This window comes from Danio rerio, chromosome 20 (assembly GCF_049306965.1).
Source record: "Danio rerio strain Tuebingen ecotype United States chromosome 20, GRCz12tu, whole genome shotgun sequence".
In the NCBI taxonomy this organism is placed as follows: domain Eukaryota; kingdom Metazoa; phylum Chordata; class Actinopteri; order Cypriniformes; family Danionidae; genus Danio; species Danio rerio.
This window is the reverse complement of record NC_133195.1, coordinates 23,920,081-24,064,259: the sequence shown is the minus strand read 5'-3', so window position 1 is coordinate 24,064,259 and position 144,179 is coordinate 23,920,081. Positions and strand designations below refer to the sequence as shown.

Below are 144,179 nucleotides of genomic sequence, written 5' to 3'. Positions count from 1 at the left end.
CACTTTTAGTATATAATGTCGCTGTGTTGAACATACAGTAACAAATATCTGCAACTCTACAAAGCACAAATTCCATTCCAAAGAGTTATTTCTTTATTAAAACGTTCCAAACGCCCCCAAACACATTGATTTTAGCCCAAGGTTTCTTCCAGGAATGTACACTCTGTTTATATTTAATATTTAAATTATTCTCACTCAAGGCATAGCTGAGTTGCTATAAGTAGCATAATTGAAATGTAATATGCAAAACGGCAATGCAATATGTTAAATGGAAATGTGTTTCTGTATTTTAATTAGCATTTTCCAAGACATATGCGCAATGTTTGGTGCAGAATGAAAATTAAAAATTAAATTACATTGTTTACAAATGTAACACACAAAATGATAATGCAATATCGTCATCTATATTGGTGGTCACCTATATTGTCAGATAAGGTTCTATCTGACATTTTTGTCAAAATTTAGTTACTGACATATTCCTATCAAATGACAACTTATTTACATTATGGGATGCTTTTAAATAGTTGTTTACATTTTAAGACTTTTTATTAAAAAAAAAAAAAAAAAACTTTTTTTTACAAAGTTGAACTCTAGCTTGGCTCCATAAGATTCTTTCTGTGAGCCAATCAGCATTTTTATTGCACGCACAAGGACCAATCAGGATCAGCTTTCTTTGTCATTTCACCAGACTGCTCAATTGACAGCGGGAAACACCAGAAAGACAAAATCACAGAAAATGAGAGTCGGCTAAATAATGAGATGTGTGTAAATGTGATGATTTAGAAGCACTTCCTTTACATAGAGATTCATTCATTCATTAATTTTCTTTTCAGTTTAGTCTCTTTATTAATCTGGGGTCGCCACAGCAGAATGAACCACCAACCTATCCAGCATATGTTTTAAGCAGCGGATGCTCTTCCAGCTGCAACCCATCACTGGAAAAAACCCATACACACTTAATCACACACATAGACTATGGTCAATTTTAGCTTACCCAATTCACCTGTACTGCATGTCTTTGGACTTGTGCAAAAACTTTGAAGCTCAATATCTCTAAATCATTCAGAACGCAGATAAAACCTTATAATTCTAAGGTGAAGATTTGTTAAATGGCAGTGTATTTCCGTATTTCAGTTAGCATTTTCCAAGACATATGTGCAATGTTTGCTGTAAAATGAAAAAAAAAAACGTAATCCATTTTCATTTAATACATTGCGACGAATGAAAGCCGATGTGAAATTGAAAATGCATGGCATGGCCACGCTCATATACAGCCACCGTTGCTGATGCACGTCATTTCTTCTCCAACTATTCACAGACATAACCAATGTTTTGTATGCTTTTGTGTGTTTGACATATTTGAGCACACCAACTGACAAGGTTACAAACCAACTGGCAAGCTTGCAAGTTTTAAACTAAGAAGATATAATATTATGAATACAGATGTTTTGGTTGTTGCTAGAAGAAAGCACAAGCTGTAACTGTGAATTATGATAACTCGTTAGCTCAACTTGGACAGGGGGCCAGGGATCACCTCCCCCTGCTGTCCAGCACTGGACACTCACACAGCCACATTGTCCTGCATTGTCTTTAGGTGACATCACCGACTGATTTATAACATTGGCTCAGAAAGGCATTCTTTGTGTCCACACAATACAGCTCTAAATGTATGAGATCCCATTAATTGGCCTGCTAAATAGATGCTTGGGGTAATGATTAAACTACTCGTGCACAACTGGTTGAGTAACAGTGGCGTTTACGCGCATCAGCTTCGTCCGTGTCATCGGCTGGCTGAAATACTGCCTGTGCATGAATATGCTTTCACGATGGGCAACTTGACAGGTATTTCTGAGTAACGTTGATTGCCAGCCTCAAGCTATGCATGTCCAAGCATTATTTGATGAAACTTTCTTCTACATGCAGGCTTTTTTTGAGTACTTTCTCGATGTCTCACACATTATTCCATGACCGCATACCGTCTAAGTGTTCCTCAACACTAGTTGTTGCTTTGAGATTCCCTTTAGCTGGGGAATTAAACAAATAGGATGCTTTTCTGAATATACAACACTGGCCAGCAGGAGGCAGTGTGGATTTGATACGATTCAACCAGCAACATGCAATTGACACTCATGAAATCCAATACCACAGTGCGCACTTTCAAACATACGACGCACAAACTGAAATGTCTGGCTCTGTTCCACACTCAAACTTGGTTTCACATAATGATGCAGCTTCAGGGCAGTAAAACCTTCTGCTTCATCCACATCTACACCCTCATCAGGGTTTCTTGCTGGTGTTGCCTGGACTGGCACGGCTATAACAATTAGAGACAGTCTGTCTTCTGGTTCTTTGAAAGCCGTCCAGCATGGCTATGAAGCATAAAAAAAATCTGCAGTAAATGCAGCTTTCTTAATGTTCTATCAAGGTTGGAAATTACCTAGGTTTGAGGGAACCATATTTTACAAGGAGATTAAAATGTAGCACACCTTATAATAGTCTGTTGGGCTTCTGTTGCCGTTTGTAATAGTAAGCTGACTAGTCTCAAGCAGGTGTTGTTAAATGTGAATCTCTAAAAATACTTAAAAAACAAGGTTTTAACAGTTAACTGAAACTGAAGTCATAAAAATGTTATTTTTTATATAGTTTCACCACAAAAACAACGTCAAGGTTTCAATACTGGGTTTAAGGAGTTCTCTTTACACTTTTAGTCTGTAATGATGCTGTGTTGAACATAACAAATGTGTGCAAATTTAGAAAGCACAAACTCCACTCCACGGGGTTATTACTCAATTAGTTTCTGAACTCCCTCGAACACGTTGATTTTAATCCAGAGGATTCTTACACTAATGTACAACTATTCTCACCTAAGACATAGCTGAGTTGCATTAGTATTGTGTTGAATACAGTATGAAGCATCAAAAAATCTGCAGTAAATGCAGCTTTCTTAATGTTCTACCAAGGTTGGAAATTACCTGGGTTTGAGGGAACAATATTTCACATGGAGATTAAAATGTAGCACACTTTATAATAGTCTGTTGGGCTTATGTTGCCGTTTACAATAGTAAGCTGTCTAGTCTCAAGCAGGTGCTGTTAAATGTGAATCCCTAAAAACACAGAACAAAAAAACAATGTTGTTACAGTAAACAGAAACTGAAACTAAAGCCATAAAAAAATATTTTTTAACTTGTAATACTAAAATGACAAAAAAGTAATAATAATAAAAACTTATATAGAGGCATAAATAGGGGCATTTTCAAAAACAAGATTTCATATGTGAAGATTAAATTGTAAGGCATTTTATAATATTCTGTTGGGATTCTGTTGCAGTTTACAGTAGTAAGCTGAAGTCTAAAGCTAGTGTTGTTTAATGTGAATCTTTAAAAGCACAAGCAAAACAAACAACAACCCCAAGTTATTACAGTTAACAGAAACTGAATCTAAAGGCATATAACTATTTTTTTTTTTTTACTTGTTATAGTAAAAGGACAAAGAAAAAAGTATAAATAAATAAAAAATACCTGTAGGCAAACTGTAAAACCCATTAAGTTATGGTAAATCAAACCATTTGAGGAAAACGATTGCAACAAACCCTTTAAGTTAAAGAACTAATCCTAATGAGTACTGTGAACTTAATCCATTTGAGTAAAAGAAACAATTTGTGCACAGGAAAAAGTATAAATAAAAAAATAAAAAATAACTTGTATAGAGGCACACTGTAAAACCCAATAAGTTAAGGAAACTCAAAATGTTTGAGGAAACCGATTGCTGCAAACCATTTGAGTAAAAAAAAACTAATCAATATGAGTACTGTGAACTTACTCTATTTAAGTTGAATTAATGATGTATTTAATGAACTCATTACAGTCAACAATGAGTTCAAAACTCTTAAATAGAATTAACTTTCAGTTTTAGAGGCATATTCAAAATGTGCAAAATGAGAAATACAAAATTGCTTACAAAAAACTATGTACATACAGTATAATGAAAATGAATAACATCTTAAAATGTAAACTAATTTAACCTTTAGGCTACAATTTTTTCTCTATAATAGTAAATCGGACAGCAGCGTCATATTTAAACATTTCTAATTAACTGTAAATTCTTACAAATAAGCAGAATGTATATTGTCTGTTTAATGTGTGAATTACTCACTAACTTCTTTCTTTTGGCGTAGTAAGCTAACCTTTTATTAAGAGTTTATTTTTTGCAGTCATTATTGTTTAGATTACTTTTTGTTCAATTTCAAAAAATTTGAAGGGTTTATTTACTTACATTTATTTACTTTATTATTTACAACATTTTTAGAATTAAAGGTGCTGTATAAATGTGCTGTTTTTTTGACCCTTCTAAAGCATAACAATATCATATGTTTGCAGATATTTAAGAAACATGTCAAATGAACATTCTTGCTTATCTGAAAAACAATGCTGAAGTCAGATATTCTACTTTGAAAATGTGTGTTATGTGCCGGAACGCCTGTCTTTGTTTTGGTCATTTTAACCTGCCCAATGCCAGTTTAACCAACTACTTCAGCACCCTGGGTTGCCTTGGTGAAAACTGCGTATTTCGTTCATCATTCAAAAAGGCTCTAAAAGCATGCGCCCATAACCAAAATGCGACCTCCGGTGGACAGGAGCAGACTCCGAAATGAGATGCAGATTCAGAGTTCCACATGAAATTATTAATTAGCAAATAACATAAATATTACTAGCGTAAACATTAGGTGAGCAGCTTGCATTGTAATTCCAACCCAGGCTCATTCTGAAAACGTAGTCCAGTGGACGTTTCTGGAGACCGCGAAATACGTCCCGGGAGGTACGCATTTGTGCAGTTATTGTTTTCGCAAATCCGCGAGAGGTCGCTGTGTGCGCTGTTTCGTATCTCGAACGTCTCTCACGAGTGCCATTCGCGCCCGCGCTGTTCTTGCGTCAACCCACCAGAGACCGCTGTCTGACTGACCGAATGATTGACTGCGCGACCGGCCAATCGGCTGACCCACCCTCCTCCTTCCCTGAACCGCCCGCCCGCTCACTTCCCTAAACCAGAGCAACAATTTAAAAAAGCCGCCTAGAAAAAGAAAAACCTTCGTGTTTTTTTTAATTTATTTTTTTAACCACGTTTTCGGATTTCACCACGTTCTCACTCTGTTATGAATTCGTTCGCTTTATTTTTTGGATTCTGTTTTTGTCTTACCTGGTTTCTGGAACCGCTCTTCCCCGGACTCGAACCCGGACGCCTTTGTCAACTCCTCCTCTCTGCATCTGAAGTTCCCCGACGCACACGATGAGCTGACCGGACAAACTGATTGCAGAGGTAAGCGGTCAGCCGGCAAGTGCGAAAGGGAACGGCGTCACACCGCCCCGTAGCGTTCCCTTAAAAAAATGAAATGCAGCCATACGTACCTCCCGGAACGTATCTCGCGGTCTCCAGAAACGTCCACGGGACTACATTTTCAGAATGAGCTTGGGTTGTGTAATTCAGTGTACTAACAACACGCTACGAGATTTGCAGTGATAAGCAATTTGGCTGTTTGCACCAGATGAAACATGACAAAAAATTTAAATGCAGCCATAAAGAAGCTCAGAATATGCACTCACTCACAAAATAGTAATGTTTGTACTCTATTTAATACATATTTTCCCTCTTTACCATTATTAAATGTACATGCTGAATCCCTGATATGTGTTTAGTTCTTAAGTCCAATTGTAAATGGTTTCTTTTTTTTTAAGATCTGTGGTGAACTATCTGCTGCTGCTTTCAGTAGTTTGGCAATAAATGTCCTGTAAAATGGCATTCAAACTCACATTGTTAGCATTTGACACTGAATAAAGCACATGAGGTACACCTGAGGTGATCATTGTCAGTTTTCTGTTGTTTACCTGTGAGAAATAGAAGCTATTTCTAATATATCAATTCGAGGTGTTGATTAGGACAAAAACTCCTTTTAATATGAAAAATATTCCTTCTATTGAGTGCTTTTGCTTTATTTAGAACACGGTTTAAATCATTTGCTCCTGTCATCAATCTGGCAACCTGCACTTGCATGTGGTTTGATTACAGGTATGCAATACCTAGTTCAAGCTATGGGTGTCAAACTTACATACTGCACTTTTAATTTTATCTTACAAAATTTGCAGGAGTTATTATTTTTCAGATAGATTTCCTAAATTAAAATTACATTTAAGCATTTGTTGTTGGCATAAATGTGTTCCATTTTCAAGAGTGTTCAAACGCTATTTACTAAAAATAAAAAAACTCAATGTTTTCCCTTTAGCAGACCCAACTGCAACCTCCATTGTTGGCATATTGTCCTCTGTTTGGCTGCTGCTATAAAAGAGGTCTGCATTCTATTCTCGTCTTGCTCAGAAATCTAGTCACCCCTCAGCCTAGTCACTAGTGTTGGAGAAGCCTTCCCAATGACTGTTCAGCATTACATCCCACCCACTCTTATCTTCCAGGCAATCCTGCCGCTGTCATGCCAAATCCCAGCCAGGGACCACAAAAGTTTTCCCACCTTTTATGGGATTAACTCCTTATTTACCCAGTTATTTATTTAGGGATGTTTCCGAGCTCCGTCTTGGCTGCATCACCTTATTACTTCTTCTGGGCAACTAAAGCGGGTACATGATATCCCCTTTCTTCAGTGGTGCTAGATCCCTGCCAGATCACACTAACGGTGCCCTGATGCCAAACATTTAAGCCTATGTTGTGGCGCTGCCTGTAGAAAGATGCAGTTGACACTTCTCAAAACTGATGCAAATGTACTGTAGAAAGAATGATGTGCATATATTGTGTGTTAGTTTGTTTACTTCTTGAACGTCACTTGTAAAAACTAAACTAAAAAATTGTTTCAGCTAAATTTTTATTTGTTTACTTGATCAGCCGGAATCTGCAGTGATTTCAAATTAGACTATATAAATCCATTTGTGGTTAAATTCCAACTGTCTCCATTACTAGGTTTCTAATAAAAGGTTTGATATCAGCCACAGCCATATCCCCCTGTAGCCCAAGACCGGTTACTCACTGAAGCTAAGCTGGGCTGAGCCTGGCCAGTACCTGGATGGGAAACCACATAGAAAAACTAGGTTGCTGTTGGTAGTGGTGTTAGTAAGGCCTGCAAGGGGTGCTAAACCTGTTGTTAGTGTGGGTCCTAATGCCCCAGTAAAGTGAAGGGGACACTATACTGTCAGTGATCAACGTCTTTCGGATGAGAAGTTAAACTGAGGTCCTGACTCTCTGTGATTAAAAATCCCATGGCAATTCTTGTAAAAAGTAGGGGTGTAAGCTCGGTGTCCTGGACAAATTTCCTTCATTGGCCTTTGCCCATCTTGGCCTCCCAATCATCCCCATCCACCGAATTGGTTCTATTACTGTCTCTCCACTTCACCTATAGCTGGTGTGTGGTAAGCGCACTGGCACCGTTTTCCTGTGGCTGCCGTCATATCATACAAGTGGATGCTGCACACTGGTGGTGGTGTAAAGAGACCGCCCTTAAGATTGTGAAGCGCTTTGGGTGTTTTGCCATACATGATAAATGCGCTAAATAAATACACATTACATTACATAATACTAGTCAGCTGCCTTAACAACTTGATGGAAACTTAATTTACATTTGGAATTTTTTCTCTATTTGCTAAATTGTAAAGTATTTAATTCATGTGAAATAGGCGACCTATAGCGTGATGATGTATGTATAACTAATCTTTAAGCATTGCTCTAAAGGCAATGTATGTTCAGATTTAAATGGTTACATCACATGTTTATAACAAGGAGGATGTTGTAAGATCAAATGTGTCAGATCTGATGAATAAACAGTTGACAAGCCACAATTATGGCATTAGATGCATTTAAATCACTTTAGTTGGAACAAGATGATGATCATTTGTCTATGTTTTTATGACAATATCATATTTGGTAACACTATATTTTGATAGTCCATTTGAGTATTAGTAGACTGTCTTCTTAATATCAGTTGACACTGCTCTTTATCAGACATTTAACTGACCATTAGAAACTTTGCAAGTACATATAAACTGACACTAACCCTAACCCCAACCTAACAGTCTATTTATAATCTAATGGGAATTAGTTGACATGTAGATGCAATGGGATTTAAATTCAACAAACGGACCATCAAAATAAAGTGTGACCTCATATTTTGTAGCTGCCACTTGCAAATGGAAATAAACATGCAATGGCTAATCAGGGTATATGCAGAAATCCTAAAGGTAATTTCTATACCATTTTAAGACTTTATAAAGATCTTCTCAGAATATATTAAGACCTGATCGCCACTTCAAGGTCTAATCAGTATCAAACATTTGACTTAATAAACAGTTGTAGTTAAATAAATCAATGGAACACCCCCATGCAACAGAACTCAGATAAGCTTGGGAAAAACAAAGCTTGAAAGAATAAATTACCCGGCTGTTTCCAGCGGCAAGCTTTAGCCACTGTTTAAACTAGTCTTTTTTTAACCAGGAGTACGCAAACTTGCATTTTTCCAATTTTGCTGTCTGTTTCGCTCTATGTTTCGCTACATGTGGAGAGCGTCACATCACCTTCCCGCGTTTGTCGCAAATTATGTGACAGCATCTGGACGGACGCGCCTCGCCCTGAGCCAATTGCGTGGATTGAGCATGCTGTTGTTGTTAATATTAGGTGCAAATCGAATACATTTATGCTTTTTTGGAGTCAAAAACTTTAGACAACGCTCAAACAAAATTTAAGACCTCGTAAAAACGCAATTAAGACTTTTTAAGGTCCTTAATTTGCTCATAATTAATTTATCAACCTTTAATTCTTTTTAAGACCCCGCGGACACCCAATGGCTTATGGCTAATGGCTTGGATTTTGCCATTTTATTCAAGAAAAACTGCTTTCAAATATTATAAATTAATAAACAGTAATTAAGAAATTGTGACATACATAGGCATTTAACCTCTCAAAGTAACACTACTACTACTAACAAACATATTTACTTACTCCCAGGGCCGTTTATATTAAAGCTGATATCTAGTGCTACTCACTGCACCACATGCCACACAATAAACATATTCACCAAACCTTTAATGCAACAATCAAAAAATCTTCTAGTAATGGAAGAAAATGTCATACAATGTTAAAAAAAATCACATTAAGCAGTAAAACTGTAAATGTAATTATAAAATAATTATAAAATAAATAATTTCAACCCAATTTAACAAGCTTTTTTTTAAGTCCAAAAATTCAAATTTTAAAATGTGAGATATCCAGAAAAATGAAAACAGAATTTATGTGTACAGCACATTAATCTTCAGCTTTCCAGAAACAGCAAACACTGAAAAATGTGCGTTAAGTGCACGGACCGAATGGCTGTGCATCTTGACTACTAAGCATATCTTTTATTTATAGGCAACATTTTACTGTCAAAATAAGGCTTGGAACAGGTTCATTAGCTCCGACAGCCAGCATCTGGTGGTGTTGAAATCTCCCCCAAGCTGACACTCGGGTCCTTCAGCATACAGATGCCGCTGCGACCACATCCCTGACAACCTCCGCACACCCCTTTATCAAGTGTGAGCTGAGAAGCTGCCAACTGACACAAAAGAGGACAGTCATTCATTCTTTCCACAGGGGCAGTGATAGGTGTCTCAGTGCCACACATGCACATCACCTTCCCTGATTCCTCTCTCATATTCCCCTCTTTTAGACTGGCTGTTACCGGCTGAGACGAGACTGTGGTAGTGAAGGAACAGCTGCAGTCACATGACAGACAGAGGCTGGTGGACGCTGGTTTACCCTCACCACAACCAGACACCACTAACAGTGATGCCAGAAAAGACAACTGGCACCACTGTATTATCTACAAATGCCAGTCAGTTATCCAGTGCAGTGGGAGCAGAAGTCTATACATGTTGGGGATTTTCATAATCTCCTGGCATAATGTTGTAAATATTGAACCCAAGTAATCCTGAGGCAAATATTACTCAAGCTAACTTCAGTTTTATTGATGCTGTAAAAATAAATGTCCCTTTTTTCCAATTTTTATGGTAAATTACCGTATTTCATTAATTTATACTGCTATACATCAATGTCATACATAACTTGCATCTCGTTATACACTTGTCATTACAGACAAAAAAACACAACTTAACTACTTAATCAACAAATGTCATGTTATAGTTAAACACTGTTAAGTGATTCACAGAGAAATTTTGCGCTTGCTACCTGTAACGTTAACTTACATTATGCTCACTATCCCAGGCCTGTTCTTAATGATTGATTCTGTAAATTGTCCAAAACACAGCAAAAATGGACCTCATTAAGCCTTCACCTTTATTACAGCTCATGACAGACATTTCTCAAAGAGGGAATAACAAAAATCTTGTGTGGGATCACCGTTGTGATCGATGGCTCCCGCTTGTTTATTAATGCCTGTGACATCGGTGATGTAATTTTGACGGTGGAGTGTCACTTTTTGATTTGTACTCGTAATCAGGTTGTCGTGTCCGTGGTGAAATTGTATTTCGTGTTTGTAAAGTACACCCATCATAAATTTATTCATCATATACAAACAGACAAAGAAAATGTCGTATCTGTGTCTGTTCTAATCGCAGATTTTGGGATTGTACACTCGTAAAATTACGAGTATGTTTCGTTTTCCATTACGATTTTATAATTACGGATGCGTGAATTTTATTTACGCATAAAATGTTTTTGACAGTGATTTTATTCCATACAAAAGCAGGTGGTGATGAGAAAATCAAATGATAAAGCAATGTTCTTCACAAGCACCTTTTACACAAGCAGAGAAACACTAGTATTGGCTCTCAGTGTCTTTCACACAACTACTAAACACCATCATGGTAATGAATAAAATTCAAGTAACAAATTAATAATTATTTATCAAAATTAGATGTAGGCATACATAAAACATCAACAAACAAAAAGAAATAAAGTGTCATGCAGTGAGTTTTGGGAAAAGTCAATTTACGGTTGTTCACCTTATATTAACAGTTATTCAACATGCATGCATTAATACAAAACAAAAATATAAACAACTACATAACCAGAATGAGTTCAGTCGTACAAAAATGTAAAATTTTAAAAGGAGGTGTGGCACCCAACCCAACCCCTAAACCCGACCGTTGGGGATAAGCAAATCGTTCTCAATTGTATAAATGAGATTATAAAAATTCATACGAATTAGCCACTAAATCGTGAGATAGCGTTGAGATTACACTAGTTGAAAAGTAACATTCAAAGGAATAAATACTTTGTTCTTTTAATATTATATCAAAAAACACACCACAGTTAAAAAAGTATTTTACATAGTCATAACATAGTCAAAACATAATAATAAATGTATTCTTTATAGCATGTCAAAATGTTATAAAAACAATTTTTTAAGGGACAATTAAGTAATTATTTAGGGACAAATTTTAGTTTGACATTTTTAAAATGTAACAAATATCTGCAAGTACACAACATCAAAAACATATTCTTTAGCTCAGCTGTAAGTTGAATGAAATGAGTGATGTCTGATTCCTAAATGAATCACTGATCTGCAAGTATCTTTTCAATGAATCAGTTGACACTGAGAAACTAGCCTGAGCGATGTGTTCACAAAACTGACTAATCCAGTTCTTAATTCCAAATCATTGACTGTCTTTTGTGCAGGTTTTTTTTTTTGCAATTCATGATAGAAATATTTTCATGCATTTTGGCTGTTCATTGACACAACAATCGTGTTTTGGGCGCCTGAAAAGTTAAACTTTTGCTTTGTTTCCCAATTTCACTTTATGGACAAATTTTTAATACATTGTTGTAGTACAAATGTATTGGTAAACAGCTCACTGGTGAGATTTTTTTTAATTCTGTTCTTAACACAAAGATATACAGATGTATATATTATGTTATAGAAGTTATCCTGTCATATAAAGTATACATATCTTAAACCTTATCTATCTTAAAGGAAGATATATCAATACAATCTCACAGCAATTCATGACTTTTTGATTCAGTGGCTAATTCCTTTGAATATGAACCATGTAATTCGTACAATTTAGTACGATTTGCTCATCCCTCAATGACGGTTGGGTTTAGGGGCGGGGTTGGGTTGGGTGCCACGCCTCCTGTTTAAATTTGTACATTTTTGTATGATTGAACTTGAAAGTAAATTTGCCACTGAACTGACAAAACGTAACATAGTTTTTTTCTCGTGGAACAGACAACTAAGGTTTTTTTTTTTTTTTTACATTTTTTAAAAAAAGTTTGTTAGTTTTAGACTCATATTCATATAAATTCTACATAGTTTACATGAGACAAGGCTGGATAAACATTTCCATCCAGCTATTTTTATGCGCATTTTGGATACAAGCATAAAAAATAGATTGAAGGAAATGCCAAGATGCGTATAACTGAGTAGGTTAAACTTTTTATCCAATAAGAAAAAATGGAAACACTTTTACCGAACGAACCCCAGTATGCTCATTAAAAAGATCATGTGAAAGAGACCATGTGATGATAAAAATGTGTGTGAATGGACAAACAGCAGGCTGACCACATTGTAAAACATCTGAAATGTTGTTTTGGTCATTCTAAAAACCCATAATTAATTATTAACATATTATTAATGACCTCCAAAACTGTCTAGAGTTTGTGCTACGCGTCTCACACCTTTAAACGCCACCACATGTTCTTTATGTGTCGGCATCGTCTTCTGAGCAGCAAATCATTTATTAAATAAGGAAAAGATTCTTCTCCTACCGCAACAATTTTCTTTTTTACTTTTGATATTTGGCACCAGTTAATCAGGAAGTGCCGATTTTGTTTTCGTTGATGGGAATGCTTTATTCGCACGTCTTTTATGCAATATAGTTAATTTACATTTTTGGATGGAAACATAGCTATTGACATAATATTCATCTGAACTATTCTATTAAAATATATCAGTCTTGACCATTGCAGGTTTCCTCACCTGACTGAAGCTCACTTGCATTTACAGCAATGCCATGGTATTTTGTGCATGACCTTTAATGCTCTAATATACTCTAATTCATCTTAGCCACAGAGGGAGTCCATGCACCGACTAATCCCACAATGCCTTTCATGTCTGAAACACCAATTACAGGGGGCTGATTTGAAGCCACACACACATTTACAGCGTCCCGACTTGCAGTACTGGTGATCATGGCTGGGACAAGCGTGGGAAAGACAACATGAAAGAAAGTCTAGGGGTTGGTCATGATTACGGACTTAGATGCAAAGTGAATCAGGGGTAAAGTGGCTTGTTCGCTGGATATCAGACGCGTTGTCTCATGCACAGAATTACTAAACATCACTGGCAATTAGCCACTGATATCCAGCCAGGAAGAAGATCAGACTGTGAGCCAGACAGGCAGGAACGCAGTGTGGAGGTGGGGGAGCTGAGGTCTATTGTCAATGGATCTCTCTTACAACTGAGCTGAGCTGGACGCTGAGCAGTGAGTACTGCTATCAAAGGCTTCAGCAAACAGGATTGTTTCTGATGACCAAACTGACACACAGGAGTCCGTCTGGTGATTTATGACATTAAAACAGATTTCTGGATCACAATACAGAAGTACTGTGTTTATATGTGTATAGTAAATCAGAATAATGCTGTAAAACTCTTTCAGCATGAAAAGTGCCCATATAATGGGTTTGTGAAAATTATCATTCATTCAGTGTGTAACATAGCTTTAAGTGAATGAAAAAAATCTTATTTTAATCTGAAAGTGTAAAAAGTGAGTCAATAAGAATCGATAATATGAGTTGTCCTCTATCTTTAGACTTTTTGTAATGACACCTCCGTGAAATATCCACATTTTGTTTGTGCAAACCTGGCAAAATCTCTTTTTTTGTACTGCCTAAAGACAATGCTATGAGGAATCAGGGATTCAAATTTATTTTCACAACAAAACCACAGTATAGCCCCAACCTTGTGCTATGTTCCTGACATTTTACCGATGATTGCCGATCCCACTACAACGTGGGATTTGCCAGCCTTTTGTTATTAAAGTATGGATCGATGCCAAAGACTATAGATGTGCATGGGACTTTGTCAGACTCTGTCAGTACCCAGGTAATTTAGTTCAGCTTCTTCTTCCTTTGAATCACAACCTGTACATGTGATTACAGTGGTTGCCTCTTTAGTCTCTGTAACATGCAAAATATGTATTTAGTTGTGTTGTGTTCTCTCTGCACAGCTTGTAGACTTTCACACTGGATGCGGAATGTGCTGCACTGCGCTATGAAATCTATTCATAACAATGGCTTGAACTATGTCAGCCACAGTGCACACACAGCAGAATACCTGGAAACAAGTTTACGCACACAGCATGGTCAAAGTTTTAAAAAGTTCAACTTTTGTCATTGTGACGATTAACACTGATTAGATTCATTTTTATTACTCTAGTCTACAAACCACAGCTAATCTGTTACTGCATTGTGCTCACACATATACTGTACCATTGCTGCTGCAACACTCGATGAGCTGTGTTGAGCATTCTGCTTCAAACATGAGCTATACACAATTGACCAATCACCGCAGATTAATATAAAAAAACAGAGAGGTTTGGAAAAATTAATCGCTAAACAAACATATAGGAGACATAAATGGTTAGAATGTATTTCAGCCTGTAGATGGCAACTTGCAAATTAAAATATAAACCTTTTAGAATCCATCGGGGCATTTTAAATGACAAGAAACAATCAAGTCACTACTAACTTGCTTTAAATAAAACTACTGACTTTTATTATTTAAATTTTACTCCAATAAGCAGATTTAAAAAGATATATTATAAGTAAGGATGTAAAAACCTGAAAAGGCTAATCATTATATATTGGCAATTATTGGTGCTGCCACCAAAGCAACTGCGATAGTTCACCCAACAATGAAAATGTACTCACCATTTACTCACCTTCAAATGGTATCAAACCTTTAGAAGTTTATTCTGTTGAACACTAAAGAAGCTAAAAACCTGTATGCATTGACTTCCCAAGTAAGAAAAAGAAATACTAAGATTAGAGGTTTCCAGCTTTCTTCAACATCTTTTCTGTTAAAAAGAAGAAAGTCAAACAGGTTTTAAACAAGTAAAGGGTGAATAAACGGAATTTGGTACTGACAAGAACTGGATGACCTTAAAGGTCACATAGTATGAGAGAAGATCAAATAAGTAAGACTGTGCCAAACATGCCATAGATTTAAACAGCCCTAAACTGAATTTTAAACTCAATAGGAAGCCAATGCAAACTAATCAAATCTGGAGTAATACTTCCTCTTTTCGGTCCCTGTTAAAAGTCTGGCTGAAGCATTTTGGACCACCTGGAAACAAGTTAACAATACTGAGTAATTCCTAAAAATAAAGTAACAGTAATATGATCTTTTTGAGATAAATGCATTTATGAGAGTTTACAGACCCCCCAAAAAAATAAATAAAAAAAATTTATTCTAGCAATTTAAAAAAATGCAGATTTCACACCAGAATGTATCTGTTTATCAAATTGAATTACCGAATCAAAAATGAACTCTTAAATTCTGAGCACAAGTTCCTACAGCTTAAGTTGTAGGATGCAATATTTTAGAAATTTAGCAGCACAGAACATCCAACACTTTTGCCATATACAGTATATGCACATATATTATATATTATACATACACACTTATATACAGCAGTCAACATTTGAAGTAGATCACAAAAGATTTTAAAAATTGTCCCAAGACAAGAATGTGTGTTGTTCAATAGTTTCAGACAATTGTTATTTATTTTTTGATCTCCTTCAAATGTTGACTACTGTATATAGTCATAGGCCCTAAAATGGAACACTGTGGTGCCCCACATGGGCATGGTGCACTGAAAGAGGTCAATTTCTTCTCAGATACAGAAAGATCCTTATAGGAAAGAATGCAAACCATCATATATTCCAATTCCAAATTACTTCTCCAACAGATTGACTGACAATGTCAAAAGCCGAGCTGAGACCCAGAAGGGCCAATATCCCATGTCTCGCAAAATTCACCGCTAATAACAAATTGTTTAACACTATACAGTACTATACTAAGCTCTGTACCCACACTGAAACTTGTCCAATATGTGGCTTTTTTAAGAAATGGAAAAGTCGATAAAAAACAACTTCTCAAACACTTTTGAAATAATTCATTCATTCATTCATTCATTTTCTTTTCGGCTTAGTCCCTTTATTAATCTGGGATCACCATGGGGGAATCAACAGCCAACTGCAACCCATCACTGGAAAACCTTCATACACACTCATTCACACATGTACACTTCGGCCATTTACAGTAGCCTACCCAATTCACCTGTACCTCATCCTTCGAAAAGAAAGGAAGTGTAAATATAGGCTGGCAATTTGCTAAAACGTGAATATGTTTTGGTATGTTTTGGTATGTACTGGACGGAAAATAACCTTTTTAGTATTTATAATAAATTGAATGTATGAACCACTAAAAAAAACACTTCTGCGTGTGTAAAATATTTGAAATATATCTCCCCTAAGCCTACTAGTAATAAATTACAAAAATCTATTATGAATAATTAAAGAAATAAACTATAAGAAATTCCTCAAGTTTTGAATCAGGGCTGCCAAGTCATTCAGGTTCAAAATATTTACAGTGTGGTCAAAGTTATTTCAGTTCTCAAAACTGGCCTCAAGATGTTATAAATGGAATCTAATCAAATACATTGCAGATGATCTGAATCATGGGAGGCTCATAAGAAGGATATTAAAAAAAGAAGTGTAATTGAATATCTGGCAGTAATTCCTATAAAGAAAGATGAAAAAACAGGAGGGGTCAGGTATGTAGAGGCAAACAGAAGAATGATGAAAACGAGGAGAGTCAGTATTCTACAGACTCTAGCATATAAGCACAGACATAAGATTGGGTGATTATGAATACACATGAGGACAAGTTTAAACCAAACAAATGACATCAACTAAATAGCTTGAGCACGACTAACACATCCAGAGGGAATACGTTATGACTTAGTAGAATTTTTCCATATTTTATTGTCTAAAGCTTTGTGGTTTTCAGTGCAATGTTATATCAAATGACTCAACCCAAATGAGAAATTACACACACATCTTCTTAAAGACAACAACACAACAATTAGTAATACCTAACAAATCACAGGTTGGGTTCGGGTATAATGTACAAATAGACACTGTTGGGTTTGTCTACAGTTTAGATCAATTACAGTTAAAATAGATCAGAAATCATATACTATTTTATCAGAAATCTTCATACAGAAAACAAAAAAAAAAATAAATAAATAACAAATTTTAATACGAATCTTACTTTTTATGAGCAGGTCAATCAATCAATCAACTGACCAATCCCATTTTAGCTCAGGAATTTTTTACTTTTTGGCTAGAGATCTACATAAGAAAACAAACAAACAAACAAACAAACAAACAAACAAACAAACAAACAAACAAACAAACAAACATAATGTTGAGAAAGGCCAAACCTTTTTGATTAATATGTTTGCAATCATCTGCTTATTGATCAGAGATCTGCAAACAACAAACAAACAAACACAAATGCACACAAATACACATAAATAAATAAATATCCTCCTGAGAACCCGCCCACTGACTTGTGTCCTATGTAGTGAACATTGTGTTTACATGAATTTTCTTTGAGTTTTTTGAGATACTCTGTCCAGTCTTGTTGTACTGTTCAGAGGACATCCTGGGCTTTCTAGTGTTATGTCATTTAATTGGCTGGCATGTTAGGAACCACTTCTTACACTGCATCAAAAATGGCCTACATACAAAAAAGCACGTTTTATGGGAAGGAGAGAGGCATGTAAAATTTAGCTCTTAAAATGTTTTTTTTACTATTATTAATACATATTTATATTTGTTTATTAAAGTGTCAGGAACAATAAATTTAGCTTTCAAAGCTGTTAACTTGTTTGTGTTTCATAATATCATCCTTTGTTAAATATCCAGTATAATGGACACCAGGACCGACAATCAGACAATTAGAGAATGACAATCACTTTTATGTTAAATTTGTTTTGGATAAACATCACTTCTTTTTTTTTTTCGACAGTTCGGCTCTCTTTCACTAGACTAAACTGTTTTAGGAATTTGAATACAAAAGGAAAAAATGGCTTTAGTTTACTTTTTGTTACATTAATATTGGATTAATATCCCTTTGCAGCCATATCCTGTACAGTTTTGTTGTCTGAGTGGCAGTCGTTTCAAACTAAAATGGTCCTTTGGTCCACTACAGAGGACATGCTGTAAAATTAAAGATAAAAACAAAATGTAAAAAAATCTAAATTGTAGAATTTTTTTAACACAAAGGATGTAGGAAATCACATTTGGGTCTCAGGTGGATATTGTGACAGAAGTAATCTTCTTTCATAAATCCATCAATGAGTTATTTATTATTACAGCAGTATTTTTAACTAGTGCTTCTTATGTTTGTTTCAGTCATCATCACAATAAGCAGCAGGTATGATTGCGCCACAGCTCTGACCATGTGATAGCTGAAATCAAGACTAAGCACGCATCAAAATGAAAGAGAAAGCTCCACCTGTGCTCCTGGGGCCTCATCCTGCCTTGGGTGTCCATTAACTCAATAGAGCATCCGATTAAAATATCAGACTGCAACGGCAGCGAGTCTTCAGTCAGTCAGCTGCCAAAGCCAGAAACCTGAGGCATCCACATCAGCCCATCAGTCACTGATAGATGCTGCTGTCATGAGTACCTTACACACATATTCAATGCTTCATACTATAGAAGATCTTGGCTGGCAGGACTAATCATGCTTCAATGCTGAGACACTTGCCTCACAGCAAAAAGGTTGCTGGTTAGAGCCCCGGCCGGGTCATTTCTGTGTGGAGTTTTCTCCCCGTGTTCATGTGGGTTTCATCTGGGTGCTCCAGTTTCCCCCACAAGTCCAAAGACATGGTGAATTGGGTAGGCTAAATTGTTTGTAGTGTATGTTTGTAAATGAGAGTGTATGGGTGTTTTCCAGTGACGGGTTGCAGCTGGAAGGGCATTCACTACATAAAACATATGATGGATAAGTTGGCGGTTCATTCCACTGTAGTGACCCTAGATTAATAAAGGGACAAAACCGAAGAATGAATGAATAGTTTAAAAGGGCATGCCTTGTGTCCTCATAATACTTGATTTTCATACCTAATGAGGTCTTTTGACACATTATTTTAAGTTAGGTGTAGGCTAAGGCATTATATTTGTATGTGAACATTATCATTAGCAATAGTCAAATCGTGAGTTTTCGCAATGTTGAGTCTGGATTATAAATTTAGAATTTTGCAAGTGTTCGGTGACTGCGTGAGGATTTTAAAAGCATTCAGGCATAAGAAATTGTACCGTTTGTAAATATGACAAATGAATAATGATTAATTTTATTGAATTGTTTATAAAACAAAGACTGCAGAATTATTATTTTTTTATTTGGTTATTCAACTACTGTATACCTAAATACAGTTCGACTTCCCTGAAAACAATAAAACAGTAAAATTTCTTTTTTACTGTTTACGTTTCATTTGTATCTTTTTGTTTATTGAATTTATTGCAGATCTTTTTTTTTATATTTTATGCATATGCATTCCCTTACAGAATCATCCCAATCAACCTAAAATTAAAAATTCTTTCCAAATAGTTATTCAACTCATCTAGTGGAAATGTATTCCTATCTCAATATATATCGCAGAATGAAACCCTTTTCCAGATCTTTTTTAAATGAAATGCCTACTTTATAACATCCAATCAGCTCGCAGCAGAAAAAACAAGCCACACCCACTGTTTTCTTATTTAACATTCTGTTTCTCTTATAACTCCAGCACAATACAAAAAATAAAATAAAACAAATGGTCGCAGCTTTCGGTTCATGCAGACTTTAATATTTCATTATCAATGTTTCTTTTTTTTTCTTTTTTTAGGAGACATTTCGAGATTTCAATCAGTTTTATAAAACTGATAAACTCATAAAGGCCAGATAGAATCGGAAGCATTTTTTGCTAATTTTGCGCAGAATTTTGTGAAATGGAATGATGAAACTCTGCGGATTTATGCGAAAGGATTTTGGGAGTATTATAAATAAATAATGTATGTATGAAATAAAAATAAAAACCTTTTTAACTTTTATTTAATGTTTACAACGCAAATCCAATTAGATCCACTTTATTTGGTAAAAAAGCAAGTCTCTCATATAATAAATGAATTAAAAGACAGAAAATATTACTTTACAAAGCATATTATAAATAAATCATACTGTATGAAATTTTCATTGTAGTCGATAATATTACTGAAATTAATTTAAAAACTGAATAAATATAAATTTTCACACATTTACACAAGTTAAAAAACAGAATCAATTGTGGGCTCAAAATCTGCGTAATTCTGGGCGTGCAGATTCCGTGTGGGCCTACTCATAAACAATGCAAATGATAACAGGAGTAGAGTTCACACATATACAGTATCACATATTGAAACCTGACTACCTAGGATTAATGACTTACTCAGAGACAAATATGAACAGTATGAAACAAGGTAACCTAAGATTACATTTACCCAGGTTAAATGGTTTCGGGTAAACAATTTTAAGCCCAACAGGGAGCAAATAAGCTCTCCATATATCCCATATAATCTTGCAGAAGTTTTCTCTGAAGTCACAAGTGCGCTTTCCTATCCTATGCTCGATTAGAGCTTCTGTTGTTCTGAAACTTAAAACCAGTGCAGTGAGTACACAAACTGTCAGCTCTGAAATGAGTTGCTCTCCTTTTGGGCAACTCAGCTGGACAGGACTCTAGCAGAACCCTATATTCTTCAGGACCCCGTCTCATGGGTTATTTGATCAAGTGATGAGGGGGTGCTGTGAGTGACCAGACTTCTATTTTTAGAGTGTCAACATGAAGTACTGTAGATTCTAGAACAAGCTCCTCGGAGAACACTTTCATGATGTCCTTCACTTTCCTAAAGACCATAAAGCTACGGTCACAATGTGGATACAATGCAAAGACTTAAGAAAACCAAATTCAAATAAGCCCCCCAAATTTTTCAGCACCTGACCTATTATGGTGCAGTTATAGGTACAGCACAAAGAGAAGCAAGCAGCGTAATCCATTTCTTTCAGTGCCGCCTCTTTAGCAAACAGGAGGGAACAGGGTAACCAGGGTGTTTCTCTGTGGTGCCAGTCAGTAAATAACCTGCATTAAGTTCAAAGAGCTGCTGGTAAGCTACTAACCTCTTCCCGTCTTCAGTCGCACAAGACAGCTGTTGTTGGCCCAAGCATATGACTGAAGTGACATATCAAACCGAGATTGTGTTTCACTACGCCTTGTGGTTTATGTTTTAAATACTATCTGGAGTAAAGAGGCAGAACCAAAGGTCACAAATAAATAGATCCGCACAGGCTAAATTTAATTCATTTAGACTGCAAATTGCATCTGCAAGGTGCTTCTAGGAAACTATTAGTTTTTATTTACCATAGACATCCCCTCTCATCTTTCAATCTCTTCTTCAAATAATATATGAACTTATTCAACAGGGCTGGGCAACTTTCTTCCAGAGTTTATCCCCAGCTCCCCACATTGTAAATGTTTAGTATATGACCTTGATTAGCTTATTCAAATTGTGCATTAATAGGGTTAGATATACACTCTGCAGATCTTTGCAGAATGTAGATCTTCAGTATCAGAGTTGCCCAGTCTCATTATGCAATCAAGTAATTAAACATGACCAGCGAAATAATATGCTATTGGTCCTCCATGTGCCAACAAAAACTGTGGCCCACTGGGACTCTTGAAGGTGTCTTGAGGTACTTAACAACAGGAATAGATCCTTCAAGTCTTTGTAAGCTAGAGCCATAATGAATGGGTTGATCTTGTTGGTCTAGCACATCCCCTGAAGCTCATTTGGACCAAGATCTGGAGATTTTGGAGGTCAGTGCATCATCTTGAACTCTTTCGGTTCTTTAAGAGGCTGCTTCTCCAGAGAACTCCACTGTTATGAAGGGGTGCGGACTGTAACAATATTTACAGTATGTAGAGAATAATCATGGCCTGAATAAAAGTTCCCAGCATAACACAGCCCAGAGCATCCCTACAACAGGGTTGTCATCCCATGATGCATCCTGATGCCATGACATAGAAAGGTCAACAGCATACTCATACAGTCACCCACATGCTACAGTATAAAAGACAATGGGACTTGCTGGACCAGGTGCTTCGCATGCCCATTGTAAGACATCTAAACAGTGTGCAGGGGTAATCAAATGCACTCTGATGGGTCTGCAGATACTCCACCCCACACTCAGCATATTGAACTGTGACACACTGTTCCCATGACCATCATTATTATGTTGTCTGTCTTGTGTGACAGTAGACCTTCTGTTAGCTTGGCCACACAGTATAGTCTTCATTCCCTTGTCACTCTGTCTTTGGTTTGTGGTTTGTCTTTGTTGGCCACTGTTGGTAAATTCTCACCACTGATGACTGGGAACAGCCCGCAAGCTTTGGTGTTACTTAGATAGTAAGCCTGGTTAGCTTACCTTAACAATGTGGCCCTTGTAAAAAGATGCTCAAATATATATTCCTGCCTATTTCTCTGACATCTAACATGTTGACTAATGGCCCGTTTCCACTGAGTGGTATGCTACGGTACGGTTCAGTATGCTTTTTATGGCTGTTTCCAATGTCAAAAGTACCAAAAAGTGAACCTTACCACTTTTGGAATACCCTTTCTAAAGAGTACCTAGTACACCAAATGGTACCAAAAGGCGGAGCAAGACACGCACCTGAACCCTGTTGGTTTACAAAGAAATGCCACTAAGCGTGTGCACAAGCCAGTGTAATGAAAACATACAGTATAATGTATACATATAATAACAAGCCATGGTCAGCCTTGTCGTATTCTTAATGAACACACACAAAGCCAAGAAGAAGAGCTGAATCCACCATCTCCTGTAGTTTACGAGGCAGACTAAAAGCATGAGTGGGCTATATGTTGCGTGTAGTTTTTGAAGCCAAATATGGACTAAATCTATGCTATTTCTGTAACATATCGGTGACTGTTAAGGGGCTGTATGTGTTCGTATATGTTGCATGTATTTATTTATTTTATAACTGTAGATGTTGCAGATCGGTGTTCTGCAGTTCTAATCAACTCATGTTTATAGAAAGGTTAGTAATGAACATTTATACACAAGTACATACATAGTTTTTTGAGAAGTGCTTCTCATGTGATATGTGAACAACCTGTAAAGCTTTACTTTGACATTTTCTTGAGCGAGAATGACGTCAACTAAAACTTTTTATCATACACCCGCCCATTGGTATCCTTTTGGCAGTTGAAATGCAAGCCCGATAAAGGTGACCCGACCTGCACCGTACTGTACTATACCACTCAGTGGAAACAGGCTATAAGACAGTAGCCTGACAGTAGGCTTCTGACCAATCTACCCAGACCTTAATATGTCAGCTTGTTACTGTAGATGTATTTACAATGATACAAGTATAGCCAACATACATAGCTTCGATCTATACTACACATTTCTTTGCTTTCACAAAGGCTCAGTAGGGCAACCAGTTTAAATTCAGGGATCAAATGTGCTGCTTCAACTGTGCAATAAATTCATAAAGGGCAAACCAAATTTCTGGCATGTCAGAAACCCAACCAATTTCATGCTGATCGCCTTACATTATCTTCATTCAACATATAGCACATATACGCAGATATTGGAACACAAATAAAAAAAAAATTAATGATGTCAAATACAGGAATCAAACAAAACAAAATCAAAAGCCAAACTAGACTACGCTATTTATTTTGTTCCCACTTTGTTTTTCAATTAACAATGAAAAACATAAGGATAAAATTCACCCATTAAGTTTTCTTTCTATTCATTTTCCAAATTAGCCTCTGTTGATCTTTCAGTAATACATATTAATGGACTGCATTCATAAAACTCCACCATAGGTTAGAGTGGACCAGAGTTCACAGTATGGAAAACTTTAGAGAACAACATTATTCAAGCTCCCCAAACAAATGTGTCTATGAAACATTCAATTGAGTTAGAAATAAATGTGTGGGATTGAATTCTTTGTGAAGTTCTTGCAAAACATTGTTTATTGGAAGGAATTTTCTGGCCTTTGATGCTAAACCACGCATCGCTATTTTTACACCAACACTTGTTCTCCTTGAGCAATCAGATATTGTTTTCACCCGGTGCATAAACACACATAAACACTAGTTGGCTTGGAACAGCGGGCTGCTTATCAACAGGAACTTACAGTTCCTACTATGGAATTGTCATTGTTTGACTCCTACAATACACGTTAAGGGGCTTTCTGTAATCAGCTCTGGGGACTGAGGGCCTGGGAGCCGTTTCTGCGCTCAAACACTGAAGTAGTGAGTGTTCAAACCAAAGAAAGATTCTCGAACAATGGATTTGACAGGATATAACTTATAGCAGGAAGCTCTGAATGGTTACCCCTTCTAATGTAATCCTCAATCCATCACACTGACCAGTTATATTGTACCACCAAACAGACCATTTAACAGCCTTTTATGTAATTAATAACAGTCTTAAGTTCAATACTGCACGTCGACCCTATTTATGTTCGGCGAGACAAAAGAAGCCAAAGTTGAGCCTGTATTTGAGGCTGAGATGCAAAATACAAACGCCCTTAGTGACAGCACACAGCGTCTTCTTTCCTTTAATCATTAGCCTCATGGCGACAATCAGACAGCCTCGTCAGAACATTAATCTGGTTACTGAGGCCTTTTTGTGACAGCTTAAGCTCTGCTAAGTCTCATAACCCATGTATCACATTTCTCTATCAGGAGCGATGGTACGTCAACTGTGTAATTACTTCCACTCGCATGCGAACACAGAACTTCTCATTCCTCCCCTCAAGTATTTCTCCATGTATTTCCTTTGCCAGTCTTAGTGTAATTAGGTGAGTCAGAACAAGACGTCGATTTCACAGGCAAGGTGGGCTTGTCAGAATACAGGGGGGTTTTGACAGCGTTGTTTTATCACAGGACAGGATTATACACATACACAGTTGATATTGCTTGTTAAAAATATATACTATAATAAGAAATTAATATGTTGGACAAAAACCTTTATTCATCACACAACTTATCCCATTCTTTATCAAACTTATAAAAAATGTGATTTTATATGCACAGAAAGCATATTAAAATCTTAGTGTCTACTTAAATGTCTTAAATAAACATAACATTATGAAAATATAGGATTTTCGGCAGGCTTTATCAAGTCAAATTTAAGCTTTTTAAAGTAATTTTAAGACAATTATGAAGGAAATTTTAGACAGCTACGGGGCTAAACACCAAGCATTTTTGTAATGGCCAATGGAGTTGGAAAAATAAAATGTAGTTATTTCTTAATCACATATTTTAATGTTTTAAAAATATGAAAACTGTAGTTGTATACACTTTTTTTAATATAGAAATTTATTTAAGTTTACATGACAAAAAGTAGGTGAAATAGTGATCCATTTTCATTGGGAACTATTTAAAAAATAAGTGATAATGCTATATTTCATAATATTAAGTTAACTTCTTGCTGACAATTAGGTAAAACGTACAGGGGTTGTGTAAAGGACAACAATAAAGTATAAAGATTAGACCAGGGTGTAACCAAACTTTTGGAAACTGAGAGCTACTTCTTGGGTACCGATTAGTGTGAAGGGCTTTTTCCTGTGAAGGCAGTTATTAAATAACACATTTTTCTTAATTTACTTTTAATTATATGTTATTATTAATAATTAATAATATTCATCTATGTGAAGACATTGATCATGTTAATGATTTCTCACAGTACTTGCCAACAATGATTTAACAAGTTAGATAAATATAGTGATATGCAACACTTCATTTGTCTGAAATTGTTTTTTAAGTTTTTTTTTTAATATATAACTTAAAGTAATTTTCAAATTTACACCAATGCAAGTGTGATTTAAAATGAATACCTATAAAAATATTAGATGCAGCTTACTCAAATGTGGTGCTATGGTGAGCTATTTTTAGAACAGGCCCACGGGCAACTCATGTGAACCTGGCAGGCCACCTGGTGCCCACGTGCACCATGTTGGTGACCCCTGGATTAGACAGTTAATAGTTTTTAGGGTAGCACTGTGATCCTCTTCTACTTTGCCATCTTCTACTATTACAACCAAACGGTTGTAAATATGCTTGAAAATATATGTTGGTATATAATAAGTTTACAATGAATTATTCTAGTTGGTGTCTTCTAGAAACTATTGTCAATGTATGAAATCACTGTTTTTGCTCAGTAAAAAAGGTCTAATTATTAAGGACACCCTCACACATAAGAATTAAAAACTAAATAAATACATACACTTTTATTCTATTCAATTTCTTATATACAAACAAAAACTAGTTTTTTACTTGGCAGTCATATTTGCAATGCTTCCGGGCAGCCATTTTGAGCATCCAAGCCTGAAATCTCAAATATGGCTTGGCACATATACAGTAAAAAAACAAACAAATTTCAAATCAGTTACAAAATCTGACAATATACCATATGTATTTCAGGATTTTGCGCATGTTCAGTTCCAAGTGTGCATCACAAAAATGTTTCAATGAAAAGTGGAGCTTCTAACCACAGATGGAATGATGTCTTTTATGTTTGCTACTTTTCACCATAACCACAACCTCAAGACTCTTCTAAATCTCTAAATCCAAACATAAAACACCAACAAGTACTGTAGTCCAACCAGAGTTGTTCAATGTTTATTGTCTGCAATCATTTCAGTCAAAAAAAGTCTTAAGAGTCCAAAAGCATTCACAGCATGATCAAAGCTTTAGTTATGAAGATCAGCACAGGAATGTAATCACAATATATTTAGTGATACAAGTTTAACAGACATTTTAAATTATGTATTGCCTGTTTTACCTGTATCTTTAATGAAAATACAGTAGCTCCAAACAAAGTCAGAGGGATGTTTGTACAACAAAGGGACAATTCTGTAGTGTTTTGTTCCTGAATGAATCTGTTTCAATGAATCTTATTGAATGTTTTAAAAAGTAATACAAAAAAGGTCACATTTCATTTCTAAATCAACTTTTTAATGAATCACTCTTTAAAGGTGCCCTATAATTAAAATTTGGGTATACCAAGGCATAGTAGCATAACAAGAGATCAGTATATGTAAATGGACATACTGTTAGCCTCAGAGAACAATGTTAACTTGTTATCATGTAAATTCCACGAGTATAAGAGCCTAGTGGACAACAGGCAGATCAGAGTACAAAACAATCTGTGACAAGACTTCCGGTCCATGTCCTACGCATTTGCATGTATGACTACTTTAGGTCGTTCATCCGGACCTGACGTCATTAAGAGAAACCAGACGCATGTACGTAGCATTCAGATCATTAATATGCATGGCTAAGGCTGTGTTTGATAAGCAACAACATTTTCAGCACAAAATCACACTTAGAAAAATAATGTTTAATAGGTAAGGCTATAAAATATTAATTCTAAACAATTAATATTATTAAAAAACTTAAAAAGCCTGCCCAGCTTTTCTCATCCCCTTTAAAAATAAATAATTTATTCATTTGTTCATTCATTCATTTTCCTTCAGCTTAGTCTCTTTCTCTTATTTATCAGAGGTGGCTACAGAAGAATAAACCGCCAACTATTCCAGCATATGTGTTACACAGCGGATGCCCTTCCAGCTGCAACCCTGTACTGGGAAACATCAATCACTCAGTTAACCTGAATCAAACCAACTTGGCCTGAGTCAACCTGAGTTAATATTAGCCACAGTTTCATCAGAGTGTGTCTTTGACAGAGGTCACACTGAGAGGAGATGCTGCAGATCAGCTCCTCCCTTTACTCTGCAGTCAGACTGAAGACACCATCAGGAACTCTGTCTGATATTTGATACATCAGAAACATCCTCAGACTGTTGAAGTGCAGGCAGCAGGATGGCTGTTTGCTGTCATAAATAAACCTGGATGGAGTGGAGCCCTGAATGAAGACGAGAGAAATACAATTTGAGACAGTTTGAGAATATATGTCAACACTTGAGCTTAGAATGACAAGCTGTCTTAGCATTGTGAGTAAAGGCTGGCTATGAGAGGCAGTGCGGCACTGCAGCTGGAAATGTGCAGAAGGAGAGACACTGAGAGCTGTTGATGTGGAGAGACCCACACAATGCCCCTGAAATAGATTTATCTTTAGCACTGATCAATGGCCTCCAGAACAAGAGTTCAACCAGTTCAACATATAGAAGTAAGTACACATAACTTACTATACATGGAAAATTCTGTCACACTGTGAGTCAAGAAAACATATACAGGCAAAATAAAATGAATACTCCTGACAATGCATTCAGGTCTTATGAGGTGAAAACAATTAATCTCTGCAGGAAACAGAACATTATTTATTACCTTAAATGAACAGTCTGGAGACTGTACTGAGCGTTCATTATAGTCTGGAGGGTGTGTATCTGCACATGCCGGGGGCCAATTGCCTTCATTTTATGTAGGGTTAGTATATTATCTTGCACATTTTTAATTTTAGGATTAGCAGTTAATACTTTTTACTTTAATGCAATTTCTAATTAAACATACACTCACTTTAGGTACAAGTGTCCCAAATTTGTAATCAGCCAATCACATGGCAGCAACTCAATGCATTTAGGTATGTAAACATAGTCAAGGCGATCTCCTGCAGTTCAAACCGAGCATCAGAATGGGTAAGAAAGGTGGTTTAAGTGACTTTGAACGTGGCATAGTGGTAGGTGCCAGATGGGCTGGTCCGAGTATTTCAGAAACTGCTGATCTTCTTGGATTTTCATCCACAACCATCTCTAGGGTTTACAAAGAATGGTCAGAATAAGGAAAAATATCCAGCGGCAATTCTGTGGGCTCAAATGCCTTTCTGAAGCCAGAGGTCAGAGGAGATTGGCCAGATTGGTTTGAGCTAATAGAAAGTCAATGGTAAATCAAATAACCACTCAGTACAACCGAGGTATGCAAAAGAGCATATCCGAACGAAAAACGTTGAATATTTCCAGTACCTTGTTGAATCTATGCCACAAAGGATAAAGGCAGTTCTGAAGGCAAAAGGGGGTCCAACCCTGTGCTTGTAAGGTGTACCTAATAAAGTGACCGGTGAGTGTATTTCTAGCATTTGCATGTAAATATATTTATAACAATGAATTTGCCCAATAATGATATTTATTCAGAAAATAAATTGACATAGACAATCTGTTTTCATAAACTACAACATAAAAAATACAGTAAATGCCATTTCAATAAATCTATCAATAAAATTGATCAATAAATAGTTAGATAATAAAATAATAGTTTATAAAATAAATCTAAAATATATAAAAAATATCAAATATAATTTGAAGCTCATACTTATGTGTTTGTTCACACCAGAGGCTTATTTACCTAAGCTAAAAATTATATATATATATATATATATATATATATATATATATATATATATATATATATATATATATATATATATATATATATATMTCTGTGTTATTTTTTAATTCATTACGCAATACAAAGATATTTTAGTGGCAGATATCTTACAAGAAGGTCAATTTCTCTACAGCTGTTAAAATCAATTTAGTAAGGATAAGGAATAAATCCTGATTGATGTCCTGTCAAATTGAAATTAGCTCTATGAACATCTTGTGACAGCCTATGTGATCTATAAAGTGCAGAGTGTCTGCCTGTCTCATAATCTCTCTCTTTGTGATAAGTTAAGGGCTCGAGGTATCAAATCAGACACCTTGTCAAGAGAGCGCTATCAGCTCCAGTTTGAGCATGGCACCAAGTGCCAGACAGACTGGACAGACACAGGAAGGAAGTCAGTCGATGCCTCTTCCAGCTGTACAGGATGACAGGAAGATTTCTTATGACCTCAGTCACCGCAACAACCCCCAAAGCAACAGGGAACCCTACGCTAGTGATGTCTGCTGGTTCGAGAAAAACAAAGCTACAGCTTAACGACTTTACAGTTCTTTTTTTCTTCAGCAGTAAGTCACCCTCCATTCCACACTACCTATTTTTGCATTTATCATTGGCAGTGCTAGTCAGTGCCTCATGCTAGTCTCTTTGAGGTAGTAATAAGACCTCTTCCAAAATTACTGACATCTCATTGACCCAGTTGGACGGAGTGACTGAGAGTTTGTGTTTGATGACATGGTAGGCTTACATTATTAATTACAAATAAATGTAAAAGGACCATCCAGAAGTTAGTTGTGACATGGTATGGGGAACATTTTCTTGGCACACTTTGCCCACCTTAAATTAAGTATTTAAATAAGACTAAGGCCAAATCCCAATTCTATGTTTGTACCCCTTCCCCTTGGCCCTTACAACCGAGTGTGAAGGGGAAGGGCTTCAAAATGTACCCCTAAGAATTGAGACACCGCTACAGCACCTGCATACATCATCATATGTCATTGCGATCTCTTACTTCATATGAGATCAGTTTTAATAGGTCTTCTGCAGTATTTGTGATTTATCAGTTCAACAGATGATTCATCAGGAAAATCTACCTTCCCTCCTGCCACTTTTCAATGATCAACTAGAAGTCAAGTTATTATTTGTTGCTCTTACAAGTGGGATCCACAACAAGACTTTTGTCAGGTAGTGTATAACAATGCGTGTACAATATTGCTTCTCACAGCTTATCATTATCAATCAGAATCATTTCCTTTCTGGGATAATGAGCATGACTTTTATTTATGTGACTGTTGTGCTCCATTTGCAAATAAGCCACTGCTGAATGGCACGACTGGCCAATCATAATCACAGATTCTGGTGCGCTGTGCAATAATCAGATCTAATAAATAGAACATAGCACTCAGAGAGACAAAGATGACGTGCAGCATCCTGGTGTCAGATGCTAGCCCATATTTTTACCAGCAGACAAGACTCCCAGGGGAATTTTGGGTACCATGAACCCCACATGTTGTGCGAAAGATCAAAGAGCAGCATCCGAGCCAGCAGGGCAGTGTGCCAGCATACATGGTGACCTGCCAACCCCAGTTGTTCCTGCCATGCCCACGTCTATCGTGTTCAAACCTGACCTTTTGCATAACAAGCTGCAGCTTCGTGGGGAGGTCCCTTCTCTCCCTTGTGCCAAAAAAATCGACATCACATTATTACCCCAGCATGTCCTTTTAACATATGACGAATTAGTGCCCGTTTCCTGTTCAGGCTTGTGAAAAAAAAAAATAGGTAAAAGTAATACTTGCTAGATCTGTGCTCCTTTTCAGACACAACTCCAATGAAGGCCACCACTCCCTAAGCTTTTGTAGAGGCAGCTGCTGGAAAACACATCTGTAGTCCAGAGCAGCAGCAGGACCCAACCCTGCTGCGGCATTTGACCAACTCCTTGGGCTTTAGTTCACAGATAATGCCAGAGTTCTGCCCCCTCTAATGGACACGAGACAATAAGGTGTGCACAGGATTATGATTATAGTAGTTATTACACTGAGACACGATATCCCAGTGCTCAGTGGTCAACGTTTTATTCAATGCCCCCGGTGGTTTTCATACCTTTCAAGTACAGTAGGTGAAATCATTCTTTTGAAAATTGCGTTCCACAAAAGTTGAGGGTTCTCAAGACAAGCCTGAACTGCCATTGGAATGTGATATTACAAAATGATTCTATCAGATTTGTTCATCAAAATACATCTGGCAGGAAAATATGACAAGATCCACAGGGAGATAAAGAGAAAAAAATATAGGCCTTTATAAGGGTGTTTCTTCAACTATAAGCACTTTTGGTCCAGAGGAGAAAAAGGCTCACTTTTCACTCTGGCTTGTTCGGCTGTTATTGTTTGCTGTTTGAAATGTTAATTTAAAATTAATTTAACATTAATTTAATTAAAATGTTAAATGTTTATTTTACATGTTAGTTGCTTTATCTTTTAAGAACTGTGTCAAAATACTTTAGAACTACACTACCTGACAAAAGTTTTCCAATGAATCATGTTGAACTGCATCCCACTCATCACAAATATTGCAAAAGACCTGATGGAATCCACATAGACCCAAGATTCTCACAGAAATCAGTCAAGTTCGGTGAAGGAAAAATCATAGTTTGGGGTTACATTCAGTATGGTGGCATGCGAAAGGTCTGCAGAGTGGATAACAACATCAACAGCCTGAGGCATCAAGACATTTGTGCTGCCCATTACATTACAAACTACAGGAAGGGAGAAGTTCTCCAACAAGATAGCGCTCCTTGTCATACTTCAGCCTCCACATCAAAGTTCCTGAAAGCAAAGAAGGTCAATGTTCTCCAGGACTGGCCAGCCCAGTTACCAGACTTGAACATGATTGAGCATGCCTGGAGAACTGAAGGAGGAGGCATTAAAAATGAATCCAAAGAATTTAGATGAACTCTGGAAGTCCTGCAAGAATGCTTTCTTTGCCATTGTGTTGTGTAGTCATATCTCCACGAACAGACATTGGTACACTGAAAAAAAATTATTCAAAGATGATTCCTTGGATTTAATTTTTTTTTAAAGTTAAGTGGTTGTAAACTATTTATTTGGGCTGAATTTAAACAAACTAATTAAGTTGAACATTACTTAATTTAATGGGGTTTTTTAAATTCAACATATAAATTGTTTGCAACAATCTTGCAGACATTATTTTTTTCAGTGTAGTATTTTGAAATTATGAAGTGACAAAGAAATAATGAGTGTTTGTGCTGAAGAGAAAACACTCTAAATTACATTAAAATTATATTAGTGGTTCCACCCAGATTTATTTGTAAAATTACCATTAACTGAAACTTTTATATATAGTTGACCTCAATTTCTTAATATAATCAGTAAATTAACAACTTTATTACTGATGTTTCCTCAGTGAAAATACTAACAAGACCAGCACAAACTGAAGGAAAATTAAACCAGGAACGGGAACTTGAACAATGAATAAGTCACATCAGGGTCAGGAAGTCTCTTTCAAGTCTGTTTGATGTCCATGGGCTGCAAGAGCCTGTGGATATTTGAGAGGTGAATCCGTATGAATGTGTATATTTTGGAAGGCCCTCTCTTTGATGTCAGTGGGAAAATTTCGCTTTCTAGGTCACCAAGACAGTGATCAACAGTTATTCCATCCAAGCTGAGAAAAGCATTATTTGAATGTCAGCTGACTTTGAAAATAGGAAGATCTGGCTTCAAGTCGGAGGAAGCAAGACCGTCCCAAAGTCAACAGATCAACTCAGCGTGTTCTCAAGAATAGGGCATTCGGCCTGTACTCTTCTTCCTTTCTGAATTCACCTTCTCCAGCAATGATAACATTTCAGCTGTTCCTTGGCAGTGTGATAAATTTCCCAGTAGCATATAAGACTGTGGGACATGAGCAAACTGTGCCAGTGATGATTCTCATCAAGTGAATGAAGCAGAAAAACACGATTCAAGGCACACCCTCAATCTTGAGCTGCGCTAGATGAATCTGAACATAGACACATGATGACAGTTCCTGCCATGGGAGTAATTCTTGATCTTGTATGGAGGGGGTGATGCTTGCATGGGGGCTCATGACCTTTATCGTGCTGCCAAAGCCTTACCCATGAGACCTTGCCGCATAATCCATGCCTCATTGCTGGAATAAAGGCCCCTGGGTGGAGTTCATCTGCTCCATCCCATATCTAGATGGAGGTCATTTGAAATAAACACATCAATGAATGATTTCATCTACAGTATGTGTTCTCAGTTATTTGATTTATTCAAGAACACTTAAATCTATTTACTGCAACATTGAAATTGCGTTCATTTGTGATTCATAACATGTAAGTCAACTGGCACTTTGGGAGTAAAAACTGAAGTCCTGATGATACACTGAGGTCTTATGATGTGATACACAATCGCTCTAAGCAAGAAACTGAACATTCTTCATAACATATTTACCTTTAACCCACAGCCTCAGCAAACATTGCTGAGTTTTGCCATTGTATGTGTATGCAGCTCTCAAACTGCCAGTAGCTGCTTTCTGGCATTTAATGAATCAAGGTTTTAGCTCAAATATTCTCTAACGTTCTACTGACAAAAAAAGGTCACCTATTCTTTATTAGAAAAAGAATATCAACAGAGTCACTTTTAGAACATTTTTTCCAGGCTGATGAAATCTATTCAATGAACAGAAGAAACATTTGCTTTGTCTGAAAATTTCAACATACAGAAAAGCAACAAGCTCTGAATCAAGTCTGAATCAAATTGAGTCATATCCTGTCTACTGAGAGACCTTCTTTTGGTCGATTTCTGAAGTCTGCATACTGTAGTATGTATCCATCTCATTCAATTTTCGATTCTAAGAGATCTGAGAAGTTGTGTCTGGTGGTCAGTTTTTGTGAAGATGACCAATTTATTCAATTTTCATATTTCTATTGAGAAATTTGTATTTTATTCAAGAAAATAAAGACTTTGTTATCAAGCATTTTGCAGTCTGTGTGGATTCACTATGGTAAGGTACCTTCACGCAAAAGTCATTACCTATGTTTCCATCCAAAGATAACAATTACATAACTGCCAACACTCCCGTTTTTCCCGTTTCAGACCCATCTCCCACCCATCTCCCGTATTGTTCTGTCTCCCGGAAAACTCCCGGAATTCCATCAGCTCAATTTCACCAACCCAACACGGAACCATCTTCATACGCGCTCCACGCTGTTCAGTTTGCGCGCACCACAACCCCCCAACCCCCACTTCGTGCAACACTTCCTGATTAATTGGCACCAAATATCAGCAGTAAAATGGAATTAATTGAGGTAGAAGAAGCTGCATAAATCTTTTCCTTATTTATTATATTACTTGCTACTCAGAAGGCAATGTCGACAAGCAGTGAACGCATGGTGATGTTTGAAGGCATGAGACGTGAAACACAAATGCTCTTGACAGTTCTGGAGGTAATTAATAGAATAATAACACTAATACTGAAATAATAAAGGTGTTTTAGAATGACCAAAACAACATTTCAGATGTTTTAAAATGTGTTCAGCCTGCTGGTTTGTCCATCCACACACATTTTTATCATCACAAGGTCTCTTATAACAAAATCACATGACTTTTTTTTAATATGCATACTGATATTTGTTCGGTGAAAGTGTTTCCATCGTAGTTTATGCACATTTTTTCCCACTGAATAAAAAGTTGATCCTACTCTGTTATGCGCATACGTTTTTGATGCGCATTTTTAAAATCTATGCAAACCTTGCCATTTCCATCAACTGTTTTTTTATGCGCATCTGCAAATGCATATAAAAATAGGTGGATGGAAACATAGCTATTGACTTATAGCACAGCAAGGCAATAAGTGAGTTGGCTACACTTTTGGCCATTTACAGCCAATCAGAAACCACCTTCAAAGTGAAAGATGACAAATTAGAGTCTACTTAAAATAAACAACTTAATTGTGCATTGGTGTGGATGCTAATACTGTCTCTGTAGTAATCATTCTTGTTGTAAATGGGCTTGTACACCAGTTTGGCCGATAGCCACCGCTAACTCAAGGGCCAGCTCTGCCACAGGTCTCAAAAGCTCTGAGGAAAGGGCTAAATATAGCTTGTTATACAATTAAGTCAAAGGTTATCCTTTTAATGAATGAATATTTTACTTATGTTCTACTGTTTGTGCAAGGATATAAGTAAAAGCACATTCAATGGTGGGAATGATGGTGTGTCACATTGACGGTTAAAATATACACACATGTGACACATGTGAGCATTCCTGCTCTCCCGGGATCTGGTGTAAATCTCTGCCTTGACATGCCAGTCAAACTCATCTAAAGGCCAAAGCAGAAGCCAAAGAGTGAGTGACAATCTTAGATTGAATCATAATTACCTGGGCAGAAGCAGTTCATAATAAAAAAGCTGTATATAGAGCAGAGTGACAGACTGCTTTTTAATTAGCAAGTAATATGTATGTATATAGCATGTTTATTATGTGTGGTCATACACCCCAAGCACTTTACAATTACTGATTGAGGGGGGTCTCCCCACTCCCAGTGTTGCCAGATTGGATGATTTCCTGCCTAATTGGGCGGTTTTATATTTTTTTGTGCAGATAAAAAATGGCATTGGCGGGTTGACAACATTTGGGCAGTTTTGAAAGGTAAATTTTATATGCAACATGTTTAACGAAACATAACTGTGTGCTCCTAATACATTCACTTAATAGTGACCAGTGCATACCGTAAACCGTGTGAGCCCACATGTAAGAAAAGCTGAAGGAAAGTTGTATCAAAATCTGACTCCCCGGACAAATCTGACTCCCCTTCACGTGCACGTGCATCATACAGCGCCTGCAGGTAAACTCACAGCAGCTTATCATGACACTTTTATTGATGATTTTTTTCCACAGTTGACAGCAAGGACAAACATAGAAGCACTGTCTGATTGACGAGCTGCATTAAATTGTGTTAAAAAGAATTTAAAATGCCAAATGGGACGAATCTACACCCCATTTCAAAAGTAAAACAATCTAATAGGTAGTGTAAGCTACACAATATTAAGTGCAGTGTGTGGGTGAGAGGGGGCAGTGTTTCGATGTGATCTGGTTATGGTGTGGTTCTGTGACTGCTGGTGTTAGTTGCTTTATTGTTCAAAATTATGACAGTAACTACAAAGGTTATTTTCAATTTAAATAAATTAAAATTAAATACAATTATAATTTAATATTTTGAGCGGATTTCCGGCTGGAAAATGTCAGCTATATATCCTCTGCCTGGTGCCACTTCCCACTTAATTAAGCACAATGGGAGACAGATCTGTTTGTGGCTATGGAACTCGTTTACCCTGGACCTAAGGAGCAGTGATAGCCTTCACACATTTAACCAGCAAATTTAAGAATTTTTATCATTTAATGTGGCCATAGGTACCAAAATAAAATGAAATTCGCCCAATTATTCAGCAATTATCATTGACATCTTATTAATCATCATATGGAAGAATGATTCATCCATGCATTAAAATGTTCAAAAGCTCTTTATTCTTTATAAAAAAAAGTAGGAAATATACTGGACTTCTCCAATGTTTTTGTCTGTTTTTAATCTGCCCCTTTTCATCAACTTCAAGTTCACATACAGCCTACCTGTCTCCATCCAATAAATGGCCTGATTCTTTTATGGAAAATACATTTTTACAACATACATATAGGGGTTAATTGGTCGTAGTCTATGTGTGTGAATGCAAGAGTTGATGGGTGTTTTCCAGTGTTGAGTTGCAGCTGGAAATGAAAATGAATGAATGAACATATAGGGGTCTACAATATTTACTGTACACAAAAATATTGTAATTGGTGTTTGAATGATATACAAGTTGACATTTTAAAGTAGCTCACTCATGCTGCAAAAAACAATTCAAAATCAAAAACTGTATACTTAATGAGGGAATTAAATAAAATCCAACAAAGCTCTGCATATTAAAATCATTTAAATTAACCCCTGAAAATGTATTTTAAAACATAAACAGGAAAAAAAACAATCATATTTACTTGACCTTAAATGAAACTTTTGCTTTGAAAGCACACATGTTCTTAAATACACAATCCAACACAGTAGGCTGGCAGATAAAATGTGGATCTACTTGAAGGCAAGCAAAGAACAAAAGTAAAGTTTAAATCAAATCTGCCTGTGTAAATTATTAGACTGGATACTAATAACTGAACCGTTTTAAATCCAGACAAGGATAATCCTCCATCTCCACTGGGCGCCAAAAAGTTGGCAGTCGCAAAAGTAAATAGTCTATGTTGGTGTTCCTCAAGTGTTACCAATTACAACTCCAAACGGGAGATATGAAATGCCAAGAGGAATTATTATTGAAGGAATGGATATCAATTGGCCCATACTGTTGCTTAATTCTGTAAAGCCACATTTGTTTGAGCTTCAGATCAACTCCGTCATCTCTTTAAAAGCTCAACAGACCACAAGTTAACCCAGGCTGCGTCCGAAACTGCATACTTCCATACTATACAGTACGCTAAAATCAGTATGCGAGCCGAGTGGTATGTCCGAATTCATTCATTCATTTATTTTCTTGTCGGCTTAGTCCCTTTATTAATCCGGGGTCGGCACAGCGGAATGAACCGCCTGTCCGAATACATAGAATTCAAAAATCAGTATGCGAAAGTACCTGGATGACTTACTACTTCCGGCAGATCTCATGCACTCTGCGATATTCCATGATGCTCCGTGAGAAAATTTATGAATGGGAATGAGGCAACGCAACTGACGCAGGTAGGTCACGTGACCATGACAAATGGTGGATGTAGTACGTCCGAATTCCGTTCATACTTTTCAGGTTCTTAATTTCTAGAACATACTTTTCTAACAGCCGAGTAGTACGATGAAATTCAAATGCAGTACCTATCAAGTAGTAGGCGGTTTCGGAAACAGCCCCAGAATTTCTTAATTTGGTATATTTGGAAAAATCTTGTAGCAACCCGTCCCCAAAGGGAAATGCACTTAAATCAGTGACAAAAGCCATTTTTATTCATTCATTTTCTTTTGGCCTTAGTCCCTTTATTAATCTGGGGTCGCCACAGCGGAATGAACCGCCAACTTATGCAGTATATGTTATACACAGTGGATGCCCTTCCAGCTGCAATCCATCACAGTGAAACACCCTTACACTCCTATTCACACACATACACAATGGACAATTTAGCTTACCCAAATCACCTACCACATGTCTTTGGACATTTGGGGTAAACCAGAGCACTCGTAGGAAACCAACATGAACATGGGGAGAACATGCAAACTCCACACAGAAATGCTAACTGACCCAGCCGAGGCTCGAACCAATGACCTTCTTGCTGTGAGGCGATTGTGCTACCCAGTGTGCTACCGTGACGCCCCAAAAGCTATTTTTGATTGTCTTTAAATGTGTAGATTTTAGATTAAGAGAAGTTTCTCTTAAAGAACTATCTGACTGAGTTCTGGATGAGACTGGCGTACCTTCCATTTCGGGTCATCATGACAGGCACAAAATGTTGTATAAATGAGTGCGGGTCAGACGTCCTTGACTGCCGAGAAACACTCCAGGAATCTGGGATCAACTTTCAGCCACATGCAGTCGTCTTGCACAGGGAGACATGGATGGAGTGACTTTATAGACTCCATCACACATGTAGGTCACTCATGCCTGAGAAAACACGTTAGTTTAAATAAGAGATAATATTTATTCTTTTTCAAGCATTTCTCAAGTGATGTTTAATCACTTGAGAAATTTCTTAAGTGATGTTTTAAGGAAATTTCACAGTATTTCCTGTAATGTTTTTTTTCTACTGGTAAAAGTCTTATTTGTTTTATTCCAGCTAGAATAAAAGCAGTTTTTATTATAAAAAAACAAAAAACATTTTAAGGTGAATATCATTAGACCCCTTAAGCAATATATCATTTTTATCAATGGAACAAACCATTGTTATACATTCATTCATTCCTTTTCTTTTCGGCTTAGACCTTTTATTAATCTGGGGTTGCCACAGAGAAATGAACCAACAACTTATACAGTATTTGTTTTACGCAGCGCATGCCCTTCCAGCCGCAACCCATCACTGGGAAACATCGATACACACTCATTCATGTACTACGATAAATTTTAGAATACTCAATTCACCTGTACCACGTCTTTGGCATGTGTGGAAACCAGAGCACCCGGAGGAAACCCACGCGCACATGTGGGTGAACATGGAAACTCTAGAAATGCCAACTGACCCAGCTGAGGCTCGAACCAGCGACCTTCTTGCTGTGAGGCGAGCATGCTACCATTGTTATACCACCATTGTTATACAATGACTTGCCCAATGACACAACTTGCCTATATAATATAATTAACCTAGATAAGCTTTTAAATTGCACTTTAGCTAAAAACTGGTAAAAAATATCTAGTAAAATAGTTTGTACTGTTATCATGGCAAAGATAAAATACATCAGTTATCAGAAATTAATGTTTAAAAATGTCTTACTTCTATATATATATATATATATACATTTGTTCATTTAATTAATAACTTTTGTGTAATCAGTATATAGGCAATGCCAGTTACAGATGTGATATTTGCAATAAAACTAACACATAAATTGACATAGAATCAAATAGAAGAATTTGCCATTCGTTAAAAAAAAAAAAAAAACTAAAATAGCCTACTGAGACATTTCTCAAATGATAATCTCTTACAGTAAAGTTTGTAGCAAAGTACTGTAGCAGTGGAAGAATATTGTGGCTGCTATGATACTTATTTTTTTCTAAATAGATCAGAGTTTTAGAATATATTCTGCAAATAGATCAGAGTTTTAGAATATATTCTGCAAATAGATCAGAGTTTTAGAATATATTCTGCTCAATGTAAGTTAACTAACATGTTAATTAGCAGTAAAACATTTTAATTTACCAACCTTTGTAAAACATATTGGAAGGCTAACCGCTAACAGCTAAACCAAACAAACGCGCTTCTTTTGATTCTTTTAATCAGGTTTTGAAATCATACAGATTTCTCCACATTTAAAATCAATGAAATGTTAAACAAAGTAACTTTAAATTACCACATTCGGGCCCACTTTTAACTCTTACGTTCGCGGTTTGTTGCTTTCCCTCCAAAAGATGTCACTTCCTGAAGTATGATGTCATTAGACGGGCTTTTTCTCAATGAAAAATACTGCACCTTTTAGAATTATTCATGGTACATACCAGTCAATTCTCTCTAAGTAAGATATATAAACAATATATTGATAAATTGTTGATTTTGTAAGCACTATTCTGAGTCCCTATTTCACTTATTTGGGCAATGCAGTAATTCTAATATTGGAAAAAATGTTTCTCTTTTTGTAATTGAGAAAGTTGATAAAGACTTTTCTTTACTGTGTGAAAATGTTTTGTTTGTTACAAAACAGGAGCTATACATAAAAGGAAAACATATTGTCTTATTCTTCTTATCTTATTAACAAAATGTTACATACATAAATAAAAACCAAAAACCTTTTTAAAAAATATTTTTATAAAACTGTTTCTAACTCTTTTACAAAAAAAAGCTCTAAAAACAAGTGAAATTTGTAAATTATATAATCTTTTTCTTTAATGTGTAATGTATACTCTTACTGTTTGTTGTATACTCTATCTTTTTGTCTTTCCATTTTCTTTAAAATGTACTCTGATTTAATGTATTCTCATTTTTCGCATAATAAAAAAATATAGTTATATACTGCACTTTTAACAAAATAAGAGCAGTAAATGTTAAGTTATATGCTCTATCTGGCTCCAAAGTATGTGAATTGTGTACAATTTGAGACTTTTATAAAGTGATGTATTTATTATAAAAAAAATTTAAGCATCAAAATAAACAAAGCAATATTTTTACCTGCCATTTATTATAATTTCCAGTTTTTACTAAACACATTTTTATGACTAAGATGTAGGCATCTAGTCAGGCATATTTTAAACAAAAATCATGACAATTAGAAAGCTCTATAAGCATAATAGCAGAGTACTTAATTGCCATTTACATTTTTAAAAGCCTAAACCATATATATTTGCCTCTAGCCACCATCCTTTAGACCACACTAAAAACCACTTTTACTCATTTGTCAACTAGAAGTATTTAATCCTTCAAAATATTTTTGGTCAGGGTAATGTCAACGGAACTTTATTTGATCCATGTTCAGATATTTTACTTTCAAACTTTTCTTACTCTAACAAAAATATCTAAATGAACAGAAATGCCCAAAGTAAAAAAAAAAATTAAATAAAAATTGGACAAATTTTAACCTTTGATTTGGCCCACCATCCTATTTGAGAGGAGAGTGAGTATGAGATGGCGATTGGGGCCCCAGCAAACAATTTTGTGTTTAACAAGTCTAATAGACATCCAAGCGTAGACAGCTTGGCTAAAACAAGGCTAAATTTGGGCTGTCAGTGAAAATCGAATAGACATAATAATAGGCCAAAACTAGACTAGTCGTCAGATACACAGATTAGACAGAGTTTATAAGTGTAGTCATTCATTTCTGTTTATTTGATGACTAGTCTAGTTTTGGCCTATTCTTAGACTCATTCTTACTCTTTTGGCCAAATCTCTATTAGATTTTCACTGACAGCTCAAATTTAGCCTTGTTTGAGGCAAGATGACTGTGTTTAGACATGTATTGGATATCTATTAGATACTTTTGAAAACACAAAATGCATTTCTAATTTGATGTAACATTTCTTTGTTTGTTTTATTGTTGAGCTACAAAAAAAGCTGACTGGAATTAAATGTTTCAACTAAATGTAAATGAATCTGTTCTTTTATGTAAATATGATCACTTGACGGACTGGCAAGCAAATCAAGGCAAAAACTAGCGTAATTCTGTTATAAGTTACATTTTGTTTTTACTGTCGTAAGTTCACAATGTAAATAATCCTGCATTAGTTAATATAAAGCAATGGTTTCTAGTAATTTTTAAGCATTATTAAATACATTAGGAAATTACCCATAACAAATTACCCTACCTAAATTTTCCTTCGGCCCTCTATTCTCAATCAAGTTGGGTTTCTGGTTCTTGATAAGTTTGAGCACCCCTGTATTAGACACTTTATTTGAATGTAATATGCTTTTGTGTGTGTGAAATTAATTCTGTAAATTAAATTTGATACAGTCTTCAACATACCTTTGCCCCCTATTCAACTTGTTAACACTTCCATCAGATGTGGTGTGAACAAATATCAAAACTTGACCAAATCAGGAAATATTTTCACCAGGATCTGTCACTGTTCATCCAGTTCACAAAATAGTGATTTAAAAAAGATGCTTTAGTGTTCTAATGGGTTTTATGATAGATACTTCAAGACTGTAAAAACATATTTCACTAAAGTGATGGCCAACACTGTATTAAAGTTTGAGTCACAATAGACACACAAAGAAAGTCAAAACATTTACTATTTTCTTTTTTAAATAACCAAACTGTCATTAGCTACAGGCCCCAGCACTGGTTTCCTTTTCCTCAATGGGTTCTCTCTCAAAGCACAACTGTATTTCCCCACTTTACTTCTATGAAGTTCAATTACACCATCAGAGACACCTAAACCCAACACTACGGTACTCTGAGTGATGTGTAATGCGACTCCAACCCTTCTTTCCATTAGAGCCTGTTGTGAGACAAAACCATAACATAAACTCAGCATCATCATAATCATCCTCATAAAACATTCACACCACATGAAGCCACGAAAAGGCCATCGTCCATTGGCCAGGCAGCAGTCAGCAGAGAACAGGAGACGTCTTTCCATTGGCTGCTTCTTAACGGTAGCATCTCGACTGGAAGCAAGAGTTCCTGTATCGACCCAGAGTCGTCCTCACCTCTGGCAGGATCAGGGGGATTTTTTTTTAGGTATCGGTAATACGATATGATGAAAAGACTTACCCACAAGCCTTCAGTACTAAACACCAGCAGACAGTGGTTCTCGTGAGCACATTGTTATAAAATGCTTTAATAAATAGTTTGATTTATTTCTAAGAACAAACATAAATTCCACTAAATGAACTTTTTTCAGAGCAATTCTTCTGTACAAAAAAATTACATCTTTAAAAAAGAAATAAAACAAAACAAAGAAAATTCTCCTCTCCAGCTCCACTCAGTTTCCCTTCCATAACGGACTTAACATTGAGCTTAATTTCTACTAGTTTGCGTTAACCTGATTTTTGAACCAATCAAAACAGTTTGAACTTTTAGCATCTTCCTAGGAGTCTTATATTGAACATCATGATGAACAAAATCAAATCATAGCCAGCCGTTTCAGAGATAATCCACTTCTTTGAACTGGTACCTCGAGTACAAATGCTTGACAACATAATTGTTCCCTTCATGAAAGTTTCGATCCAAACAAACACAAACAAGCAAACAGAAAGCATTTGGAAGTCATCATTTTGACATATCAGCATCTTTACAAGCAACAAGCATGAACCGGCAGGTCTCGGTTTTATGATCAGCAACAGGAGGACTGGTAAGGGAAGGGATTGTGGGTCTTCAAGGAGGCGAACACACACGCCACAATACAGCACACGATCGTATAGGTGTCTAGTGGAAAAACAAAAATAAAACAACAACATAATAGGATGATCTCTGATTATATTTCTGCTCTGACTGCGGGACGCTGTATATCTTACAAAACCTGCCATGACAACTGGCATAAATAAAAAGGAATGGTGGAAAATAAAAATAAAAAACAATAATAATCATAATATTTAAATCATAATAATAATAATTATAATAATAAAAAAAGTGACTTAAGTTACTAAATTCAAATATACACAGCGACTCCTTTATTATTTACACGTATTTACAGATCTCGTCTTTAAACAAATACCTTGATGGTTATATGGGAGCTGCTTTTGGGACCAGCCTCTCCACCTATTTTTTGTGTGTGTGCGTGTGTGTGTTTTTCGTGATCTACCGGGGCTGGAGACCCTGAAACCGAGGGGCTTGTCTGAAGGCACTTGCGAACGACTCAAAATACTGCAATCCGTTTGTTTAAAGAGCGTTCAGCCAAGTCGGCAGAAAAAAAAACAAGGCCACTTTATAGGCACTCTAGCCCTCCTCGTGAACGTCGAGCTCTGTAAGGCAGGCGCGGAAGGAGAACAGATGAACGCTTGTCCCCACGTGGTCTGCACCGAAGTTGGGCCACTCGAAACGAAATCAAAAGCACAAATGTTTGTAAACAACAACATAAAATTCGCAAGTTCCTTAGTCTTGCTTCCATTCCAGCAGTTTAGTTTTTTTTTCTTCCCGAAAACAAAAACGAGGCTTCTCGATGCCTCCTTATAAACAAATACAGTCTGCTTCCTCTGTACATAAAAAAAAGGGAAAGAAATTTGCCACTTTTTCAGCTTCAAAACGCTCCAAAGAGTCAAAAATAAAACAACACATGGGGGAAAAAAAACAAACTCAGTCTTGGTTTCTGAGATGGCCTTGGTCTCCTCGTCCTGCTCATCGGAGCTCATACGCAGTGTTCTTTGTGCTCTTGGCCGGCGGTGGCATTATTGACATTTTTACAGTTGTTGTCCTTTGGGCTGAAGCCTGTCCAGTAGGCTGCTTTGAGTGAAGGGCTACTGCTGCCGCTGGTGCTCCTCGTGGTGCAGATCAGCCCATTCTTGGTCCGCGCTGCAGATTTAGAGTACTTTTGGACGGGATGCTTGCCTCCTTCCGTCCCGCACCATTCTTCCACCAGCTCCAGCTCATCCTCCTCCATGTCCTCCTCGTCGTCCCCGCTGTTGCAGGTTCGGTCTGGGGAGCCCATGAGTTTGGTGCGCTCAAACTGCGCGTCCCGGTTGTCCTTGTGCTGCGGCCGCGTCACAGGCCTCAGCGGTTCCCACTGGTTGTTGACACTCTCCTCCACTGGAACGCGCTCACATCTCTCGCGCTCTTTTCTCCGCTTGCGGGTCCACCATACACAGACGATGACGCAGAAGACCCAGAGGACGCATAAGACGACGCACAACACAGGTACCAGGTAATCTATATGGAAAGAGAGAGTACAGTCAGGAACAAATTCCACCTTTTAAATAAAGAGCCAATGGTTAATTGACCCTTTTCACATGGGATCTGGGTTTCTCAACAGGGGAAGGCATCATAGGTATACTTGGAGCGAAGTGAATGGAAGAATACAACAAATTCAAATTCATTATTTCATTTGCTGAAATAAAATAAAAAAACTTCCCAATGAAAAAAAAAATTTTGGGAGACTGATGACGGCAGCCAGAGGAGAGAATAACATCAAATTTTCTTTCAGCCCCATAGACGCTGCATTAGAAACACCTTGTATGGTCACCAAATTTTTTTAAGCTCCGTTTGCTGCAGAATTTGCTGGGTATTTTGGCGTAAAGGCCCAGTAACAAAGGAACATAATGTGCTCGCGATTTGTCAATGTTTGACTCCTCTTAACTGAACAAATGGCGCCATTATAATCGTGAACACCAATGTGCAAAACACCAGGGGCCTCATGTATCAATGCTGCGTACGCACAAAAACTTTGCGTACGCCAGATTTCACGCTCAGAATCGCTCACGTTTGGATTTACTAACAATGAACTGAACGTGGGAATGTGCGCAGCTTCACGGCAGCTTTCTGGCTGGCGTACGCACATTTTTTGTGCGTGTCTGTTTTATTTCCATTGGCGACTCCTAGAGGCAGGTGTGTTAAATTCCTCTCTACAAAGTGTCTGAGCCTTGCAATGGCAGCTGTATGAGACGGGTTCATCTAGTAGGTATGTAAGGTTTCCATACCATACATTTGACCAGCCAAACATTAAAGCACAATTTGCAGCGGTCGCCTGTTTTCCCAATGTAATCTGAGCTATCTACTGCACGCACATTGCTATAAAGACACTATCTGAAGATGAATTTGCATGCGTGAATCAGAAACATTTCCATTCAATAAATGTGCAAATAAAATATGATGCACAAACTTATTGATGATTCCTACTTGTCTTTCTCGTGATAAATAGTGGGCAAAATCTGATATGTAGCGGGAAATAAAGAAGAAAGAGTTCATCAGACGCTAGATTGGAGCCGAGTTCATGCTTGAACGTGTCAATACATGATCACGTGCATCTTACGAGGTGCGCCACTGAGACTGCTAAGAGTACTGCAACATTTTACAGATATAAACCACACTATTTCTATTTTTAATGCACTCAGTGCAATGTTCAGACCCAACTGTGTTAAGCGCATCAGCTAAACTCTCCCACTCTATTTTTTTCTTTTGTTGTTAATTCCGGAGAACAAACTTGCAAATAACACCGCTTTTCTCCGGTCTACTTCCGAAAGCAGCACCTCCATTTCACATTCTGTTCAAAGTTTCTCTTTTTGCTTGATTTTGCCATTGCTTTTTTCGTTGGGTTTTCCATTAGCATAGTCATTAGCATATTCATACGAGGGAGGAGGCAGGGAGGGGTTTTGTGCTCGTGCATGTTGCGCTCAGATTCACGTTCATTCAGATGTACAAAAGAATATGCGTGAGATTCGGCGTACACAGTGTTTCATACATCTGAATTTTTTCCTGCGTACGCACATTTACAGCTTTGTGCGTACGCAATGTTTAAGTAAGATTTCGTACATGAGGTTTAAGTAAGTCTTCGTACATGAGGCCCCAGGTGTAAGTGTCATTTTTAAAAGAGATACCTAATGCTTGTTATTTGTTTTGATCCAAGTTTATCTGTCTGCAGACTGCAAGACAGGGGCGTAACTTGTAGTAGGTTAGAGCCGTAACTTGCATTTATCAAGATCCTATTGAAGCATGCGAGATGTCACAAAGAGATGTTGTTGGCAAGATGGTAGAAGTTATCAGGGAACATTTTCACCAAATGTTTGAGTTTCCTCCAAATTCATCCACAACCTATTAATTTAACATATGGTTAAATTCATTCATTTAGCAACTCCGCCATGCAACTCGTTTTGTTATGACAGTTAGCCTACTCTAAAACCCGCAGCTGTATGTTATTAATGATGATGATGGTTGGGTTTAGGTTTGGGGAAGGTATAGACAATAATATCTATAATGTTTGGATTTAGGGTAGTGGTAGGTGTAGACGTTAATAACGATGGTGGTTGGGTTTAGGTTTGGAGAAGGTATAGACAATAATATCTATAATGTTTGGGTTTAGGGTAGTGGTAAGTGTAAAAGTTAATGATGATGGTTGGGTTTAGGTTTGGGGAAGGTATAGACATGAATAACTATAATGGTTGGGTTTAGGGTAGTGCTAGGTGTAAAAGTTAATGATGATGGTTGGGTTTAGGGTTGTGGTAGGTATAGACATTAATGACTATGGTGGTTGGGTTTAGGTTTGGTGAAGGTATAGATGTTAATAACTGTAATGGTTGGGTTTAGGGTAGTGGTAGGTGTAAAAGTTTATGATGATGGTTGGGTTTAGGTATGGTGAAGGTGTAGACGTTAATATCAATGATGGTTGGGTTAACAGCTGTAGTACGTTTAAACCAGGGCAGTCCAAACTTAGTCCTGGAGGGCCGGTGTCCTGCATAGTTTAGCTTTAACTTCCTTCAATATCTGCGTGAAAGTTTCAAGTATACATAGAAAGAGCTTAAATAGCTGGTTTAGGTGTGTCTAATTGGGGTTGGAACTAAACTTTGCAGGAAACTGGCCTTTCAGTATCGAGTATGCACTCCTGGTTTAGACGTTAATAACTGTGACGGTTGGGTTTAGGTGTGGAGTTGGTGTAGACGTAAAAAACTGATCAGCACCATATTGCCGACAACATAGTTTTGACATGTGGGTCTCCACAACTTCAAGTTATGCCTCTACTACAAGTTACCCCTCTTCAAGTTACGCCCCGGTCTTGCAGTGTGCAAGCAGACCATACTCTTTTGCTGCCCCGTATCAAAACTTCAATCGTTTGGCACTTTTGTTCACGGGCCTGGAGCTGCTGAAGTTACAGTAAACACCACTTGTGCAAAACAGTTGAGGTGATCCCAGTTTCACTTTCATTCAATGAAAAAGATGATGTATCAAGGCAAGATGAATGTGGAGCTGCTTTTTTCATTGGTGTCTGAACACAGAGCAAATAGGATATTGCGGTAAGTTTACTTTTACATTTCTCTCATGACTTGCAAGATTATAAAGCACCATCTAACGTCAGGGGGTAATTTTGCACATTTACTCTGCTCAATGCAGTTAAAAATTGCCTGGGTTTGAATGTAGAACAACATCTCGTAAAATGCTGACAACCAACAAACATTGAAAAAAAGCGACACCCGGTGTGCACAAGCCTTGAACAACAACATTTGTGAGACACTTGTCAGATTCCATTGATTTTACATATGAAAGTTAACAGTAACCTTTGTGAATAACTTGAGGACAACAGTTATATCCAATGTAGTCGGTGCTCAGTTACAAATACTTTAAAACCTATTTAGAATTCCCTTAATCCAAAAAAAATAAAGTGTGAGCCATCTTAAATGCATTGCTGTGCTGTGGCAGAGGACTGTGGAGGAGCTGAATGACTGTCACACAGGTTTATGGCCTCCTGCCCACAACTGCTGCATCCTCTGAGCCACTCAGTCCCTTCCTTCTGTGACTCACAAAGACAATTAAGCTGCACTAATTGCTGGAAACAGGGAATTGACACTGGGTCGGGGGATGAGGGCTGGTTTAGCCTTGAGGCCAGTTGGCTCTACTCACCCACTGGCTGAGACGTGACCGGCATCTCCACTTTGACCTCGATGACGGCAAGCATGACGGTGCTGTTGTGCCGCTTGGACAGTGTGCTGACGATGGTACTCGCAGCCTCCTGGATTTGACTGTGACTGGGCTGCTCATCCTGCTGGAACGACTACAGGAGAACAAAAAAATAATATGGAGGGTTTATAAACATCAGACTGCACTGCAAAAACATGTAGATAAATGTTGAAAAACCTTTTAACTAAAGCGGTTGACTCAAATCAAAAAGTCGGTTGACTCAATTATTTCAACATGCAAAAACCTGCAGTGTTCAAAGTTCCTGCCTACAGGTTCCATTTTAATGAGTCAGGCCAGTTAAACACGGGCCTTCGCTCAGTGACTTGTTATAACACCGCAGGGATTTAGTGTAATCTGACCGAGTATAAAGCATGCATTTGGAGATAACCGCTATTTGTAAGTAACTTCCGTGAGGCAGAATGTTTCACTGAACGGAGGAAACGTGGCTTCAAATTACACTACACTATCCTGGCAGCTCAAAGGTATTCATTTTCATATTGATGCACAAGCATGAGCTTTTTGTTAATTCACTGAATATTTGTTAAAGACAGCTTTTTTACAATAAAGACAAAAGTGGTAATCCTAAGGCTTTGTGTAAGATGATGTGTGTGCAGCTGGAGGAAATGCTGCAATGCAGTACGACCCAATGCTGGTCACTCAACTGAATCTCATTACACCATAATGGGTTGGTTTGAAGAGCGGGCCAGTTGGCATTGCTCTGGGCGTCCGGGCATTTCGAGGAACCGCACTTGATTCGAGGAGGAAATCTAATTTGCATCCATTAACAGATTTTTACAATGAGTACTGTATCTTAAGACCCCCGTGGTTCTGACTTTGAATTTTAATAGATCTTAAGGGGCCAAAAACAATGCTAAGTGAATGGTACAGAGTTATGAATGGATAGCTGACAAATAGGATGTAAAAAAAATTTTTAAAAAGAGGATAATTTTTTTTGGTAAAACAATTTTTGAAGTTAAAAAAAATAAATAAAAAAAAAGACTTATGCAGTTTCAAGCCTAAATATTGAAAAAAATAAAGGGGTCACTAATGTTTCAATTCTTTCAGTTTTTGGTTTTACATAATTACTGAACTATTCCTTAAACAACTTGATGTGGTGTAGCAAAAATGAAGAAAAACAACTCTTAATAATATACAAATAGCATAAGTGTGATTTATCTTCAATGCTGGACACTTACCTTCATAAAGTGCTATTTATGTCATATAAAATTATGAATTATATCATTTTCCCCTACATAATTTGTGAAACCTGGCACCACACCAAAGGAAAAACAAAAAACTGAATTTATAGTGGCTCCAAAAAAAAATTCTGAACAAACACTTAGCAGGTACATGTCATGGGCTTCACAGGGGGTCTCAGTCACATGATCTTAAATGGGGTCCTTCAACTAATTAAATTTGAGCGGAATTGACTTTAATTATTGAATTGGTTTAAAATGAGCATAAATGGTCACACCGGATCACATGGTCTTCAGTGACTAAATTAATCAAGGTCCTTTGCTTTCAGAAATATATGCATAACAAAAATATGGCCCGAACTATATTAATTAGGGATTTGACGAATTTATTTTTAAACTATAAGAGTTGTACTTTATTGAACTACACTTATCCACAGCATACTGTAGTTTGTGATTTGGCTGGAAAATGTAAAAAAAAACACAAAAAATTATTAGAAGTCCATGGAATACAAATAAATGTTTAACCATTTACTGAACTTTAAATAATGACTGCACTAATTCTCTTCATTTTTGTCATACATGACAGTGAAAAATGCAACATCATAGGGCTGGGCTGATAAATGTTACATTTTATCGTGATTCGATATTATTTCAATAACAATGATAAGCTCTGGACTTTTTCACTCTTTGTTGATCTAAGAGCCAATCAAACAGCAGAAATGTGCAACAATAAGAATCTAAAAGTGTGTTGATATTGAAAATGTACCGAATATTACTCTTATATGCGCATAGAAAGCTCTTGCTAGGTGCACAAAGTAAAAGTGGTCAACATTTACTTACAATGGCTACCTCTACGGCGTCCTGGTTTTTGTAGGAGAGGTCACACAGAACCAACAGCTTATGATCCTTTGCCAGGCTCCGCGTGGCAGGCATATACCTCAGCTCCGAGCAGACATTCTCCACCGTCGTTCCCTAGAAAGCATGGCAGATTTTTACAGGGATATTTCAGAAACAGAAACTATGTTTAAATAATTGACATGTAAGAGATAAAAGTACTGTTAACAGTACTATAAAAGCATTGGTAAGGCAGCCTTTTCTGAAAATACACTACCGGTCAAAAGTTTGAGGTCAGGTTTTTTTGTCTTTTCAAATTATTCTGTTCATCAAGGTGGCATTTATTAAAATGTAAACAAAAATGTTACATTGTTAAATATTTATTAAAAATTTTAATAACTGTATTATTGCATGTCGTTTTAAATCCAATTATTACTCCAATAATTTTTGCTTTAATTACTATTACCAATAATACTACTACTAAAACTACTACTACTACTACTAATAATAATAATAATAATAATTTTATTATTATTATTAGAGTGATTTCTGAAGGGTCATGTGGCTCTGAAGACTGGAGTAATGAAGCTGAAAATTCATCTTTAAAATCACTTAAATAAATTACTAAATTAAATTATAAACTACTGTTGAACAGTTATTTTATAGTGCAATAACATTTCACAATTTTTTACTGTACTTTTAATTAAATAAATGCAGCCTTGGTGAGCATGATAAGCTTATTTTAAAACATTTAAAAATTCTACTGACCTCAAACTTTTGACCAGTAGTGCCCTTTTTTTTGTACACAGGCAATAATAGCTGTACATTCACCACAGTGTTTTTTATTTTATTCTAAAGGGGATCTATTATACACAATTTACTTTTGCATATTCAGAAAATGTGCTCTCAACCTGCCACAGCTATATGGTTTTAAAAGAACAGGGCTAGTGCTTTTAGTTACCTAAAAATCATTTGGTGGACACACAGCCTAGAGCACTATGCTACAGCTACGGTGATTGTCGTATGTTGGTAATACAATGTTTTTTTGTATCAGTTTGGGGTCAGTAAGATTTTCTAAATGATTTTACAAAAATTATTAAGAATGAACTAATCATTTTATGTTTTATACTCAATCAAAAATAAAGTTAAAACAGAAACGTTGTAAATTATTACATGTGTTTTGTTTAATACAGTATGTGGGATTTATTCCTACATGCAACTATTACTCGCATGATCCTTTATTAACCTTCCAAATTTACAGTGCTCAAATTTTAATAACTAACAGTGCTGAACTGTTATATATTTTTCCAACTCAGTTCTGGTTTATTTCAAGCAGAATACTTTTTCAAAATGCCTTTGCTGTCACTTTTGATCAATTTAATGTTTCCCAGCTGAATAAAAGTATTCATTCAAAGTATTCTTCTTACTGACCCAAGACTTTCACCAGACTTATAAATTAGACACGGAAAAGGTCAACAAAAGGTTTATTTTCTTGTTTTCAAAACATTTTTACTTAGTAATACCATGTTTGGGCCAAATCTCATAGACTACTGCAATTCCATCTGATATCATCTGTGTATCATGAGGGCTTTTGTGCAATCCGTTCAAACACCACTACAAACATGAATACTTACTGTGGGTAGTTTGTCCCTGTTGAAAATAAGGGTGATGCGAGCACAGCTCTTGTCCAGATAGACCGAGTTGGGCTCGCATTTGGTTTGGAGGGTTGGGGGGGTCTCAGGGCTTGAACAAAACCCCCATTGGTGACAAGGGGGTGAGAGGCATGTCAGGAAGTTGTGCTCCAGGCATTCACGACCTCCTGGACAGTAGTGAAGCTCTCGCCCTGGGGTCCCTGGCAGAAGGCATGGCTTCCGACCACAGACCACCTGAGAAAGAGAGAAGCTTTTATATAGATATAGAAACGAAAAGTTAAAGACGAGCATGTTCTTCAGACACTTACCTTGGTGCACTCCACCTTGCCGTTGACGCACTGACAAGTGTTGCATTCTTCCTCCCAGCGGCTGCCATGTGGGAACTGAAGTCCAGCATAGTGGCACGTCTTCCCAATGCCAATAACTGCAACACAACACAAACAACGTAAGACTGCAGCCAATTCTAATTTAGGAGCAGATCCCCTTTCTGTCTGGAGTGATCGGTCACATGATGCCTAATGCCCATGCTGTCTGCCTTTCATGTCGATTACTTCATATTCCCTGATTTGTGGCTTCAACTCCAGGTCTAGCCTTTAGCTTATCCAAATCTGCATATTAGAATGATTTCTAAAAGATCATGTAACATTAGCTATGTTTCCATCTACTTTTTTTTACGCACATATTGGCATTTTACTTTTTTTTTTTTAAAGGGAACCTATTTTACCCCTTTTTCAAGATTTAAGATGAGTCTTTCGTGTCTTCAGAATGTATCTGTAAAGTTTCAGCTCAAAACACCCATCAGATTATTTAGTATACCTTTAAGAATGTTGGGATTTTCTGCTCTGAACCCCATGTAGCTGTATTAGTGACCTGTGCCTTTAATGCTAGTTCTCCTCGCCCAACATTTCCATGTGCCTGTCAGAGTGTGCCTCAATCTCCACCACGGCTGCATCAGATAAACAGCACAGTGACAGAAATGCACCTTTAAAAATGTTTTAAGCTCATTCTTGATCAAATTTGACGATGATTGATGATCACAGCCATTCTGTCTTGTGGGTATAATTATACCTGTTATACTACAAAGACGTGTTAATATGAGGCTGTCAATCAATTCAGTGGGCGGAGAAACCGCACTCTTACATCACGTTGCGGTCGGCCTCAACAGGGGGGGTTTGGATCCTATTTTAACAAATAAGAAATAAAAAAAGAAGAGACTTATTGTCTTTTTATCACCCCAATATGACTGTGGACACACTATACTGTACCTGCACACAGTTCTGTACGAACAGCTTACAAAAGATGATTTTCATCATAGGTGCCATTTAATTTAAACGTCATGATGTGCCTACATTTTGAAAATGAGCATAAAATGGTATGTGCACAACTCGGTAGAAAAAAAAAATCTGCATAAATTTTGATGTAAACATTGAATTCACTTTTTAAATATAAAAAAAATTTAAAAAGTCAAAAGAAAATACTGTCAAGTTTGGCTTCTCCTATTGCAGCAAATTTCATTTTTAATTTGATATTTGCCACTAGTTTATCAGGAAGTGACAATTTTGCATTATTTACAAAAAAACTAAATCACATCTTTTTGGATGGAAACATAGCTATTGACTTGAACAAAATAGTATGGAGCCCAAACGTTTGACAAGTTGTGTATGCATTTAAAATTGACTATCTTTTTCATAATTCCGAGAACTCATCCAGCACTTGAGAGATTTTTGGCCAATCAAAAACTTTGAAGAGTAAAAATGCCTCTGACTAGCAACTAAATAAATAAGGAGCCGATCACGCCAATTGCCCTTTTTGCGTAGAGATGTGACATATTTGAATGATTTACTAACGGCCGTGAGTGTTTTTGCGTGCTGCTTATGCACCCTGCGTGCATCACGTTTTAACCACCTACTGCGCCTCTCTTTTTGTCCTTGTGCGCAGAGCGTTTGCAGTTAAAAAAAAAAAAGTCAATCATGAGCGTAAAAAGCGGCAGGTCACTCATGTGTTTTTTAATCTCCAATTAAATGAAAGCAGAGACGGGGTTTCCATTGAGGTGCCGGCAATGTTTGTCAAGACAACAACGGAGACATTTGAAGATTGAGGAGAGACTAGTGGTTGCTGTTTTGAGTTATCCAGAACTGCATGCATTCAAAACTCTTGAATATCACAAAATTAGTAAGTATTAGAATCATATTAATATCAACAGCAGCACTCGCACACAATACACAGCTGACTCAGTCCATGCCTAGCGACATACAAAAAGCACACCGCGCTTCATTTTTTCTTGTCAACAAAAAAGGCAGTGTGATGCGCCTTGCGTGTTGGGAACATAGTTGGCGTTCGTGTGATCAGCCCCTAAAGCCTGATTTATACTTCTGCATCAAACACCGGCGTATGCTACGGCGCTGACGCATAGCCCTTCGCCGTGGCCATCGCCGTCACTGACGTGCACCTCTCAAAAAATGTAACTACACGTCGCAACGACGCGTAGCATAAGCTCTGTGATTGGTCGGCTTGGTAGCGCTGACGAGTCTGGGCGGGACCGAGAGGCGCGCGAATGGCGCGACGCCGCGCGAGCGATTGTTTACAAGTGTGGAGTCCCGTGAAGGAGCTCCGGATGGAAAGTTTTGTTTTGTGTTTACCTCATAGTTAAAGTTGTTGCACGTCCGCCGGTTCCTGCCTCAAAATGAGCGAGTTTGAGCCACTTGTACATCCCGGAAGTGTTCAGGAAATGCAAAAAAGTAGCGAAGAAACTTGACACAGAGGAACATTTACACCTCACTGCCAACTAGCGTTTCGGAAGTGTTAATGCAGACCGGCAGAGACAGCGCGCAGAAGTATAAATGCACAGCCACGCGCGTTGCCTGCGCCGTGGGTTACGCCGGTCACCTGACGCAGAAGTATAAATCAGGCTTAAGGGTGCCATATAAACAAATCCTACTGGATAGTCCTGAGCTGTTCACTTTGTCCTTTTCCAACTTCCTTTTTAAACGCCAATCGATTTCATGGGGACTTTAGGGTCCATTTCTCAATATAGCCTAGGTGAGAGAACTGAAAGGAGACAGGCTGTTTTAACGATTAAACAATAACTCTTACACTCTTGGCATTGAGGTCCAGTGCGACCGAGTGGGCAAACACACCGGAAACCATTGATCTCATCCACACAGGTGGCACCATAGGCGCAGGGGGATGACTGGCACTCATCGATGTCTGGTAAACCAAAGAGAACACACATTCATCAATACAGCTACAGCCCAGGCAGAAATGTCATATTCAGAGAAAGTTAAAACTGTCATCTCAAATCAATACGCATTTGTAAACGCCAGGATTGATGGCGTTCCCATGACCAGCCCTCAGAAAATGAGGCTGGGGAAATGCATGGAATCTTTAAGGAGTGTTTTCTATGTGCATCAATGGACACAAGAGACATAAGAAGAGGAATTTTTCCACTGGTTGAATAATTTATCCCCTCTGTCTGTTTGTGAGCAAGGGCCAACCTTTGACCCCCGAGGAGGTCAAAGGGCACGGGATGCTCGGTAATCCACCAACACCCCTCTTTCTATATGTCGCCATTCTTTCCTCTTTGAGATACTCACTGATACGGCAGTCGGGTCCTGCAAATCCAGGAGCACATTCACAGCGGAACCAGTTCACCCCATCCACACAGATTCCTCCATTGTAACTGCAAGAAGACAATGAGTTCACTAGTCGAAAGAGACAACTTTCCCCTACTGATTGACATATTTTGATTTCTAAATGATAGATGTGAAGGTTTTATCATAATATGTTCACTATTATCTACTATAATACAGGGGTCCCTCATTAATCGCAGGAGTTACATTATAAAAAAACATGCAACAGGCGAAATAATTAGCTTTATTTTTTACAATTATTATAGATGTTTTAAGGCTGTTAAACCGCCACTACACTTTTCTCACTTTTCTCAGACAGGGATAAACATATTCACACTTTTCTCCCGTTTTAACACTCAAAGTTCAAACTATCCTGGAAAAATAATTCCAGTGTTATAGAATGAAACCAAAAATTAAAACCTGTTGTCAGGCACAAACATTCATCGCTGTCAGCAAAAGGCTTTTAGGTTTTGTGCGGATAATGTTGGCATCCAGCATAATGTTCTTTTTCCTGCAGTCACTAATAAATAAAACTAGCAGACTCCACCCTAAAAGGGGGTCACGCACATGACAGTTGAACGCAACACACACAGGACACGCGCATTCAAATGCTATTTAAAATAAAAGTATTCGGATGGCGCTCTGTGGCATGGCAGAAATATGAACAGTGTCCTAAATCGTACACTGAAAAAAATTATTCAGAGATGATTCCTTGGATTTACTCAATTTGTTTACGTTAAGTGGTTGTAAATAATTTATTTGTGTTGAATTTAAACAAACAAATTAAGTTGAACATTATTCAACTTAATTTGTTTGTTTAAATTCAACTCAAATAAATTATTTGCAACAGTTCTGCATGCAACACTTTTTTCAGTGAGCTAGGCGCCGCAGACAGCTGCAGACTTGCGGTGTTTACAATTCTGAAATGTATGTTGCTGCATAATGCGGCACATCCGGTGTGCGACCCCCATTACGATGGTCTTGCTGTGGACAGTTACGACCCTTTATGCTTTCTTGTTGAAACTCAGATTGCTAGCGATCAAATTTTTACGCTTATTTGGCAAGCTGAGTGCATTATGTACTGTACCAGTGACACAAAGAAGATTGATTGACAATGGTCTACAGCCAATCAGGACGAAGAACACAATTGGCTGTTAAAAAACATGTCAAATTGCACTAAAGAAAATCCACGAAACTTAGAGAACCGTATTATAGTGAGTGACCACTGTATGTGAAAACGACAGACAGTATTTTTACCAATATTCATTAGCTATAATGACAACTGATCATTATACACCTCTCCACTAACGTGACCATAAATCTTGTTTATTTATTTTTAATTTTTCTATATTTCTGAGTGTTATTCTGTATTTGAGTACGTGTTTACTACATGACTTTATTTACAATTTAAAAACAAGAAACCTTTTTACAGATTTATTCTGTTTATTTAGAGTACCTAACAACAGCATTTCATACAGATTTTTTAAAAAAATTGACATGGTTTTAGATCATTTCAATGTAGTGATATCATTGGCCCTTGAACATTTCCTGCTTGTTGTCAAACTACTGCATAAATGTAACAAGAGGCAATTCAATCACGACTAAGCAATTTAACAGCTATCATAACATTTTCAATATGTAGATCTTTTTGGATTCTCAGAAGCTACGGAAATTAAATATGTATAAAGGGAAATATGATAGGACCATTGTTATTGTTTATATCCCTCAAAATAGTCGATCCGCTTGTTTAGTCGTAAAATATAGGTGACGTATGAAATACTGTTACTGGGTCCAAGCCGCTACTCATTTTAATTGAGAAAATATTCCTTTTTAGTCCTATCACACGTTAAAGTGAATTTTAAATAAAATCACGGTGTACACAACAGTCTCTGGACTTGCTGCAGCACAAATACCAAAAATGTTTACATTTATAAAAAATGAATCACTTTCTGGCCAATGGATATGAGGCATGTACATATTTCGATCTTGATTTTTGAAAGTATTACATCGGTTCGTAAACGTTTATTATTACCATTTACGGAGTCTCCCCATACAGTTTGATAGAGTGCTTGGACCCGAAAGCCACTTTGCGTGACGTCACACTTAACAAGCAGATAGTCTCTAAACCATAAAATGAATTTGTACTTGACATCGTCGACTACTGGTAAGCATCATAAAGCTTTTTTAGTCATTTTTGTGAAGGTGATTATTTCACCAATGCTGTCATGTTCAAGTGGATGATTGTGACCTAAAAAAAACTAAATTTACAATGATAATAAAAATAACAATAATAAGTGTAACAATAATAATAACAATAATAATCAAACTGAAGAATCCCTTATGATCCATTCAGTCCCTTTAACTGCTTAGCAAAGTTTGTTAAATAAAAGTTTCTGTTGTTGGGACATAAGAATTATGTTTATCCAATTAATGAAGCTGTAAAACCTGAAAATTGTAATAACCAGTGTGTGCTTTAAATAAAATTAATTCAATTCTATTCTATTCTATTCTATTCTATTCTATTCTATTCTATTCTATTCTATTCTATTCTATTCTATTCTGTATTGTTTTAGATTTTTCTAGTATTTCTTTTGCATTGACAATTTCAGCTGTGGCTTTATAATCATTTACAAATCTTAGTTATTTATTCAGTCATTCATTTATTTGATTCACAATTTTAATACATTTATGTTTATCATTTATTATATTAATAATTAATTGATTTAATTTCTTTAAGTTATAGATTTTTCATTACTGCTTTTCGTGTTTTTACGACTGTTTAAATGACTGTTAAAATGTTCTTCTCCACTGATATGAGATATGAGGGTATGTCTCTAATTTAAGGTCTTGTGGCCTGATGTATAATAACGTTTGCTATGTTTGTGCTGCTCAGATGAAGTATGAGAACGCACTGAAACAAATGCAACTAAGATTATTCAATAAACCCTGTTCATTTATTCTCATCACTTCATCTCTAGCTTCTGCTCTTCTCTGGCTTCCTTGCACAGTCAACTCCTATATTGATAGTAGACTGTAAATTCAGTTGAATACTGGTTAACCGGTTTGGGTGGTGGAAACTCTGCTGACTTGTCTGAATACTTAAAGAAACTGTAATTTTCTGACAAGAATTGGCATCTGGGGCTGGATTTTTTTTATCTGGCATAGAGACTGTGATCTAACAAAGCTGAACTGACTGTAAAGCTGTATTGTATCGCATCATACTCCCAATACACATCAATAGAGCAGGAAAACAGAGGGGGGGAGGGGGCATACGTGGATGAGAGATGGACGAAGAAGGATGCATTTATCAATACCGGCACTTTTCAGATGCAAATCCCCCCTCAGCGGCTCCTTGCTGGGACCCCCACCCCCTCACCTCCCAAATCCCCTGCTCCTAGGTCAGCGGTGAAGAAAGGCAAGAGGACGGAGTGGGCTGGAGAAAAAGAGCCTGTCCATCCCCTCCTCCCCTCACCGCTGGGGGTGCTCTTTTAGGGCCATCGGCTCTATTGTGGTCCCCATTAAAACCAGCCCGGGGTCTCCTGAGCTGTCGGATTTAGGGGTGATTTAGGGACATCTTCTCCCGTCTTTACAACCAGCGTCCCCCTTGGACCCCTCCTCTCTGTATATCCGCTCTCAGAGAATGGGGGTTAGGGGGGCAAGAACAACAGGGTGGAATAGGGCAGAAAGCCGCGTTATTCCTAGCCGTCTATGTTGTACAAGGAAAGGGGAGGCTCGGCACGAACAACACAAGAGATGGACTTAGAGTAAATAAAAGGGGGAACAACTGGAGAGTCGCATAGGTTTTCTTACCAGGGGTGAGGGTTGCAGTCGTTGGTGTCTGTGAGGAATCGGAGAGAAAGACAGAGTCAGGGAGAGTCATGGGTTGAGTGTAATTTAAGATGAGGTTTATGGATGTGATGTTTGTTTTCTGTGGTATGCAGACATGCACTGGCAGTGGAGTTGTGAATGGGGGAATTCACTCACTCTGGGCGCAGGTGGCTCCCTCCCAGCCGTCTTTACAGATGCAGGTGAACGTGTCTCCGCCACCCACACACGTGCCTCCATTCAGACAGGGGCCGGACGCGCAAGTGCTGTTCTTCGCTGAGGGAGAAAGAGTGAAAAAGTTAAAAGAGAGCATAGTCTGTAGAGCAATATAGATCCTTTAACTGCCCCACCAAAAAAAAAAAAAAAATAAAAAAATGGATAGCGTTTCTTAAGTCCTAATGCACTGCAAAAAATATTTTCTTACATCAATTTTCTGTCTTGTTTCTATTCCAAATATCTAAAAATTCCTAAATCAAGAAACATTTTCTAGACATACAAAACATATTGTCTTATATTCAGAAATAATATGCCAAAATTAAGTGAGGTTTTCCTTAAAACAAGCAAAAATGATTTGCCAATAGGGTAAGCAAAATAATCTTATATCAATGGAAAAACAAGATTATTTTGCTTATCCCATTGGCAGATTATTTTGCTTGTTCTAAGGAAAAACTAACTTAATATTGGCATATTACTTCTGAAAACAAGACAATATGTTTAGCTTGCCTATAAAATGCTTCTTGATATAAGAATTTTTAGAAATTTGGACTAGAAAGAAGACAAAAAAATCTAAGTAAGAATTGCATTTTTTTTTGCAGTGTCACAATTTCAACACATCCTAAAATTTCTAAAATATCAACCTCTACCAAATGGTTGATATGTCGGTTTATGATAAAAGCACTAGAATTACATATACTATGATAATTGTATTTTATCATAATTGTAATTGTATTTATCATAGTATATGTATTAATAAAGACCAATTTATTAAAAAAATATTAAAAATAAAACATTTTTAAAAACTAAATCGTTTTCATTTTGTGAATTATGCCATAAACTATTTTAGATTCTCATTTAACATGTTTTCTTTTTACAATAAAACCAAAATCAAGTGTACTAGTGCAACAGGATTATGTTTGTTTGATTTTCTTGTAAACCAACAATGCTGTGTGTGCAAACCATTATTTAAAGCAGTCATTACATGGTCAACCATTTGGTAGAACAGGCAGTTAAAAGCGTTAAAAGCCTTTAAAGTTAGTCAGTCATTCACAATGCGTGGCACAATGAAATTAATGGGTTATGTAGTGCAATATTTTCCATGTCCTGTGTGAAAGCTGCTTCAGACTGCACAGTGCATATTGGAACTGTCAACCAGTGTGCTGATCACTTTTTTAACCTTCAACCGTTTTTATAACTTTTTTTATTATTATTATTCAGCTCATATTTTTAGATGTTTTCTCTTTGAAAATGGCATTTTCAGTTTTCTGTAGGAATTGCCAATATCTTATCAGTTGCAAAATACCAGTAAAAATTCTGCACCAAAAAAAAAAAAAAAATTTAATAAAAACGATAAAACCAACAATGGCCTATGTGCACAGCTAATGATAAACGTCCGGTGAATGCTTAATATGACAATTTTTAATTTCATAAGGTTCGACATCGATAATAGCATTGATGTTGTAATGTAATTATAATACATTCATCTATACAGACTTAAGCATTCATTAAGTTGTTCAAGTGTAAAACAAGACAAAAGACTGTAAAACCGATAGAACCATCAGGATCAGCAGGTGAGCGTAGAAATTCCATTAAAAATGCTGGGGTAAAATATGTGGTTGTATTTTATAGACATGGTGGGGGGAAACTGAATTTAACATAGTGCTTCTTGTCTGGTCTGAGACCCACTTCATATAGTATATATCTATCAGGCATCGAAGATCACTGATTTTTAAAGAAATCAGACCTCAAACGCTGTGATTCTATAATCGAATTACAGTTCACCTGAAGCCCTGACATTGGCTGGCTGCAAATTTAAAATTTGTGTGTATAATTGGTTTGTGCAATGATTTATTACAGAAGCACACAAGCAAAACAGTTTACATGAGATCGTTTACAAACAGAGTTACTGACAAGCAGGTACGGTGCACAATAGTGCTGTTTAAACAATAGTCATGCTTATAGAGGCTTTTTAACTTTTTCACTTACTTTGAGTGGCTTGGACCCATAATTTTGATGTTTATCTTTATGAATCCCTTCTTCAAAGAGCACCGACACATTGACTACCCCCAAAGCACTTTTTGTTTGATTTTGGATTTACATTTATTAAATAAATTTCATTCGCTTTATAACATTAGTTGAGTCTGTGATATTACCTTCATACTTTGAAGAAATCATACTACTTTATTTGATTCAATACAGTAATAAAGGCTAGGTCAATTAGCACTGAATAATGCGTTAAAATAAAATACCCAGGATGACTTGAAGAACAGAAATAATCCATAGACTGACATAAGCGTTTGTTTATTATGTTCATGTTTGATCCATTAATCCATTTCTATCATCTTTATCCTGTTTGCTTTGAGGCAGCCATAGCTGATGTCTTTTCTTCAGTAATCTACATGTGGCGTTTATGTGTGAAGCCGCCATCTAGTGTCCAGTATGAATGAAACAGAAATTGCATTACAAAGTGTGATTACTATTTTTTTGGGTCTTGATTTTTGCTCCTGGGAACGCACAATCCTGCAAATTTAGTTTTTAACATGCTTCAGCACAACTGCTTGTGTATTTTATATAATCCTAAAAAGCTTGATTCGCTGCTTCAGTGTGTTTAATTATGGTTGAGCACGTTGGATAGACTGTCCCACTATTCTTTAAAAATACGTTCAAAATTAAGAAAAAAAGACATATAATAATAATTTAAATCAACTGTTATTTATTTGTTTGTATTTTTATATATATTACGCGTCTAGATACTTATGCATTGTATTTTCAATAGTATTGTTTTTGCAATAAATACCCAAAAATATTGTAATATATAATAGACCCAGGTATCTAGAGCTCTTCTTACCTGTATTGCATGTACTTCCTTCCCATCCTGGAGGACAAGCACAGCGGAAAGCATCTCCGTGATCATAGCAGGTTCCTCCATTACTGCATGTGGAGGAGTCACACTGACTTTCACCTAAAACACACAAAAAATATCATCAGTCAGCTCACATATTCAGTACAATAGGAAGAAGACAGGAAAAAAAATAAAAATAAAATTTAAAACGAAGACTGACGTGAATGGCAGGTCTTTCCCTTCCAGCCATTGGCACATTCACAGTAAAAGTCATTGACCAGATCCACACAGTGCCCGCCATTTTTGCAGGGGCTCCGACTGCACTCGTTCACATCTAAAAGCACAAGTAGGAAGGGTAAGGAAGTGAGCGTAAAAAAAGGTTAAGATGATAAAGTTGATGATGATGATGAGGGACACTCACTGATGCTGCAAAGGTCTCCTTCCCAGCCATCTGGACAGAAGCACTGGAAAGAGCTGATCCCGTCAATACAGGTGCCTCCATTTCGACACGGATTGCTCACACAGTCATTTACATCTGGTAGACGACAAGTAAAATTTACACAAACATTAAGATTTTAAAATAAAGACAACAAGTTCACATTTGAAACAACACATTTGATAGCCAAAATTAGAGTTAAGTTTTGTGTTTTTTTTTTAGATTAGATTTACATTTTTGAAATGTACATTGTTTTTACATTATTTGGTTCTTGCTGACTTAACGCAGCTTAAGTGCTACTATGAATACAGCAAAGAGGCAACAAACCTTTTAAATTAATTATGATTTTTCAGCTGTTATTATTATCATTACTTAATTATTAGTAATGAAATGCTTTAAATAGAAAATTGTAATATTTTTAAATTACTTTTAGTGATTATTTGAAAGATTTTAAGCAATTAATACAGTTAATATTTCAATAATACTGTAAATAAAATATATTTGATGACAATATGTTTATTGTTATTATGTTTATATGTTATTATGTTTATTTAATGTTTATTTTGCTCATGTGGTGCTAATAACAATTATTCCATGTAATATTTAAAACTAAATGATGATAAAGCAATTATATTTTAAATAAATAATTATTCTATTCTAAAATATTAACAAAAATAAAACAAATGCTAACGCTAAACTACGAGTGAAATTAGTTCTACAAGAAAGTTAGGTTTTAGCAGTAAACCATTAGCAGGATACAGCTGAAGTTGCTTTAATAACCATTTACTCTGTAAAAAAGAACTGAGACTAAAGAAGGAACAACAAAAACAGGGTTTCTGCAGGTGTCACCAAGTTGAATTTAAGACATCTTTAGACATTAAGACAATTTACAGACCATTATAAATGAAATTTTAGACTCATACAAGGCTAAACGCTGGGAAGTTTTTTTAATGAATGGAAAATATTTATATTTGTCCTGTTAATTATTATTTTTTTTTAAATAATTTAACACATTTGTTAATACAATGACAATTTAATAAAAACAAATTTAAATATTTTAAATATTATTTAGCAAAATATATTTTAAATAGTGTCAATATTTAAGCTCTAGTTGTAAACTCATACTTTTTTTCAACAAACTTAAAAAAATAAAATTTGATAAATGTTTTAACAGTTTAAAAAATATAATAAACTACATGTATGCACAACAGTCTGTCCAGGTCAGTGTCCTCAGCAGTAAATACATGGGGAACTTTTAAACAAATATTATTATGAGGAAAATAAATAAAACAGTACAGTAGACTCACTCTCGTGACAGTAGGTTCCTGTAAAGCCAAGCTCACAGGTGCAGGTGAAATTTCCACCCGGCTGACTGATACAGCGGCCATGAGGACCACAAACATTAGAGTTAATGTGTCTCACGCCTCCATCTGAACTGTTACTCGCCACAGCAATGGTACAGCTATCGATCACTGACAAACAGAAAGCAAGCAGGAATGTGTGTTATATTAGTGCTGACATGATACTGGAATTTCTAACTTCAATACAATACCTTAATAAATAAATAACAATATTAAATACCATTTTTGAAATCACAGGAAAATATTGCCAAATGAATAATTAAAATAAAATGTTAATAGGCATTTTTATACAACATTTAACATATACAGTTGAAGTCAGAATTATTATAGAAATTATTAGAAAATAATATTTGAGTAGATATTTTTAAGAGACTACTATACAGTTTAAAGTGACATTTAAAGGCTTAACTAGGCAGGTTAGGGTAATTAGGCAAGTTATTGTATAATGATGGTTTGTTCTGTTGACAGTAAAAAAAAAATATATAAAAAAATATATAACAAAGGCGCTAATAATTTTGACCTTAAGATGTTTATTTAAAAATAAAAAACTGCTTTCTAGCCACTTTCTAGCCGCAATAAAACAAATAAGACTTTCTCCAGAGGAAAATAATTCTATTATCAGACATACAGTAAAAATGTCCTTGCTCTGTTAAACTTCATTTGGGAAATATTTAAAAAAGAAAAAAAAAGAAAATCAAAGGGGGGGCTAATAATTCTGACTTCAACTGTATTTAGCCTAATTAATGACGAGAACAAATAATTAAAAGGTATCCTAGCATTCATGAGCTGAGAGAAACACACAAACAACACAAGTATTGAGTTTTCTACCGCATCTTAACCTTAATCTTTAAACGAATGAAACCTGAAACACGTGAAGTTCAATGCATTAGCTATGAAAGGCAAACTTTGTACTGACACTGCAGATGTGACAGGGTTTCATTTCAAATATTTAATCATACATACACATATCAAAATATCAATAAAAATGACAACATAGTTTTAAAGGGTTCACTATACAGTATCAATCCAAGAGGTATTGTATCGTTTCAAATATTTAAGCATACTTATCAAAATAAGTGATATCATAAGCCACTTCTCCGCATTGTACTAAACTGTTGTAAAAATGGTCAGGTATGGATCCAGATTTCCATACCAAGTCTGGAATTAAATTCTGGGCATGGTTATACTACAAAAACAGAAGTCCAAAAACTACAACTATCAATTCCTCATCCATTTCGCTCTTTCCATTACACTTATTTATATTATACTGTTTACAATGACTGACGCATTTATATTACATTCCCATGAGTTTCATTCTCAGCACCACAGTGAAAAAAGAAACTATTACAGCACCAACTGGACCAGATTGAAACAGCTTACCAAACAGAACTGTTCAGCTTTTCTACTGTTTAGTGGAAAAGCAGTTTTATTGTCTTAAATATTTATATATTTCAATAAGGACTTCGGACAACGCTAGTGAAGATAGACTTCTTAGGCAGTTTTATATTGGTCAGGATACAAACTGGAAATACGTTACCTTGGCAAGGGGTCATCTTGCAGTGGTCCTTGCGGTTTTCGCAGGTCTTGCCCTCATAGTCTTCAGGACAGGCGCAGTAAAAGTCACCCGGCAGACTGTAGCACAAAGCTGTATTCTGACAAGGGTTCGGCTCACATGGGTTTGGGTGAGACAGACTCTCCACCTTCAAAAAAAAAAAGAGATTGAGTTAATGAATGAGTTTGGCCTAGGCTTTGAAAATGTAGTCCTCTTAAACTACAGATAAACAGTCAGGTAAGCTGTGAAAGCTCCCATAAGCCTCCAGCTAAAGGAGACAGCACCATTACACTCACACAAGAGACCAATCAAAACAAACTGTGCTGCTAAATTTAGACCTCCTTCCGTTCTTACGGAGCAAATTCAACTGGGACGAGGAACACTTTTTGCTCATCTAGTTCTCCTCTGATCTCGACTTGGCCTTGTTCTGGTAAATATTCTTAGAAGTCAATCATTCACACAACTGTTAACATATTTAACATGAACTTATTTTAAGAAAAAAAAAACTCTTAAAAGGATATTTCGTTTGTTTTCCATGAATCAAAGCTAAAGTAAACTTTACTAAATTAAAATGAAAACCAAAAATACAAACTAAAACAGACAAAAGAACTACACAAAAAATTAAGAACTAAGAGAAATATAAATAAAACTAAATGTAAACCTAAATTAAAAAACATATAAATCAAAACAAGAAACAAAACCAAACAAAAAGAAACTTAAAACAAAATCTCAATATAATCATAAACTTAAACTACACACACACACAAAAAAACTTAAAGAAAACAAAAATTCAATCTTATCATGAACCTAAAACAAACAAACAAAAAAAAAAAACAACAAGAAACAAAACCAAACAAACAAAAAAAAAGTATTAAAAAAAAAATCTAAAGTTAAAAATCTTAAAGTGGCAGCTACTTGAAAAAACAATTTTGCCTTCGGTGAATGGCCTTTATATCAGATCAATAATAGTTAATATAATTAGCAAAAATTGGCTTTTGAAGCTGATTTTCAGACTATAAATCAATAACTGGCCAACAGTCCATGGCAATCCATCATTTTGCAATTGAATTTGTCAATCTTGTCTTTTGCATCATGTCTCTCATTATGAGTGCCACATTTTTAGGATGCTGTGTCAACTGCTTGATGGGTCAAAGGGCATGACTAAATGACTTAGATTTTTATACAAATAACTGTCATTTCTACTACCACCCATATAATCTAATCTAATCTAATCTAATCTAATATAATATAATATAATAAAATATAATATAATATAATATAATATAATATAATATAATATAATATACATTTTCATTCATCATTTCATAAAGTATTTTCTAAATACTTTTAAATTAGAAAAGCAATTTTAAATTACCATATTTATTAATATTTTTTGTTATTTTTATTGAACAAATGTTTCCTTGATGATCATAAGAGACTTAAATTCTAAATCTTAAGGCCTCCAACATTTTGAATCATATACTATTATACAGGCAAATAGCAAAACCTTACAACAACCTCATACTAATTATAGATGATTATGCAGCATTCTGCGTCCCTCTCATTCTCCCCAATTCCCATTTTTACAAAAAACAAACAAGTAAATAAAATTGAACTTCAATCTTGCTGTTCTCCTGAATAAAAAGTACGCTGAATTGCTTTTAGCATGAATAAAAACTGTAAAGGGCGAAGGCCTACACAGAGCACTTACAGAGCAGTGATGTAACAGGAGTCTGCAAACCAGACTGTATCAAGACAGACTACAGAAAACTGCAAGAGCAGGCAGATGTAAGAGATAATCATCCATCTGTACCGGATCCCAAGAACAAACCCAGCTGGACACGCTTCAAACAGCAAGCAAAACCAGTCAACATTTAATGTTAAAACACTGAAAGAAAAACCTCTTTGAATATTTCATAGTGATTTGTACTTTAAATGGTTCCAGGGGGTTTATCACTCCTTAGCACTCATAAACCACAGCTGCTTGAGGATTATTGCTTTAGTAACTGTAAATACATTTTGGTTTTATACTTGTAAAGATCCAAAGTCATTTTGTACATGACTAGAACAGTTTACTTTCTGTTTGCATCATGAGAAGACAATGATAGCATTAACGATTAATAGAAATAGTTAGTAAAGCATTTACTGTAGATATAATGATTTGAAAAAGATTTTTGGTACAAGATTTTATTTATGTTGTCAATTTGTGCATTTGCCCAAGCAACAGCCTTACCAAAAGAAAAGCTGGCCTAGTACAGTGCTCGCTATCCAAGAGACTGTAGACGGTATGGTCTAATGTGAGCGAATGGCACGCCAGGCATGAATATAATGTAAAAATCAAGGCCTTCTCTTTCCCGGGCTGTTTGTGGGCAGACTGCCAGGAGGCCAAGAGAAGAGTTGCCTCATTCACTACAACTTATTTTTAGTCTGCACGGTAAGATGAGACTGGCTCAGGACCAGCTTCCAGGACCACTATGCAAGTCCATCTTTAGCTGGCCACTAGACTTACACTGGCTCCAGACCAGAGCTCTCCACCGCCAACAGCAATAATGGCTACATGAAGAAAATTAAATAAAAACACTCCCACCCTCCTCCCAAACCCTACTCTAGTTACTCTGGTGCACCTGTGGCCGAATAGCAGGGTTGATCTGCCTTACACCAGGGCTTTAAACATGCATACATGCAACCAACCAGTTTAGCTGAGCCTATCAGGAGCAAAGTTTGAATAGGGAAGTAACACCATCTGTAGTGCTAAATGTCATCAATTAATCAAGACTCACAATTTCCATTCAATTATCAAACAGAGAAATAATAGATATCTTACAGTAACAGATGAAATCTGAATAAAATGAAGTAGCTGTCGTTTAATGTCTGCTCTTCGGTTATTAGTAATAGAAACAAATGTCAAAAAGGTCTGAACACACGACCAAAAAGTAAACTAAAATGAAAACCAAAAATAAACAAAAAAAGAAGAAATACAAGTAAATGAAAAACAAACTAAAACAAATATAAATCAACATGAAACACAACCAAACAAAAAGAAACAAAACAAAAACTCCATCCAAACAAGCTTAAAAACAAAAACTAGACAAGACACAAAACCAAAGAAATAAACAACAACAGTAAATTAACTAAATAAATAGATAAATAAATAAGTAAATAGATAAATAAATAAATAAATAAATAAACAGATAAATGAATAGATAGATAGATAAATAAATAAAAATAAATAAATGAAATTATTAATTAACTAATTAGTTAATTAATTAACAGATGAATAAATAAATAAATAAATAAATAAATAAAAGAAAAAATAAATAGATAGATAAATAAATAAATAAACAAATAAATATAAATACATAAATATAATTAATTAACAGATAAATAAAAATAGACAAATAGATTAACAGATAAATGAATAAACAGACAAATAAATAATTAAATAAAAGTAAATAAATATATAAATAAATAAAAATATAAATATATAAAAACATAATTTAATTAATTAATTAACAGAAAAATAAAATAAATAAATAAATAAATAAATGGACAAATAAACATAAATAAATAAATACATAAAATATTAATTAATTAATTAATTAATTAATTAATAGATAAATGAATAAATAAATAGACAAATAAAGATAAATAGATATACAAAAATACATACATAGATAAATAAATAAATAAGTAAATAAATAAATTAATTAATTAATTAAACCCAACCAAAAATACAAACCAAACTAAAATAATAATAATACCATAATCACTAATGCTTCTCACCTCACAGAGCATCCCTGCGTAGTTTGACGGACACTCACAAACGAAGCTGTCCAGAATGACATGGCAGCGGCCACCATTCTGACATGGACCGCTGGCACATTTATTCCTTGAGACTTCACAGTGTAAGCCCACAAACCCCGCAGGACACTGACAGTGGTAACCTCCATGAACCAGCTCCTGCACAGACACAAATAAATCCACCCTTCACCAACAGCACAATTAGCTGAAGCGACAATACAGCACCTTAAAAGTCTACATACCTTGCAAGTAGCTCCATTCTGGCACTGTCCATGGCAGCCATTGAGATCTGCAGTCAATGAGCAAAGCAAATTAATCAATGGCTAAGTGGAGGAAATAAAGGAGAGCAGTTGAAGATGTGCAATTAACTCAAATCAGATGAGCTTTGGTGAGTGCTGTGAAGATGGAAATGTTAGTTTAAATCAACATACGCACACAAAAAAAGCCCAGCATGCAACAGTAGGTGAAGCCTAAGACCAAATATACAGCGTGAAGAATCCCAAAAGCCATCAAGTGTCTGAAGAGGAAAGCCTGGCTGCCATTATAGAGCTCAAAGATGGAGGAAAAGAGAGGAGAGGAGCTTGAGGAGATACTGACTGATGTCACAGTTCTGTCCGGCCCATCCTTGAAAGCAGTCACAGTGATATCCACCAATCATGTTTTTGCAAGAGTGAGCATTTACGCAAGGCTTCCCCATACACTCATTTGCATCTGCGAAAGTGAGGGAAAGAAAGAGTTGGGAGATTTCGTAGACAATTTGGTAGATTGCGAGACCGAAGTGGAGATGGGAAGTGTAGAGTAGCAGGAGAGGAGCAGGCGAAATTGGAGCTCTTGTTGTGTAACCCCACCACCATTAAGCCCATTGAAAAGCTTGTTGGCTTGAAACTCTAACAGTCACAACGATGCCAGGGCTGCTTGACTTCCTGAGCAATGAGCATAACACAGGCACACACACACATAAAACACTTTACTAGTGTATCTGGTTTGTGTTCTAGTAAAAACAAAGCTATTTTTACTGGAAAAACACAATTTAATAGATTAATAATATCTTTCGTTATTCAATAAATTTGATTACACACAAAAACAATCTTTACAATCTCAAAAGTAAAGGTTCCAAAAAACAGTGATGCTTGAGTTCTGCTTAAAGGGTTAGTTTACCCCAAAATTAAAAATGTGTGATCATTTAGGGTGCTTTTACACTAGCACTTTTAGTCCGCACACGGGTTTGTTTGACATCAGAGTATGGTACATTTGGCTAGTGTGAACGTGTCTTCTGAACTCTGGTGCGCACCCATGTATTGTACCTGAGTCCGCCTGAAAAAGGTCGTCTGTGGTATAGTTCACGCAATTTCTGGTTCAGTTCACTTCTGGTATGAATGCAATCTTACCCAAAAACGGAAGTGAACCGCCAACTGTACAACAAACTTTAGTTTTCATAACGCTCATGTCTGTGTGACACATGCTATACACCTTGGTGACAAGCGGGACTGAGCCAGGGCAAACACAGTGATAATGTCTGCTTGTCTCCTTTAAAAACAGCTTCTACAGACATCGAGTGCAAAAGCAGAACGGCCGCGGCACACACGTCTTTTCATTTTTACGCTTTGCTTTTGTGTACGTCCCCTAGCAACAGCCGTACACACAACAGCAGCTCGATGACGCAAGCGTACCAGGATTCAGAAGGAAACAGACAGTGTGGACACAAACCAAACGAGAAGGTGGCAAGGGGGACAATCAAACTTGGATACGGTCCAGGCAATTGAACCAAGTGTGAAAGCACCCTTAAGCCCTGCTCACACTGTGAGATTTCAGCCATGATAGCCAAGACACATTTGGGAAATCCTAAAAGATTCCTGAAATCCTAGGCTAAAATCGATGATCTTTGATTTTTGGTTTGACATGTTCACTGACAGCTGCTTAAAGCCCGTTGCGACATTCTTGGCAGCGTCAGAAGATTTCTGACACATTCCTGCAGACGATTACGCGAACAGTTTTTTTTTTCTTTCTGGTTTTATTATTGAGGCATACTGTGTGCAAAATTGCCGCTACAGATTGTTTACGTAAAAAAAAAAAAAAAAAAAAAAAACAGTGTGAGCCAGCCTTTACTTAATCTTTACTTGTTTTAAAAATTTATGCAAACCCCCTAGTTTTTCACGATTTTTTTCTGATAAAAATTTCTTTTTGTGGTGGTAATTCCCAGAAAAAAAAAAAAAAAAAAGAAAAAAAAAAAAAATATATATATATATATATATATATAAACTACTACGTTAGGTGTGCAATCTGACACAATGATAAGGACACAAATCATAAAAATAGAGCTTCTTTATGTTGGTCTCAAGACAAGATCAAGAAACAGTAGGAATTAAGCCAAAAGAAGTTTGTATAACTCTTATTTTTATCCACGATCTTACTTTCTCTCAGAGCATCTGACATTTTGTACCTCATACCCAGGACATGTTTTAGGGCTTCCCCTACCGTAATACACCTAAAACACGGATTGCTGTAAAACTCGGATTGCCGGAAGCGTTTTCTCTCATTAACTGCAGGAAGAGTTAAATGAAAACATTTATGGGTTTGACGCACATCATAATACCAGCCTTACACATGAAGCACTAATAATGTCCCTCAACTCAGTCATCCTTGAACCAATTTCATTGTAAGCTGCTTGCTTTCTCTCTGTTCCATTGCTCCATTTGTTAGATGTTTGCTCTCACCTTCTTTTGAGGTTTGAAGCATGTCAAATGCACAAAACGCCCAATTTACGCCATAGGATGTCTAATCCCATCCTTGCTTTGACTTCACATGTAAATCACTCGCGCTTCATCCACGTCCGCTTCCTGCACAGGCTGCAAAACAATTCTCCCTTCCATGGAATGTAATGTAATTTAATGTAATGATTGTGAGGGCGCAGATGAAATGTCATTTTTCAAAGGAGACTCAAATACTTCACTTGCGCTGTGTATGCAACGTCTACAAGTCATGCAAAACAATTAATTGCGAACTAAAGTAAATATATTTTGATTATATGGTTTGGAATTTGGATGTTTTATGAGTTCATTTCATTTTTTGTGATTATTTTGTATTTAAATTAAGAATATTAAATTAAGAATACTGCAAGATCGAAAAAATTTGTGACTGTTGATTTTGCGTTGGATTCAGCGATCGTGGAATTGCGAAAAACATGGGGGGTCTGTTTATGAGTAGTTAAAACAAATACTACGGTTTTCAGTATTCTTTAAAATATCTTCTTTTGTGTTGAACAGAAAGATAAACTCAAAGGTTTGAAACCACTGAGCGTGAATAAATAATGAGTAAATGTGTATTTTTGGGTGACCTATCCCTTTAATTGAATTTCCACAGATGTAATACATAAATAAATACATAAATGGAACCATACATTTTAAATATACGTTCTTTTAAGAAAATGTATACATTATATTTTTACTAGAATTAAATGATGAATGATTTATTATGTTATATAATATATATATAACATATGTTATACAATTATTATATAATTATAATACAATTGTAAACCCCTTAGAGCATCTCTAAAAAAATTTTTAAAATAAAAATAAAAAAATAAAATAAAATAAAAATCACCCCTTTTTCTGTTCATTTCTCTCCTATAAGCCTAAATGGGTGACCAGTCCGTTCAGGGGGCTTCGACACTTTGACTTGAAAATAAAACTGCCGCTTATTAGTGGTTTAAAAATTCATCAGGGGCCCCTAGTGAGGTGTGCTCCGCTCCCATGCGCACCTGTCCACCAGGAAACACGACTCTCCACTGCGCTCAGACCCGGCTCTGGTGAGCGAAACACAAGCTGCAGGCTAAGGTTCGAAGCGTAAGATGAGCAGCCCGACTCCTGTTCCCACCCCACGCTTGTTTACAGGTCACAATCCACTTCCTTTCACATTCATCACTTCCCCTGACAAGGCCTACACACCATTGTGAGCAGAAGGATGATGGAAAATCCTGTGGCGCCAGCGTTGGACCATCTAATCTAGTCTTAGATCCAGGTCTATATGGCCGACTTACAGTCAACAAGGATCAGGTTGCCACTGTTACCAAATCCTCATGCAGACTAATGGGTAACACTTTAGTTTAAGTACCAATTCCCACTATTCATTGTCGTCTTACTACCTGCTTATTGTCATTAGGGTTGTCACGATACTGGAATTCAGTACCAATCTGTACCGAAATTTAAAAAACATCCATTTCCCGCTAACATTTGAGTGCTGTTGAGCGTTATTATGTTCAGATGCTCAACAGAAATGACTGTGATTGGCTCTGAAGGTCGTCAGTTCACTGAACTTATCTCTGTTTACTGAGTGTAACCACAGATAAAGGAACACTGGAGTGTTTCAAAGTCATGTCGATCAGCTGGTTTGTCTATAAGCTGACATACGAGTGATCCGCTTATGAATCGCTGCTTTAAAACGCGGTTTAAAAATTGCCATATAGAAAACGAGCTCAACAGCGCTGAATTGTTATCAAGAAATGGATGTTTTTAAAATTTCAGTATTGATTGGTCCTGAATTCCAGCATTGTTACAACCCTAACATCCTTAAATATTAACTAATAAGTTAATAAGTTTATGGAGTTCAAAAGTATTCATTAAGGGTTGTAAATAGAAATAATTGTACGTTAAAATAAAGTGTGACCGACTGATCAAATCACTCGGTTCAAATCCTACTTTAGCTAAAAAAAAATGCAGTTTATGCAGTTTAGATTAGGGCTGGGAGATCAAATGAACACCATTTACAAAATATACGTATTCAAAAATCGGATTATCAAATAGTTCACAATATAATCAAGACGATTGTCAATCCTTGCAGACAATGGAAAAAAAAAAAAAAAAAAGATAAATCATCAGGGCTGTAGTGTCATGTGATAAACCTGACATGTTGCCATTAAAACTATACATTCTAAATAATGGTCACAAAGAAATTCACACAGAAAATTTAACACTTATGTATGATAGGGTTACCATGTTTCTTTTTTTGTAGTACTGTGGTTTTGAGGCAGGATTGGGAAAAAAAAAGATTGTTATATTGTTAATTAATATTAAGTTATTAATGTAGAAATGCATTAAATGTTCTTATGGAGCAATGTATTATAATGAAAAGTAATTGTTGCTATTAATTCACAGTGTTTGTGCATTTGCATAATGTCCTCAAACTCAGGGAACACAAATCTTTTTCATGATTTAATATAGGGCTGCATAATATATAATTTCAGGTTCGATATCGCAAAATGCGCATCTGCAATAGTCACATCGCAGAATTTGCAATGTTGAACTGGTATTATAACTGACTGGGAGTTGTATTTGAAAACATTTACGATTGGCCACTATGAAAATGAGATGGACTATGAACTATGAGATGAAAACTATAGTGTTATTTTACATTTGATTATTAAATTTGTCTGAATTTTGCTAAATATCCAAAAAAAAATTAAAAAAAATGCAGCACTGTGCATTTTATTTGTACAGTATAATTATTTGCAGATGCTCTCCCCTATAAAAATCATGAAAATGCATTCTATTATATGAATCTGGTGAAATTATGCTCAATAATCGCAATATATATATATCGTAGAAACATAAAATATCGCAATGTCTGTTTTTTACAATATTGTACAGCGCTAATTTACTATTATCTGTTAGAACATGCATAAACTAAGAAGTTTTAGTTTTAGAAATACTTACTATGATAAACTCAGCACCTCAAATTTGTAAAAGTTTGCCTGTTTTTATTTATGTTTGACATATTTTGACAATTATCAAAGTTTACTTCTAGTGCACACTTAATTGCAACCTTTGGTCGACCAAGGTGCTGTACAATAGCAGTAGCGGGTAAAAAAAAAACAGCTATACACGACAATTTGAAAAAAATCTATATAAAACAATAGTAACAACAGTGAAAGTTTCCAAAAGAAGAAGCAATTTAGTATAGGCTTGAACCGCCATTAGGGAATATTAATTGCACTCGAAAAAAGTCTTTAACATCGATTTAAAAATAGATAGAGTGGTTGCTATTCTGATATTTAATGGTAACTTATTCTATAGTTTCGGACCCACAACTGCAAAGGCACTATCGCCCCTGCATTTGAGAAGAGATCAGGGTATTTGCAATAGATGGCAGTCAGAATTTGATCTAAGCGATCGGGTTTGGGCCTTGGTAGTGATCAGATCAGAAATTAACTGCCTGCTTTAACTCAGAGCATAAATCTGCATTAAAAGAAAAATTCTCTGACATTTATTGTGATAATTATCGACGTTAACTGATTCGAATTACTTTACTGTGATCATTTTCTTCAAATATCTCCCAGCCCTAGACCATTTCAAATGGTTTCAAATGGTGGTAGGAGACCCTCTCTTACAACCATTTGAATGCATGATGGATTGAATTTTCCAACCAATGGCAATGCAAAAACGAACAACATGGCATGAATGGATGGTGCAATGAACAACATGCCCATTAAGAACTTCAAAAGATCAAAACATCCAGGAATAACAGGGGATCTCAATCTTACCGATCTGACAGGTCTTTCCAACCCACTGCGGAGGACAGACACACTCAAAGCCATTTTCCAGGTCGATACATGTTCCGCCTTGCGCACACGGGCTGGAGGCACATTCATCCATGTCTGCAACATCAACACAAAATCATGTCACGTTCTGCAGAACATGCTTAATATGTGCTTTAAAATAACTGTTAGGCCTCTCGCATGAAAAAGAGCCATTACAGGATTTAGATGGCATAATATTATGGGATGTTTTCGGTTTCATCCATATTAACATTCAAACTGGGCAATTTTACACCCAGCATGGGTGTGCGGGTTATTTCACCGCCCACTACCCAACACACAGACACACACTCGCCAGATATATTACTAGAGAAAAGATCAGTGCTGCTGCAATGAAAAAAAATGATAGAGAGTAGGGCGATACATTATGACTGATGTCTGCGTTATTGTATATTTATATATTGCAACATAAATAAAATACAGATTGTGAAAATTTAAAAAGATTTTTTAAAAAGTGAATATTAAATAAGTTTATATGCGTTTAATGTCTTTTACATTCACAAAGGCTCCATTAACCATTTAACTGCCTGCTTGACTGTTTTAAATAATTATTGCTAAAGTCATTTAAAGAATGACTGTTTTAAATAATGGTTCACACACAGCATTGTTGGAGAAGAGGACATGTTTAATTCATCATTTTTTTTCCAAAAGCAGAGTAGACACTATCTGGGGGTTTTTAAACTGCAAATTTTCTCCAAATTTCTTTTTACTTCTAATCAAATAGCAGAAAAGAGCTTTGCTGAATTATGTAGTTTCCAGCTAATAAAAGAAATAAAACAAAAAATAACCTACTGTTAATTGGCAGTACAATTAAATGGCTATAGAGAAAGAGTTGGTAATGGTGTCAGCGTTTTCATCAGTGAAAGCATAGGCTTTTCTTTATGCAAGACAGTAACGCGATTAGAGTTTGATATAATCCAGGTCGCCAGGTTAGCTGCTATAAGAACACAAATCGTTACAGTTTTAATACGGCCACAAAGACACAAAGAACTGAGCAGCAGCCTTTTGTAATTTGGAGGAAAATAACAGGAAACAAAAACAAGAGAAATTCCTCCCTCCTTTCTTCTCCCTTTAGTCTTATACATATATTGTTGTGAATGGGGTGGAGCGGGGTGTGTAAAAGGGTCAGACAGGCAAGTGAAGAGAGAAGAGATGGGGGAAAACCTTTATGGGCGAAATCGTGGAGGGAGGGAGGGGTGAAGCGAATGTCCAAATTCCAGCAGGGGACCCTACTGTTGCTATGACGATGGAAACACAGCCCCATATGTGTGGTGGAAGAAACCGAGGAGGTAGGATGTAGAGAGAGTGTGAGAAATACCAAAAAATTAAAACACTGGGCATCCTGGAGGTGAGAAACGGATTCGCAAACGATCAAATTTGAGCTCAAGTGGGATGCTTTGTCAAACGGGAGGGGTGGAAGAGGAAGGGTAGCCCATGCCACACTGCGTTCTCAATTTGTGAAGCCAAATGCTAGTTCAAAGCGAAGACAGATTATGCAAATCCACCCCCCCTGTCTCAGTGATGGGTATCACCAGGCTTTAATCCTGGACCCGTAACAGCTCAAACTCATCGGCCCCGTGAAGGGACCCTGCTGTGCTGCCAAGATCCAGGACTGGCTTCCCCTGACATGTACCTGACACATCCCAGCATGACGAGCAGCCAAGCAGCACTCGGGCAACAGCATCTGGACACATGTGGGGAGGGGACGGGCGTCTGTGCTCTAGTCTAAGTCTATAACTAGGTCTCCAGACTGAACAGATTGACACACAGAAGAAGTCTGAGAGGAAGGTGCACAAAAGCTTCACGTACCTTTAGCGCAAGTGGGACCCTCCCAGCCTGGTGGACAGTGGCACTCGAATCCGGTCGGGACTTCATGACACGTGCCTCCGTTTGCACAGGGGTTTGATACGCATGCATGTTCAGCTGCAAGAAATGCAATGATGTGTTTGATATATTTATTGTTGACGACTATCATTGAAAGCTACAACAATTAACACTATATCAAGTGGAAAATACCATACACGCGTAAATCAATCCTCCATATTCCCCTGCAGTTTTACACTTATCCACTACGACTGCTTCCATTCATTTATCTATGAATCCATCAGCCTATCCATTGATTTGTAGAGATGTCCAAATCCGGTCACATGATCGGAAATCGAGCCCAATCACGCAGTTTCAGACTAGATTGAACGTTACCTCCTGATCAGGACTCGAGTATATATGTACATACTGTATATATTCTCATTTTTTACAGATCATAGTTTTCCGATGGCACAGAGTTAGTATTATGTCTTGACTTCACACAGAAACAGCAATGCGTGCAGCATGACATCACATTGTTGCAGAGACGCTATTGGTACAGAGATTTTACCGTCTTTACTTTATCACCACAGCCACGTGTCAGTACAATTATAAAATAAGATGGTTTAATCATGGTTTATGGATGCTAAATCAGGTTTAACATAACAAATATCCATACAGCAGTGGATAATAATGTGTATCTGGTCATGAGTGTATCATGAGTGTATCTGTGACTCATCATTGCAGAAAGGCTTGACTTGACTCCACAACAAATACATCAAATAATCATTGGGCAAGTTCTTACTTTAGTATTTCTCACAAACGTTACAAGAGATCTGCTTCCTTTATGTCTGTCACTGTGCTGTTTATATGACGCAGCCGAGGTGGAAATTGAGGCACACTCTGACAGCCACGTGGGAACGGTGGGTGAGGAAAACTAGCATTAAAGGCACAGGCAATAAAAACAGCTACATTTTGTTTAGAGGAAAAAAAATAAATAAATCACATTATTTTAAAAAGTATAATAAATAATCTGATGGGTGTTTTGAGTTGAAACGTCAGACACATTTTGGAGACACAAAAGAATCATCTTGAAAAAGAGGTAAAATAGGTGCCCTTTAATAGTTTTGTATGATTATTTTGTTTTGTAGATTGTGTGCAGATTGTTTTGTACACTGAATTCTCAGTGGGACTCTTCCTGGCTAAATAAATAGATAACTCATCTGCCCATTCATGTCTTTAATCCGTTTTCTATTTATTCACCAAACCCCCCTTTTGTAACCTATTTTTCTATTCATCTATCCATTGATCTCTACATCTATTTATGCATCTATAGATTCATGTATTAATTCATTCATCTACTTATCCTTTCAACACTCCATGTCTTAAACTCATTTACTTATCCATTCATTCCATATTTTAAATGGCTCAATCTGTCCACTAATCAATACTCTAATCTCTACATACGGATGCATCCATCAATTTCCATTCATCCAATATTGCATCCCTTCAGTGGTCAATCAATCCACCAACGCCTTCATTTATCCATCAATCTTACCTATCTCACAGTTCTTGCCAGAGTAGCCTTCGGGACAGGCACAGTTATATTCATCCGGTTCAGAGTTCATGCAGGTTCCACCATTGACACAAGGATGATGCGTGCCGCAGTAGTTCAGATCTGAAGGGACACAAAACGCAATGAATGTCTTTACTTTCATAGGCAATGGGGCAAATAAAGACTAACCCTGTATTTGTAGAGTTTGTTTAGTCCTACATTTACTGAAAACAGTTGGCAAAACTATTGCTTGGCTCCCAGCAGGCCTTGTAAGGCAAGGCCGAGCACATAAAGGCTAGTAAATAAATAAACAGAACTGTAGGCACCTCTCAGCTGCTTCTCATTCCTAAGCACCTTCCAGGACATACGCTGACCGACGGATCAGATATCCGAGCGCCACTCCAATCACAACCACAATATCCAGAGTACGTGTTTGTGTGTGCGCGTTGTCACATGATGCGCAGCCTGTGCTGACATCGCAGCCAACAAACCAGCTCAGTGTAAGATGCTGTAATTCTATTTAACACCATGATATGAATTCGCTGCCTTGGCACCTCCACGGCTGCATGTTCACAGGCTTAACCAAATCATTCTGATCTACTGCTGACCATTTTTATGGGTCAATTCCAGGTTGACCTCAATTTTTCAAAACTAACTAGGTCACATTTTCAGCATCAGTGTGTCAGCTGCATTCAGGACCCTTACCTTTATCGCAGAGGAGGCCGCCCCAGTTCTTCTCACAAGTGCATTGCCAGGGCATAACACAGGTACCGTGCAAACAGCCAGGATAAGGTAGACACTCGTCGCAGAACTGCCCCTGCCAGCCGTAGTTGCACCTGAAAACCACATGACCTTGTTAATGCTTAAAGAGCTGTACAACTGTGACATCTTAATGACAGACAGGAATAAACATACAGCTGCACATCTCTGCGCTGACACCTAATCTTAGGACAAGGCGACATTCCGGGCGACAAAGGTTAAGAACACTTTCGCGATCGTGCACAGATGCATACTCCCCCCTTCGGACGGTTGAGTCGCAGAGGGAAATGCTGCAGAGGGGTTAACTAATCATTGGTTTACAGCAACACTCCGCTATTCCAAGGCCAGTGGTGCGCTCTCGCCATCCCCCACCACACCCCTCACCCAGCTGTCTTGTCATTTCTGAGCAGGCTATTTTAAGACGGCTCTCCTGCAGAAGAGGTATGGCCTAACTCCAGCTGCCAAGCAGAGAGACGCTGTCTGCATATTTCGACCTCAGCGCAAGGAGGGAGACAGTAATGGGTTCGATTGGAAATACCACAAAACTTACAGTGCTTCTACTAATAATAAAAGTATGTTTGACCTTTAATATATGAACATTTTATTGCAAATGAAACTTCATTCATTAACAGCATGTGTGCATTAGGTATTATGAAATAGCTATGAACAATACATTTCAAAATAACTGGACTAACATTAGCTTACAACAACTCTACAAGCATTTAAGGTAAAAAGCAATGATGTTTACTAAATACTAAATAAGGCTTGGAGGAGGTGGGCGAAGTGGATTTGGCCACTGCATACACACCTGGCACATTCTCCGCATGGAGGCCTTGATCCAAATCCACTTATAACATCTCCAATGAGGTCTCTGAAATAGCCCCCTAGATCTGTACCCAAGGGGCAAGCCAGAGGCTGGATTACTTACACCAGAGTGCACACAGCCTCACGCTGCCCAGTAACAACCTTACTAGTATTGTATGAAAGAGCATGTAGGCAGCAGAGTGTGTGGGGAGAGTCTGAACCCTGCCTGCGCATGGGGGCGTTCAGCTCTGCTGAGCGCTGCCAAACATAAGCTCGCTCACTAACTCACTCCAAACAGAAAGTTGCATTGCATCGACTTTTATGTGTCAGGACATGTCCAATACAACCACCAAAACTTAAATCATAAATCTGTTGCATAGGCTTACAGTGGCTCCATGAATTTATTATTTTTATTTTTTAAAAATGTCAACCATACTATAATGGACTTTGTTTACATGCCTATCTGGTAATTTTATTATGCTTAAAAACAGATTTTGAGGAGAAAATGTAAACAGCAACAGTGCTGTATTTAAACATATAGTGTAACAAATATGTGCAAGTAAGTAATGTGTATTTATGTAGTGCATTTACATAGACCCAAATTGCTTCGCAATCATGGGTGGGTGGGGGGGGGGGTCCTCTATACACACCACCAGTGTGCAGCATCTACTTGGATGATGCAACAGCAGCCAAATATCAATGGCACCAGTGCGCTCACCACACACACCAGCTATTGGTGGAGTGGAGAAACAGTGGTACAGTCAATTCGGTGGATGAGTATGATTGGGAGGCCAGAATGGTTAAGGGCCAATTGAGGGAATTTGGTGAGGACACCGGGGTTACACCCTTACTCTTTACGACAAGTGCCATGGGATTTTTAATGACCACAGATAGTCAGGACCTCGGATTAAAGTCTCATCCGAAAGATGCCGCCCACTGACAGTATAGTGTTTTCTTCATTTTACTGGGGCATTAGGACTCACACAGAACAAAGGTTGAGCGCCCCCTTCTGGCCTCACTAACACCACTTTAAACCGCAACCTAGTTTTCCTGTGTGGTCTCCCATCCAGGTACTGGCCAGGTTGAGCCCTGCTTAGCTTCAGTGAGTACACTGCAAAAAATGCTTTTCATACTTGGATTTTTTGTCTTGTTTCTAGTCCAAGTATCTAACAATTCCTAAATCAAGAAGAATTTTCTAGACAAGCAAAACATGCTGTCTTGTTTTGAGAAATAATATGCCAATATTAAGTGAGTTTTTCCGTAAAACAAGCTAAATAATCTGCCAATGGGTTAAGCAAAATAATCTTACGTCAAAAGAAAAAACAAGATTAATTTGCTAACCCCATTGGAAGATTGTTTTGCTTGTTTTAAGGAAAAACTCACTTAATATTGGCATTTTATTTCTCAAAACAAGACAACATGTTTTGATTGTCTAGAAAATGCTTCTTGATATAAGAAATTTTAGATATTTAGACTAGAAATAAGACAAAAAATCAAAGCAAGAAAAGCATTTTTTTACAGTGTAACCGGTCTTGGCCTGCAGGGTGATATGGCTGAGGCCCACGTGACAAACTATCCTTTAAAAAAAAAAAAAAAAAAATTCATATTTTTGCCTTACGATAGGACAGTGCATTTTAACAGAAAGTGAAAGGGCAAAGCCTGTTGAAAGCAAGACTTAAATGATTAGCTTAAGAAGCATAATGGCTGATGCTAATGCTGTCTCTATAGCTGTAGACAGGTAAGGAGAAAGTCGTGTGATTGATTCATCTGACCTAGTTAGTGATACAAATTTTTCCAATGGTAAGAAATGCATTCATTTTATTATCCCATAGTTAGAAAATCTCTGTAAAGGGAGGATGGGATCGTGAAACGTCCTCAAGTCAGGATACAAACTTAGTTGCACTATTTGTCAACGCACTGGCCCCATCCTTGTTTTCTACAGTTACAAAGCATATATAAAATCCAGTCTTCTTGCTTGGTTAGACTTTCATTTCCTTATCTCTATTAGTAAGCAATGTCTGTAAAATATTTGTGTAGTGTTGAACAATCTAACCAAACAGAGGTATATCCGTAGGTCTCTTTATGCAATGGCGAATAAGAGGTGTTATGTTACTATTATGTCATATTATGTTAATTCTCTTCTATTATAGTTCTATTCAGCACGCTACACACTAGCAAACAAAGTTCAAATGCTGTGAGAAATTCATGCTGCAATGCAGAGCACTAAATAAAGCATTACAGCTGTATAATTGTACGTATTACAGTATTACAATGAAACTTTGTGAGTTCCCAATAACCTAAGATGAATGACAGCTTTGCAGAGATTATAAGAACAGCACACTTTCTATGGTATAATCCATTTGAAATTAATTAATTTATCAAATCATCCTCAAAACTGTAATGATCGACATACAGTAGCAATAACAGTAAATCCAACATTGTCTCTTCCCATAAAGTAAAGTGTACTACTTCAGTTAAACAGGTGAAAAAGAAGCAGGTCTGACCTGGAGTTATTAACTAGAAATAAGGACTAATTAGCATATTCAAAGCATACTCAACACATACTATATGAAGATAGGGTATAAAATTACACATGTAAATTTATTATCATGAGGATAAAATAACGTAAAAATGAAACCAAGTCTATACTTTTAGGTTTAGCAATAATAACCCAACGATTCTGCAGCCCACTAATGTATCCACTGGTTAACTGTGATTAAACTCTGACAAACTCAGTCCTCTAGTCTCCACCTCCTTCCTTCCCAGGACTATCAAGCTAGTGACGGCAGGAAAGCGAGTCACTACATCCTGCTGGGGAGTGAGGCTTACAGAGCTTCCCAAATACTTCAACTCTGAAATAACCTATTGGCTTCTGTTTTCTAGCCAGGAGCTCTTTCTTACAGGCCATCCAGAGGCTTGAGTACATGGTGTCCTTAGGCATGTTTTTAGCCCACTGTCCCTTGAGGCACCACTCTTGGCCTTTCTAAAAGCCTGACACAGAAAATTCCCATGTCCTTTTTAACCACCCAGGTCTCACAGCAGGTAAAGAAGCGGAGAAGAATGAAGGAAGGTATCTGTTCTCTGCAGTGGTGAACACTGGAAAAAGGATGCCTCTATTTGTTGTAAATAGATTACAGCATGTCATCATCACTATTTTCGTGATATTGGACTTAGTAGGGTTGAAGGTGGCATGGGGAAAAAATGGCTTTCTTCATGCCAAAGACTGGAAGCTTTTCCTTTGGCAAAGGAAGAGGGCAGAGCCAAGCTACAGGAAGAGAATGTGAGGAGAATGTGATGTGGAATGGTAAGGTGGATTTCACGCTGAGCTCCAGCACAGGAAGCATCAGAGTTTCCTGTGACAGCAAGAGCAAAACACCACCATTTCACATCCAAAACACAAGGCATGATGGGACACTGAGATTTGGGCTTTCTTGAAGCAACCAAAATGTGTTCTGTATTATTGTGAGTTCAATATACTCAACATTAGGTCCTTGAAAAAAAGAACACAAAGGTCCACAGATATAAATTTCTAGTCTATTTTTTTGATCACTTATTGTAACTGCTGTTACATATACACTGTGGTATTATATGACAAATTGTGAAGGGTTTTCAAACTGTTAAAAGGTACAAAAACGATTAAAGATATGTCATATTAAACTTGTACATTTTACCATCTTCAAAACACAAATTTTAGTAAAACCTGATTTGTCATTCGACCAAGTTTTCAAAAAGAGATCTTTAAAGTAATCCATATAAACTAAGCAGTTAATGTCTGAAGAGATATGATCCTTTTACAGAATGAACCAATTTAATTTAGTCATCATTTAGCCAGCATAGAAATATTGATCAATGCACATGCACTCGCCGGCCACTTTATTAGGTACACCTTACAAGTACCGAGTTGAACCCACTTTTGCCCTCAGAACTGCCTTTATCCTTCAGGTCATAGTTTCAACAAAATACTAGAAATATTCCTCAGAGATTTTGGTCCATATTGACATGATAGCATCAGGATTTGTCCGCTGCACATCTATGATGCAAATCTCCTGTTCCACCACATCCCAAAGGTGCTCTATTGGATTGAGGATCTGGTGACTGTGGAGGCCATTTGAGTAGAGTGAACTCATTGTCATGTTCAAGAAATCAGTCTGAGATGATTCACGCTTTATGACATGGAGCGTTATCCTGCTGGAAGTAGCCATCAGAAGATGGGTACACTGTGGTCATCAAGGGATGGACATGGTCAGCAACAATACTCAAGTTCGCTGTGGCGTTGACACAATGCTCAATTAGTACTAATGGGCCCAAAGTGTGCCAAGAAAATATCCCCCACACCATTACACCACCACCAGCCTGAACCTTTGAGGTTACAAGGCAAGATGGATCCATGTTTTCATGTTGTTGATGCCAAATTCTGACCCTACCATGCTAATGTCACAGCAGAAATTGAGACTCATCAGACCACGCAATGTTTTTCCAGTCATCTGTTGTAAAATTTTGGTAAGCCTGTGCGAATTGTAGCTTCAGTTTCCTGTTCTTGGCTGACAAGAGTGGCACCTAGTTTGGTTTTCTGCTGCTGTAGCCCATCCGCCTTAAGGTTCGACATGTTGTGCATTTAGAGATGCTCCTCTGCATTTCTTGGTTGTAACAAGCGGTTAGTTGAGTTACTGTTACCTTTCTACCAGCTCAAACCAGTCTGCAGTTGGACCTAATAAAGTGGGCGGTGAGTGTGTATAGAGAACACAAAATATGTTGTAAAGTGTGTTTCCTATATAGTGTATTTATTGTGTATGGTCGTAAACCCAAAGCTCTTTTCAACGGTGTGAGGGGCAGTGAGACTGTTCAACAGTTCTGTCAGAAGTTTTGATGAATTGACATTTAAATGTATACAATGCATACAGTATTAAAAATGCTGTATTGTTAATGCTAGTTAAAGTATTTACTAACATTAACAAACAATGAACTATACAATTATTAAAGTATTTATTCATCTTTGTTAATGTAAACAAAGTTTTTTAATTGCTAGTTTCTTTTTAAATCACAGTACATTAATAATGTTAACTTGCAAGAACTTAAATTTTAATATTGCATTAGTAAATGATTAGTATTCTTCAGTCTTTGTCAGTAAACAACTTGTTTAGCATTAACTAATACATTCCTGTGTTGTGTGACTATTACTTTTTTTCTTTTAGTAGTTCAATAGCACTCTCTCTCTCTTGTCCTAGTTGGATTTATACAGTGGCTCCTCATGGCTCACGCTGCCCAACTGTTTGCAGTGTCCCTCTCTGACGTCATTACATGGTCTCCAATGCAGCCGCTGCCACAGTGGCATAAAAGTGATGACAGGATGCTACTTAGGCCCTCGGGACACTTAAATTTTTGTGATGTGTCAGTGAATTCGCAAGTCATTTTCAGTGTGTGTTACAGTTTGGTACTGTATACGTCCACTTTTATTTGTCTATTATTATTATTTGTCCATTTGTCTACCATCAGTGTTACACACATCTGAGGTTGGAGAGTGGGCCAGGTAAGAATGTCGTGCGACATCCATTGTGCACACATAGGCTTTGAATATGACTTTTGTTAGACACACTAGGCTTTTTCTCTTACCTTAGTGTAGATTTTCTTCTCTATATTGATATATTTTTCTTTTGGATTGTTAAGGTAGAGGTTGGGCCAGTAGAATGGCTTGTTTTGTTTCATTTATTTTTATTGCTTGGATGCCGCCCGCATGTCATCTCTCCAATTCCTTCATCTATCTGTTCAAAAATTTTGTTTCCCATTTGTTGTCTGTCAATATATTTTTGTAAATATTTACTGTTTTTTTTCATATACATATTTTTGCACTTATTATTATCATTATTTTTGTAAATAAACTCACTTCATTGCATTTAGTTAGTCTTGGTATTTTGTCCTTCACTTGTTGATATTGTGTGTTTGCTTATGTGTTTCACCCAAAATTAATGTTAATCTCTTTCTCCTGCACTGACAATCTTTAAGATTGTAAACATTGCAACCTCATTGTAAAGTGTGATCCAAAAGTCTTTATTTTGTTTTAAAGGGCCATGAAACCCCCTCGTTTCAGCAGGGTGTTTTCACACCTCTACTTTGGAAAAAGTAAGGAAAATGGGCGTGTCCAGCTTTGTTTAGGGGGGAGTGTCGGAGAAAGAAAAGAGGCATGGTGTGGGAGTGTCTATTTGGGCGCGCTGACTTTTCGACATGTTTCTCGACAAAAAAATGTGTTTTGGTGTTTCGTGACCCTTTAAATATAATTGAAAATGCATTTGAGGCAATATGGAGGCTATAAAGTGTTTATCATATTTTTTTTTGTTTAGTTTTTGGTTAGCTATCCATTTTGAGCATGAACAACAGTGCTAGTGACGCCTTCAAGTATTTAATCTAATCAAATGACAATCAAATCATAACTTTTTAACGCTACAGCATGATTTTTTAAAAAGCACAATAAACAAAAACTGCTTGCGCAAACAATGTCCTCACTGCGCTAATTAATTAATAGCAAGGTAAACAAATGAAAAGACCTTATCAGCATGAGCACATATGGCCCTGCTGAAATTAAGGAGCTAGATTAGCCGGGCCAACCGACCATGAAATGATGCTCAGACACTTACTTGCATTCTCCAGGCACCGCACAGCCTCCGTGAATCAGATTACAGCCCTGCTTGCAGATCGCTGAGAGAGAAAGAGAGGGGAGGAGGGAGGAGAGGTCAGTCTTGTTTGTTTGTGTTGCCTTACAAGTGCGACAAGATAAATTCATCATGCTCGCCGTGACAGAAGACAACTTTATTGCTCAAACACACACATGCGCTTGCCCCCGTCCACCCCTGCTACGCCCACCTACTCGTACCCTCCCTCATTAAGATGGTGTCTGGTGATTTACTGCCTTTCTTTAGTGGTGTATATGCACACATACAGACTTATAGTGTTGGAAAAGAAAGGTGTTTAGGTTGCCTGCAGTGGTGGGTTGAAGAAATCAAAAACCCTAGCATCACCCAGATTAATTGAGCTAATGGAAAGTGTGACTCCAGAGGTGTCGTTTACAACACAATCTCACCTCCAGGCAGAGAAGCAAAGATCGCAGGGCTGTGAAAACACTGATAGCAGCAGGTCTCTTTACAGGGTGGTAAAGAGCCAGATTTAACAGGGTTCGTCTCGATGTACACTTCAAGACATTTGTCAGCCCTAGTTCAGCCGTCATCCTTCATCAAGGGCAATGTGGCTAATAATGCTTTGTAAGATATTGGGGAGGCTTGACCTTTCATTAAACTGCTAATTTTCTAAATTGATTTCCATTATTTTCACTGTACAGTGCTCAGCATAATTAAGTACACCCCATTTTAAAAATGAATATTTTTATCCATTTTTGAGAGACAATATTAAGTGTATTTTGGTTCATTTAAACAAAACAGATTTATTAAACATATTCATTTATTAAAATACTATTTTAGTCACCAAACATATTTAGAAATTGAAAGATAATTTAATTAAATTCAAGCAAAATATTGTGAAAAAAATACAGACTACAAAATTTCAAATAATTTTTCATTTTTTTGCTTCTCTAGATTTTTCCTCTTTTTAAAATTAGTATTTAATATTTTTCTATAACATATAAGTTTGGGTGTACTAGTTTTTGGACCATTATCTGAAGTCATTTTGTTAGATAAGCTTCAGATTTGTTAGATAAGATTCCAGATGTATATGCACAAATATAACATTGTATAGCTTCCGATTAAAAATAGGAATTTAAAAGATAGATTTGTGGGGGGTATACTTATATATGCTGAACACTTTATAATAAGAAGCTGTGATGGCCAAACTCACTTGCATAATTTGAAACAACAAGTTTACCGTTTAACTAAAATGATAGTTTACCCAAAGGTGAAAAATCTGTTATCATTTACTCACCATTTATTTATTTCAAACCTGTTTGAGTTGCTTTCTTCGATTGAACACAAAAGCAGAATGTTTGCAGAAAGCAGGAATCTCAATGGTTACAGGTTTTCAGCTTTCTTCAAAATATATATTTTTTGGGTTCGATAGAAAAAGAAATTCATAAAGGTTTGAAATTAAAACCCCTTGAGAGAGAGTAAAGTGAGTAAATGTTCATTTTGGTTAAAATTACTTGAAATAGAACAAAAAATGTAAATACAATTCATTATTAAAATAAATAAAAACAAACTATTGAATCAAAAATGACAAAAGCTAAAATAAATAAACAATAAAAACCTAGTACAATTATTTATAAATACATAGTATGTAATTTATTTATTTATTTATTTATTTATTTATTGCCACATTAGCAACTTATGGCAATTTCATGCCAAAATGCATACACATAAAAATATTAAATGATAAAAACAAATTCATATTACAATAAATAGTTACTTAGACAAATATATATAAGATAGAAATAAATTAAATGTACACACAAATGTTCAAAATTAAATATTTTTTCTGTTTAATTTGTGATAAATAATTTAAGATTCTTCCTGGTGGTACTTTTTTTTTAAAAGTCCAAAGTATTCACCTTATAAAAATGTTGTCTAATGGTATTCAAGTTCCACATTTCAACAAAATATGTTTTACGGTAAGAGCAGCCTGGCAGTAATTACATTTAGCTGGTGCTTCTTTATTCAGTAAATACAAATGAGTCAACCTAGAATGTCCAATTCAACATCTAGTATAGACAGTTTGATCATGCCTGGTCTCAAAACTATAATAAAGAGTCTTTTATTTATTTTTGCATTAATTTCAAGAAATTTATTATTAATGCAGTTGTCCCATTCCCTTTGCCATGTTTTGTTTATGAACAAATTAATTGTAGGTTTCAAGTCCTCAAGAGGAATTAAACATTGTCATTTTCAAGGAGATAGCCTGTATTGCTGCTTCATCTACTTAGTCTGTAATAGTATCGTTAATAGTATAATACACTATAAAAACAATGCTGGTGGCCTTAACCTTATGAGTCCATTGAACTTATATTGTGTTAAACTGATCTGAAACAGCTTGCAAAACTTATAAAATTACATTAGAACATGATTAACTTATTTTAATAAGTTACCATAACCTAAAAACATATGCTGTCAGGACTAATTGAACATATAATTTTTACAATGTATGTAACAGTATTGAAAACACTGGTCACGTGTTTTTACACAGACAAAATAATAACAAAGAACTTGAAGTATGAATATTATCCATGTTTTCTTCATTACTTTTTCCCACTACTGGGTTGCGGCTGGATGGGCATCCGCTGTGTAAAATATATGCTGGAATAGTCGGTGGTTCATTTTGCTGTGGCCACCCCTGATAAGGGACTAAGTCGAAGGAAAATGAATGAATGTATATAACTTAAAACTAAAATGCAAAGCACAAAACAAAGATGGTCAACGTCACCCACCTGTCCGACAGTCCTCTCCCATCCAGCCATCAAGACACACAATATTTCCAGATGGATCGCATCGGTAATGACCGAAGTAGTCATCTCGTGGGCGACACTGTTTGTTGCACTTACTCCCATAGTAATTCTCATCACACCTGACACGGATGCGGTACTCAATGTGGGCCGTGATGCCAGGGTGCCGGATGGACTGCCAGTGGTCGCCGGGGTTTACCATGCTTGCGTGAATGTGCCGTTCGATCAAATTTTCTTCACCATCTGCAGAAAAAGGAAATAATTAATTAATATACAACCTTATTTCTTTCTAGGTATGGGTCATGACGACAAATTAGCAATTAACATTTACTGTTTATTTTGCTATTTTAACATAGTTAAATACAAGAAAATGTAGCAATATATTACCTAATAAATGAAACAAAAAAAAATACACAACACGTAACTTACTTTTCCCGTTAATCCCCATGTGTGAGACAGAGCTAAAACTCATTTACACAACCAGTACACTGTGATGGCAAATGGGTGAATGTAGATCAGCTGTAAGACAGCAGACAGGACAGACCCTGATTTAAAGCTATAAACTCGCTAGTGACTCACACTGTCCTTTCTCTGCCAGCTTCCTGCCTCACAAATCCATTCAGACAAATCACTGCACAACAAAAAGACACTCACACATGAATGACACCACTGCCAAAACAAAGGGCTCTCAGTTAACCATCTGAAATCAAGTAATTTATTAGCTATCACTACAGCGTGTTTTCATTTCAACCTATCGTCTTGTTAAAGGGATAGTTCAGATGAAAATGAAATTTATGAAAATGATGTATTCCCCGTTAAGTGGGTTCAAACTTTTATTTCTTCCGATAAATAAAAAGAAGATATTTTGAAGAAATCTGAAAGCCTGAAACAATTGATTTTCATAGTAGGACAAACAGATAGTCATTAGCTATGTTTCTATCCAACTATTGTTCTGCACGTTTTGGATATGCCCTTAAAAAATAAAAAAATGAAAACAAATTTTGAAAATGCGCATCAAAAACATATGCACATAACTGAGTAGGACAAAAAATAAATAAAAGATGCGCATAATGGAAACACTTTTACCAAACATTTTCCAGTATGCACATAAAAAAAATGGTAAAGTGATTTTGTTGTAAGAGATCATGTGATAATAAAAAAATGTGTGTGAACGGACAAACCAGCAGGCTGAGCACATTGTAAAACATCTGATATGTTGTTTTGGTCATTCTAATGCTGTGTTCACACCACATGCTACGCACGGATAAATTCCCCTATTCGTGCGTAAATAGATGCAGGAACATTTTGGGTTTACTTGATTCATTCGCGTGTCAAATTCACTTCACAACACACATTTTCACAGTATTTCCTATAATATTTTTTTCGTCTGGAGAAAGGCTTATTTGTTTTATTTTGGCTAGAATAAAAGCAGGTTTAAATATTTCAAAACCTACTTTACCAATTCTATATTATTAGTTCCCTTAAACAACATATATTTTTGATTTTCTGCAGAAGAAACTACTGTTATACAATGACTTGCCTAGTTACACTAATTAAGCCTTTGAATGTCACTTTAAGCTGAATACTAGGATCTTGAAAAATCTCTAGTAAAATATTATGTACTGTCATCATGGCACAGATAAAAAAAATCTGTTATTAGAAATTAGTTATTAAATATGTTATGTTTAAACTGTGCTTTATAATAATAATAATAATAATAATAATACATTTTATTTAAAAGGCGCCTTTCTAGCAACTCAAGGACACCGTACAATCAACAAGAGCAATAAAACAACAAGAGAAATAATAAAATATACACAGCAATAGTGCAGATAAAATTAAGTATTAAAAGCCATCTTAAATAAGTGGGTTTTGAGTCTTGATTTGAACAGTGTGAGGGAGTCAATGTTTCTGATGGCAGGTGGTAGTGGGTTCCAAAGCCGCGGAGCAGAGCGGCTAAATGCTCTGTTGCCCATAGTTGAAAGGCGAGAAGAGGGAACAGACAAGTGGAGAGAGGAAGAAGATCGCAGGGTGCGAGAAGGAACAGAAATGTGGACGAGGGCAGACAAATATGGAGGGGCGAGATTGTGGATGGCTTTGAATGTTAACATCAAGATTTTAAAGTCAATTCGAAAATGAACATCTTCACTGTAAGAAAAACACTTCAGCTACAAAAGTCCTTCAGTCAAGAGAAATGCCGCTAAAAGAGAAAACTCCTGATTGGTTAACGTGAATTGAATGTCCGCTAAAGTTCAGACTTACCAACTTGAAAGAGTCGCATCATTCCACCACCTTATTCGTGCATATCACGCTGCAGGATGTCTATTTGCGTCTTTGTATCAACTCAACATGTAAATTGCTCGTGCTTGACAATTCTTCTGCGTCTGGTGTGAACGCAGCATAAAAAAACCTTAACCGTTTCAGTATTAATTGTCAAGAGCGGCTGTGCCCCACATCTCACGCCTTCTACCACCACTATTGGTTTATTACATGTCGGCAATGTCTTCTGAGATGCAAGTCATTTATTAAACGAAGAAAAGATTCACACAGATTCTCCTACTGCTGCCAATTCCATTTTTACGGTTGATTTTTGACACCAGTTTATCAGGGAGTGACAATTTTGTTCTCTTTGACTCATTGGATAGAAAACGCTGCTTTAATTGCACATCTTTTATGCATAATCCATTTTTGCACATAAATTTAATTTGAATCTTTGGATGGACACAAAGCTAATGTTTACAAGCTTCTAGCTTTCTTCAGAATATCTTCTTTTGTGTCCAACAAAAGAAACTCAAAGGTTTCAAACAAGTAAAAGATGAGTAAATGATGACAGAATTTTCAGTTTTCGTTGAACTATCCCTTTAAAACAATGGTCTCAAACTCAATTGCTGACGGGCCACAGCTCTGCAGAGTTTAGCTCCAACTCACACCTGTTTAATAGTCTCTAGTAGTCTTGAAGACCTTGATTAATTGATTAATTGTGCTTGACTGATTTCTGGAGGGTCGCAGCTCTGCACAGTTTTGCTCCAACCTTGAGTTTGAGACCTATTCTTTAAATTGTCTGCAATTATCATTTTTACATGTATTATACTGTAGGGCCTGAGGTGTGAGATGAGGTGATAAAATGTTCAAAATCTAAAAACTTTTAAGGGTTTGGACAGTAACCTCACCACAACTATCTAAACACACATCGAACACTCTTATCAACTGCATTAAAGCACCTCATCATCATTGCAGCAGCTTGTGCAAGCAATTTCTCGTGTGTTGTAGTCAAAAATGGAGTTGTTCTAATAAAAACACTGATGTCTGGCCGGAGGGAGGGGTGTGAGTTTGACTGCTGTTACCAGGGAGATCTGGGCAAGAGCAGCAGGCAGAGGAAGCCACTGGTCTCCATAGCCGGCGACTTTCAGCTCTTAGCCCAAGCCGTCCTTGAAAGACTTGTATCCCACCCTAGTCCTAATCATCAAGTACATTGTCCAGGTCCACGAGGACACGGACCCTCAGCACGAATCCCTCCTGCTACTGAGAGCGGTTAGCGTTCACATTAAGAGCTCCATTTTCCCAAGCTTTCCCAGCCTCTCTGCAAAGAAAGCAATCTTTATCGCAGTGGGATCGGAGACGGTGAACAATCACGGTGGAAACGGGGGGCCTGCGATTTCCTCTGTCCCGACGCGGACAGCGCGTCCGCGTCTTTCTCCTCTTGCAAACACACATGCGGGGCGCACATACACATACCTTCCTCCCCGTCCCCTGACAATGTCGACCGAATTAAGCAACAAAAACAGAAATAGCCCTGGCGCTTCCAGATAAAGAACAATGGAGCGAGCTTTTGCCGGCCCATTCTGCCCAATGTCTAAACACTGGGCAGTCCTGAGCCCTTCCTGCAGAGTAAACAATGCTACAGGACTTTTCCTGCGGCCTGCAGGGCCCTACGGGGAACACGTACACATGTGAACCACTCTGACAGATCATTTCAGGCATCGATGAAAAATGCATGCTTGCTAATTATATCGGTTCAACTAGAACAACGTCTCCAAGTGTCCAGGCTAAACTTTATTCGCCCCAGCAAAGGAATGAGAGAGATATTTTTTGCCCTTGGGTTTCTGACAGACAGACAAGGAGGCGTGGAGACGTGTCCGGTTTAAGAAAAGAGGTGCGGCAGCTCTGAGCGTTCACACTGCATACTAAACAAGTAGTATCAAACGGCATTGGAGAGAGGAGGATGCTTTTGTTGCCAAGCCTTGAGTGAGTACAGACTGCAGATAGTCGCATCAGACAGACCTTGGCAGCGTTTTCTCTCTATGACAAGATCATTAATGTCTGGCATGCCTACTCTACTATGGGCTCATGTGATAAATGAAGCCACTGTCTCAAACAGAGCCCTGCCAAGTCAATGAGGGTGCTCCAGATCATCAAAGGGAGCTGGTCAGTTTCAAGCATTTCTGATCAATGGTCACCATTGCTTCAGGAGAATACTACTGTAAGCCTAAATCCTCATTTATAATAAATCCTATATACTTAATAAATAATGAAATAATTAGTGCTGTTAAACGATTAATCACATTCAAAATAAACTATTCATATAAATACAGTACAAAAATGCTAATATTTTTATATTATACAATACTATTAATGAAATGAATATGTAAACTGAGTTTATACGTTTACACTAGGCATGGGCCAATATAAGAATCTGACGGTACAATTACCTTGAAAAAAAAAATCACGGTTTCACGGTATTGTGATTACGGCTCTAAAATATATTCTTTTTATATGTCTGGGAAAAAACAAAAAACTTTTTTTCCCTTTGAACACAATATATTTTATTTTGAGAAACATTTAAAAGTACTTTGTAGCAGTAAACATATCAGGCTAAATAATCAAAATAAATCATTGACTCCTGCTGTCTTCATTCGTTTTTAAAACACAGATTTCTTTACAGTTTAAAATGGCACTTTTGGGGACCTTTTCTGCAGAAGATACCTTTCTCCTTAAAACATTAATAAAAAAGGTAAATAAAATATCTTACATATATCATAAGAATGGTATAGTAGAAAATTTCAGCATTTTTATAACCTTGACTTTTCCAAACCGTGGTATACCCTGAACACTGTTCTCTTTCCATGCCTAATTTACACACATTTAAATAACAAACAAATCAACTACATGCTACATCAACTCCGGGTGCACTGCCTAGTCATGCTAAGTGTATTCCAGATGAATAAACTCAGAAGAGGCCTACAAGATGGCCGAGTCACCTCAAATGAGTGACTGTACGTTTACATCGAAGGCGACAAGAGAATTAAAGTTTTCAATGGCCGCCCTGGCCACAATGCTGTCTGCCTCTACTGCCCTGCCAGTGAGAGCATCAAAAATTACTACATTGATTCCATTTTTAAAAGGGCCATTGCAGCAAATCAGTTAAATAAAAAAAAACTTGCTTTCTGTTTTCAGTGTGAATCAGCGTTGATTAAATTTAACTATGAAAGATCAAGTTGCTGTGTGTGATGTGGCTTTGTGTTGTGGTTTTGTACTGTCATTATAATAAGCATGAGATTCCTGCTTTAACAAAAAAATATATACAACATTAATGCACATCAACACGACAGTAACTTTTTAAAATGTATGTGCCTGTAAGAAATCATCCATAACTGGAAATCCAGTGACTGCAATAAACTCTAAAACTGTTGTCGGAACCCAATTTCACAGGACTGTGTTCTCTGGAATCCTCTCAAGCGGTGAACTTCAATGGCCCGTTTTCATTAAGTGGTACAGTACGCTTTTATGGCCGTTTCCACTGTCAAAAGGTACTAAAAAGCGAACCGTACCATACTATTTGGGTACCCTTTTGGATAGGATAACTAGCACAACAAAAGGGTACCAAAAGGAGGAGCAAGACGTGCAGCTGAACTGTATTGGTCTACAGAGATAAGTCACTCGCTCGTGAACAAGCAGGAGAATGAAAGCAAAGGAATAGCCATTTTTAAATACACACCCGAGACATTACACTATAATAATTTATACACATAATTACGAGCCATGGTCGACCCGAGCTTAAACAAATCTTGTTGTCGTCTTGATAAACAGCCAAAAGGCAAGAAGAAGAGCTGAATCTATCCTGTGCCCCGTATTTGTTAACCGTCTAAAGCGCGAGCGGTTCTATATTTGAGCCACACATCTACATTTGAAATAACAAACTTCTTGAGCTGATGATAATAACATGCATGTGATTATTGAAGTGCTTCTGACATCAGACGATCCTTTCAGAAAAGGACGAACGCCAGAGTGAAACAAAAAACAAAGGAGAAGCAGAAAAAAAAAACTAAGCAACTGATTGTTTCAGCAACCAAAAACATAAACAAAATGTTATTGCTTTGCTTAGACCATACTTTGACATTTCCTTGATTAAAAATGACGTTGACTGACAATTTCTGTCATACACCACACCCACCAAAAGGGCACCAATGGCAGTGGAAACGCAAGCTTGAAAAAAGGTGACCATAGCGACCCATACCGTACTGTACCACTCAGTGGAAACGGGCATCATAGCTCATTACCATAAAGCTGACTTGATTTCAACTTTCCTCGCGGCCACACTGGAAAAGTCCTCCTCACTGTTTATTGCCACCGGCTCCCATTGTAAAAAAAAAAAAAAAAGACTTCCAGCTACTTTGCTCTCGCCGCTTTTAATGTGAACGCACAGCGAGTCAAATGAGTGTACTCTGGGCCATTGTTTGAGGCTGAAGTCCTTCCAAAGATGAAAACGAAAAACAGGACGTAATGACTTCAAGCAGAGGGTGAGGTGTGTGTTTGCATTTGGAATTTTTACAGACACTGAAATATACAGTAATTTTACAGATCACATCCTTAGATCAAAGCCAGCCCCTCCCCCTCTGTCTCTCCCGTTTTACCAGCGTTCACCTTTCTTTTGCATATGTAGAATTCCTTCGCCTGACCCTTTCCTACCGACAATTCCTCAAGCCAGACAAAAGCTGAGGGAGAAAACAGGATACAGCTGTGGAATTATGGTGCCCGTGTTAATTCCCCAACATCTTTACATGTTGGTAGCCCTCAAGAACTGTAGTTGCAAGTCAAGATTGTGCCTCTAATTGATATAATAATTTCATCACATTTGGGCTTAAATCAACTAAACATAATTGCTACTCTGCTTATAGATATGATCAAGGTTTACAATTTCAATCAAGTAATGTTTTAAACAATCGAACATTGTCAATCTGACAGTCTGGCAAGAACTCGTAACCATAATTTATTTGTATGACACAACACTCAAGATCCTCAGGACATTTCACAGAGCGGTTACAGCCAACAGAGGTCTTCAAATGATCCGATTTATTGGGAAATCTCGGTGGACTTGCGTGCACTATTGAAGCATGTGTGGAAGATGCAAGATTGTGCTTGTTTGAGCCTCAAACTACGCATCTGTGCGAGTTTCCCTGCTCTGGAATGCTTTGGAAGCTCAGGTAATGATTCTTGGGTAAGCAACACATCCAGCCAATATATCTGTCAAAAATTATGAGCCCCTGCTTAGTGTGGTTAAAAATATCAAACCTAACGCATACCTCCAACCCACTAAATGCCAACATGAAAACTGACAACTTTCACAGTAAATACACATAACAAGGTCCTTAAATAACCCTATTCGGGACCGATAAACCCTGACACGCCAAAACAAATTCACCCCTGACATGTTGTAAATTCATCACGGGGAAGCTTCAACACTTTCATCTTATCGTCAAGGATCAGGCTTCATCACCTATAAATGAAGTCATCCACTAAAGTGCTAACAACTCTCTACAGCCACTACGAGAAAAAAAAAAAAAGATAAAAAATGGAACCCAGAAAGGTTACAGCAGCCAGCAACAGTGAATCATATTGGGTTTACAGACGAATACTCACTGTTCTGAGTGGAGTTATCCCAGTCCCAAGCTTCAAGGATGAGTGTGTAGGATCGCTAAGAGAGAAAGAGAGAGAATAACATTAGGAGAAAATACATAACAATACATTTTGTACTTCTTAGGCATCTTCTTGAAAGTGAGATGGTTCATCTCAAGGGGCTATCCCATTCAATCAATTCAAATTCAATAAATTCAATAACAATTCTGAAAACACAACAAGTAGACTTACACCTTATGTACTTTTAATTTCGGAAAAAAAAATTGTAAGAATGTAAAAGTGCTGTTAACATTACTCATGAATCTATTTTGGGAAAATGTCCAGGTGGTGTGCACGCGCGCACACACACAAACCCATACATAGTTCAATATATTGCACATTACTATGAGGAGTTGTTGTGGTTCTAATTGATACATTGGGCATTCTCGTGTGTTCATTCGGTAGAGGTGGGAAACAAAAAATTAATTGATGCATTTCGATTCTTTCTCGCAATTATGAAGCAATTCTCAAAAGTTCTGAATAAATTCTGTATTCAAACTAAATCACAATGGTGCTGGCCTGCATTGGTGCGAGCTACAGAAACATACAGTAAGTGTTGACAGGCGCATAAACATGTTGCCAAACTCACTTCATTTGGACAAACCTATGGGATGTTTAAGATGTGGCACGGCAAAGCGTTTCTCGTCCAGTGTCTGTTGTTCAAATTACAGGCAGCATGGCAAAACGAGAACAAGTGTCTTTAGATGAAGTGCATGCAGTGGTTCCCGTAGATCTTTCAAATCATGACAGAAAACAGACAGTGTGGCAATAATGTGATGCATGGACACCAACTACCATACTGTATATGCAGAAGCATGCAAGAAGACTTTTAATTTGTCAGTAACCTTGGACAAACGCTTCTGGTGAACTGTATGTCACTACAAAATTGGCACGTTTAAGGTCTGTTTTATACAAAAAATAAAATAAAATCAACGATCTTCACTGCCTAAATGATATACGCCAGAAAGTTGGTCAAACACTGCATTAAATTACATAAATGTAATATTAAATTACATTTTCCGTGCCATGTCTTTAAAATATAAAAAATTTATTTTACTCCATTTTCAATTTTCATTTTCAATGACTTGTCATCTCAGTTTACGCTTCAACAACTAAATGAACGCTGAAGTCTATTTAACATTGTATTTGAAGTACATTACAACATTGCTACTGTAAAAGGAACTGTATCAAATTTTAAAAGTTACATTAACTGTTCACCGGAAGCTTATCGGAATGGGAAGAAACAATAGCTCTGCATATAACCTATAGAACTGTATATCACTCATGGCTTGTGTCTTGCCAATGCGGACGGTGAATGAAAATGAAAGTGTCGCAAATGAATGAAGCATTGTGTCCTACTTTGTTTTAACTAGTTCTCTGTGGCTCTGACCTAAAAGCAATTCCAATATAATCTATACATAAATAAACAAATTTTATTTTAACAAACACTTTTTTGCATTTCTTTGAAATTGAATAAAGGTTATAAACAAGTTAAAACCTATACAATGCTTTATTTTTGATATAAGAGCTGCTCTTTATTATCTGGCATTTTAATATTAAGAGCTTGTTCAAGCTGAATAGAACCTTGTTGATAAAATGAATCTTTTTTTAGTATGGGAGTGCTGTCACACTTAGATTGCAATCAAAAACAAAATCATTGCAACACCAATTCTGGTCAAAATGTGAAGTCTGCAAGATATATTTATGCAGCAGAAGGAATAGGAAAATGTGTAAATTAAGAATAGTCTTGGAATCAAATCACGACTCCCAGAATCAGATTGGATTGTGCAGTCCCAAAAGAATCTTACCCCTATTTTCAGGGTATTCTAGGTGGTTGGTAACTGACCCAGGTTGACAGATATGGGTCAGGTAGCTCCTCCAAATGTACATGACCTGTTTTATAGGCTCAAGGTGAAATAGGACATAGAAACGGCACACCTCCGCTAAACAATCCAAAAAGAAAAAATGGTGGCAGACACTTTAAGTAGTGTTATCGCACTCTGGAATTAAGGTGTCTGTTAAATGTAAATAAAATACTCAGTAAGAGTTTTATTCAAGCCCTTGACCAAGTATGAGCAATAGAAATAGTGATGTTTGCCTAAGCAAGCAGAGCTAATGAAATGACAGAGATGCTAAAGCTCCATTACAGTCCTCTCTAATGACAGCGGGCAGTGTTTCAGTTGAGTAAGGTTAGGTTACCCATGTGATGGAGGGAGAGATTTCCAGCCGCACCTTGAATGCTCAAACTAAATCTGGAAACATTCTTAATGCTCCTCTGACATCCGAGAGACCATCTAGATTAACTTTGATTGGTATAGACTGTTTATGCACACTTACACGCTATAAAAATTCCATAGTTTATTATTAAAATATTAAACTGAAGTAAATTAAGATTATGAGCCATTATGAAACTTCATTAAACTGAAAAACAGCTTGTATATCTTAAAAAGCAGAGCTGCACAATACATTGTTTCAGCATTGATATTTAAATGTCAGAGTATGCAATAGTCACATCACAGGATCTGCAACATCACGTTAGGATTATAATAACCAGTTAGAACAGTTGAGACCTATTCGAGTTCAGACCTAATGGTTTCACAGTTCAAAACTATTAGAGTAAAAGAATTTAATTTGGGTGACATGGGGGTGCAGTGGTAGCACGATCACCTCACAGCATGAAAGTCGCTGATTTGAGCCTTGGGTGGGTCAGTTTGCAGTTCTGTGTGGTTTGCATCTTCTCCCTGTCTTTGCGTTGGCTTCCTCTGGGTGCTCCGGTTTCCCCCACAGTCTAAAGACGTGCTGTTCATGATTAGGGTATGCTAAGTTGTCTGTAGTGTATGTTGGGCTGCTCGATTATGGAAAAAATCATAATCACAATTATTTTGGTCATAATTGTATTCACAATTATTCAAAACGATTATCAGTTGAAGTCAAAATTATTCGCCCTTCTGTGAATTTTTTTTATATATAAATATTTCCAAATGATGTTTAACAGATGTTTTTTTACAGTATTTCCTATAATACACACACACACACACACACAACAGCACATGCTCTTTCGTGCTTTTAAAAATATGAATGAAAGTGTATGGATGTTTCCCAGTGATGGGTTGCAGCTGGAAGGGCATCCGCTGGGCAAAACATTTGCTGAATAAGTTGGTGGTTCATTCCGCTGTGGCGACCTCAGATTAATAAAAGTACTAAACAGAAAAGAAAATTAATGAATGATTTTTATTTGCATGTGTTTTTAAGATCTGGGAATGTGTAAGATTTTAAGCAAATTTAAACCAAGTTGTACATCTTTGAAAATCTTTAGCAAAGAACAATTGCATTGAATTAGTTTTACAGAAGAAACACTGTAGAGTGTTTATTTACACATGATGATTGAATTTATGTTTGACTCAGAAAATTATAAAGCTTGGTTCATTTAATCTGTATATTTGTTCAATAGTATTCATCTATGCATGTGATTTCTTTATTACATTTTATGCCAATTTTCTCCTACAACTTATCCCCAAAATATTCCCAATCAATCTAAAATTGTGAATTCTTTCTAAATGGAGTCATCTTGTGAAGTTATTTTCATATCACAATATATTGCAGAAAAACAAAGCAATAAATGTAATAACTAAGTTTATTAAGGTAGAATTAACACACAAATATGCTGTCATGACTTAATAGTGCAAACATCAACTCAGCAGCCTTATATATATATTTTTTTTAATTTGTTTTGGTCCAAGTGAAAGATGAAAGTGTACTAAATGTATGTCTCTTGTCATCAATGTTTATTTTTGAATACAGACTGATAATTTGTGCTCTTGTGCAACAAAAAATGCATGTTTGTCTGCCAATGTCAACACTTTAGGACACGTCCAGTCACAAAACAAATTAGTTATAACATTATGAGACAGAATAGGGACCTAACCTAATTTTCTTAAGGCTGACCATACTTCTGCGTCTAGTGACCCACGGGACCTTGCGCTTAGTCGTGCATTTATACTTCTGCATGCGGTTTGTGTTGCTCTGCAATAACACTTCCGATTAGCTAGCTGGCAGTAGGTTTTTATATTCCTCTGTGTCGAGCTTCTTTGCAGGTATTTTGTTTTTTCCGAACGCTACAAGTAGCTCAAACTCCCTCATTGAGAGGCAGGAACTGGCGGACGTGCAACAACTTTATTTATGAGGTAAACCCTAAACAAAAAGTTTCCATCTAGAGCTCCTTCACGAGACTTGACACTTGTAAATACTCTCTCAATCAAGCTTGCAGCTCTCAGCACCACCTACACTCGTCTGCACTACCAAGCCGACCAATCACAGAGCGTGCGCTAGGCAATATTGCAATGTATAGGCCACGTTTACACTAACAGTTAAATGTGACCCAACTCCATTTTATTTTTGCTCATATGTGACACAGATCAGATCTGTTTTATGACAGTGTAAACACGAAAAAAAAAAACACAAGCATTCGGTTATTCAGATATCGGTTTCAGGCCTCCATCACATGTGGAAATAAATCGGATATAAAAATCGGGTATGTGACTATCATGTAAATAGTTCAGACTTATTGGGGCATTCCGTTATGCATGTCATTAAACTTGCGACATTGTGGTACTCGTCCACAGTTTATTGATGTGGAAGGAAGTGCGTGTGTGGAGACACCGACTCGGTAAACAAGAACACTAGAGGAACCATGTAGAAAGAAAGTGGTCAGTTACCACAATTTGCTCCCACCAGACTTGAGATCTCTCTCGTACCCACAAATTCCTATGAATGGTGAAGGACACCAAGGACTAGTGTGGAGCAGATGCTAGAACCCGACTTTACGCATGCGCAACGTCGTACATTGTATGGCAAGTGTAAATACATTAATCAGATATGGCTCACAATTAAAGAAGGTAGAAACAGACAAGCAAAATGATCAGATATAGGCAACAAATCGGAATTTGGGCCGTAGTTACTTTTTTTGAGAGGTGGCGAAGGCTATACGACCGCGCAAAAGGCACGTGCGCTTGATGCAGAAGTATAAATCAGCCTGTAGAATTAGAATGTTTGCCAAAATATTGTAAATATAATTTTCATATGTAAATTATTCTTTATGTTAACAGTCCTTTGGGGAGTTAGCATTGGTAGCATCACCTCAGACAACTGACACATTTGCCTGCTGGAAATTTCAATAATACCCGGCAAAAAAAAAAAAATAATAATAATAATAATAAATTAACAGTTGCAAAGAATACTAAACCAGACAACTGGACAAATTGACAAAAGGCAAGATACACCCACATTATATTTGAGTACAATTTCAGAGATTGCTGTAGACTAATTAATCAATCAATCAGTGATGAATGCGCACATAAAAACACAGATGGAGGCGACCTGCTAGATTTACCCACGCTTCTCCAGAGGTGGAGTTAGAGGGGCGGAGCCAGACAGCATGGATGTGTGTGTTGGAAAGGCTGGGGGCTGTAGTACGGTCTGGTGGATGCAGTCAGGGATTAGCGTCAGCACCAGGTCTGTCTGGATGGGTTGGATTGGGAGTGGGTGGGCCGCATATCCATGCAGACGTACAACAGATGCGTCTTAAAAAGATGGATTATTTGACATGAACGTGGATCATCCCACGACATGCTACTGGGCTTCTGACCTCTCCTCCCCTCCCCCAACACGAGGGGCGGCCGGTGTGAGAGAGCGTATTAGTGGGGTCTTGTGGTAGCGAGCATCTGCGCAAACGTGAAATGCGTGTTGTTGTGTGTGCACGCTTATCTGGACATGTGGATTTGGTCCAAAGCTCCATCAGTAAATGAATATGCTAGATTGATCCGGTTGGTCGCGCACATGAGGTCAATGCGCACCAGAGCATGCCATGCGCATACCCAAAGAGAAAGGTCAGAATGTCAGGGTGTATGCGTGTGAGAGGGTATGTGTGTGTGAGAGAGAGACACGGTAACACGGGGACAGTCCTGTTCCCACACACTCGGTCTCTGATTAGCTGGATTATGTGACAGCTGCCCAAAGGGCTAGATGCGGATAAAGACTGGTGGGGGAGGTGACCAGTGAACAAAGACCTCCATCTAAAACCCATCACTGTGAGACACCATCAACCTGAGTCTCGTGACACTCCGAGAACATTCCTCCGGCCACACACACACACACAGTCCGACCCCTAAAAGCAGCACATGCAATGGCAGCACAAAACACACCCAAACAAGCTCCCTTGGAGATGCACGTCATGTTTCACTACAAGTAATTCTCCTCCATATCATGGACTACTTTCGCTGATAGCAAGGATATTTATAGCGGGCTGTGAACAAGCTAACACAGACAGCCTGGCGTGGGTCAATACGCGTCACAAACTAAATCATATACTTGCATTATGTACTGGAGTTTTGTCGGGATGTTAAGACTACACACCATGAGAGTACGTGTGTAAGTAGGTGGGTGGTTAGCAGGGTGGTGGTGGAGGGAGCCACAGGTGCAGGTTCCCACAGTCAGTGGACAGGGCAGTTTAAAGAGGGGCAGGGCTTAAATTAGAGGGGGCTGAAGTGAGAGAGGCTAAGAATGACCCTGGAGACCTTTCATCAGGCTTCTCATCAGCTTCAAAAGGCTCCCAGACCGCCAATTCAATTGGCAACAGCACACACACGCAATCAGCTGTAATGCTCTGATGCATTCACACACAAGAACCGTCTAAGTTTAAGTCTTCTGTTTACAACATTATACAACGTCTATTTTAAATTAACCGATGATCATATTTGCTAACAGGGTAAAGTGTTTACCACTGGCAGTCACGAACAAGTGACATGCAGCTGACAGAGAGTGTGAGGTGAGGCAGTCTGAGAGCTTTCACACACCTTATCTAAAGTACTGAGGTCTTCAGCACCATGTCAATACCCTACAAAGAGACCGAATGAGAAAAGAAGCAGAAATGGAGAGATTTGGGTTTGGTAAGTGAAAGAGACAGGGGAAAAAAATGGGTCTCCAGTCCTCTGTGACCTCAGTGAGAAAAAGTACTTCATTTCATCAGCTGCATTTGGGAAAGGAATTTCAGAGAGAGGCAAATATCTCTCGTCTGACCTACCAGGAAGATGCAATCCAAACCCATTGATGCAATCCAAACCCATTGACATTACTAAGGTAAATTAACTTTTGGAAGTTAGAATCCCACAAGTGTTTCGATTAAGATCCTATAATGTTGGCTCTGTCTAATTGTCATAAATACTTAAATGATGTGAACACCCAGCAAAACAAAATAGATCAGGGAAACCTGAAACTGTGCTAGCTATACAGTGATATTCACTTGAATTTCATTTATCCCAAACTAGCAATGTTTTAAAAAATTCACATTAAAGTATAAAGCAACATGTTTAAAGTGATATATTCAAGTTGACATTCACACTAAACCCTTCACTCAAAGAATGAGCACATGTCGCACCAGTTCTGTGCCAGACTTATTGATTGTCCTCAGGGGACCTGCAGGTCATATATTCATTCCATGGTGAGCAACTGCAGCATGTAATCTCCATTAATCTGGCATGCCAATCCCATCTTTTTAGCTGAACTGTTGACTGACACAGAGATATGGGCCAAACTGAGGGTGGAGAGGCAGTGGACAACACTGATCACAACCTTCAATTACTACAAATCCAAGACAGCACCATGCCAATTAAAGGCAACTGACATCCTTTTTTGTATCAAGTTGCAACAAGGCAAGGACGTTTCCCATTCATTTGAATTGTAGATTTTAGGACGCAACAAGAAAATCCCTATTCCATTTTAGAAAATATTGCTAAAACGAAATTGTCAAACACAGTTAATCCTACATGAATTTTATTGCCTAACCAGATATGGATGCATGTTCCCAGCTTTCACCTATGCCTGAGTAAACAGATCAAATAAAGGTGCAGATTTTATCAGCAACTCTAAACAACATCACAGGTTTCTTAAATGGCATCAGTTGATAATACATTTTCATTGCATACAATTTACTTGCCTAATAATGAAAGATTGAAAGATTCAAAGATAATCAAATTTGGCATAGCTAGAGATTCTGCTCAAGAGTGCCCTCTGGCCTTCAGGGAATAGTGCTTCTCTGACAAGAGCTGCATGACAGTCACAACTTTTGCTCAATTTCATTTCGATTAATCTGATTAACTATTTTATTTGGAGGAAGTTATTGAAAGGATTGTGATGGATATTAATCAAAAAGAAATCCCTCTTCAGCAAATTCAGCACATTATACTGCAAGAATCCAAATGCCCTTTAAAGCCTGGTTTATACTTCTGCGTTGAGTGATTGGCATGACCTTCCCTGCTTTGCACGTTGTGCAATTGTACTTCTTTGTGCCGTTTGTGTTGCTCTGCAGGAACATTTCATGAACGCTAACAGGAAGTAGGATATGTTCTTCTATGTCAAGTTTCGTTGCTGGGGTTTTGTTTTTTCTGAATGATACTTTAATGTAGAAGTAGCTCAAACTCGCTCATTTTGAGGCAGGAACTGGCGGACCTGCAACAACTTTAATCATAAGGTAAACACAAAACAAAACTTTCCATCTGGACCTCCTTTATGGGACTCGACACTTACAAACACTTGCTCCAACAGATTCACGCGGCCCTCAGTCCCGCCCACACTCGTCAGCGCTACCAAGCCGACCAATCCCAGAGTATGTGCTACGCGTTGTTGTGACGTAACATTTTAAGAGGTGTGTGTCAGCATCGGCGACGGTCAGGGCATGGGCTAAGCAACCACGTGCAAGCTGCGCCGGAGGACATGCGTGCTCTTGACACAGAAGTATAAATCAGCCTTAAATGAAGTGCAATCCGATCCCTTAGATCAATTTAACAAGATTCAGTCTCTGTTCTTCCCTAGGGTCCCGCAGCACAAGACTGATCACAACGAGTGCACTTTGTTCTCACTGCCCCTCTAAAAGCAAGAAACTTGATGGCTGTCACCCACCCTAACATGACAAGGTCATGTTTGTGTCAACCAAGTCTAGACTTGGTAGGGGAATGTTCGGGGGTGTCAGGGAGGTCCAGTCACCTCACAAAGTCCACATTATTGCTTTAGTGATGGGAAGAGGAGGTTGAAAAGCCAGCTCTGTAATCAATCACTCACAAGAGAAAGGTGTCCCCTACTCCATCACCAATACGCAGGGGCCTCAGCCACACTGTCGACAGGGGGTGACCAGGTCATTTCATTTGCACTTTTTCTCTTGCCCTTTTCTTGTCTGTCAACCCTTTATTGATTACACATCCATCTTCAATTCCAAACCCACGATGCATTTTTTTTTTTGTATCTAGCTTCTTCACAAGACCAGCCACAACAACTCTCAGAGGAAAACAAGTGAGCTTGCAGTCTAATTAAACCAAAGGAAGCAGCTCCTTGGATCTGAGTAATGACAGGAGAGTAGGGTGGGGAGGGGATGGGATCAAAGAAAACGTCTGGCAAAAATTGCTGAGGAAAAACCTGGAGAGAAACCCTCATCCAACCTGTAGCTCAAGAGGGATTCTGGGTGGCTTTGATAGCCTTTCATTCCGAGAATAATGTGATCTTCTCCATATACCCTCATTAACAACCCCACATTCAGCCCCAACCAAAATGGTTTAGCTCAACAGGGATTTCTAGCTGTCTTTAAAAGTCACACCAGAGGGTCGGGGTTATACCAGCATGAACATGTTTACTGGTATTATGTTGTGCCATGATATGGATTTTGCTAGAAGTTGAACATTGTCGTTCATAAACTCTGATTTGCCAATTATTAAGAATGCACTGAAAGTTCAACACCCAAAATTATCTGGTTGAAAATCCCAAGTGAAAAGACAATGACAGAACAATGAAGTTGTTGATGATGAGGTCAAACAGCAACATTTATAGACAACACTGCATGTAAAATGAAGATACTTAGGGGGCACACAGCACAGAAGAGGTCAGAGTATAAGGCGGCTCCATTTGCTAAGTGTTTTTCCTACACAAAGAATTATGAGGTTGCCACCTTCTTCAAATTTTAAGCTGCTTTGGAATTATCAAAAAAATTCACAGGTAATTACAGGTTCTGGCAAACTTTATGTGATGTTCAGACACCTGCCATGTGGGCCTTTGACTTGAGAAATGAAAGTGCATTGTTAAATGTAATGTAATATATTTTAGATTTTATTTAAATATTGCATGTGTTACCAGTCCCACAAGGGCAAGTTATAATTTTGCACATCAGTTATAATTTTGAGTACATCAATTTCTCTTTGATGAGTCTTCATTGAGGACACACAGAGAACTATCATCAAATGATGAGGGCTATTGAAAAATCATCAAACTTTGGAGAGCAAAACTCATTAACCAGACCGAGGACCAGGTCAGTGCTTCTCTGTAAGTTGCCGCAGATTCACATAGAGTAGAACATGGGAATTGTAAGATGTGTGTGCATGAGGGCTGAATGCTCGCAGAGTGCTGACCGAGTGCCAAGCGTCAGCTTTTTAACTCTGTCAAGTTTGTCAATGTAAACATAATTTATTATTTATAATGCATTTTGTGAGTTGATGTATTATTTATGCATTCATGTACTGTATGTGGGGCAATACGGTGGCTCGGTGGTTAGCACTGTGCCTCACAGAAAGAAAGTCGATGGTTTGAGTCCTGGCTGGAGCAGTTGGCATTTCTTCGTGGATTTTTCCCTCGCAGTCCAAAGACCTGCGCAGTATAGGTGATTTGCATGAGCTAAACTGATCATGGAGTATGTCGGGGGGGGTGATGGATTGCGATGCCGGCTCAGCATCGTGTTGTTTATTGGCCATCGGCGATGGACGATAGTGTCGTCTATCAGCCCAACCCTATACACCATGCAAGTCGAGATAGTCAAATTGTTTTCCATATCGCCTCATATTGTGAGTCATACACAATTATTGTGTTATTAATCTTTAATGTTCAATATATTTTGCATTATTGTGAACACAAATTCATTTGCTGTCAAAACTACATCAGTTAATATATATTAATTTAACTTAGAACATTTGTGCTTGCAGTTTAAATTGTTTTTCAAAGTTTATTCACATTGTGTCCACATTATGTATGCAATATATTTTGAAATGTCTTACGAAAATCCACAATTATTTTATGATAGTATTTATTATGAAATATATTAAGAAATGCACATGAATCTAATAAGTAAACAAACCTAAAAAGATAGCCTGCTATAATAGCTCAAGTTAAGAAGTTACTTTTTTCAACTGATTTTAATCATACAGTTAAGTAATTTACTGTGTTCAACATTTCTGAGTTTATAATTACCTTTATGAAATACTTTGTCATATGCAATAGATTTAATACAGCCCTGCCTCATGTTGTCGTAGAAAAAAAAAACATGTTCAATCCCTTACAATTTCTAGTTGTTGTAAGGTCAAAATAAATAATGTGTCTGCAATTAAACTTATGTCTCCGAAAATGCGATTCCTTTATTTGTCATGTCATAATATAATAAAGATATAGTCTGGAGAGTAAGGATGGGACGATAACAGTTTTTAAGGTACACCGAGGTTTGGAAAAGTCAAGGTTTTAAAACGGGCAAAATTTTCTGTTATCCCGTGCCTAAGGTATGTGTACGATTTTCTTTTACATTTTTAGGACAATAGTATCTCCAGCAGTAAAGATCTCAAAAGATGTCGATTTAAAATGCAAAGAAATCTGAGTTTTGAAACTAACAAAGACGACAGAAGTCAATGTTTTTTTTTAAATTAATTAGCTTGACATGTTTACCACTCCAAAATATTTAAATGTTACTCAAAAAAAGATATTTTGTGTTCAAAGGGGGAAAAAAGTTGTCGTTTTTTTAACCCAAACATTTAAAAAGAATATATTTTAGAGCATACTATGATATTTTTATCCAAGGTTATCATACTTTAGAATTTTATGCCGGCCCATGCCTACTGGAGAGGGGAAAATATTGTGATTCAATTAGCTCCACATCGAGAAATGTCTTTCACATTTATCCTCATCATCAACACAACCTTATGAGAGAAATCCCTGCTTATTCCAACTCTGAAATCCCTCTTCAAATGTGGCAGTGACCTCTGCACACTACAAGTCCATATGACATGACTTGTTTCAGCTCAGTCAATTGTCATTTTCCGCCAGGCTTCCAGGGCACAAAAGCAGACAATAGCATTGTTTAAGCTGCATTATGACCATGGGAGGACAAGACGCCGCAAACCAACATGCACACGGAGCCCTGAGGCCAGTAAATGATATTCTGGAGCTCTGTAACCTCCCCTCTTTCAGCAAATTCCCACACTGGGGTTGAGTTCCTACAGACACAATAATAAAGCACTATCATCGACTACAATGGGTCTAGTTAACCTTGCAGACCCATGAGACATCGCCATCAATAAAGCAAGTCAGACAAGTGTCCGGTGAGTCTGAAAGGCAGGAGCACCAAGCGAGATACAAAATTATGCTTGCGTGGTGCTTATCGCTGCAGACTTGGCCAACGCAGGGCACGCTCTGGGTGAGTGTGTACACACACGGCTCATTTAGCATTCGGCTGCTATGCCAACAAGATCATTAGCAATGACAATACAACAAACCCCTCCCCTCTGGGTGCTAATTAAGCAAGAAGGGACAGCAGTGGCCATGAACACACACACAGTCAGATCCTGTACGTACAGAAACACAAGCAAAAGTGTGTATGGCTTATCACACTTCTATAAATTGTACTATATAAACAAACCAAATTTAAATTATCTACTACTCACGCCAAGAGTGAGTACTACCCGCAATAAGAGTGCATGATATAAAACTTTGTAACAGTGGTAAGTGGTAGGGGTGTCAAAATTAATGGTTTCTTCAGTGCATCGCAATGCAGACGCGGACAATTCGCTCAGTTTAGAAATAGATCCTAAACAGTTATTATGTACTGATGTCATTTATCTCATATGCAGTAAAATACTATGCCGAGGTAGGGGAGCGCGAGTAATTAAAACGCCAAAACTCTGCACAATGTATAGTGTGTTTGCTGTCTTTCACTGACACTGAAGTTACAGCAGAAGCTTCTACTTCACTGCGATGGAGGAAATGAATGTAAACTCTATTTCTCTCCCTCTCGCTGTGGCTTGTTTGACCTGTTAGGATGACGTTTACTCTCCTCTCGGCTGCTATAGCGATACTTGTAGATCCAGACACGAGTGTTTGCAGAGCGAGTTTTCTCCACCGTGTCTATCATTGATCAGCTGTGATCCCCACGTCCATTTTTTTATTGTCACTCAATGCTGAACACCGCAAGCGCGTTAGAGCTAATCGCAGCCCTTTCTGTTGAGTGCATGACCAATCATAGGCATTTAACAACTCACTCGTCAACGCTCAAAAAGCAAGCGGGATAATATCTATGTTTGTTTATCTGCTTTAAATGCTCATGTTGTTCTATGCATGTACTTGACGTTTCTTTGATGCAGAGTGTTTTCTTTTAACAGGTAAAATTAAAGGTACAGTTCAGACTGCTTGTATTAAAGAACAAGATTGTATTACAAATACAAATACAATGCATTTAAAAGTATACATTTTAATACAAGAATTGCTGTGCTGTGAAGTAAAATATAAAATAGTTTATGGAAAGCATAGTCAATGCTCCGATACATTGAATTGAACCGAATCGATGGCGTGATAATCGTAACCAAATCGAACCGTGACACCAGTGTAGGTTCACACCTCTATTGATAGGGTAGTAATGCTGGCCATATAATCTAAATAATTTCTAAATATTTAGAAAAATATTCTAAATGCACTCAAAAAAACACTGCTTGAATAAATACTACTTAATTAAAATGAGCTGGAACAACACAATTGTTGAGATTTCATAATGATAGCTTATTTAAAGTGTCAAGATAATTTAATTGATTTGTGTTGGGTCAACATGAATGATTTATGTGGAACCCTGCATTTGTATATATTAATCCAATAAAATAATTTAAACCTATTTAAATGAGTGGCAAACTTAAGGCAAGGCAAGTTTATTTATATAGCACATTTCATACACAGTGGCAATTCAAAGTGCTTTACATAAACAAGAATAAACGAAACAAGTAAAATAAAAATAAAAACAAATAATAAAAATGAGTAAAAAAAAAACAGGTAAAATGTGATGTAAAAGAAAGAAGAAGAAGAGAAAAACATAATAGTGCAATCTGTCGGACGCAGCACAGTGCTCATTCAGTAAAGGCACAGCTACCAACTTACCATCATGCACAAGCTTTTCTTACTTACAGTTTTTGTCTTGATTCTAGTCCAAATATCTAACAAATTCAAAAGTAGGAATCATTTTATAGACAAGTCAAACAAATGTTTTGTTCAAATAAAATGAGTTTTTTTGTGTGTGTGAAACCAGCAATATAAATGTCAGAGAAGTCATGGGACAATAACCGTTTTTTTTGTTTGTTTGTTTGTTTGTTTGTTTGTTATGACAACAGTATTTCCAGCAGAAATTTATCCGAAAACTATCAGAAAATTGTAAAGAGATCAGTGATTTAGAAAATAATAAAGACAGCATAAGTCAACGATTCATTTGATTTGACATGTTTACTGTTCCTAAATATCTTAAATGTTTCTAAGTATAAAATATATTGTGTTCAAAGGGGGAAAAGTTTCTTTTGGTTTTTTAACCAGAAATTTAAAAAGAAAATATTTTAGAGCAGTAATTACAATACTGTGAGAAATCATGATGTTTTTATCCAAGGTTATCATACCATTAGAATCTTATATCCTCCAGTGCCTATGTCAGGGTGTCAAGTAATTTATTTTGTTTCAAACATAGAACAAAATAGTTTTACCTGGCAGTTGGCATATTATTTTGCTTGTTCTTGAATAAATTCAATTAAATCAGGTTATTCTGTTAAAACAACAACAAAATTTAAGAAAGTTTTTTTTTTTTTTTTGCAGTGTATCAAATAAATTTTCCAAAAAAACATTAAAAAAATGTAATTTTTTTTATGTTAAAGCAAGACCAAATCAACCTAAAACAAAACAATAATCTAATGAAATCTAATTTAGTATAGTATAGTGAAGTAAAGTAGAACTTGCCATAAGGGGCAAGTTACATCAAATCACCATTATACAAAGAAGCAATTGCTCATATCCTCCTCATTTCAGAGAGGTTTTAACTGCAGCATTTGTAGAAACTGAGACTAGCATGGCTGCTTGGCAGCAACCGAAACAGGCTGTGAGGTTGGAAGCTGCCATATCCCAGTGGGCACAGCTCACAGATCTCCCAAAGACGCTGGCCTGGATCAAATCTCACAGCTCTCAATCCTTCCAAACCATGTATTACACAGCGGTCCGGCCATACTACTCTAAAGTAGGCTTCCAAAAAATTAATGTAAATCCATCAATGACATCTGTGGAACTATTCCACCTGATAGCTGCTCTTACACTAGTGTTATGAGCTCAATATGGAATGACACTATTCCATATTCAACTCATTGGCAAGCGTTCATTTGGCAAGCAGCCCTTCGGCTACTACAGTGAGGCGGCCATTTGACACTCTAGACTGCTAGCTCATCATCAAACCATCTGACAAGCCAGTTGTCTCCCTGTCAGTCTAGTCCAGTTACAGTACTGCCGATTACTGGCATCAAGTTAAAATGGCAGAACCTTTGCTAAGTAGCTTCACATCATTTAGAACAGACCTACTTGCGGAATAGCAATCTAGAATTGTGCTGCCATCCCAAGAGGTTAGAGTCACATGAGCAACAACTCCATTACAATCATTATCATTTTGAACAAGGTCAGAGGTCAAGCGGGAATTAAACTTGCCATGCGGTAATGCACTTTAATCACTGCAGCACACCTGCTCGCAATTCATTAGCTCCCTCAGGAAGGTGCGCATGCATTAGTCAGACACAATCCCACTTGCGCCACATCCATGTACGCTAACACAGAAGAAGAAAAACAATCCGGCTCTTCCTGAACAAATTCATACAGCTGGAAATGAATAAGCAGGCACTTTGTGTACTTGCAAGTCATCATTCATGTTTTCATGTGCAAAACTGTCGTTAAGGAACCCAGTGCCAGGGAGGTAGAGCATCATGGGTAGTTGAAAACAATTAGTTAAGAGCAGGAACTAACAATAGAAACAGCTCTCTCTCACACACATAGTAGCTTCCAGTGTTATTGGAAAGGGACATCAGGGTTAAGCTCTCTAACTCCCACTTCTTCCCACTGAAAGGACCCCATGTTTTCTACGACCCTTCTCAGGGGAGAGAGAAAGTCCATTATAATTGCTCTGCCTAATACAATCATGTCCACCACTGGTAGCTCTGTATGTTCAACCTAATGGAAGTCCTTCTTTTGGGAACCAGTTTATCTTGCACTCTTTATGAGGGTAACACTCAACATAGTCAGGCTCTTCTAAAAGCACCAACATGCTTTCTTGAGCACTTAGCTGAAGTACAGCACAAAAGAGTGGTTTTTCTTCAGTCCTCTCCTCCTGATGCCAGTCCTAATCACTTTTGTTTACACCAAAAATGAAAACTAAGCACACTGAGAGCATATCTCAATTAGTTTTAATAATTATCAAAACTTTTTGTATTGGTGTAGAAATTAGGCTCAGGGGTGTCAAAATGAATGGTTTCTTTGGTGCACCATGATGCAGATGGGAACAATTCGATACCGGTTCAGTAATAGATCATAACCGGTTATTACATACTGACGTCATCTATCTCCTATGAGCAATGTCGCAGTAGAATACTATAGCAAAGGAGGCGAGGGCGAGTAAATAAAACGCTCCTACTAAAAAATTTGATAAATATGCACAGTTCAGCTACTTGTTCGTATGCTAGAAAGTCTTCAGTTGACCATGAAGGCGGCACAGCTAACGAGCCGCGTTTTAACTACTAGGGGGAGATGCTGTAAAAATACATTTCTGCTTCTCTCACATACACTTTGCCCGCTGCGCTGGCCTGTTTGTGAGGTAACTTTTCTCCTCCTCTCGGCTGTTAAAGCGATACTTGTGGATCCAGACACGAGCGTGCCTGAGTTGCAAGTTTTCTCCACTGTGTCTATTACGGATTACTTGATAACCGCATATTATGCACATATAGACTGTAACTGCCGCTGTTCTTCCCACGTAACTCATCTGTAAATATCGCTTTCATTCCCAAAGCCAAGCGCAACCCTTTCTGTTGAGCGGGTGAAGACAGCCCTCAAAAAGGGAGCGGGATTATATTTACATTAGTTTATTTGTTATAAATGCTCATATTGTCTTCTGTGCATATATTAAAGTTTTGCTTCATACATTCAAAAAGTGTGTTTTCTTTGAGCAGGTAAAATTAAAGGTACAGTTCATATATCTTACTGCTTGTATTAAAGGACAATATTCTATTACAAATAATATATAAATATTAATATATTTAAAGATTTTAATAAAAAAAAATTGTGTTGTGAAGAAAAAATCTAATTGCTTATGGAAAGCATCGTCAATGCACCGTGATGCACCAAGATATCGAATTGAACCGAATCGATGGCAAGATAATCGTAACCAAACCGAATCATGAGACCAGTGTAGGTTCACACCTCTAGATTAGGCATTGGCTGATATAAGATGCTATGAGAACCTTGAATGAAAATATCACGACTTCACTGTATCACGGTATTGTTATTAATGCTCTAAAAAAAACATTTTTTTGGAATGTCTGGGTAAAAAAACAAAAAATTTTGCCCCTTTGAACACAATGCATTTTTTTTTTTGAAATATTAGAAATATTTTGGAGCAGTAAACATGTAAGGCAGATTAATTAAAATGAATCATCGACTTCTGCGTCCTTCATTAGTTTCAAAAACACAGATATTTTTACAATTTAAAATGGCATCTTTGGATATCTTTTCACCTGAAGATACTCTTGTCCTATAAGAGCAACAAAAAAATGTCAATTAAAAATATTTTACACATACCTTAGGAACGGTATTACAGAAAAGTTTGGCGGTTTTAAAACCTTGAATTTTCCAACAAAACAGTTATCCTCCCATGACTACTGGTGTGCAGGCCCGTGCAGAGACCGTCCAAAGGGCATGTGCAGGATAAATTTTTTGAAGAGCGGGGGGGTTGTTGTCGCGCCTACTGAAGGGCGGGACCGAAGGAGTGCTGCGTCGCGGGGGCACTTTTAATCATTTTGGAAGGGCACTTTCTATCCAAGACTAAAAAGGGCATGTGCACTGCACAGGTTGAGCCCTATGTGTGCACGTGCCTGCTGGTGTGAATGGTAAATGACCCTTGCCAGAACCCTAGCATTACAGTCATACTTGCATTAAGTGGATTTTCAGTTAAAGCATTTTATCCTTTAATCATTTATCAGCATTTTGGCAAGGACCCTTCTGCAATCTCCAAACCAGTAAGGTCCATTTAATAGTTTTGAAGAGTCCATCGTGTGGGAGTGATGGAGTAGGAAGTGCCTGGATTTTATGCTTTACAGAGAATCTAAACATTCTCTCTTTAAATGCTTTATTACAAATAAACATGGTCAAAACTAGGCAGTCTGTGTTTACAAAATGTGCTATCCAAAGACGACCTCTCTCAAACCACCCTGTAGCATAACAGATTTTGTTCATAAAGTCACCTCAGGCACACTGTCTCTTAATTGGCCCAGTCTTTCCACTGCTAAAAATAATTCTACCATGACTGCTGCATTCAAGAGAAGGAAAATGCAGCCTTTCCCTTCATTTAATGGGAAGACATGGGTACAAAAAGCCTCTCTGCCCCAGGTCACAAGAAAGAAAATGTTTATTGTGGTGGCAGAACAAAAAGCTATTTCAGGGTCAGGAAAAGAGAGAGAGAGAGAGAGAGAGAGACTCTCACATCCAGCTAGATTCCTCATGATCTTAAACTTCCTGGTGAATCACCACAGCGGATCTCCATGGAGAGGGAGGAATCAATACTGGCTCTTCCTGTAACATCACAAACCACTGCAGATGACTGCAAATAGTGCAGCCAGCTCAAACAATAGCTGCTCTGCTTTGACCGTTGCTGCACCACAGGGTCAACCAAATCATCCACTAACTTATGCATTAACTAAAGAGCTAATAACTAGCTGTTAAAAATTTTGTGACAATGAAATCATCATATGCGTTGCATGTTTATATTCAACCCCTTCCTAACACTCATAACACAGTTAGAAATTTATCTTTGAACATTAAATGGCATTTGACGCAGTGAGCTACAACAGGCAAAAAAAACGGTAAATGTTCTTGCACTTAGATCACCTTTGTTCTTTAGTGGAGCATTTTTGGTGGCAACCTTGGTTCTTTTTTACACATAATTTAACAACTAGAATCCATCAATTTGTGGCCAGTTTCATTGATTTGATGATCATTTTTATGCACAGACCAATTCTTTCACTTTCTAAGATCTCAATGCTTTATCAGAAGCCATGGGTAGTCATTATGGCTGCACAATATCAGCATCAATATCGCTATGTGTGCGTCTGCTAGGAGTGTAACGTATCACTGTTGATCTGCGATTCAGACAGATTACAATCCACAATTCGGAACACACGTGACATCATATACAAGTAATATATTATATATAAATCGCAGAAAAAATAATAATAAATAAATAATCGCAAAGTCATTTTTTTCCCAATATAACGCAGCCCTAGTATTGATTTTTTTTATCCAGCATATACTTTGATTATCAAAGTGCAAGAAGTCCTTGAATTACCTAGGACCACGTTTTAAACTAAAGATTATTTTTCATGTTCTTCAAGATGCTGTGTTAAACAAAAACATCTGACTGCATATTACAGTATACCCAACTTATACCAGCCAATTGTCAATTTATTACTAAAAGGACGGCAAAGAAATAAATAAAATCACATTCGAAATTTTGCAAATTTTGCGGTTGCCATCCACATCTTGTCATGGAAGCACAATTGTGTGGTTTATTTCAAACACTCAACTGAGTTGAATTATGAAGTGAGATTGGAGTAAAAACAGACGTTTATGTGTGGTACTTCCACATGCTTTCAGATGTAGCAATAGTAGCATTTACTAAAAAGGGCCAAAGTTCACCGAGTAGCCACACAAACAGTTGTCAATATTATGATTATCTATGATTTGCATAATCGAATGTGATATTTTGCATAACGTAGTAAACGTTGCTTCATCTGAACGCACATGTTATAAAATTTACCACTCATCACATTACTGACATGCATGTGATTTATCACGCAACCCTAAATACTAACAGACACAAGACAATTCACTCGTATACCTTTGAATGGAGAAAAGTATGACGGTCAATGTGGCGAATGAAGGCCTGCCTTCAAGTAAAGGAGCCAATCAGCGATCACTATACACTGGGGATTCTCCAGGGGAGGGGCTCAGACCATATGAGATTATCTGCAGATTTAGTTAGACTCGAACATTTAAAAATGAAACTAAAGACAAAGTTGTCGTTTAATTTTAATGGTGATTCCTAATATGAAATTAAATCCTAAGCTTGGCAAGCAACTACGAATAATTTGATGTTTCCCCCTTTAAACAGAATGACCGAGCATATGGTTGTTGCTAGATCAGATATGGTTGCAGCCGGAAGTTAGCGAAAATGATTTATAATATTTATAAAATTTCCTATTAATGGTATTTTATTAACATATACCCCCACCCCAACCCTGAACCCAACTGTCACAGTGATGTAAAAACATTAGTTGTATCGAGTATTTATTATGTTATCTATTAAATTACTCCATAAATTGTATTTTTATAGTCTACCCCTACCGTAACCCCAACGCATTTTCTGATTTTGCCAAGTGCTAGTTGTCCTAAGACCAACATTTTTTATAAAGACCCAGGGACAACAACTCCATCAGCCAATCAATCATCATGATGTCATCATTATGTGCCCCATGCAAAGACCGCTAAAATTCATTTTTACCAGTGAAGAGGACAAGTCAAAAGCTAAGATCACGAGTTTTCTCCTACCAATTCACCGAATGATCGCAAAATAAAGATTTGTTTAAATCGACTCAACCTGGATTTTACAGTGAATTACAGTATGTCAGCGTCTTGAATAATCTTGTTTGTTCAAACAAGTGTTTTGTTCTGCATTTCAGGCATTTGTCTTTTAATGAAACTGAATGCGAAGCAACAGAATAGCAACTAAAATAGAAGTATTAGACAACTTTGCAGTCGCTTTAAGCTAGAAAAAGGCCAAGTTTAATTGCGTTTGATAGCTAGGCACATTGTTAATTTGTTATCTTGTTTTAATTTGAGACAGAAAGTACATTAAAGCACATCAATCTAACTAATTTGTCAATGCAGAATAATGTAAAATGTTCACTAAGCTGGAAAAAAAAAGCAAATCCATAAATATTTATTTTGCGATCATTCTGTAAATTGATAGGAGAAAACTCGTGATTTTACCTTTTCACTTGTCTATTTCACTGGTAAAAATTGCAGGTGTTTTTTTTTTCATGACGTTTGATTGGCTGATGGAGTTGTTGTCCCTGGGTCATCATAAAATAAATTTGCTCTCAGAACTAGCACTTGGCAAAATCAAGATGTGCTAAACGAACGCACCAGTCACAGTACTATAATGATATTAACTGTTGTTATACAGTGCCATAAAAAAAAATTCTGCTACATTCATGTGCGTATCGCACTTCCGGCCAGCCGTGTATCCCATCTAAAGTTTACCCGAGCATACTGCCCAGGAGGCATTTCAAAGATGGCCGCCAAGTAAAATGGGACTTTGTTACTAATTAGGTATTGTCCTTACAATGCAGTAGCAGGGAAAACGTGACACCATCCAAGCCATGACCGCAGCTTTGGTTTAACCCACACAAAAAGCCAAAACATCAACCAAAAAAGGTGGACGCTGGTTCCTTGGACATTTTAAGGCCCTAAGGGAGCAGCAATCTATAATCAGCCCCAATCAGCAGCCACCTGCTCTGATGCTGAACTGGACAATTACTGCTTTTTGTTGACCGGAGACGCAGCCAGCTGTGACTGGCTAATTACACAGTCAATAGTGTAATCAGTTGTGAGGCTCTAGCACTTCTTTCCCAGGTGAGATGGGAACGAGTGGTTCCACTGAAAGACCAGTTAAGGGGGAAGGGAACTCGGAGGGCAATAGATAATTGTTTACTAAAGGCCCATGTAACCGTCTCCTAGCAACAGCCCAGCAAGCTCCCAATCAGGTGTGGCTGACGCTGCCATTTAGCCTTGAAGCGTAGTGGTCCTCTGACAGACAGATACAGCTGCCGTCTCTATCGTCAATATCACTGCGCCACCAGAGAGGCTCTCGTGGGTACGGTCTCTCACGCTCCTGAAGTTCAACATCTACTAAAACGGTAACACAAATCTACAACTTACTAACCTGCTGCTGACTGCATGGATTCATTACACAAGTAAAAGGCCAGAGGGATACTTTCAAGAGACCATGGCTTTCATCATATTGTAACCATCTGATAAAGAGACATAATCTATAGGCACGGGTCAAAGTATTGTTTTTGGAGCACTTGAGATCTATATTTAATCTTAATATGGATTTCTGTAAAGATACGTTTAACTAATTCAAGTATTTCCTACATCCTCGCCATTGAATCTACACACAGTTTTAGCCTTGTTTGCAAATACAATAGAATGTGATGCAATTTAAAAAAGGCAATCAAATAATCACCAAAAACCTTCCTCATGGGTCGCATGCAGTAACATACAGACGACAAGATTCGCAAACAAATGACTCCATGAACGAGTTTTTTTGCAGTGAATCAAAGCAAATCATTAAAGATCTAATCAAAAACTAAAAGGTTGACTTAAGGTTGCGGTTGGGTTTTTAAGAGTTTTTTTTTTTTTTTTTTACAATATTACAGACAATCTCCATTTCAGATGTGTGCTCAAACTGCATTGCGATTTAAAAAGAAAATGCAATGTGTGCGGAATTATAATGAAGTCTGTACATGAGATATTAACAGAAGCCAGAGATGCACCACACAAAATATTGTACCAAGCATAGCAAGCTCATAATTCACAATGTACAAAATATTGGAAGAAAACAAATACTAAAAATTTAATTGGGGGTAGGAGAGGTTACATTAATGCATTTCTGGGAAGAATTTAGAGTTCAGATTAGGGCTGTACGATATTAGAAAAATCTAACGTTTCGATATTTTGTTATTCTGTGATCCATATTGCCATAAGAATCCAATTTCACCAGATGTGTTGAATCTCTCAATTTGGAAGACAATTATAATATAATATTAGATTAGGATTAAAAGGATTCTGTAGGGCATGATAAACAATCTACAAGCATACATAAATACAATAAAGAAAAAGATACACCTGAAATAAACTTGAAATTGTACTCAAACATAGAAATGAAAAATAACACTATATAGTTTTCATTCTAGTAATAATTTTAACTGCTCATTGATATTAAAATTACACACAGTACAATTTATTGTGCCTAAATGCTAAATAAATCAAATACTCATACAGTCACAGGTCTCAAAAAACACATGCAAATGATCAATTATCATCCGGACTCAACATTGCGTTTACTTGTAATGTGACTCTTGTGAATGATCATTGCAATGTCGATTTTGAAACGGTATACTGTGCAGCCCTAGTTCAGATGGTATTTTCTTTTAATATTATTTTCATATTATTCTGATTAAAAGTACCATTTATAAAAGTGTGGCTTTTCTTTGTTTACAATGGTAACCACAGAAACACAATTGACCTTATTCTGCAATGTGGAAGTGTGCTCATTTTTGCTACTGTTTTAGAACTTCCGTTTCAGTTGCCTATGGGAGAAATGACGGAGTAATAAACTGCAGAAAACAGTTAATACAAATAAGTGTTTGCATGATTATACAAAGCAGAATCATTTTATAAATAACTCCTACTTACAGTGAAGAGTGCACATGTATGCTTTTAATATATTTTGCCAATCAGTTTTCATTTCTGTTTCATGTAAAGGAAAGTCAGACAGTTTGTTTTTACTTTTAGAAGAGAAAAAAACTATTTAAAATCAAAAACTGTTCATGTACAGTTGAAGTCAGAATTATTAGCCCCCCTGAATTATTAGACCCCAATTATTTTTTCAACACATTTCTAATCATAATAGTTTTAATAACTCATTTCTAATAACTGATTTATTTTATCTTTGCCATGATGACAGTAAATAATATTTGACTAGATATTTTTAAGACACTTAAAGTGATCATTAAAGGCTTAACTAGGTTAATTGGGCAGGTTACGGTAATTAGGCAAGTTATTGTATAATGATGGTTTGTTCTGTAGACTATCGAAAAAATATATAGCCTAAAGGAGCTAATAATTTTGACCTTAAAACTGTTTTTAAAAAATTAAAAACTGCTTTTACTCTGGCCAAATTAAACAAATAAGACGTTATCCAGAAGAAAGAATATTATCAGACATACTGTGGAAATTTCCTTGCTCTATTAATCATCATTTGGGAAATATTTTAAAAAGAAAAAATTCAAAGAGGGGCTAAAAATTCCAACTTTAACTGTAACTTTATGTACTCCAACATTTTTCTTGGACTGTTATTAAAATACAGTGGTTGAGTCAAATTTGCATGTAACGGAGCCAATAAACAGTTTGTAATCTAATGTTTTCTTTTATCTTACACTAGAAGAAATCTATTTTAAAAACCCTATTTAAAGTTAGCCAGTTTTTGCTTATAAAATTGCAGCTGGAAATGGCCATTTAATCCACGATTGGTGCATCAACAGAAAACTGAATTTTTCAGAAATGAATCATAATTATACACAAATTTCACACATTGTTATAAAAACATGCTAAAGTGCAACTGAAAGTTTAATTGAATACCACATGCCGCAGAAAATAGAATCAAAATCAGCTTCGAATGACACCAAAAGCTTCTATCAAATCAAAGCAAGAAATCTAATCAAAAGCAAACCACGAAGGCAAAGGCTTCTCAAAACCAATCTTAGCAAAACAACTCAGTGATACAAGAAAACAAACTCCACCAGGTGCCACCACAACAGGTGACAAACTCGGTCTCTAATACTGAGGGCGAGGTGCTGGATATCTTTATACAATGCACCCTAGATGGGGTTACACCGAGCACATCAAACAGATGTCCGGATGCAGAGACACTCAGAAACACATTCCACTAGCAATTTCATTAGCTTTCATGGGACACTAAGAAACTGCAAACACGGCATTTTAAATTTAAACTCAATCACAGGCTTTCAGGCACAAAACCATAGCCACACATCATGTGATCCAAGCTATATAGAGACATCTAGGTGAAATTTCAAGCAGGGGTCAGAAGAGAAGCAGGTGTAGCATCAAAGACGGCCCTGAAAGGGTCAGTATGATAGCACGTTACACATTAACTTAAACGGTTGAGTGTTTGTGTGTTGGGGGAAGCAGTGAGGTAGTAAATGAAAGACTAAAGGAAAGCTGGTTTTAGGTCTGCCATCAAACACAGGTGAGTACTTTATGTGCGTCTCATCGGGCTGCAGTCCAAAACTGAGAGAGTCAACACTACGTGACATCTCTCTTTTTGTTGTTTGCTGGTGTGACACCGAACTGCATAAAACATTTGCAGCGATTTGACACCTGATATGAGCATCAGTAATGTGCCTGAGTGTCTGGAGAGACACACGATAAGTTTTTTTTCCCATATCAGCACAAGGGAGTCACAATCAGTATTCGGATACCATTACAACAAATTTCCATGACAACTAAACTTCCCTCTAATCAATGTTACTGTGGGATTAGATTATACATTTATGGTAATAGCCGACATTAAGAAAATACCTAATAATAATCAAACTTTAAATGCTGCTTTTGGAAAGATTCTAAAAGATTAAACATGCTGAAATAAAGATCAAGTAGTGTTGTTATTGGGGTAAAATTTGTCTAATATTCGCACATTTTTTCAGTACCAACTTGTGAAGCCTTCGCTATATTGTTAACCATGGTACTTAGAATATTCTTTCTGAAATCACATGCAAGTATGACATCAAAACAACATTGTTAGCGCTATTTAGACTATGTACAACACTGTTAGTCTTTGGCTGCTAATATGATTTCAAAACAGTTACTTTTTAATACTTTTCTGAAATTATATTATTAAGGAGAAATTCCAAATGCGTGAATATACAACACACTTTCTGAGGTAAATTTGGTTTAATATTCAAACATTAGTTAAATTTTGTCTTGTGACATGGTCCTCACCACGCTACTTTGAATATGAGCTCTGAAAACTCATGCAAGAATGACTTATTAGCACTATTTAATTGACTGTGGACTATGGTGTGTTTTCATAGTCATTGATATAATTTCCCTATTTAGAATTTGCAAATAACACCAAAGGAGAAAATTTGAATATGTGAATATAAAACTAACTTCACCTCAACGTGTTTGTTTTGTGTTATTGTTATGTATTACAGAAAAAGATTAGCATTCATTTTTAAGCATATTGACTACCTTTTGCATAACCATTTACCACAGATACCATGATTAAACTATGTCTAGTAAAATCATGCGTCACTTGTGAATACAACAGTTTGACTGCAAAAACATGCTTTTTTGATTTATTTGTAGCAAGTTCAAGCAAACAATAGTAAAAAAGAATCAAAGATTTAGGCAAAACCACAGCATTACAGAAGTTAATCCGCCTTATATCACTCACTTTATTCCTTTAACAATAACACAAGTAAATATAGTACTTTAAAAAAAACCTGTGTGGGGTATTAATCTGCTAAAATGCGATATAACAAAATCATAAAGACCAAGCAGCGCCATGAGTACGGATAGCGCGTCACATTTGAATAGCTAGTACACTACTTGAGAAAGATTGGCACCTTGATAATGAGAAGTCAACAGAAACAAAATTAAAATCAGTCTACCTAAACCGCCTTGTATATTCTCTTATGCTACCAAAACAAGATGTACAACTAAGCAGATTTGTAACACAGCCAATTAAAACAAACTATTCTGTTAGAAAGTATCTTTTAAAGCTTCCGCTTGACAGGATGACAGACTTAAGTCACCATTCACTTTCAATCAATATTTCTTCGAGTAAATAACAATATTATCTAATTACTTCGTGTTTCTAAAATAAATAACCAACACAGGTGGGAAACAAGGTGACCAAGTAGCAGAATTTCCATTCAACAGTGAGCTATCTCTTTAAGAGGTGCGTGTCACCTTAAATGCACCTTCAAGCAGCCCGTTTCAAACACGCAGAGCAAAGTGAGTGCCCTACAGATGAAGCAGTCACAGAAATAACAGAAAATCGTTAAAAGACAGCAGCCTACACGCCCCACGATTAAAATAGAGACCCTGTCATCACCCTAACAATATAGTGCACTCAACTTCCGAGCAGTGACAGCTCACCGCGGCGCGTTTTTTTATTACAGCCCATGGAGAAGACGAGGACTCACCGGCCAGGCGAAGTGAAAAGGGATGATGATCTTTCCCACGTCGCTCGTTTTGCTGGGGCTGTTTTTTGCGGTCTTAAAAGAAATTATATTTCCACCAAGAACGTCGGTAGATCCAGAGCCGAAGGTGCACTGTCCAGTGGTGGTGACTTCAGACTGGTACTCCTTCAGACACACTTTAAAGTAAGTATCGCACTCGTCCCGCACGCAGCGCTGGTCTTGAGAGTTCCGCGTGCTGTCGCAACATTCCCCGTCCCACAACTCACCGTTTACATTTTCTACAGCAATCAGCTGCAGCTCAAAATAGCCAGAGGACTGGGACACCTAAAAATACATTGAAAAACAGAAAGACAAATAAATAAACAAACAAACAGAGCAATCATAATGCTGATTGTGCATTACAGAAATGCAGATAAATCTGTGCTAATGTTAATTTGAGGGAATGTGTCGCGTGCGCTTGTGCATTCAAGTCTCCAGAGAATCAGTCTACAATTTTGCAAACCTGTTATGCGGATGAGATGAGAAAATCGGCTTTATTTCATACAATATCCTATAAAACTGATCCACCCGTGCTTTTAATGAGGAATCGTGTTTCAAGTTAACATTTCTTACATCTGACATTTCCAAATGCACGCGCACATGTGGCTGCGTAATTCAAATATCGATCACTTTAAGCAGAAACGGTTGAAATCGTCTGCCCACACCCATCAACTTTTGCCTCCTGATCAGTGCTACGGCAATTAAATCGATCTGCAACACTAATAACAATCAGAGCTCTCACCTTCGTCCACATCGTTAACAGCAGGCACGCGATTGGGAGCCAATTCCTAATCCTGATACAATTCCACATGCCGCCGATTTGATGTGTTATAAACGCAAGATGGAAAACGGCCGATGACCGGCGACAGGATCCTCCGTTCCTGACATGCAAAAATTCACGAGCGTGGTGTGTTTGCGCGGTGATGGTCTGTGCTGATCTCTCCCTCGGTCTGATCACTTCACGGCAAATGATATGTTTCACGGCTACCACACGCCTGAGGAGATCTCGCGTGATTGACAGCTGGAAGGGCCAATCAGTATCCCCCCTGCTGATGCGGTTGGCCAATCGCCACTCGGGGGCGGAGCCTGGCCAAAAAACTTACGAGCTCTATTCCCTCTGTTTCACAACGAGCAATTAAACAGCGTGCTTTCTTTTCTGTCAGGAATTTGGATATTTGTAATGCGTAATTTGCAGAATTAGTATTTTTATCACGTTAATGATTTCTAAACACACAGTGATGACCAGACTACAAATATAACAGAGATGTCGCATTTAAAGTGCCCACATGTTGACTAGAAATGTGTATATATTCTCAAGAATATTTTCTTACATTTTAATAGACACTATGTTAACGTTTGTTCATTTGTTTCATTTGTTTACTGTACCATTGTGGCACATTTATTAAAACAATAGCAACTATGGTAAACAAGAATGAAATTGCTTTATGAATGGAAGTGCTTTAAATTGTCATTTAAAATTGGCATTATATGTGGAAACCACAAAACCAAGAAAATTAGCCTTGAAAACCTCAAAAAAGCTGTATATCCCCGCTGATGTCCTGATGCGTGCTCAGCCTGCTAGTGTGATTTGCCACAGGTGAGAGCGCCCTCTACTGTACATCCTCGCATTGACCTCGAAAGAGACATCCTAACAAGATGAAGACAAACTTTGAAAAACATTTACAAGCAAAATCTCAACATCTAATTAATTTATATAAGTTCCTATTACCTTAGCATCCAATGTAGTAGTTCTCAATCTTGCTGGAAATGTTCAAAATAGTCTAATAAAACATCTGAAAACCAATCAAGTATCTAAAACAAATCTAAATACATCTTGGGCTGGTTTTACATGCATTTTGGGCATTTTCCATTTGGTTGCCAACCAGCTAAACCAGCTGAACATCAGCTTGGCTAGGCTGGTAGACCAGCTAGACCTGCTTGTCCTCGATTGTACCCCAACAACGCACTTTTTTTTCTTTCTGTCTCTCTTTCTTACACTTTATTTATATCAGAATCTTGTTAATAAAAGCCTCAAGTCCTGAACTGAGTGTCAGAAAAGTGTATTCTTTACTGGTATAAATATTAATTTATATCCGATTTGGTTAGAGTAAAACAAACTCTGATGAGATTGCTCTGTTGCTGTGGTTCACTGTGGAATAAACTGGTACACTGCCATGCAAACCATGGAGCAAGCCATAAAGCAGACTGAATGTACTTTAATAAAGAATGTTCCAGTACACTTACAAAGTGTGTCTGAATATGAATTCAACATGAACCAATGACACCTACAGTACATAAAACAAAAGCATGATGTCACAAGCTGCAACTATAAAAGGACAGAATGCTCAAGCGCACCTGTTTTTTTCTCCTTATAGACATGATGTTGCCTATGACAGGCATCAGAAACACATCCCCTTGCTGCAGAATTTTATTTATTTATTTTTTGTGCATGCATGAATTTGTCCCTGGCTCTGTTTTGAGTCCTTAACAATTTCTCAAAACTTCACAACATACTGCACATCAGATTTAGCACAGCAGCCAGCATTATGTTTGGCATTTGGTAACTTCCTTTGCAAAACATACATCATTAAAATATGTTTTTTTTTGTATCTTTCATTTCAGTCAATAAATTACATTGTAAATGTTAAGTCAATGTTTTCATTTCTCTCTCTCTCTCTCTCTCTCTGGTCCAGGTGAATTAACTTACCGGTGTAAACACAATGTCTACAAAGCCCATAACTTGCATGTTTTTATGAATGGTGTGGAGAAAAGTAGCTTGGCTGAACAGCAGTTCAATACCACCAAAGTACTTTCATTTCACAAAAAAAAAAAAAAAAGGCGTCTTTGTTTTTTGGCTTTGGGTTGCATGGTGACTCAATAGTTAGCACTGTTCTCACAGCAAGAAGGTCACTGGTTTGAGTCCTAGCTGGGCTAGTTGGCATTTCTGTGTGGAGTTTGGATGCTCTCCCCATGTTCGCATGGGTTTCCTCCGAGTGTTACGTTCCGGTTTTCCCAACAGTCCAAAGACATGAATGAATGAATGAATGAATGAATGAATGAATGAATGAATGAATAAATAAATGAATAAATGAATGAATGAACGAACAAAACGAATGAACGAACAAATGAACAAACGAACAAATGAATGAATGAATGGCTTTTGGCTGACCAAGAAAAAGATCAAAGACCTGAGAGTATATGTAAAAATCAAAGTTGAAAGTAAAATAGTGGAAATGTCTCATCTCGCATATTACAAGTTGTTTAGCCATAGAATAGTTAATACAGTGTATAACATTAACTGTACACACACACATTTTAGGGCATATTTTAGCAAGTTACTTAATCAAAATTTAGTTAATTCCAGTAGACCACATATTTATGTAGCGCCTGAAGTTAGAGTTCAAACATAACACTCAAGCTTAGATCTTGAGATTACCCTCATTACATGCTGCTTTGATAAAGATGCTCTCTTAAAAACAAAAGTTACAAAATGGAGTTTTATCAGTGGCATCATAGAAGGATCATATGATTCCCAAAAAAACCTTTAAAGGGACACTTTGCCCAAGCATTTAAATTCTGTTATTATTTACTCACCATATACTTAATGCAAACCTGTTAGACTTTCTTTCTTCAGTTGATCACAAAGGAAGATATTTTGAAGAGAGCTGGAAAACCATTGACTTCCATAGTATTTGCTTTTCCCAATACGGATGTCAAAGGTTACAGGCTTTCAGCTATTTTTAAAACATCTTCATTTGTGTTCAAGAGAACAAAGGAACTTATAAAGGTTTGCCAGCACTTCAGGGTGAGTCAAAAGAGAGTAAATTTAAATTTTTAGGAGAACCATCCCTTTAAAATCCCACTTTTTTCCACTGTAAAGGACGCTACAGTGACAATGTTAATGCAGTGTTTATCAATGTCATTTGACAACATGGACAAAATCAACCTACACAAATAGCATCTCAGGTATGATAGGTAGAGTAAAGAGCAGTCAGGGACTGTTTTACAGCAACGCTTGGATTGGACTGATTCACCACAGAAAAGAGGTGCAGAAGTGCAAGATCCTGGTTTGCACCAGAATTGTATTACTTATTATTTTCAATTTTTTTATTATGCATTATGAATGTCATCCAGGCAGCATTTTAATATTTTTTTACTATATTATTCATTCATTCATTCATTTTCTACCACTTATCTGGAGCAGGGTCGCAGGGGCAGCAATCTTAGGAGAGAACCCCAGACTTCCATCTCCCCAGGATCCCAAGGTGTTCCCAGGCCAGGCAAGAAACAGTCCTTCCAGTGTGTCCTGGGTCTTCCCCAAGGCCTCCTCCCAGTGGGACATACCTGGAACACCTTAGGTAAGCATCCAGGAGGCATCCAAAACAGATGCCCAAGCCACCTCAGCTGACTTCTCTCGATGTGGAGGAGCAGCGGCTCTACTCCAAACTCCTCTCGGGTGACAGAGCTCCTTACCCTATCCATAAAGGTGTGCCTTGCCACCCTGTAAAAGGAAATTCATTTCAGACGATTGTATCCGAGATCTTGTCCTTTCGGTCATGACCCAAAGCTCATGAGCATAGAAGAGAGACGGAACGTAGATTGACCGGTAAATCGAAAGCTTTGCCTTTTGGTTCAGCTCCTTCTTTACCAAAACGGACCGGTACATCGACTGCATTACTGCTGCCACTGCACCAATCCACCTGGCAATCTCATGTTCCATCCTTCCCTAGAGTGTGTGTGTGTGTGTGTGTGTGTGTGTGTGTGTGTGTGTGTGTCTGTAAAATTCAATTCATCTTTATTTCTATAGCGCTTTTACAATGTACAGTAGATTGTGTCAAAGCAGCTTAACATAGACGTTCTAGTAAATTGAAACTGTGTCAGTCCAGCTTTCAGAGTTGAAGTTCAGTTTAGTTCAGTTCAGTGTAGTGTAATTTTCACTGCTGAAAGTCGAAACACTGAAGAGCAAATCCATCGATGCACAGCTCCATTAGTCCAGAACTATGTAAGCCAGTGGCGACAGCGGTGAGGAACAAACTTCACCAATTGACGAAAGTGAAGAAAAAAGAGAAGAGAAATCAGGCTCAGTTGTTCACGACCATTTCTCCTCTGGCCAAACTTCTTGTGCAGAGCTGCAGTCTAGGCATCGGTGGCTGGAGAAAGCTGGACGTCCATTTTGGAGAAGTTGCAGGTGGGAAAGGTCACCGCCTTGTGTACAGGCTGGCCCTTCAGGATCAATGCGGAGACTTGCTGTCACTGGGGCCTTACAGGAATCAGTCTCATGCTCTCCACTCCTTCATGACCACCACAGCAGCTGCTCAGGATACAGCCTTGTCTAAGATTATGGAAACCTCAGAAATAATGAAAACAGACTCACATAAGCGCAGATGCTGTTCAAATTATAATGTCTTTTGGGAAGTGTTCCCGGCTCCGGTTGCACTAAATAATGCAGACTAACAATCCTTGAGAGGATTTGGATTTCAACAGCATTTGAGATTTATGTGTATGCTAATGCAAAGAGATGTGTCTTTAATCTAGCTTTAAACTGTATAGGAAAAGAAACATACAGTGAAGTACAATGCGAATAATAACGGGTATAATAATAGAGCGCAGTATCAATGGTGGTAAAAACAAAATGAATAATAAAACAAAATAAAAAACAAACAAGAAAAAGTATAAAAAGGAAAAATATAAAGGAAATGATGCATGTTAATTAATAATAATAAATCATTGTGCGTCTGATTTTTGATTAGGTAGACCAGTGTTACCTTTATGTACCTGCACCACTGGCCAAATTGTCTGGATACCTTACACCACCAAACACCCTCTCACCTGACACTAGAAACGGTGTATATAAAACCACAGATTACTTCACCAGCAACCTCACTTCATCTGTATATTTCACACGCCGTCAGAGTCGGGTGTTGAAGGAAGAAGCAGTAAAAGGAGGAGGAGGTATGGGTGGGAGATTAGAGATTTGTGCTGGAGAATATGGGGGAAGGGGGATGCCGGACTGATGGACAGAGATGCTGGTGCTGCTGGGTGTGTTTCGGTGGCTTCCCTCATCCATATTTCATGGCTTCTCCTTTGAGGCCTCACATATAAACCTATAGCCAATGCATTGACTCCCTTTTATCTGGAATCATGGCCTTGACCCACTTTAATGGCGTTGGCAATTGTTAGTTGCTCATTTCCTCCTAAAAAGCAGCTGCGACTGGGATATCAGAAAATAATAATGAATCCCTTGTTGCGAATCTGACAAGACCAAACCATATGTTAAAGTGACAGCATCATTCAGCCATGCAGAAACAACAAAAACATGGCATCAGATAGCAGCGTTTGTACGTGCTGACAGGTTATAAATCAATTGTGGGATCCATTTGCTGTGCTCAATTCTCATCCCTATATTTGATACATGACCTTATTACTGAAGCTTGTTTCCATAGCGATAGGCTTACAATTTTACTGTAAAGGAAGCACAGGAAATTAAATGTGATATAAGGAAATTTCCCAAAGGGGAGAAATTATTGATAGGGAAATCGCAGAGATTGCTGCTAGGCATGTCGTTTTTTTTTTGTCTTGAGACTTCTTCTTGTCGCCTATCTAAGTTTTAGGAATAACAAATAATAACTTGACTTTTAGTTGATCTATTGGTATCAAAGGTGGCATTTATGAAAGGCAAAGTCCTCAAGATTACGCTTATTTTACCAAAATAAAATATGATGATGTCTTGATTTTTATTTATTTAATCAGGACAGTAAGGTTTGACTTTGATTAGACAAAAGTTAAATTTTAACCAGAAATAATGTACAGTATAGAATATAAAGTCATGGTACAGTGGAAACAGAATTAATATTTTGTATGACTCCAATGAGCTTGGAGGACTGCATCCATACATCTCTGCAATGACTCAAATAACTTGTTAATAAAATTGTCTGGAATGGCAAAGAAAGAATTCTTACAGGACTCCCAGAGTTCATGAGATTATTTAGATTCATCTTCAATGCCTCCTCTTTCATCTTAGCCCAGAAATGCTCAATAATGTTCATGTCTGGTGACTGGGCTGGCCAATCCTGGAGCACCTTGACCTTCTTTGCTTTTAGGAATTTTGATATGGAGGCTGAAGTATGAGAAGGAGCGCTATCCTGCTGAAGAATTTGCCCTCTCGTGTGGTTTGTAATGTAATGGGCAGCACAAATGTCTGATACCTCTACAGATCTCTTACACGCCCTCATACTGAATGTAACCCCAAACCATGATTTTTCCTTTACCAAACTTGACTGATTTCTGTGAGAATCTTGGTTCCATGCAGGTTCCAATAGGTCTTCTGCAGTGTTTGTGATGATTGGGATGCAGTTTAACAGATGATTCATTAAAAAAATCTACCTTCTGACACGTTTCCAAATGATCAACTAGAAGTCAAGTTATGATTTGTTGCTCTTTCAACTGAGATCGACAAAAAGACTTTTGTCAAGGAGTGTACAGCAATTTCTTAAAATTGATCTTCATAATATACATAATACCTACTCTGGCTCCTAGTTGTTTATTTCAGCAGTTTGTTTTATATTAGTCAGCATATTATATAAATAAAATCTATATTTTCCTATAGAAAGGTGTAAAGTTCTCTGCTACTGTCAGTAAATGAATTCTTCTTCCAAGAGTATAATGATGTTGTGAGATACTGTATAGTGATTACATTAATATAGCACATTTGCACATTTAAATTGGAATGTATTTGATTTACAGACACATATGCTTTGATATTTTTGTTCAGCTTATAAATAAGGCGGTCACACTTCGTCACCTTGGAATTACAAGGTTCTATCTGCGTTCTGAATGATTTTGAGATATTGAGCTTCAAAGTTTTTGCATTCCATAGCTAACAGTGAGTGTGTAACATTTCTTTTTTTAAATAAAAAGTCTTAAAATGTAAACAACGTATAAAAAACAACCCATAATGTAAATAAATTGCAATTTATTAAGAATATGTCAATAACTCAATTTTGACAAAAATGTCAGATAGAACATTATTATTTAAAGGTGGCGACTTTACAATAAGGTTTCATTAGTTAATGTTAGGTAATGCATTTACTAATGTGAACTAATAACAAACAATACATATACAGTATTTATTAATGAGTTCAACATTTACTAATTATTATTATTAAAGTATGAATTCATCCTTGTTAACGTTAGTTAACGTGCTGTGAGTTAACATGAACTAACAATGAAAGACTGTATTTTCATTAACATTAACAGACGTGAATAAATAAATAAATAAATGTATTGTTCATTGTTTGTTCATGTTAGTAAGTGCGTTAACTATCATTAACTAATACAACCTTACCGTAAAGTGTTACCAAAAAGCTTTTAATCTTTGCTTGACCTTTGAACAAGCAAGCAAAAAAAAAAAGTACCAGTTATGCTTCTATTTTCTGCTTTACCTTTAGGCAAAAAAATCTGAATCTATTTTTTGCTCTGTTCGCACCTGACCAACAACCAGAGGCGATTTACTTTCACCCAGCATAATCATACAAAGCATGACTCATGTAGAAATACATGCAATTGCTGGTCCTGACATTAATTATTGTCATGAGGTGTGAAAGCCTGCATGAGGCCGTCAGTCAATGGTCAGAGAGTTGTGTTTATTTTAGTCCATGTCCACAGATACTTTTGTCTAAATAGCATCCTTGCTGAGAACAGATGGGCTTCAATTGGGTGTCAAAGCAAAAAAAAAAGGTGGAGAAAAAAGAGAGAAAGAAAGAAAAAAAACAAGTGACATGCAGCTATTAGCACGTTTGAAATAACGATTTATCCACCCATACCCTAAAAGAGCAAACAGAAGTATGAGGAAATGGCATTAGTTTGCAATGGAATGTCACCCTTCACGTTTCAGAAACGATTCTTTTAGTAAGTCGTTGGCCATCAAAGCCTCATTCATGAAGACGCGATAAGCAACTCCGGTAGTAAAGTGTGTCACATTACATAATGAAAACGACTCCATGCTATGTAGAAAAAACTATTTGAGAAGTATTTCGTCTCATTTTTCGTGCTGTGAAATGAACTAATGGGAATTACAGTGTGTGTGTGATCTTTTTTCAGGGTCACAGCCATGTCAAGCATTCTGTGACCTCCTGAAAGGTAAAAGTGGTGTGCATATTTGCAGTGGTGCAGAACATGAGGGCATCCGACACCTGACTCGCACCCTAACCACTGATCCCTCCTTATTCTTCTTATCGAAAAGGAAACATTACTTCCTCCTGCTCTGTAACCTAAACAAGAGCAAGGGATGTCACCATCCTGCAGTTTGTCTCCATTCCCCTAGAGGTCCCTGTGTTTCCCCTCTGTATTTGTTCTTCCTCGTGTGTTCTTGTTTACTTAATTTAGATCACCTGTGACTTGTTCCAGCCAGTGTATTTAAGTTGTCACTTTGTCTGTGTTCCTCACTCGGTGTTTGAGTCATCTCTGGTGAACTTGCCTTGCGTTTCCCTTGATCTCCTGAGCTACGTCTAGTAAGAGTGTTTTATTTTCCTTGTTGCTGACTGCATTAATTATCTGTTTGTTTTCTCCCCTCGTGGAGTTTTCTTTACATGTTTATTATACTGTTAGAGTATTTTGTATACCTCATTCTGAGAAGAACCTAAGTTGTCTGTTTTGCTACCTCATTTTTGAGAAGAACCTAAGTTGATATTTTTTTTTAATAAATCCTTGTTTTCTGGATTCCCTCTTGGAGTGTTTTCGTTTGGGTCCAACACAACTTCCTCTGTGGCTTAGTGGTATACACATCGGTTTCCACACCAGAGACCCGGGTTCAAGACCCGGTCGTGACAGAAACACCGAGTCAGACATGGACCCAGAGGCACTCAGTACCAAAGAACTGTTGGCAGTTATTGGCAGTCATGAAGCTTCGTTCCAGCGTCATGAAGAGGTTCTCCGTCGTCAAGAGGAGGTGATGACAAAACACTCAGAGCTCCTTGCTGATGTCACGTCGTCCATTCGGCAACTCTTTCAAAGCCTTCCTGGGGTTTCTTCTCCTGCTTCTCCTGCTGCACCACCCCTAAGTACCAACAGTCCTCCCATAGCTCCAGTAGCTGCTGCAGAGCCCAGACTTCCACCCCCCAAGCCATTCTCTGGAGATCCTAGTTCCTGTCAGGGATTTCTCACCCAGTGCTCTCTCACTTTTGAGCTTCAGCCCTCAAGTTTTCCCACCGACCGCTCAAAGATCGCTTATATTATCACCCTTCTGACTGACAAGGCATTGTCTTGGGCCTCTGCGGCATGGGAGTCCCAGCCTAGTTATTGCCAGTCATACACAGCCTTTGAGAAGGAATTCAAGAAGGTGTTTAATCACCCAGTTAGTGGACAGGAGGCTTCCAAACGTCTCCTTACTCTCCGTCAAGGTCCTCGCAGCGCTGCAGACTTCGCCATTGAATTTCGAACTATTGCAGCAGGTAGTGGATGGAATGACGAGGCCTTAAGAGTCTGCTTTCTGGGCGGATTAGCTGAATCCATTCAAGATGAGATGGCCACCCGGGAACCAGCCAAAGACCTAGAATCCCTTATTGATATGGCCATTCGCCTTGATATTCGCTTGAGAGAACGGAGAATGACTCGAGGCAGAGCATCCCATTCCCAAACTCCTGTTCACAAACCTGCATCTCCAGTTCATGCGCCACCAGTCAGACTTCCCCCAGTCAATGAACAAGCTCCCGAGCCTCCAGAAGATATGCAGCTAGGTCGTTCCAGACTCTCTCCCAGTGAAAGGGACAGACGGATGAGGGAGCGACGATGCCTTTACTGTGGTATGTCTGGTCATTTTCGATCCACTTGTCCAGAACTATCGGGAAACGAGGGTCCCCACCGAGTTACAGGAGGACTGTGATGGGGAAAATAAGAGTTCCTCCTGCCAACACCGTTCTAGCTCTCAAAGCTATTTTGTCCTGGGAGAGTCATCAGTTCCCAGTCCAGGCAATGATCGATTCAGGGGCCGCAGGTAATTTCATAGATCTCTCCTTGGCCAAGAAACTTAAGATTCCTACCCACCTTCTCCCTCATCCCCAGTCAGTAACTGCTTTGGATGGTAGACCCCTTGAACCCGGCAAAGTAACTGAGGCCACTCAGTCCCTGAAGCTTACCATTGCTAAACATCAGCAGGAGGAGACTTTCTACCTTATTGACTCTCCCGAGTATCCGGTCATTCTAGGTCATCCCTGGTTGCACAGACATAATCCCCATATCAACTGGTCTACTGGTTCCATTCTAGATTGGAGTCCTTCATGTCACTTCACCTGTTTTACCCATAGCCTCTCTGCCCCTCATCCCGAGCCTCAAGATTCTGTAGATCTGTCTCAAGTTCCCGCTGTCTATCATAAGTTTAGGGCAGTATTCAGTAAGTCTCGAGCCACCTCTTTGCCACCTCACCGCCCATACGACTGTGCAATTGACCTTCTCCCCGGTTCCTCTCCTCCTAGAGGCAGAGTCTTCTCCCTATCTCCCCCTGAACAGGCTGCTATGAATGCTTACATCCAAGAGTCCTTGGCAACTGGCATCATCCGAGCCTCCACTTCCCCTGCTGGTGCTGGCTTCTTCTTTGTGGGGAAGAAGGATGGGGGGCTTAGGCCTTGTATCGATTACCGAGGTCTTAACAAGATAACCATTCGGAATCGATATCCCCTGCCTCTTATGGCTACTGCCTTTGAGCTGCTGCAGGGAGCTTCCATTTTTACCAAGCTCGACCTTCGCAATGCCTACCATCTGGTGCGGATACGGCAAGGAGATGAATGGAAGACTGCTTTTAACACCCCCACAGGCCACTATGAATACCTGGTGATGCCTTTCGGCCTTACCAATGCCCCTGCCGTGTTCCAGGCACTTATCAACGACGTCCTCCGAGACATGTTAAATATATTTGTATTCGTTTATCTGGACGATATACTTATATTTTCCAAGTCCATGGAGGAGCACGAGGGCCATGTCAGCAGGGTTCTCCAAAGACTCCTTGAAAACCATCTCTTTGTCAAGCCAGAAAAATGTGAGTTTCATGTTTCCCTGACTAAGTTTCTTGGGTACATTGTCACCCCTGGTCACCTGGAGATGGACCCTAGTAAGATTAAAGCTGTTCTCAACTGGCCTATTCCAACCACAGTAAAAGAGGTGCAACGGTTTGTGGGCTTTGCAAACTTTTACAGGAAGTTTATCAGGAATTTCAGCTCAGTTGTGGCTCCCTTGACAGCACTGACAAAGGGAGGAGGAGTCAAGATTGAATGGGGTCCTAAAGCAGCGGCTGCCTTCCAGGATCTCAAGGATCGATTCACCTCAGCTCCCATACTCTCTATCCCTAATCCAGACATGCCCTTTATGGTAGAGGTAGATGCCTCAGATGTGGGTGTAGGAGCCATTTTATCACAGAGGAATGAGGATGGAAAACTACACCCCTGTGCTTTCATGTCACGTCGCCTGTCTAATGCCGAGCGCAACTACCACGTGGGGGACCGAGAGCTGCTTGCTGTTAAGTTGGCCTTGGAAGAATGGCGCCATTGGCTTGAGGGCGCTCGACATCCTTTCCAGGTACTTACAGACCATAAGAACCTAGAATATCTCCAGCAGGCCAAGCAACTGAACCCTCGGCAGGCTCGATGGTCTCTGTTTTTCAACAGATTTCAGTTCATCCTGACTTATAGACCCGGTTCCAAGAACCTTAAGCCTGATGCCTTGTCCCGAGCCTACTCTCCAGAGACACATGAAAAACCTATTTCTTCTATTATTCCTAGTTCAAGGATTGTTGCCCCCCTCAGATGGGATCTGGAACAAGTGGTCCGTAAGGCTCAAATCAAAGAACCTGATCCAGGGAATGGACCGTTGGGGGCTCTATATGTCCCTCGAGCAGTGCGAGCTCAGGTCTTGCAGTGGGGTCATGAGTCTGTATTGACCTGCCACCCAGGTAGTTCCCGTACTTTAGAATTCCTCCGACGTCGCTTTTGGTGGCCTTCCATAAAGGAAGATGTTAAAGGTTATGTGGAGGCCTGCCAAGTATGTTGTCAGGGAAAATCATCACACCAGCGACCTCAGGGACTGCTCCATCCCTTACCTGTTCCCCACAGGCCTTGGTCTCACCTTTCCCTGGATTTCATTACAGGACTTCCACTCTCCCAGGGCAACACGGTCATATTGGTTGTGGTGGACCGATTTTCCAAGGCTGCCCGGTTCATTCCTCTGCCCAAGTTGCCATCGGCTAAAGAGACTGCTGAGCTCATAATAAGCCATGTTTTCAGAGTTTTTGGCATTCCCCAAGACATTGTTTCTGACCGAGGTCCACAATTTCTGTCCAGATTCTGGGGGGCTTTTTGCAGACTCTTCGGAACCACTGCCAGCCTATCATCCGGGTTCCATCCTGAGTCTAATGGTCAGACAGAACGAGTTAACCAAGATTTGGAAACCACTCTACGGTGCATGGCAGCCAATAACCCCACCACTTGGTCATCTTACATAATGTGGGCTGAATATGCCCACAACACCCTCAAGTCCTCAGCCACCGGACTTTCCCCTTTTGAATGCCAATTTGGTTATACCCCTCCATTGTTTCCTGAGAAAGAGGTCCAGGTGGGAGTTCCCTCAGCCCAGCACTTTGTTCGACGCTGTCGACGAACCTGGAGGAGAGCTAGAAGCGCTCTCCTTCGAACCTCCCTGAGATACCAACATCAGGCTAATCGCCGTCGTCGAAGGCCTCCTACTTTCCGGGTTGGCCAGAGAGTCTGGTTGGCCACTAAGAACCTTCCACTCCGGGTTGAGTCGAGAAAATTGTCCCAGAGGTTCATCGGGCCATTTAGAATAGCCAGGAAAGTTAACCCTGTTTCTTATCGTTTGTATCTTCCTCGTTCACTTAGAATTAATCCCACATTTCATGTCTCTTTATTAAAACCTGTCTTGTCTTCTCCCTTTGCCCCCCCTCGCAGACCCCCTCCACCTCCCAGGATCATTGACGGCCAGCCAGCCTATACGGTCCACCGGATACTGGATTCCAGGAGGGTCCAGAACTCACTTCAGTATCTGGTTGACTGGGAGGGCTACGGGCCAGAGGAGCGCTCCTGGATTCCTGCCAAAGACATCCTGGACCCTAGTTTAATCCGGGAGTTTCATACCCAGAGGCCAGGGTGTTCTGGTAGGAACGTCAGGAGCCGTTCCTAAAGGAGGGGGTCCTGTCACCATCCTGCAGTTTGTCTCCATTCCCCTAGAGGTCCCTGTGTTTCCCCTCTGTATTTGTTCTTCCTCGTGTGTTCTTGTTTACTTAATTTAGATCACCTGTGACTTGTTCCAGCCAGTGTATTTAAGTTGTCACTTTGTCTGTGTTCCTCACTCGGTGTTTGAGTCATCTCTGGTGAACTTGCCTTGCGTTTCCCTTGATCTCCTGAGCTACGTCTAGTAAGAGTGTTTTATTTTCCTTGTTGCTGACTGCATTAATTATCTGTTTGTTTTCTCCCCTCGTGGAGTTTTCTTTACATGTTTATTATACTGTTAGAGTATTTTGTATACCTCATTCTGAGAAGAACCTAAGTTGTCTGTTTTGCTACCTCATTTTTGAGAAGAACCTAAGTTGATATTTTTTTTTAATAAATCCTTGTTTTCTGGATTCCCTCTTGGAGTGTTTTCGTTTGGGTCCAACACAACTTCCTCTGTGGCTTAGTGGTATACACATCGGTTTCCACACCAGAGACCCGGGTTCAAGACCCGGTCGTGACAAGGGATGCATCTTAAGACAGACGGAGCTCATCTTCAGTCAATGTGTGATTGAATCAGATCTCACTTTTTTAAGTATTATAAGAAAATGTGGCTAATTTGTGTGCATTCACTATTTTTAAGAGGTGGCGTGTCCCTCAAACCCCTACCCCTAACCCATATCTCTCATTGGGGGATGAGAAAATCATACTAAAATGTACAAATGACATTGTACAAATGAATACATATTAACGACTAAATCAAAACATTACAAATTGCATTGAGATGAGGTTGGTTTGGTCCGCCTGAAACAGCATAACTAAATATATAATGACATATTTGGAATTTGACGCACCGTTTAGTACTGACACTGGAATTACGTTATGAAATACACAAACAATGCTTCGGAAATGTCTTATGATGATGGAGCAAGGTTATGCAGATCAACGGGTTGTCTTTAGTGTTAAGAGAATAAGCATGGCAAGTTGCAGTGTGTAATCTTCTTGCGTCTGCCCTTGAGAATGACCTGACACACCCCCGACTGATTCGCTCTTTTGGAGCAGGTGCAGATTGCTCTGCTCAATAATCTTTACAATTAGACCTAATACAATGGGCCCAATCAACCTTGACAATCTGTGCCAGAGAGAGAGAGAGAGAGAGAGAGAGAGAGAGAGAGAGAGAGAGAGAGAGAGAGAGAGAGAGAGAGAGAGAGAGAGAGAGAGACAGAGAGAGAGAGAGAGAGAGAGAGAGAGAGAGAGAGAGAACTCCTGCATTCAGATTGCAGTTTGAGAAACTGCATTACAGACAAATGACTCACCGGTTCTTAACGTAAACGACAGATGGATAGATAGAAAGACAGACAGATGGATAGATAGAAAAACGGATAGACAGATAGACTATGGATAGATAATGATAGGCAAATGCTCCTGCAGAATCCACGCTGGCTTTATTTGTGGGCACAATGAGCCATGGCCAACCCACAATAAATGTAAACGGGCCCATTGTAGGCTAGTTTAGGTATGACCCACAGATATGGGCTCACTGTGGGCTCTGTGTGAGTAGCCCACACTGGCAAACTGCCCACATTAATCCCACAATGGCTTGGTGGAGCAGCTTAGCTAGCCCTGAGTGGGCCCATAACAGACCATCACAGACTTGTTTGCAGGTGGGTGGGTGGGTTGGTTGGTTGTTTGGTTGTTTGAATGAATGGATGAATGGTTGGACTGTAAAAAAATAATGGCTTCCACACAATTGATTTGTGTTGAGCCACAAAAAAATAATTGTTTGATTGAACGTAAAACAATTAAGTTGTATACAAAGCCTTTAAGAATTTGTTGTTGCAGCGCATTTTAAATAAGTAGTTTGAACACACAGCAGATTTTTTTTTGAGTGTAGATGGATAGATGGATGAATGGATAGATGGATGGATGGACAAACGGATAGATGGATATGACTAACCAGTTAAAAGATGGATGGACAGATGCATGGATAGATGGATGGATGGATGGATGGATTTGACTAACCAGTTCTTAACAAATAGATAGATAGATAGATAGATAGATGGATGGATGGATGGATGGATGGATGGATGGATGGATGGATGGATGGATGGATGGATGGATGGATGGATGGATGGATGGATAGATGGATAGATAGATAGATAGATAGATAGATAGATAGATAGATAGATAGATAGATAGATAGATAGATAGATAGATAGATATGTAGACAGACAGACGGACGGACGGACGGATGGATGGATGGATGGATAAATGGACATGACTAACCAGTTCTTAACAGATGGATGGAAGGATGGATGGATGGATGGATGGATGGATGGATATGACTAACCAGTTTTTTACAGATACATGGATAGGTGCATGGACAGATGGATGGATGGATGGATGGATGGATGGATGGATGGATGGATGGATGGACGGATAGATGGATGAACGGATAGATGGATATGACTTAACAGTTAACAGATGGATGGATAGATGCATGGATGGATGGATGGATAGATGGATGGATAGATGGATAGACAAACAGATAGACGAACGGATAGATGGATATGACTAACCAGTTCTTAACAGATAGAAAGAAAGAAAGAAAGAAAGAAAGAAAGAAAGAAAGAAAGAAAGAAAGAAAGAAAGAAAGAAAGACAGACAGACAGACCTTCTGGTCCATCAACCTTCTTAATGTGAGGCAATCGTGCTAAGTCTGCTAACGATTGAGCGTAGTACTGATTCATAATACTCTGTATTTTGTCTGTAATATTCTGCAGAATGTAGCTGTACATTTGTTTCACAACAAATTGGCATTCATCCAGCACACTCAATAAGGAGCAGCAGAAATCGCTGATAAATTAGGTGAACAATATATAATTCCAGGCCACTTGAGAATGCAGATGAGTTGTGTGTGATGAAGAGACTCTTCACCCTCGTCTCATGTGGGTCTGTGAAGAGGGCCGAGCGCAGGACATGCCTGTGCTATCTGTGCCATT

The 144,179-nt window shown here is 37.6% G+C and overlaps 1 protein-coding gene and 1 long non-coding RNA gene across 4 annotated transcripts; both read right to left on the bottom strand.

The window, feature by feature from the left end:
* Nucleotides 1-26,763: 26,763 nt before the first annotated feature.
* Nucleotides 26,764-40,666, bottom strand: LOC141379560 (uncharacterized). Of its 2 annotated transcripts, none has more exons than XR_012396413.1 (3): nucleotides 40,597-40,666; nucleotides 39,010-39,196; nucleotides 26,764-28,036 (listed from the first exon to the last, which is right to left on the bottom strand). It is a non-coding gene; the product is annotated as an uncharacterized lncRNA (long non-coding RNA). The 2 variants fall into 2 exon arrangements; XR_012396414.1 differs by having other exon boundaries at nucleotides 40,625-40,666.
* A 2,820-nt stretch (nucleotides 40,667-43,486) lies between these two features.
* On the bottom strand, nucleotides 43,487-127,928 carry jag2b (jagged canonical Notch ligand 2b). 2 transcript variants are annotated; one of them, NM_131862.1, is given in 26 exon segments: nucleotides 43,499-45,540; nucleotides 49,219-49,369; nucleotides 51,312-51,443; nucleotides 52,940-53,191; nucleotides 53,266-53,381; nucleotides 56,051-56,164; nucleotides 56,551-56,636; nucleotides 60,397-60,424; nucleotides 60,571-60,687; nucleotides 63,476-63,589; nucleotides 63,690-63,803; nucleotides 63,891-64,004; nucleotides 65,213-65,377; nucleotides 66,804-66,966; nucleotides 70,602-70,778; nucleotides 70,862-70,908; nucleotides 71,217-71,330; nucleotides 77,158-77,271; nucleotides 79,021-79,134; nucleotides 80,573-80,692; nucleotides 81,275-81,405; nucleotides 88,762-88,822; nucleotides 91,551-91,808; nucleotides 99,483-99,537; nucleotides 126,932-127,252; nucleotides 127,710-127,925. In NM_131862.1, coding segments are annotated over 26 exon segments (3,765 nt in total). In that variant the 5' UTR covers nucleotides 127,779-127,925; the 3' UTR covers nucleotides 43,499-45,022.
* Nucleotides 127,929-144,179: the final 16,251 nt, after the last annotated feature.

What these genes read in the sequence shown, in the direction of transcription:
- jag2b (XM_005160485.6), bottom strand. Translation starts at nt 127,778, where the DNA reads ATGTGGAATTGTATCAGGATTAGGAATTGGCTCCCAATCGCGTGCCTG. An exon ending in GGGAGAGGACTGTCGGACAG is followed by an intron (nt 88,823 to 91,550) that starts GTGGGTGACGTT and finishes TTTCTCTCTCAG; the next exon opens with CGATCTGCAAGCAGGGCTGT. An exon ending in GACTGCAACCCTCACCCCTG is followed by an intron (nt 56,637 to 60,396) that starts GTAAGAAAACCT and finishes GTCTTCTTGCAG; the next exon opens with TTACAATGGAGGAATCTGTG.